Here is a 144,179-nt window from a genome sequence, read left to right on the forward strand (position 1 = left end):
TATGTACTGATGCAGAATGAAGTAAGCGGAACCAAGGAAACACTATACACGATAACTACAACAATGCAAATAGAAAGAACAGTGACACACCGAAAGATCAAAAGTAAATATAGTAAAATTATGAAGATCAAGCAGGATTCAAATGAAGAGAGATGAGAAAATATCTTCCTACCTACTTCTTTGTGGAGATGGGAGGTCCACAAATATTATCCATTACATATGTTTTTGGACTTCTTCAACATATCAACTGGTTGTGTTGATTTTATTTTTTTTTCTAAAAAATACTATTTGTTATATGGGATGGCTCTCTGGGAAGAAGGAGGGAGGGGTATTGGAATAATTATGATAATGTATGAAAAAAGATATCAATGAAAAACTTATTTCAAAAAATGAAATAAAAATTTAAGTCAAAATTGTTTCCTTTTAAAGTTATTAAAATTCCCTTTTTATATCAATTTGGTTCCATCGAAGTGTTTGTTAGCTTATCTTGAACCAAAAGATCACAAGAGAAGTTTTTTGTTGGGTAAAATGTTTGTTGAAATGAAAAGTAGCCTTCTGTTTAATTTTCTTCCAGCATCTCCTTTTTGTTTTTGGTTGGAGGTGGGGCCTGAGGTCTAGATCTATAATTTCATCATTTTAGGGACCTAGTTTTCTCAGATACAGATCAGCATCTAGTCTGTAACTTAAGAGTCTTAGGAAGATGCCTGGGACACAGAGAAGTTAAATTTGCTTGAAGTCACACAATGTCTATCAAAGGCGAAACTGGTGGGCTCCAAGGCTGGCACTCTATCCACCTATCAATGAATCAATAAGTATTTATTAACTGCCTACTATTTGCTAGGAATACTTTTTATTCTGTCCAAAGCTCTGTAGCATACCTAGGGATGATTTCTAGAAAATATCTGGGTTTCTTCTCCCAATGTGAAACTCTTGTTTTATTTGTTTCTGGCTTTAGGTTTCCCAAAAGGTGGGAGGAAGGTGAAATGTCACCACAACCACTCACCAACGGAAGGACGGCTGTTTCTCTGATTTTGAATGATCACAAAGGCTATTTTCTATGGCCTCCATGCTTCTTGGCTGGGCCTTCATGTTGATATAGTTAAGTCATATTCTGATGGAGTGGGGGTAGGGTGAAAGCCAAGGCCATGCTTCCAATCATCCAAACTCCAAGCCTCATCCTCATCTCCTCACTCTCTCACCCACCATATGCAATCCATCATCAAGTCTTGTCATTTCTCCATTTGTAACATCTCCTCTATATGTCCCCTTCTCCCCTCTGACATGGCTGGCTCTCATCCTGGTGCTGGCTCTCATCCTGGACTATGTCCAATAGCCTGCTGGTGGGTCTCCCTGCCTTGTCTCTCCACACTCCATTCCACCCTCCACTCAGCTATCAAACTGATCTCCCTAAAGTTGCAGGTCTGACTATATCACACTTTTCCCACTCAACAAACTCTACTCACTTCCAGGATCAAATAAAATCCTGTTTTTTAAAGCCCTTCATAACTTAGCGCCTTCCAACCTTTCCAGTCTCCTTACAGTGACACTGGCTTCCTTCCTTTTCCTCAAATAAGATACTATCTATCTATCTATCTATCTCCTGACATTTTCTTTCTTTTCTTCTTTTTTTTGGGGGGGGGCAATCAGGGTTAAGTGAGTTGCCCAGGGTCACACATCTAGTAAGTGTCTGATGGTGGATTTGAACTCAGGTCCTTCTGACTCCAGGGCCAGTACTCTACCCACCGAGTCACCTAACTGTCCACTCCTGGTATTTTCACTGGCCGTCCTCCTTGCCTGTAAATTTTCCCCTTCTTTTTTCTGCTTCTAGGTTTCTCTAGCTTTCTTTCAAGTTCCAATTAAAACCCTACCTTCTGCAAGCCTTTCCCAATCCTGCTTAATGCTAGTACCTAGTACCTTCCGTCTAAAATCAATTCCAGTTTATTTGTTCTCTATCTTGTTTGTACAGAGTTGTGTGTTGTCTCTTCCCTTAGACTGACTTCCTTGAGACATGGGACTGTTTTGTTGCTGCTATCTTTCTTTGTATCCCAAGTGCCTAGCGCATAGTAGGTTCTTAATAAATGCCTGTTGACTTGACATGACATTTTGCAGAGGGCCACAGGCTTGTTTTTGTATGGTCCATGAGCTAAGAATAGTTTTCACATTTAAAGATACAACAAAATTTTATTTTGAGAGGCAAAAGCCATTCTCAGCTTGCTAAACCTAAAAAAGCAGGTGAAGGCCAGCCAGGGCCCACGGCCCATAGTTTGCTGGTTTAAGTGATCTCTGAGGTCCCTTCTTACTCTAACTCTATGAACCTATGAAGAATTTGATTAAAACTTGGAGATGAACAGAACCTGAGTTTATTTTACCCTTCTGGTCCTCAGTTTCCTCATTTATAAAATGAAAGGGTTTGACTAGATGGATTTCTAAGATCTCCCCTACCTCATAAATCCAGTGAACTTCCCAGATTGGTAATAATTCAATGAACTTTCCAGATGGGTGATAATTACATTTTAGATTGCTATGGAGCTTTGAAATTTGTAAATGACTGGACCTACACAATTTCCTTTGATCCTCAGAATAGCTTGGCGATGTAAGCAGTATTAGCATCCCCATTTCACAGAAGAGTAAACTGAGATCCAAAGAGGTTAAGAGGTTCAAGGTAACACGGGTAATAAATGGCAAGGGTTTCTGATGCCAGACCCGTTTCTACTCTATCACGCTGTCTTGAGAGGTTAGAGCCCTTGCAAGGCTTCCACAAGCTTCTATGACAGTGGACTTGTTTCTAATCGTGGGATCACATAAAGATTAGGCACCCTCACACACTGGGCCAGAACGCCCAGGCTCAGGAGATGCATTTCTGAAATGGAGAAGCCCTACTTTTCCTGCTGCTGGCTAGAGGAGTACTAATTATCCAGTGCTAATTCCCTTTTCTCCCAGAGTCCATCAAGGTGAGAGCCTTAGTGTGACTGCTCACTGGGCTCGAGTCATGAGTTCCTCCAGGGCACGCTCCCGGTGATTCTCATGAAGCAGGAGGACTTCCTTGATCTTGTCTTGTTGGAAGCCCATGTCACTGAACTGCTCCCAGAGATGCAGAAACTCTGATGCCTGTGATGCCAGAGAGAAAGGGGAAAAGGTTGGTGGGTCCCAGCTCCAGGATATGAAACAACACACTCTAATACAGGAGGCCAGAGCAGCTGCTGCTTCTCCCCACAGTCCATTTGGAACAGACTGTCTTTGATGGGGACAGAAACAGCAGACTCGGCCACTAGTCAGAGAAGAGGTGTCCTGTCACTGGACACAGATGTTGCCCTACATCCCTGGAGACTTGCAAAGATTTGGTTTTCCTAGACTAAAAGAAGGTACAAAAGAATATCTAAAACCCATCTCTCCCATAGCAAGATTCCAGACTCGAACTTCTCATTCCCATCAAGGTGCAGAGAAGCAATAGCCCTTCCTCAGGGGAAAAAAAGTCCTGACTCTTCCTCTCTGTCCTCTATCTCTGGCCCTAGCCTTCTTCTCCTTCTACCTGGCCTTCAGTCATCCATCTCTGCTTCTCTCTTCCTCTACTCCCACCATCCCTCCACTTGACCTTTTTTCTTCCGTTCTCATCTATCTCTCCTTCCATCACCCTCTTCTCTGCTTTTATCCTTCTATCCACTTCTTGCCACCCTCTTCCTTTTTGCCTCCTCCTGAGGATTAAGAATAAAATAGATTTAGGTTGCAAACTCCAACAGGTCAAGCAAAGTCATAACTAGGAATGTTTTCACTTGGAATATTTTCACAGTTGATCAGGCTTACGAGGGCAGTGGTACTGAGGATGGTCTGACCATGGGGGCAGTGGTGCTGGGAGGGGGGCAGTTCAACCCTTGCTGAGGGTCGGGAAGGAAGACAGCTCTTTTGAGGACTTCAGAGGAACTGGACTCTAAATACATTGCTCTTTCCACTGAGCTACACTGCCTCTTCCTTATAATCTTACATCTGTAAAACTCATTCTCTCTCATTGCATCGTCAACCATTCCTCTAAGCTCCTTCCAACTCCAGCACCTTTCTTTGCCCCTTCGTCACTGCTTTCCAGCCCCTCTTGACTGTCCACTGTGCTCACCCCTCCTCTTACTTCTCCTTTGTTCCCCTGGCTTCCCCTGTACCTCTTGGAATCCTGCCTGGGCTGAGCTGTTCCAGGATCGCCATATCCTGAGATGTTCCCTCAACTCTGGGGGTGAAACCCCACGATCTCAGACTTTGGCTGGGCCTTTCTCCCCAGGGAGTTCTCCTTCTATCCAGGGTAGAGCCATGAGGTGGTGGGAGTTGTGGGGGAGGAAGCAGAATGAGGAGTGCTTGGGCTGCCTCAGAGGCAGGCTTAGGGGCAAGGGTTTGGGTATAGAGCTCTGTGCTGAGCACCAGAGCCTGGCCTGACCTTGCTCTCGGAGTACTGAAACATCTCCATGGCCTCCTCCACCAGGCTCTCTGAGTAGCCCTGTTTGACCAGCCGATCACATGTACTGAGGTAGCTGAGAAACTGCAGCAGGAGGTAGTAGGCAAGAGACAGAGAAGGGAATGGTTAGAGGACCTGCAATATTGGGGGCATTGGGGTGAGTGGGGTAATAGGGAAGAGTAAGGGGATGGCTGAGTTGGAGGTGGGAAAAGGGAGAGGATGAAGGGAAGGCATGGGGGAGGATTCTTCTGGAAGAGGAAGGATCTGGTTCAAGGAGAAATGTTGTTGGAAGTGAACTGGGGACAAGAATCTTGGATTCCTGAGCCTGCACAGTTCTGGTCCCCACTTAACTCAGCAGCCCCAGCCTCCTCAGGGGTTAGCATCTCTAACTTGCTACCCTTCCCCAGAAGGGCACAGTGAACAGGGGTCAGTCCTCCAGGACAACCCTGAGTACTGTCCAGGGGTGGGTTAGAATCACTTCTTGCTGGTTCAGAAGAGCAGATACATTTTTAAGATTTCAGAATGCACATTTATACCTTGGAAATTGGAAAACACTGCATTTATTATTTTGTTGATTGTCCAGACTTAAGAAAGTGAGGAAAAAATGTTAATAATTCAGATTAAATTTAAAAGGGTGTTCTGCATATCCCTGGCTCTTATCTATAATGCAGGCTTCCTTTGGGGAATCTCTTGGAACCTCCACAGACTGGAGTCTGCCTCCTCTTTTTCCTTTCTGGCCCTTGGGAAGAGATCCTGGGCTGAGCTCTGGATTAAGGAGGTCCCTAGTCCTTGAGTCAATTTGAGACCTTTTGTCACCTGTAGAGAAGCAGCATGGCAGAGCAGGTAAGAAACTGGAGTCAGAGAGGCCTGGGGATTCAAATACTGTCTTATTTACACATTTACTAACTGTGAGGCCCTGGTCAAGTCCTTAACCTCTCAAAGTCTCAGTTTCCCCATCTGCAAGATGGACTCAATGGCGTTTAGTGTGTCCTTTTCAACTCTATGTTCATGATCCCATGACTCTTACTCTAGCTCCACAGGAATAGGGTGGCCAGACCCTCAGGGCCAGACCCACTCATGGGCTGAAATAACTTTCCTGTTGGTCTAGATGTGACTCAGTCTTTGAAGAAGCCAAGGTAAAGCTATGGAAGCCTCTATTGGGGAATAAGCTTAGACTCATTGAATTTTTGGAACTATGAGAGAGACAGAGACAGAGAGAGACATAGACAGAGAGACAGAGACAGAAAGAGATAGAGACAGAGAGAGACAGAGAAAGAGAGTGAGATAGAGACAGAGAAACAGAGAGATAGAGAGGGAGAGAGAGAGAATCTTAGGCACAATTAAGCGGCAGAGTGCTGAACCTGGAGTTAGGAAGACCTGATTTAGGGTTCAACTTTAGCCTCAGACACTTACTAGTTGTGTGACCCTGGCCAAGTCATTTGATTTCTGTCTGCCTCGGTTCTCCTATCTGTAAAGCGGGGATAATAGTGGCATCTACCTATCAATAGCACCCATCTCCCAAGAAGAAAAATGAGCTTTGCAAAGGGCTATATAAAGCACTATAAACATTCTATATGGTGTTACGTAAACAGACTTAGAATACCTACAGTTCTATATAAACTTTGAGTGTTCTATAAACACTAGTTGTCATTATTACTCAAACATACCTTGTGCTTTCCCCTTTCTACTGTCGACCGCGATGCTTCCTGCCTAGAGTTTCCCACCTAGGAGGCCCTTTGTTCCGTTTTTCTTTCCTGCATCAGGATCCTCTCCATCCTCCAAAGCTCAGCTGAGCTCCCCACTCCTCTGTGAAGCCTTCTTGGAGAAGCTGACTGGCCCGGCGCTCCATCTTTTAATCTACAGCACTGATGGGCAGTCATGGCTTTGTACTTAGCACACACGGTCACTGTTACACTAGATACACACTGTCTGGCAGTTATAGTTTTAGGCGTATGCACGGGTCTACCTTTCACAGCATCACAGAATCAGAGAATTTCCGAATTGGGTGGGACCTCCCCAGGCAGCTGGTCCTAGGCCTATATCATCAACTTCCTATTGGATGTTTTCAAATCGGATGTCCCAAAGGCATCTCCATCTCAACTCATCCAAAGCAGAACTCATCTTTCCTTTGCAGACTACCCCTCCTCCAAATGTCTATAACATTACCAAGGGCTCCAGCATCCCCCCAGTCACCCGGGTTTGTAACCTTGGGGTCACCCTCAACTCCTCTCTCAGTTACCCCCCTCCATCTCCAATCTGTTGCCAGGTCTTGTCAATTCCATCTCTATAACACCTCTTGTACATATCTCGTTCTCTCCAGTCATGCAGACGTCATCCTGATCCAGGCTGCCATCATCTCTCCCCTGGACTATTACAACAGTCTTCCATTTGGGTCCTTGCCCCAAACTCTGCCAACTCCAGTTCAACCTCCATCCTTCTGCCCCGGTGATGTTCCTGAAGTGCAGCTCTGATCACTCCATCCTCCCCCTTTTACTCAATAAACTCTAATGGCTCCCTATTACCTCTGTGATCAGATACAGGGTGTCCCATAAGTCTTACTGTTTAGTTGTTTCAGCCATATCCCTCTTCATGACCCCACTTGGGATTTCCTTGACAAAGATACTGGAGTGGTGTGCTATCTCCTGCTCCAGCTCATTTTACAGATGAGGAAACTGAAGCAAACAGGGTTAAATAACTTGCCCAGAGTCACACAGATAGTAAGTGTCTGATGCTGGATTTAACTCAAGTCTTTCTGAGCATCTAGGTGGTGCAGCACACAGAGTGCTGGGCCTGGAGTCAGGAAGACTCCTCTTCCTGAGTTCAAATCTGGCCTCAGTCACTTCCTAGCTGTGTGACCCTGGGCAAGTCACTTAACCCTGTTTGCCTCAGTTTCCTCATCTATAAAGTGAGCTGGAGAAGGAAATGGTAAACATTCCAGTACCTTTGCCAAGAAAATCCCAACTGGGGTCATAAAGAGTCAGATACAACTGAACAACCACAACTTCCTGACTTCAGACCCAGCAATGCACTGCCCCACTAGCTGCCCCACTCCCATTAGCCTCAGTGCAGTTTTAAGCTATTCAAGCTTAAAACTCTGCATCTTGTGTATAGACATAAGCACAACCATGCATGTGCCTGGTGGGCGGGGGTGGGGGGTGGGGGGGGGTGGGACACTGGGGAGGGAGGTGTTCAATCTCTGAGTACCACCTCCCAGGACGAATGCTATCTCCTCTCATTACTTACTATAGTGGGGACAAAAGTGATCACTGACATTTACTTAATACCTTAAAGTTTACAAACCACTTTGTCTACGCTTTCTCATCTGAGCCTTATAACAACCCTTTAAAGTAGAGATTTATTATTTTACAGAGAAAGAAACTAAGGTTGAGAGACTTTAAACGACTTCCCCAGGGACACTTAAACTAGCTAGTGTCAGAGTTGGGATACAAACTAAGTAACTTCAAATCCAGCACTTCTATCTGTTTGTCACAGTACCTCTGAGAGGACCTTTGCTTGGAATTATTTGTATTTAAAGTGCATTTGCACAGACAGGAGAAAGAAAATATTTAATATGAAAATATATTTCCTTGCCAAGTGACATACTTGGTTTAACTTCTCTGAGCCTCAATTTCCTTGTCTGCAAAATGGGGTAATAAAGGTACCCACCTCACAGGGGATTTGGGATCAAATAAGATAATATTTGTAAAGGACGTTGCCAACCTTAAGGAGCTATAGAAATGCCATTATTAACCTCATTTTGCTGATGGGGAACTGAGGCTCAGAGAGGTCAAACATTAGAAGGACTAGATATGTCACTTGACAAGGAAATATTGTTATTATTTCAAAAATATTGTTACATTGTCACCTGGGAACCAGAATCATACTCTGTCCCCTGGGTAAGACCAGCCCTGCTTGGAACCCGCTTAGATGGAGTCCCACTGATTCCAAAGGAAATGGATTCAGAGTGTTATCTTTGCTTCAAAAGGTTGAAAAAGACATAAAGACTGTGTCAGGGAAATGGAGCACTGTGTGATGGGCCTGGCAAGATCAAAGAGGCGACACATTTGTCTGAGCTGGAAAGAACACATCCCCTCCCTCCCCTCTATCCACCTCAGGGTGGATGCAGACAGGCCACCCTGCTCCCTGCAAGGTCCTGGCATTGTCTTATCTGCAGGGAACATCGCTAACTGTCTGTCTGCCTTTCCTCTTTCCGGCCCTTGCAGGGCTTCACTCGTCAAAGCCTGAATTTCTCTACCCCTTATCTAGGGATGAAGGTTCACAGATCTCCCCCTGCCCCACTCCATGTCCCCTCTAAAGGAAGCAGGTCATAGAATCTAACATTTCATTTGGACAGGCCTTTGGAGTCTAAGCAGTACCTTTTCCAAGCATGACCCGAATCTGGAGATCAAATGTTCTCCTTGTCCCCATCCCTAAGTTATGGCCTGGATCGTGCTGTTCTTATTCCCAGCTATTCTTTAAAAAAAAGTTTTAAAAGACTTGGTCTTTGAGTTCTCTCTCCTTGTCGCTTTGGTCGGGAAAGGTTAAGCAGATCTGCGTCGTCGATGTCCCCATCTCATTTAACAACAGCCTTCATATTTAGTCACCTTGTGGCCTCTCTGACATGTTCCAGGACTCATCTGCTATCAAAGATTTGGAGTTACTCCATAGAACCTGACTCCAGGACTCTCACATGTTCAGGCCACTGGAGCTCTCTTGTTAGGTTCTTAGGTAGAGGTGATGTGGGAATTTGTTTGACTTGACTGCACATATTTGTTAATAATAGTAATAATAGTTAGGGGCAGCTAGGTGGTGCAGTGAGTAGAGCACCGGCCCTGGAGTCAGGAGGACCTGAGTTCAAATGCAGCCTCAGACACTTGACACACTTACTAGCTGTGTGACCTTGGACAAGTCGCTTAACCCCAATTATCCTGCCTTCCCTCCTCCCAAAAAAAAACAACAACAAAATAATAACAATAGGTAGCATTTATAGGCTGCCTACTATGTGCCAGGCACTGTGCTGAGCACTTTCCAAATATCATCTCACTTGATTCTCACAACAACCCTCGTGCTATTATTATCTCCACCTTACAGCTGAGGAAATTGAGACAAGCAGAGGTTAAGTGACTTCACCAAGGCCACACAGCTGGTAAGTATCTGAGGATGGATTTGAACTCGTCTTCCTGACTCCAGGTCCCAGCACTTTGTCCACTGTACCACTTAGCTGCCTCCTACAGGGACTTTGTTTTTCTTTCTTTCCAATGGGGTACAGAAAGCGTAATAAGGATAGAAAAAAAAGCATTGAGGCATCTTTTTTTACAGATATAATGGGGGTCTGGTGTCTTGTGGAATGACAATCTAGCTTGCTTAGATGGCATCTTTGTATGTGTAGGAACGCCACCCGAGCAAGCTGATGGTGTCTGCCTATATGCCAGACCCCACATTTATACTGATGCAGAGAAGACAGAAGGCCAGAAAGAAGCACAGATAAGTAGGATAGCACCGAAAGCTAGAGGTTGAGCTTATTATATACTTAAAAAGAAAAGCAAAGAGCACTAGCCTTGGAGTCAGGAGGACCTGAGTTCAAATCTGGCCTCAGACACTTGACACTTACTAGATGTGTGACCTTAGGCAAGTCACTTAACCCCAATTGTCTTGCCTTCCCCCCTCCAAAAAAAAAGAAAAGCAAGCTGTATATAATAGGGGTCTACAATTTCATGGGCAATCCTCTTTTTCTATTCTATTGTCTGTATGGAAATACCATAATGTCAATCATCTTTACTCCTCTCCATCACTCTCCATACTGAGTCTTTTTCTTTTAATTTCAGTCATGTCTGACTCTAAATGATCCCATTTGGGGTGTTCTTGGCAAAGATACTGGAGTGGTTTGTCATTTCCTTCTCCAGCTCATTTTACAGATGAGGAAACTGAGGCAAACAGGGTGAAGTGACTTACCCAGGATCACACAGATAGTGTCTAAGGTTAGATTTGAGCTCACAAAGAGGAGTCTTCCTGACTCCAGGCCAAGCACTATTCACTGTGCTACCTAGCTGCTTACTTCCCATATGCAGTCAATCACCGAGCCTTATTGATTCTACTACCACGACATGTCTTGTATCTGTTGCCTTCTCTCTATTCTCATGCCACAATATAATTTCATGTACTCATCACCTCTGGCCTGGCTTACTGTAATATTCTTTTGATTTGCCTCCCATTCTTTCCCTTCTCCAATACCACAGATGACGAAACAATATTCCTAAGGTACAGTACTGACCGTTTCACTGCTCAAAGGTCTTCAATTTTATCAGTTGCTTCTACGATGAAATACAGATTTCTCAGCCTGCCTTTTAAGGCCCTCCAAAATCTAGCCTCAATTTACCTTTTACTCTATGCCCCACACCCTCTACTCTAACCAAACTGGACTCTCAGCTGTTTCCCAAATTAAACTTCCCTCTCTGTCTTCTGTGAATTCACACACTCTGCCCCAAGTCCCTGGAATACACATCCTCCTACTCACATCTGCCCCTTGGAGTGCTTACAGCTCATGGCTCAGCTCTCAGAAGCTTTCCCTAATTCTTCCTCTCTCTATTCTCCTCTACTTCAGATGTTGATGCTCCCTCTTTTCTGTAATTATGTTGAGCTGTTCTAGGAGAATATAAACTTATGAAATACTATAACATACAGAATATTGAATTCATTTCATATTATACAATAACATAAATTCACACTTTTCTCTTCTTCCTGGTATGCTGGAGCCAACTCAAACAGGCTCAGGAGAGCCATTGTTAAACTTTCAGTGTGGGCATTTATGCCTCAGGAATCACTACAAATCAGGGCTTGACTTATTGTTTTAATTGCCTAGACTTAAGAAAGTGATAGAGAAAATGTTAATAATGGGGGTAGACTTAAAAGTGTGTCCTGGGTCCAGTTTTCTGGAGAGCTGATTTTTAAACAGTCACCGGCACACCTTTGCTTGCATTCCCCCTGGCCTTGCAGCTGTAGGTGCATGCTAAATGTTGGTTGGGTTAAATTACTGAGCGGAGGTGGAGATGGGGAGGGAGGGAATACACTCTGTTGATTACTGCTTGTCGGAATCACCATTTTCCTTCACTTCAAGGCTCAGCTCAAGGGCCCCCTGATCCTTTGGGAAATCTTTCATCAGCAACATACTCCACAGTGACCTCTATCCTCATTGACTTCCTGTAGCCATTATCACCCATACCAATCATTGGCCAGTTTGCCATGTATTACCCTGAGGCATCTGTTATATTGTAATAACCAACTAGTATTTATATATCATTTTAAAGGTTTGCAAAGCACTTGATACATATTCTTTCATTTGATCTTCACAACAAACCTTTTCATGTGGATGTGCTGTGTCTTCCCAGCAAGACCGTTAGTTTTTTAAGGCTAGGGATCATGTGTCATTCCTCTTTGTAACCAATATGGCATCTAATGACAGCTAATAATAATTTGTTGTTGTTGAGTCGTTTTTCAGTTGTGTCTGACTGTTTCTCCATGATCCCATTTGGGGTTTTCTTGGCAAAGATCCTGGAGTGGTTTGTCATTTCCTTCTCCAGATCATTTTACAGATGAGGAAACTGAGGCAAACAGGATTAAATGACTTGCTCAGGGTCACCCAGCTAGTAAGTGTCTGAGGTTGGATTTGAACTCTGGAAGAGGAGTCTTCCTGACTCCATGCCCATCACTCTATCCACTGCCCAACCTAGCTGCCCCACTAATAATAGCTAATATTTATACAATGCTTACTACTTGCTAAGTGCTTTACAAATATTACCTCATTTAAGTCTCATAACGACCCTGAGAGGTAGGAGCTATTATTAACCTCATTTTACAGATGAGAAAACTGAGGAAAACAGAGGTTAAGTGACTTGCCCAGGGTCACACAGCTAGGAAATGTCTGAGGTCAAATTCGAACTTAAGTCTTCCTGACTCTAGAGCCATCACTCTATCCACTGGGCCATCTACCTGCCTAAAGCAGTACAGGGCACTTAGAAGGCCCTTAATAAATGTAAATGAATGAATGATCCCTCATAATAATAAAAAGAACTCATTTTCTGTGCAATAATTTAAGGTTTGCAAAGAGCTTTCCATACTGCTGAATCAGGATTCTAGACCCGTCCTATTTGGTTGTGCTTCTGGAGAGTTTGCCATTACTGCAAAGGTCTGTGGGTAGGCAAGGCATTGCTACTCTGAAAGATGATGAGGAAATTGGCTTTCTCAGGGGCAGCGATGACCGATGACAACCCAACCAAAAATGAGAAGCACCCGATCCACTTCCTGTACTCAGCTTCCCATCATTGTGCAACCATTTTCTTGGAATACTGCAAAACTCCACATTCAATTGCTGAGTCTCATTGACTCATTAACATACTTGTATGTAGGTTCAAACTTTGTATACCTTTGTTCGGTCATTTCAGTTGTGTCCAACTATTCATGACCCCATTTGGGCTTTTCTTGGCAAAGATACTGGAGTGGTTTGCCACTTCCTTCTCCAGCTTATTTTACAGATGGGGAAATTGAGGCAAACAAGATTAAGTGACTTGCCCAGGGTCGCACTGCTAGTAAGTGTCTGAGGCTGAATTTGAACTTATGTCTTCCTGATTCCTAATATCCACCATTCTACCTAGATGCACTTGTATACCTTTATTAATTTCTCTCTTTTCTATTGATCTCTTAACTTTGTACCTCCAAATCCCAGATAACTTTGCACTACTCTCATAAGATTCTTTTTCCTCTTGAAAGGTTCCAAATAATTTGACTGTCTCAGGAAGGAGCTTTTTCAGAGCAACAACACTTTGTGTCTGTGTTTTAAATTCTCCCTCCCTTACAGTCATGTAATAAGGAACAATGTCTTGGCTAAGTTAAAAAAAATGCAGGATACCAGGTCAATTCTTCAACAATACATTATTTCATTTGACCATTACAACAACTCTATAAGGTAATTTCCAAGCTATAAGGAGTGCTATTATAATTTTCCAGGAAAATGAGATTCAGAGAGGTTAACCCAGAGACAGAGTTAATAAGAATCTGTAGCAGGATTTGAACCTAGAATTCTAGTCAGTATGCAATTCTGTCTTTTTTTTTGGCTGGGGCTGTTGGGAAGTGGTGGCATTGAACGTTTCAAAACTATCAGGCTCTATACTTTCTGAAATTATAAGAAAACCCAAACACAATAATCATTATTTTCAGCTGAATAAACTACCCTGAATAGGGAGAATCAACGGAGTGACTCCCCTTTCCTGATTTCCCAAATTATTATTGCTCTCTCCCTCACCAAATTCTTTTGTATCTCCTTCTGTGTTTATGGTGTATTCCCCTCTCCTCACAGTAGAATGTCAGCTCCTTGAAGACAAGCGCTGTTCTTGGTTTTATTTTTGCATCCCCAACACCAGCCTGGTGCTTTGCAAATAGTGGGTACTTAACACATGTTCATTGAAGTAGATGGTTTTTGGACCAATTAAAAGTATCGCTTCCCTTCCCTTCCCTGCTTCTGCCCTCTGCCTGGTCCGGACTGTCTTACTTACCTGATTTGGATTCCATCACTCACCTGGCTCAGGCTCTGCCTCCCTGTCCTCTGAAGAGCCAGGATGGCCCTGCGCAGAGGGTACCCCAGAGCCAGCACGGGTTCAATGAGGTCCCGCTCCTCCTGACTCAGAGCAGACAGCAGGTCAGCGGAGGAATCTGGGTGGCTGTTATCAGAACTGAGAGGTCGTGGAGTGCCAGGACAGGGCGGGAGACAGGAATATGGGCTGAGAGACTGAAATACAAAGAGAGAGGGTAGATTTTGGGAAGGTGCATTGAGACTACTCATGAGCAAACCCACAGTGAAGGAGGGAATGGGAGGCCCCTGTTGGATCTTAGAATTCTTTTTTCTTCAGATCTGAGTGGCCATGTAAAACACAGTTCAGGTGTCATCTCCTACCCGGGGTATTTCCTGATCCCCTTAATTATTTGTTTTCTGGTCCACTCTTATAGCAAACTACTTTGTATTTACTCTAAATACATATCGTGCAGACTTATCCCCTCAGAAGAATGTAAGCTTTTTGAGGGTAAATACTATTTCGCTTCTGTCTTCTTGCCCCCAGGACCAAGGACAGTGCCTGGCATGAAGTAGGTGGTCAATAAATACTTGCTGAATTAGGTTGCGCTCTTCTGTCCCTCACTCTTTTCCCTCAGATCCTGAACATTGATGAGTTAAGTCAAGCAGAAAGTTTAACCTGGTCTATTCCAAGAGTGGGACACAAAGGCTGAATATTTCCCTGCCTCCTCCATACCAGCCTTTTCTTCCCTATTTAATATGTTCTCTGAAAAATCTTATTGCCAGCTTATTTCTGTGACAAACAGACCGAGTCTAATATAATTTGTTATGTTGCTTGGGAAACCTCAAACAGTCCTGTGGCCAGAACTGATAAAAATCAGAAGACAGAAGGCTTGGGAAACTCTCAGTCTGTTTTGTTTTAAGCATCTCCCTCTCTGCCAGATGAAAGAAAATCCCTTTAGTTGTTCCATAGGCCACCTGGAGAAAGAAACACGCAACTATAACTAAAGCCATCCTTCCAAGACTCTCCCCAGAGAACCAATCTCAGCTACCGGGCCCTGCATGGGAATTCTTCCTGTACCTGTCCCACTCCTCCTTGCTTGGTTCCATCTTAGCGCCTGCTCACTGGATGGGATGCCACATGGTGTAGCAGAGAAAATCCAAGACTAGGAGTCTGGAGACAGGTTCTAGTCTGGCTAACTCTAGTCTAGCTAGCTCTAACTTGCTATGTGATTTTACGTAAGTCACTTAATCCTCTTTTCTTCAACTATAAAATGGAGTTGGACTAGGATAACCTTTAAAGGTCCTTCCCTCTAGAGCAGCTAGTGGTGCAGTGGACAGAGTGATGGCCCTGGAGTCAGGAGAACCTGAATTCAAATCCACCCTCACACACTTACTAGGTCTGGGCAAGTCACTTGAGCCTGTTTATCTCAGTTTCCTCATCTATAAAATGAATTGGAGAAGGAAATGGCAAACCACTCCCAGTATCTTCAACAAGAAAACTCCAAAAGGGGGACACAGAGAGTCAGACATGACTGAAACAACTCGATAACAATCCCCTATAGTATTATATGATTTAAAAGCACAATATCTGTGTAATGTATGCCTGGCATACATTAGGTGCTTAATAAATGCTTGTTGGCTTACTGACAGTTCAATTATTAGTAGGAAAGCCTGCTTCTGTCTCAGTCACTGTTTCTTACTACCAACCTATTTAACCTTCATACCATCCTCCTCCATGAAGATTTCCCAAATCAAAGCATCACAGACTCAGAGCTAGCTGGGAGGGCCCTCCCATACATCTAGTCCAATGTCCTCATTTTATAGATAAGGAAACAGGTTCAGAGAAGTTAAATGACTTGTCCGAGGTCACCTGGGCAATAGGGGGCGGAGCTGGGATTTGCCCTTCTCACTTGTCTGAACCATCCATTTGGCAATGGCCATGTGTTGCTCTGTGACATCTGCGTTATCTTATTGCTATCCCTTTTTTCATGTGTTTGTCTTCTTTCTCTACTACCTGTGCTTTTATGACTGCAGAAAAATATCTAAGTTCTGCACTCATTAGGGCATCTTGTATATGTGCATAAATGCCGTCCCTCCCTTCCCTCCAGTATTCCTGGCACCCAGAATATTGTCTTGCACATAATAGTCACTTAATAAATATTTGTTGAATTGGATTGGTTCAATAAACGTTTCTTGCTTGGCTGGTTGATTAGACCTGGTACTGGCCAATGCAGGGAAAGTCCCTGTTTCTGGGAAGCCCCAGGATTTGGCAGCCAATACTATTTATCTCCTCTCTCTCTCTCTACAGATTAAAGCTTGGTGGTTTTGGGGGAGTAGGGGAGACATGGGATAGTCAAGGGCACTGGTGAGAAAAGTTTCGTAGATATTGTATCTGAGCACACAATTCCTAGCCTTACTGGGAACGTGGGCTTGTGACTCCGGATGGGAGGGATAGAGCCAGCTGTGGATGGTCTTGGTGGCATTGTTGGGGGGGTTGGGGGAGGCGTGTCAAGGACAGGTGCTGTAGAGGTCATGGTCCTGTTATTCCTGAAGCGGTGGTAGAGAGCCAAGGACTTGGCAGCCAGCCTGCGTTCAGGTGAAGCAGCCCGGCTCAGTGGAGGCACCAGCAATGATAACCTTCTTCGGACACCCTCCAACTCATTCTTCACGTTGTGGAAGATGTCCAGAGACCTCCTCCGATGGCCTAGATTTGGTGACCCTGGGGAGCTAGTATAACCTTCCTCAAGGAATGGCCTGGGGCTCCAGGAAGAGCCGGGAGATGGCATCTCTTTGGGGCTACTATCATCCTCGCTAGTTGAAGAAGTGCCTTCATCTTCCTCCTCCTCCTCCTCCTCCTCCTCTTCCTCTTCCTGCTCCTCCTCAGTGAATCCATCTTTCCCACAGCTCCAGCTCCCAGACTGAGTAGAGTTTTTCTCTTTGTCCTCTTGTTGCTCAGCTTCAGCTGTATCGGATGTATCCAATGAGTCAACCAAAAGAAGCCAACATGGAGGTGCAGTGGCCATCCCAGGGGCCTCATTACCCCAACTCATTTCTTGTCCTGTTGCAGCCTCCAACCAATAAAGCACCTTTCTCTCCAGTGAAAAATCATGCTACAGAAGAAAAAGCAAGAGTGAGATTCAGTATCCAAGACCCCAAAAGACAAAGTTATTTCAAATGTTTTTAAGCTTCCCCTTTACTCCCACCCACCCAGTTCTTTTGGGGCAGCTAGGTGGCCCAGTGGATAGAGCACCCAGCTTGGAGTCAGAAAGTTCAAATGTGATCTGAATTGCAATGTGATCTCAGACACTTACTAGCTGTGTGACCCTGGGCAGCTCACTTAACCCCGTTTGCCTCAGTTTCCTCATCTGTAAAATGAGCTAGAGAAGGAAATGGCAAACTGCTCCAGCATTTTTGCCAAGAAAACACAAAATGGGATTACAAAGAGTCAGACATGACTGAAACAACTGAACAACAAAAGACAGTTCTTTTATAAAGTGGTGTCGTTTAAGTCAAAGATACAGAGACCTTCTGTTTTTTTTGGGGGGGGGGTCTCGTTGTCACCTACATTCATATTCCCTCAGAAAATTGCAAGCTCTGCACCCATTAGGCTATCTTGTATGTGTGAGTGTACATACTACATCTTTCCTCTTTCCTCTTCTTTTCCCCTTCCCCCAATATTCCTGACACCCAGCACAGTGGGGACTAATTAAAAAAAAGAAAAGAAAAAGCAACTGAGAGTTATATAAGCAAAAGTAATAAGCAAACCAATTTAGTTAGGCACTTTGCAGCTTTATCCTTTTGACAGAAAGAGAAATAGGAAACGTTCCATTCACTTACTTTTAAGATTAAGAACAGGGTACATAGAATTCTATTTTTAAAAAATGTTAAAAGACAACAACCTCGCACTCTAATTATAGCCAAGTTAGGAAAGAGAAGACAGGGGTGAAGTTTGAGATGGGCAGGGTAAAAGAAGTAGAAAAGAGACAAACACGAAAAAATTTATGCAGAGAGACACACTGGGAGTCCCACACTAGTAACGTAGGGGGGACACTCTGAGAGGTGCTCACACAGAGATACACACAGAAAAAACTTAATTGATGTCTTTTTTATATCAACATACTTCCCCTCTATATTCCTCTTCCTTCCTCTCCTAAAGAACCGTCTCCTCTTCTTTTTTTTTGAGGGGGGAAGGCAGGTCAATTGGGGTTAAGTGACTTGCCCAAGGTCACACAGCTAGTAAGTGTGTCAAGTGTCTGAGATCAAATTTGAATTCAGATCCTCCTGACTTCAGGGCCAGTGCTCTGTTCACTGCGCCACCTAGCTGCCCCCTAAAGAACAATCTCATCTAATAAATAATATTTTTGGGAGAGAGAGAGAGACAGACAGAGAAAACATCAGCATAACTGAATCAGTACACCAAAAAATTAAACTTCACCCCCCCCACCCCCACCCCACCTCTGCAAAGGGATAGGATGAGTAAATAAATAGTATTTCTTTCCTTCCTGGAAGGAGGGACATGGGAAGCATGATCACGGTAAGTATCTTATGGATTTAGGAACTAAAGGTATGTGTGTGTGGCGGGTGGGGCGGGGGAGGGGGGAGAGATAGGAAGGATACATAACAGAGAGATTCAGAAAGGAAGATTCACATGGAAACACAGGTTCATAGACCAACAGCTGGAAGGGATACCAGAGGTCATCTAATCCAAAGCTCTCATTTTACAGACGAGGAAACTGAAATCCAGAGAAGTTCATCGATTTGCAGAATCCGAATCTGAACCCAGGTCCTCTACCTCCAAAACATTTTAGTATTTGTTCCGTAGTTTTGTACGAAATCAGCCCCTCATGAAACAGGGAACATACCAAAGATTGCTCTCAACCCTAAGTTTCTGCCCCTGTTTACTATGTTCCCGTGTTACTTTTGTTGTTGGTCAGTCATTTTGGTCATGACCCCCAGGATCTCTGTCTATGGGGTTATCTTGGCAAAGATCCTGGAGTGCTTAGTCATTGCCTTCTCCAGTAGCAAACAGAGGTGAAGTGACTTGCCCAAGGTCATATATGTTTCTGAGGCTTGATTTAAATTCTGGTCTTCCTGACTCCAAGCCCAGCAGTCTGTCCGTTGCCCCACCCAACTGCCCCCTCCAGTGTTACTACTCAAGGGTAAAAAAGGGATGGGGCATTTTTCTTCATTCTCTCCCTCTCTCCAGAGAGGATATCCCTCCCTCTACCATATCCTTAACTTATAGCCACATCAAGTGCATGACTACACTTTACTACAACGTGAGGAAAGTTCAAAGTATGGATGACACACAGCTTTAGGTAGAACCTCACCCACAGCCTCATTGCCCTGAGTTCTCTTGGCAGAGGCTTGGAGGATTAGCCAGGGGCTTCTAAGGTTCTTTCTTGGCACTTTCCCCTTCAGTCTAGAGAAGGGCCGGGCTATCACAGGGTTACTGCAAGGATGGACTCGCTCTTTGGGTCTCCTAGGTCCCAAGAGAAGCAGACCCTTTTCCTACTTAGGCCCCAAATCCACTTTCTTTGGCTTTGGGCTGAATTGTTTTTATGGCTGCCCCCTAGACCACCCATATTCCAGGGTCCCACAGATTCTTTTTATAACATAGGGGTTCTTAACCTGAGGTTTGTGAACTTGTTTCAAAAAATTGGGGGGAGGGGTTAACTAATTAATTTCAATAAAATCCTATGAAATAGTGTGAATTTGCTGAAATTTGCATTTGGAGGCTCCACTTCTTCCTATCTCCCCCCACCCCAACACCCTTAGTCCCTAAATCCATAAGACACTTACCGTGCTTATACTTCCCCAGTTCCTCCTTCCAGGAAGGAGATACTAAATTTATTGACTTATCTTAACCCTTTGCAGAGGTGGGACAAGGGGGTGGGGAGTGGGTTCTTTTTCCAGAATTTTTATTTTTTGGTATACTGATCAGTTATGCTGATTTTTCCTCTCTCTCTCTCTCTCTCTTTCTCTCTCTCTCTCTCTCTCTCAAAATATTATTTGTTAGATGAGACAGTTCTTTAGGAGAAGGAGGAAGAGGAATCAGAGGGGAAGTATGGTGATATAAAAAGCCATCAAATAAAAACTTATTTAAAAAAATTCATTCAGATTAAAGTATCAGAGATTTTATATATTACCCATCCCAGAAAGAAGAACCAGGAGAAGCTTTAACACAAAGGAATGAATCAATAATAGTGAAATTCCAGGTACCAGTAGCAAGAGATTTGGGGCCATGGAGTGTTTGTCAAGTCATCTTCCAACTAGGGTAAGGCCAGTCTTTCCAAATACCTTTCTTTGAAAGTACACTTTCCCCATTTCTTACTGGATAAAATCTGAGGTCCATCTGAGGACATAAATCTCTGGACAAAAAGTTTGTTCTCTTTTGCCCATAACATGATAGTTGCTATCTTCCAGGTCAAGAGGACAAGATATTGGAAGACTCTCAGAGACACTGCTGCATCACTGGGGACACTGTGTCTCTATTCCCCAAAAGCTAAACTTTTGAAAGGATTTAGTAACAAATCAAAGGAGGAGGCCAAGTCACCCATTTTCCATTCTCCTCTGTTGACAAGTTTGATTGGTATCTCAGAAAGACGGTGTAATACTGTCCCCTTCAGCTGAGACTGAGTCAGGGAGGAACACTGAGAGCTCTTGGCAGATAGATCCTATCTGTGCCTTCCCCCCCCCCCCCATACATTTCTACGGATCTGTAATCCGGTTAAAATGAATATGGAAGAAATTCTGAGTAGTTGTAATGACCAATCTTGGGTAGAGAGACCAGGTAAGGAAGCACATCTTCCTCCTCCTGGCAGAGAGGTAGGGGATGATAGGACCAGAATGCCGCATATATGCTCAGATATATGGTCACTGGGTTTGTTGTTTTTGCCGACTGAGGGTTCAATGCTGCAGTAGGGGTGGGCCAAGCTTTCTCAGAAAATTACCGTAATGCAAAAATAAAAAGGTATCAACAAAACTGACAAAAATAAATAAATAAAATCAATGCCAAAGGAGAGCTTGAAGGCAACCAGGTGGTACAGTGGACAGAGCACTGGACTGAAAGTCAGGATGACCTGAGTTCAAATGCAGCTTCAGATCCTTACTAGCTGTATGACATTGGGCAAGTCACTTAAGTTCTGTCTGCTTCAGTTTCTTCACCTGCAAAATGGGGATAATATAAGCACTGTGGTGCAGTGGATAGAGTGCCAGGCCTCGAGTCAGGAGGACTCCTCTTCCTGAGTTCAAATCTGGCCTCAGATACTAGCCGTATGACCCTGGGCAACTCATTGAACCCTGTTTGCCATATATAGTCTCCTCAATTGTAAAACGAGATGAAGAAGGAAATGGGAAACCACTCCAATGTCTTTTCCAAGATTTTTTAAAGTCACAGATGGCTTCCTCAACTCCATCAAATTTACAATTGGGGTCACGAAGTCAGACATGACAGAAATGAAGGCTTGTTGTGAGAATAACATGAGATATTTTCAAAATGCTTCACTAATCTTAAAGCACTAATATAAATTCTAGCGATGGGGATGATGACCAGAAGTCAGCCCAAGGGGTTTTTATTTGGGGAGGAAAGAGAAACAGGAAATTCCTTGAGGGCAGGGATGGTTTCCTGTTTGCTTTCGAATTCCCAGAGCCCAGCCCAGTTCTTGGCATCATCACAGGTGCTTGATAACTACTTGCTGATTGAATGATTGGTCGATTGCTTAAGGGTAGTTCTATGCCCAGAATAAAATTCTCGGGGGAATTCAGAAGAGTTGCTGTCATTGGGAGAGGAGTCCAAACCCAGTGATATCCAAGGCATAGGACAAAGGCTCCCCCTTGTGGTTCAACAATGCCATACAGCCTGCTATCAGTCACAGAACCTGACTCCTAGAAATGAAATGGGTCTAAATGATTACCAGTCTAAACACTCCATATTACAGAAGAGGAAAATGAGACCCAGAGAGATGAAGTGATTTGTTTTTAAGGTCACACAGGGGTTACAAGTAGGTTTCAAAGCCAGAGCCTTTGACTCCAATGCTCTCCCCACTGCTCTCCCCTGCTTCTTCCTATGCCCACCATGCAGATTTATTCATTTCCCAAATCTAGAACTGCAGCAGAGCTGGCAGAATTCTTAGGAAAATAGAGTCCAAGAAGTCAACAGTTTCTTCCCTCTGAAGGGCATTTAACTTGAGAGATCTAACTGCTTCATTGTTTACAGATAAGAGAACTGAGCCCAGTTTGACAGAAGTGAGGACCTTGTCCAAGGTCACACAGGTAGGAAGTAGCAGAGCTGGGAATCAATGCTTCCAGAAACAAAGCTGGTCTTGTCTGGGAGTTCCTTGAATCATGAGAAACAAGGGGTCTCAGTTTCTTGAAGTGTAAAATGAGGGGGGTTGGACTAAATGTACCTCTGAGATCTCATCTACCTCAAAAAATGCCAGTTTCAGAAATGGGAACTGACCATGTCAGTGAAAACTGAAGGGGAATTCATAAACTGTTGGCCAAGTCTCTGTGAGCTGATCAAGCTTAAAGGATCCAGACTGCAAGCCTTTGCTCAGGCTGGCTCCCAGGTCTGCAGTGGGCCCCGTCTTCTTTTCTGCTACTTAGAATGCCTAGCCTTCTTAGGTGGAAGTCAAGACTCAGCTCAAACACCCACTCCTTTACAAAGCCCATCCTGATCCCCTCCTGGGTTCTACCACTGCCTTCTCTCTCCTTGCAAAAAAGCAAAATGAAAGTTGTATTTACTCTGGACATATTTTGCATTGACTTCCCCGTGTTGCTTTCCCCCATTTGGGTAGAAGCTCCTTGGAGGCAAGAATAGTTTAAGTTTTGTCTTTGCGTTCTCTAGCCTCTAACACAGTACCTGGCACGTTTTGCTGTATTTAGTCATTTTCAGTTACGTCCGACTCTCTGTGGGTTTTCTTGGCAAAGATACCGGAATGGTTTTCTCCAGCTCATTTTACAGATGAGGAAACTGAGGCAAAGAGGGTTAAATGACTTGCCCAGGTTTCCATCGTGCCACCTACCTGCCCACCTGGCATATAGTCAGGGCTTAATAAATGCTTGTTGAATGAACAAATTGGATTAAGTATCGCTGTTCTTATTGAGTCTATGTTTTTTTTTAATCCATCCAGGATTCATCATGTGTCAACTAGGGAAGGGGATGGAAGGCACAGAACATGAAGTTTTGGTGAACCTTTTTGGTACCGAGTGCCTGAGGACTGACCAGCAGAATCCGCCACAGACTGAAAGAGGATGAGGTAGCTTAAACTGGGAAGAATATTATTAGTTATGAGGGACGTCTTTATGGGAGGGGAGAGGAGAGAGATACTGGAGAAAATGATGAGGATGTAAAAAACAAAAGGCATCAATAAAAATTATTTTAAAAAAAAAACTAGGAAGATACAATTGGAACATCCAGAAGGACCACGAAGACTTGTAACAGCACATTGATATCTAATATAGCTACAATGTGATTTACAATGGGTACAGGTGAGCCAGCAATTTGTTTCTCTTCTAAAGTTCATTCCAGTAAGGGTAATGGGAAGGGATTTGGGGTCAGTAGACCTGAGTTTGAATCCATCGGATTGGAAGAATCCTAAATTTAGAGTTGGCAGGGACCTAAGAGGTCATGAGTCCAGCCCCCTGAGGTTGAGAGAGGGACACATAGCTTTCGAGGATGTGAGAAGATTGAAACTCAGGTTGAGTCAATGACAATTATTTATTAAGCATTTATTATGTGCCAGGCACCTGTGCCACGAGCTGGGAAAAGAAATACAGCATAAAGAAAGGTAGACCCTGCCCTCAAGGAATTTATATTCTAATGGGGGAAAACAATACATAAAAAAGCAAATGAAAAGAGGGGCAAGGGTGAGAGAGAGAAGTCCAGAGAGTCAGGAGAGGAGAAGAGAGAGCAGTAAAAGAGTAAGTATGGCTGGTCCAGGGAATTCCTCAAAATGGGGGTTCTAGGAGGAATTTACTAATTAGAGGAAGGGGCAGAAAGATCTTTTCAGGTCTTTCTGACTCCAAGTTCAACACTCTATCCAAAACACACTGACACTGTCATTTAATACCTGTGCACCTTGGTCTTCAGGGCAGCGAGGTGGCACAGTGTGGCCCTGGAGTCAGGAAGACCTGAATTCAAATCCAGCCGCAGACACTTACTAGCTGTGTGACCCTGGGCAAGTCATCGGTAGCCTCAGTTCCTACTCTGTAAAATGGTCTGGAGAAAGGAAATGGCACACCACTCCAAATGGGTTCATGGAGAGTTGGACATGACTGAAATGACTCAACAACAAAACTTTGGTCTTCATCTTTCTTCAGGGCTTTAGTTTAGACAGAGTGGGGGTAGTTGGACTGGGTGACTTCTACAATCCTTTCTTGTTTTTAATTTATGAGCTTGGGGGGCAGCTAGGTGACGCAGTGAGTAGAACACCGGTCCTGCAGTCAGGAAGACCGGAGCTCAAATCCGGCCTCAGACATTTGACACACTTACTAGCTGTGTGACCTTGGGCAAGTCACTTAACCCCAAATGTCCTGCCTCCCCCCTTCCAAAAAAACCAACCAAACAAAAAAAAATTATGAGCTTAATATACAAGCCCACAGCCTTAAAGGGATGAAATCACCTGGTAAAATCTTTGCCCTATGCACACAAGAACGCACATACAGTCAACTTCTGCCAGCATGGGCTATTCTCCAAAAGAATGCTGAGATTCTCTAACATTCCCTAACTACCAGTGTTCATGGGCCCAGGCTAAAACGGAAGTTGTGGACAGACATACTTACCATAGAGCCTAACAGGATCTCTCTGCAGTCAGGTACACAGAAGTTGGAGGCTGTGACTGGTTCCCATTCTACCAGAAAATTCTTGGAAACCCTGAAAGGGACTCCATCCAGGTAACTCATCCTGAACTTGACTTGACTGTTGAGCAGTTCAAGGATGATCAAAGGAATCTCTGGACAATTCCCTGTGGAATTTGGAGGAAGATCCAGGAAGGAAAAAGGTGAAGAGGCTGGCACTGCCCAAGGAAGAAAAAAAAAACCAAACAACCCAGTGATTAAATTATCAGCAGCAATAATACTATAAACCACTAATGTTTGTATAGCATTCATTTAATAATAATAGCTCATATTTATATACAGTTTTTATAAATTTATTTTTTAAGTTTACAACATTCAGTTCCACAAGTTTTTGGGTTCCAAATTTTCTTTCCCTCCCTCTCCTCCTCCCTCCCCCCCGCAAGACGGCATGTAATCCAATGTAGGTTCTACATATACCTTCACGTTGAACTTATTTACATAATAGTCCAGTTGTAAAGAAGAATTGTAACCAATGGAATGAATCGTGAGAAAGGAGAAATGAAGCCAAAAAAGAAGGAAAAAAAGAGAGCAAATAGTTTGCCTCCATCTGCATTCAGACTCCATAATCCTTTCCCTGGATGTGCATAGCTTTTTCCATCATGAGTCTTTTAGTAGCTCGTATTTATATAGCGCTTAGCACTTACCATGCACCAGGTACTATGCTAAGCACTTTATAAATATTACCTCATTTGAGCCTCATAACGACCCTGGGAGGTAGGTGCTATCATTATCGCCATTTTACAGATAAGTAAACTGAGGCTGGACTTGAACTCAGCCTTTCCTAACTCCAGGTTGGATGTTCTATTTACTCCAACATCTCGCTGGCCCTCAATCTACCTTTCTAGTCTTATCATTCCCCAAACTGGTTTATTAACTAGCTAAACCCTCCTTGCACTCTTCCTCTTTCCACCTTCTGTTCATGCTATTCCTTCCAGATGGGATGCTTTCCCTACTACTATCTATCTACTAGAATTCTGTGTCCTTCAAGGTCCACTGTCCTCTGCCAAAAACATTCCCTAAATACCTGTGCCCATGGTGCCCATCCTCTCCTCTATACAGCATTTCTTGTCTGTACCCCATCTTTGGTGCTTAACAAACACCGTCTTGGTTATCCTTTTTATTATTGTTTTGAACCTTCTTAAATCTTAGGTTGCTATTTACCTTTTCAAATGTTTATGTTCTCTTTCCCCAACTAGACTGTCAGCTTCTTGAGGGCAGGGATCATGTTTAATTCTACTTCTGTATCCTCCACCTCCCCAGCATCTGGCCCAGGACCTTACACACAGATGGTGCAGTGGGTAGAACGCTGGGCCTGGAGTCAGGAAATCCTGAGTTCAAATGTGACCTCAGAGGCTTACTAGTGTTATAACCCTGGGCAAGTTACTCTTTTTGCCTCAGTCTCTTCGTCTGTAAAATGGGGATAATAATAGCTCCTACCCCCTCAGCCTTGTTGTGTGAACACAACACAACACAACACAAAGCACAGTGCCTGGCACATAGTAAACACTATATAAATATTAGCTAATATGATAACTCTTTATTTGTAGTGTTTCAAAGAGCTTTACATATATTTTTCAACAGCTTCAAGTTTGGATTCTGTCAAAGGGCTGCACTTGAGGACCTAGAGGGCCAAATGTGGCCTTGAGGCCACAGGTGCCCCACCCCTGAACTAGTTAATCTATGTAGACATTGAATCAGAGAAGAGAGACTTGCTAGTACTGTTCTCTAGACAATTAATCAGGGTGTGGCGTGATAATCATTTAATATCAATTTAGTAACTTCAATAAGGGCCAGAGCCTGAACTAATAATCAGCCAGAAGAAGAGCCTGGTCCTAAAGCCTCATTGTTCTCTGAGTTTACTCAGAGAATACCTCTTCCTGTGTCAACAAGCCCAGATGGGGCTGACTTAAGAGCATTCTACCCTCTGTCTATGGCCATTAAGGATGAGACCCTTAACCCGAGATACATCTTGAATAATGTGACTTTTTCTCTTATGGGCATATACTATGTTATGGCATGTTAATGGTAAATTGAACACAGAAACGCTGGGTTGTAGTTTCAATTGACCCTTGTCAACTCTTATCTTATTGTATTTACAACCTATTCAATTTAGAAAAATTCTTTCTTGTATCATGGTTAAACATACATGGAGATCATAAAATTGAGTAACACAGAAATGCTGAGTTGCAACTGTTCTAAGAATGTATTTAAACCTCCTCATTCTTCCGTTCAGTCAGATTTTGTCTGGATCTATACATGTATATATGCTGCTAGCTTTAAGGGAATAAACGATACGAATTTACATATCACCTAGCTTGTTTGCCTCCTTTAACCCAACTTTCAGGTCGAAAGATGTCTAGCACAGCACCTTGTACAATTAGAACTGCCTCCTAGGTTATATAGGTAAGTCAGGTGGGTCCAGTGGTGTTTTTTTTGGGGGGGGGGGTGTGGAGCATCTTGCTTCTGCGACCGAAAAACTGGAGGCAATAACTCAGAAAGGCAGTGGGAGAGAAGAAAACATAATCGGGAAGTAGCAGACAATTAATAAGTGCTTGCTGGTAGATGTAGCCAGTGCCAAGAAGGACAGGGGGCTCGAGTACACTCAATCAGGCCTATAAAGCACCCTCCCATTAGGAGACTGTGGTTAACAACAAAGCTCCCACCCCATTTTCCATACTCTCTCTACTTGGGCTGCCTAAATGGTACCCTTTTGTGGTATCTTTTCCCCTTCTTTCTCTCTTCAAGGCTGCTCTTAAAACCCATTGAAACTAGTTTTTGTGGCACCACAATGCTTGGGGGTGGAGGAGGGGGAGAAGCAAGGTGTAAATTCATCAAACAGTAATAATTTACTATTGTTCATCAGTAATTGGTGATAAATTGCTCTGCAAATGGTGAAATACTCCAAATTCCAGGGTCACACCAATTTCTGTCCATGGTACTTCCTTTACTGGTACCGGGGGAAGCACAGCAAGGGACGGAGCTTTGTGAGGGAGAGACTAGAAGGAAAGATGCAGAATCCTACAAGGGACTAAGGAAAAACACACGCTGGAGCTGCCCAGAGGGAGATGTGCCAATCATTGCATTTTCCTTTTGTGAGCCAATCACTATAGACCAAAATGACTTCATCTCTCTCTCTCTCTCTCTCTTCCTTCCAGATTTACATATTTACACACTCAGGATGTTTCTCATTGGCTAACCCCTCAAAGATGATCTGTATCTGAGGAGCCAGCACTGTGAGATGGTCTTCCCAGGCTTTCAGATGAGGTAATCACAGAGGCTCCAGCGGATGTCTCAAGGTGAATGGAGAGCTCATAGACACACCAAAGAAAAAAACAGGGTTTATCTTTGTGGTTGAATGTTGGGGCGGCCAGATCAAAGTTCAACAAAACAGTAAAGGTGGAAAGCATGAACTGTTTTTCTACATTTTGTGGTCTTGTTGTTCTTTTAGGTGGCCTGTCCTTAAATGGTTTCAGGGAGGAACATAGTGAAAGTTTCCCAGATGTGTCAAAAGTAGATGTGGATGTGTAGTCGATTGTTGTTGTTCAGTCATGTCTGACTTCTTGTGACCCCATTTGGGCTTTTCTTGGTAAAGATACTGGAGTGGTTTGCCCTTTCCTTCTCCAGCTCATTTTCCAGATGAGGAAACTGAGGCAAACAGGGTTAAATGACTTGCCCAGGGTCACACAGCTAGTGAATATCTGAAGTCATTTTTGAACTCAGGTCTTTCTGACTCCAGACCCAGTGCTCCATCCATTGCATCACCTAGCTGCCAGATTATTAGAACAGTGTAAACATTTACACTGTGGAAATCAGCTAACACTACAAATCCATGACTTGATTTATTGTTTTGTTGATTCTTTAGACTTAAAAAAATGATGGAGAATGTTAACAACGAAAGATTAAAGTTAAAAATGTGTAGTTAGTACAAACTTCCTCCCACAGAGAACCGATTTTTAAACACTTAAAAGCACATCACTATGTGTATCCCTAAGGTAAGAAACAAGGTAGTTCTTTCCTTTTAAGGACAAAATTTAAGACTCTATTGACAGGTTACAATACACCACAGGACCTAGCTTCAAGTCATCGCCCGTGAAATTTTGGGCATATTATTTCACTTCAAGCCTCATTTTCTTCACTTGCAAAAGGTGCCATGCATTCATCCAGAGGATAAGAAAACTATCCTTGCAGGCTTGCTGTGCAGAGGGATCTGGGAGGTCCCCCAGTCCTCTTTCTTCCTAAGCTGAATGCAGCGATTCCATCAAACAATCTTTGCAAGGACCTAGTACACTTCAGAGTGCTCTAGAAATGGGCCCTGCTGCTTTCTGTTGGTAAAATGAAGCTAGTTAAATGTGTCGATAATCCGTAATTACTCGGGGCTCTTTACCCCAGCAGACACTTGCCACAGTCAGCTGATGGACTGTTTTTCTTTGTTACATAAGAAGATTCAATGAGGTGAGGGCCGAGGGGGAGGATGAGTTACTGTGTAAGGGATTAGCATAAATCCCCCGCCACTTCTGGACCTACAGTTCCAAGCACCCTCTTACACAAATGATGACATCATTCCACGTGGGAAATAGGGTAATCCGAGCCTGGAAAGGTAGCATAAGGCCATCTGGCTAAACCTCTTAACTGTCCACTCGGTCCAGCCTCTGCTCATGGCAGCCCTGCTGTGCGGTGAGTCTCTGCTCTCCCTCCATAGGCAGATGACAAGGGGAGAAAGAACAGAGGGGCAAAGAGCCTAGTCCAGCACTTGGAGGTAAATCATCATCAACAAACCTACCGGATTATCAATTATGTCTAAAGCATATGGGAGGCGCTGTGTGTGTGGTGTGTGTGATGTGTGGGGAAGAAGAAGAGGGAACACACAGAAACGAGAAAGCACCTGAGTTCAAGGATTTTATAATCATCTTATTGGTGAGGCTAAACACATCCCAAAGAGCTAAACAATAGAAGACACCATATGCTAAGTGCCAAATGAGTGCCACAAACAATAAATGGGGGAGGGGGGGTGGTCTACAGTATGATAAACATTTATTAAGTGGCTACTATGCACCAAGCACTGCGCTAAGCGTTGGGGATACAAATAAGAAACAGACAGTCCCTTCCCTCACAATCTAATGGAGGAAGGCAATAGTTAGTAACAATAATAATATTAAATTTAATATTATCCCTACTTGGGAGAAAACCCTGTGGGTTTGAACAGTTGCAGGAGGCCCTATGCTAGGACTTAAGCCTTCAAGGACAGGTTGTTTAGTCGTTTCTGACTCTGTGTGACCCAATTTGAGGGTTTCTTGGCAAAGATCCTGGAATGGTTTGCCATTTTCTTCTCCAGCTCATTTTACAGATAAGGAAACTGAGGCAATCAGTGTTAAGTGATTTGCCCAGGGTTACACAGCTCGTAAGTGTCTGAGGCCAGATTGGAATGCAGGAAGATGAGTCTTCCTGACTCCAGGTCCTGGGTTCTACCCACTGTACCACCTAGCTGCCCTCAGGTAAGACAGGCAGGATTTAGTTAAGTAGAGAGAAGGCAAGTCATCACAAGCCAGGGCAAGCAAAGGTACCATAACAGCACCTTGTGATTTGGGCACAGGGAGTATGTTCGGCTGCGGCAGGTGATACACAGAGAAGACATAGGGAAAAAAGTTGGAGAGGTCAGTTGTGGTCAGATTGTTGAGGGCTGTGAAAGCCAGGCTGAGGAGTTTGGACTTGATCCTCTTATAAAACAGGCAGCTGCTGAAGGCTTTTGTGTAGGATCTTGATGTACACACAAAGTAGGATCTGAAGTAGAATCTTACAGAATGCCAGTGTGTCGGGTGGATTGGAGATGGGGAAAGACCAGAGGCAGGGAGATTCAGCAGTATCATGGAAGCTTCTCGAGGGCAGGGTCCATTTCATTTTTATCTTCCCATGGATCCCCAGAGCCCTAGCAGTGTCTCCATCCCTACCAAGAGTTTAATGAATGTTTGGTGAATTGAGAGATTACCACAATAGTCTAACGCCTAATTGCAACTGAGAAAGGTCTGGACCTAGGTTGCGTTAGTGGGAATGGAGGGGAAATTAAAGGGCAGAGGCAGGAAGCAAATGCCTAAGTTACCACACAGGCATAGGGAATGCACTGAACTGGGTTTGTCTGGAGACTTGCTGCAACGATGAATTTGCCATACTTTAAGTCCCAAATTCTATTTTAGGTGACATCTCTTATAGCTAAAGGATCTGTTTAGACTGCTTTGCAAAGTTGACTGTTGAGACAAGCTTCCTCTTTGGCCTGAAGAGAGAATCCTTTCAGGAACGGAAATTGCAGCAGAATCATCAGTCCTAACTCACGTTCCCCCTCCTCCCCCCCACCCCGCCCCCACTTGGCCTAACATCACTGCAGTCTCTAAATGTCTGTTATTTGATTGAAACAGCCTTGGTTCTGCACAGTAAGTGCTCCGTGAGTAATGTCAATTGAACCAAAGACCTTGTCCCTGTCCAAGAATCTGAATAGTGAGCAAGAACATGAGACTGCCTCTAGAAAGTTAAATCACAGAGGGTTCCCACCCGCTCCCATCCTATTTTTATTTTTACTTCAGTTTTATGTTCTGAATTCTCTCCCTTCCACCTCTCTCTCTCTCTGACTCCCCCCCCCCCCGCCCCCACTCCTCCAGGTCAGAAAAACAAAACAAGTTACAAATACGTATAGTCAAAAAAATCAAGTTCCCATATTAGCCATGCCCTCTGCCCCCCTTGGTGTATGCCTCAATCTGTACTCTGAATCCATCGCCTTTCTACCTGGAGGTGGGCGGCATGTTTTACCAAGAGTCCTCTGGAATTGTGGTCGGTCATTGTATTGATCAGATTTCTTAAGTCTTTCAATGTTGTCTTTACAATATTGTTATTATACATTTTTTTCTTCTGGTTCTGTTCAGTTCACTTTGCATCGGTTCATACAAGTCTTTCCAGGTTTCTCAGAAACCATCTCCTTCATTATTTCTTATAGCACAATAGTATTTCTTCACATACATATACTATAGCTTGTCTCAATTGATGGGCATCCCCATGCACAGTTGAACAGTTTTAGGGGCATAGTTCCTCACTGTTCTCCAGAATGACTGCACTGGTTCACAGCTTCACTAACAGTAAAGTACCTATTTTCCCACAGCCCTCCCAGTACATCATTTCCTTTACTATCAACTTAGCCAATTTGGTGAGTATAATGTGGTGCCTCGGAATTGTTTTAATTTGCATTTCTCTAATTATTAGTGATTTTTTTCACATGACTACTGATAATCTTGATTTCTTCCTTTTAAAATTGCCTATTCATATCCTTTGATCATTTAGCAATTTGGGAATGGCTCTTATTCTTATAAATTTAACTATATACCTTAGAAATTAGATTTTTATCAGAGGAACTTGTGGCAAATTTCCCCCATCCCCAATTTCCTTCTTCTCTTCTGATTTTAACTGTATTAGCTTTATTTGTTCAGAAACTAATTTTATAAAATAAAAATTGTCCATCTTACTTCCTGTAAGCCGCTCTGTAACTTGTTTGGATATGAACTCTTTCTCTATTCAGGGTCTGCTTCGGAAAAAAAATTCTACATGGCGGGGTTAGGTTGGGCTAAGTTGGGAAATCACCATGTGGACAACTAAAATTAGCCTAATACCAGCCATTCATTATTCTAGAATAAGTTACCAGTGCTAAATTAAAATATCTATTTATCTGTCTGTAGATATAGATATATATTTTAAAAAGAGGAATATGATTTGTCATATTCTTCACCAAAACCTTGTAATATATTGCCTGTTCCCTTAAAGACACAAGCATAAAATAGTAATGCCACATGTCATAAATGCCTCATGGATCATACCAAATGCCAACATTCCATACACACTTTGGTGCTTACCTAGCAAGGATGCAGAGTGGCTTCCTTCTTCTCAATGGAGTGGAAGGAGCAGTAAGGCTACCCAGATGGCTATGACACATTCATCTTCTTTGTGTCCTTACATGTGGAGGCAGTGATGTCGGCTTGGCAAAGTGAATGGCTTTAGATCACAGGGAGCCCATCTACTGGTTTACAGTTGCAAATCCTCTCACATTAACCCTAGTTACTAGGCTGAACATCCCCTGATGATGTATTTATGTAATCAAATTCTATCATTTAGTCTTCCATAAATCTTTGTACCGGATTATTATATCTAAAATAAGCTGTACTTTCCCTCAGCGTGTCTCAACTCATATGACCTTTCTATAGTGAACAAACCCCGCCTCCCCCAAAACCACATATAAAATAACCTCTATGTAGAGATATTTTGCAATATGGCATTGGACAAATCAATTGTCTATAGTGCTGATTAAGTCTGTTCTCAAAATAGCCCAGTTTCAACTTACAGGCATTATGGCCTGTGAGTTTGATGTGGTGTAATAAAGAGGAAATGAATTACATATTCCTTAACATTGTGCTGAAAAATTCTAAATGTGGCAAACATGATTTCCTTCTTATCTTTTTTCATAACTCTCTATGCTCAAAACATCTTCCTTTCCTCTTTGCCTATTAAATTCCTTTCCACCCTTTAAAGTCCCTCAAACACCACTTCTTCGACATCTCTGAAGTCTTTCTTAACATTCCCCTTGGGTAACCAACTGCCCCAAACTTCACATTGGTTTTTCACCGTAGGAGACAGCACAGAGGACTGGAAAACAAAGCATTGGCTCTAGAATTAGAGAACTTGGGTTCAAATTTCTTGATACCATTAGCCGTCAGCCTAATCATCACTGAGTCTCCCTAAGCCTGTATCCTCATCTATAAAATGGGTGGGTTGGCCTAAGTAGCCTTTGAGGTCCCTTCCAGCCAAACATCTATGATCCTAATGTACTCATCATATAGAAGAGGGGTTGGCAATATACAGCAGGTGGCCTACTGTTTTTGTAAAAAAGCAAAAACTATTTTTAACTCACTGACTGACGTTACAAAGTCAGACATAGGGCCGGCTTTGGCCCTCAGGCTGTAGTTTGCCAACCCCTGATACAGTGTCTGGTTCTCTGTCTGTGTCATTGTCCTACCAGACTATAAGCTCAACAAAAGAAGAGACCGTGTCGTCCCTTTCTATTTCCCTCAGTGCCCGATGTAGTGCTTTGGACATTTCTTAAAACTTCATGATTTCATAGGCCAAAGATCTCATCCATAGAGCCCATCTGTCCACTAATGAAAATCACAATTCTTCTGTAATTTGTCCTATCTCCAAGTTTCTGTGGCTGACCTGGTGAGAAACATTTCCAAAATTGCACAAGACTAGTCCTTTAACAGACAAGGAGCCCATCATGGAGCCCATACTCAGATTGTTTGGTTGGACCTGCCAGAGCTGTTGGCAGATACTTACACACATTTGTAGAATTGAATTAGAGAGGTAAAATGTAGAAATGGTCTATATTTTTTAAATTGGGTAAACAGTTTTGTCTCATGCTCAAGGATTTTCAAGGTTGGTAGTAATATTTGCCTCTTAGGTTCAAAGCTGACAAACGTTCTATTTCTCTCATCAAAAGGTAGAGAAAGATTTCAGCCAGTAGGACCAATTTTTCTGAAGAATTACTGTTGCCTTCACAATTTAAAAATATTTAGATATCTTTTGCATTGGGGGCTATGTACTTTATACAATCATTTTTGTCAAACAACTGAGAAAAGCCTTAATTTAAAAATAAAATGTTTATTTGGCTTTATAAAAATATAAATTAATTTTATACCATCTGGCATAAAGCATGTGTAAACTCTCATTTTACAGTACTGAATATCTTCAAGAACAACATTTCATTGACGAAAATAAATTTTACTCTGTGAAAATCTGTCCTCTCAGCCTGTGCTGTATATAGAGCTGCTTTAGCAGCATTGCGACAGATATCTCATTTGCAACAGGTAAATATAAGATCGTTTTTATAATATAGCTGTGTATTTCCTCCAGTGTGTAACGGTTTCAGGTTAGGAAGTCTGCTTCCAGGGGCAAACTAGAATCTTTATCGATGAAGATGCTGAGCCTTCCAACCTCTGTACAGAAATCTATTTTCATTGGGACTTTCAATCTGCAGAAGAGGCATGACTCTACAATTAAGGCAGATCCATCCAACTTGTGGAAAGAGGTAATCAACACCTTGCTCAAGTTTCCTAAAGAAAAAAGCCCAGGTCAGAAGATCCAATATCCAAAAACTACAGGTGACCCAACCCAGGCTGGAACCAGCTGAGAAGCACCAACATGTTTTCTCTTGTTGTACGGATACAAGTAGTACTGACAATGAAGCTACAAACTATGGTTGGGGAAGGGCTGGAAAGAGGGAGGCAGCGTAAGGACTGTTCTCTTCAGTGCTCTGATGTGTTTTTAAACGTGCAGACCTTACTCCAACTAAGGACTTTAAAACAAGATTGTGTCATTTTTATTTATAAAGACTATTAGCACCAACCTAGGACTTACGACTTTGGATGAAGAGAATGAAAGATCTACCTTCACACCCGTTCAGACTCCTCCATTTTCAGGAAAGATCAGCTCTTTTCTTCAGATCTTTCAGGAAAGACCAGCAGTGCATATCTGGATTTTCTGTTTGTGTACATGAACACACCCACACACATTGCATAAGAGAAGGTACATTTGACCAACCCCCTCGAAACAGGGGCAAGTTAAGTTTAAAAGTGCAACAACAAAGGCCATTCTATACAGTAAGAGCACAATTCACATCCCTTCCTCCCTGCCCTTGGCCTCTCCTGAAGAACAGTATTAACCTACTGATGCCAAAGGTCCCTCTAGCACATGAAAAAAGAGCTTTCACTCAGTGCTGCTCCAGAGAGGTCAGAGGCTCTGTCCTGGCTTAGTCTGCAGACACATAAGCATGTCCAGGAGACCATTTTCATGGATTCAGTCTGAGCGCAGCTGCCCAGGAGTCACTGCTGGGGAGTGTAGGAATGACCCATCCTTGAGGGACTGAGGTTGCTTCAGGATGATCTGCAGGTACCAAATACTGATCCCACTCGTGCCTTTAGAAGAACATTTCAGAACAAAAGTTTACTTCAGTTTTACTTTAGCAAAACATACAACTTATTTTTGTTGCAATATAATAAAACCTGTCTTGTTCTAAAATGAAAAAGACTAAGTTTCTTAAACGTAAACAAAGAGAAGAAAACATTCTTTACTCATTTTTTTGACTACAAATGCTATTGCCTAAACTTTTTACTAAAAGATGGAAAATTATTTTTGTAGGTTCAGAATTCTATCCAAACATAAATACTTTGTCCTTCAGTAAATAAAGTAAGTGGCTCTCCTTAGTATGGAAAATGCTACTTTCTTAAAAAATCACAAAACGTGAGAGACAGAAGGGATCTCAGAAGGTTATCTACAGTCCAACTCCCTAACTCTACAGATCAGAACCCGAAGACCAAGAGAAGCTAAGTGACTCGCCCGAGGTCATGTGGGTTATACCTAACAGAACCAAGATTCAGATGTCCATCCTTGAAAATCCTTGTCCTTCATGTCACAATTTAACTCCATTTCAGAAATGAGGAAAACGGAGTCAGTGATTTGCCCGAGGTTACCCAGATAGGGCAGGGTGAAGCACAGGGCTCCTGCTCTCAGGACCCAAGTTTCAAACAAAGACATAAGTCCAGAACAGATTTTACAAGATTATTACCGTCAGCCCACGATGGATCACACTCCTTGTTGATAAGTTTATTTTGCCTTAGCATGAAAAATGGGAAAAACACTTCGAATCAACACTATTTGAGGGTCAGCATGGTGACAAGGAAAAATAACCTTCCCTTTTTCAGCAAATGCACTCCAAGACCCCAGTTACAAGAGGAAGTGCCAGAATAAGGAAGGTCATAGTCCTGTACGCTCCAGACCAGAACTAGGGTGGCGTCTTCCCCCAGGGCGCCACAGTTTAATTACTATGACAAGCTAGAGGACGTCCAGAGAAGGTGACTAGGAAAGAGGAAAGGGAACTAGGGATGTTTAACCTAAAGAAAAGATTCTAGGTATGTGGACAGAGAGAAATGATGGTGGTCTTCAACTGTTTTACAGGCCATCATGTGGAAGGGGTAACAGATATTTCTTATTAGCCCTAGAAGGCAGGGCTCAGGGCACCAGGTAGAAATCACAGAGACAGGTCTGGCTCAGTGTCAAGAAAATATTTCCAACATAGAGTTATCCAAAAGTGGAATGAGCTGCTTTGGAGGGTGATGGGTTCTCTGTCACTGGAAGTCTCTGAGTGGAAGCTAGAGGGTCACTTGTCACATTATTGTACAGGGGATTCCTTTACAGAAATAGGTTGCATCAGGTGGCTTGTGGGATACTTTCCACCTCTGAGCTTCTGTGATAAAAGTCAGAAGACCCAGGATTCCAGACCAGGCTTTGTCACTAACTAGCTATATGACTCAAGGGGAGACAATTAAACCCCATAGGGCCTACTTTGTTATCTAATAAAAAGTAGGACCATGTTATCTCTCAAGAACCTTAGCTCTTAGCCTTACAAAAATAGAAGCACTGCCACTCTGACTCTAAAATCGTATTTCCTAAGTAACATGATGTGGGGCTGTATGTGAATAACCTGACAAACTATCCACTCCACTGCATCACAATGTCAACTTCTTGTTAGGGAGCTTAATATGACCACACATAACTAATGCTCTTACCTGATCTGAATGAGAGCTGGTAAGGAATGTTCTGCCTGCAGATAATACTGCCTGAAGGGCTGTAGGAGGTGACTAAGTGGAAATTCAGCTGAAAAAGAAAAACCACATATAGTGACAACTTGCGATTTCTCATGCTCAGAATAACTTATAAAACTATGTTTAGAAAAGTATATCGACTTAGTCTATTACCATGATTTGTTAGATTTTTATATGGCTAATCACCTCATTCCAATTCTTATTATTTAAGACCCTGCAGAAATAAATAATTTACTACCTACCAGCTTTCTAACTCAATTTCAGGTTATCTATTACCATTATTCTTCACCTTTTTTGTGTGTGTCCTAGACTCCTTTGGCAATCTGGTGGAGCCTACCCCTTCTCAAAATGATGTTTTTTTTTTTTAAATTTCATAATAAAAGGAAATACTAAGTTTTAGTTAGTCTGTAGGGACCCTAGCTTAATAATTCCTGCTATGAGAATTCCATCCATTTCTTTTACAGTTACAGAACATACCTGGGTCCCCAAATAACTTGGAATTAATTTCCTGTTTTTGATGTAAAATCTTCTCTTTTTCTTTTTTCTGTTTCCTTTCTAATTCTCTTTTTCTCTCTTCTTCTTGTTCACCTTCCAACATAACTCGCAGTGCCCTTTCTTCAGCTTCGTACAGTTCAGTACGTTTTTTGATTAATTTTCTCAGTCTCTCTACATGATGTTCAAAAGCTTCATCTGCTGAGGCAGGTGGACAAACCCCTGCAAAGAAAGAGCCAAATAACAATTTAGATACATGTAACTAGATATCTGATCTAAGCAGCAAAACCCATTGCTTTTATGAAGTCACTACAAAATCCCAACTACAATGTGAAAATGTCCACGGCTTAACTGTTGGCATCTCTCAAAGTCCTCACCACCCAAATGTGGACTAGAACAAACATTATGGAGAGTACTCTGACAGTATTCACTGAAAACCACAAAAGCGATCACAATTTTTGACACAGAGATTAAACTGCTATGATTTTTTCCTTAAAAAAAAATCACTAAAATGGGAGGAAAAGGATCTCTTTGTGCAAAAATATTTGTAACTGCAACAGCAAGAAACTGAAAGCAACTTTTACATTCAATGATTAAGGAATGACTGAATTATATAGTAGCTTAATGTAATGCTATTAAGGGGCTGTTAAAGGAATGAAATACAAGGAAATGGATAGATTGATATGGAACAATGCAAAGAGAGAGAAGCAAAACCAGAACTGTATACGTGTTGACAACAACTACGTGCATGTGCGATGTGTGTGTGTATGTGTGTCTGTATACACACATACATATGTGTATATATACATACCTACATATGTATATATTCAAAGAGAGAGAGAGAGAGAGAGAGAACGAGAACCAAGGCAAAGGTAATGGAATTCCAAGCAGTCTTGGCAAAGGACACTGCCAACCCATTTTTATAAGATTTTAGCCCTGACTGCTTGCTTCTCTTTTGATGGGTATTAAGTTTATAATAAATTTTAAAAATTGTACATATCATTGTATAAAATGTTGGACTTGCTTGACATTTTAGTTCTTTTGCTGAACTACAAAAACCCTTTATTTAGTTCCTTATTAAATCATTAGCTGGTTTCCTGTAACTGCCTGCTGGCAGGTCTCACTTTATCTCAGATAGTCCCCAATCTAATCTAGCTCACATTAAGCTTCTAGGCTAATCTTTTTTGTTTATCTGAAAAAGAAATAGGAGAATTTAATGATAGGGGCTTTTTTGGTTCAAAAAAAAAACTTTCCCTTAAAGTAAATTATTTGCACCAAAAAAGTATACATTAGGCTCCTAGCATGAGGAGTAAGAAATTCTCCTATTCAGGAAATTCCAACTCCAACTCTGGGCATGGGATAATGACGGAGCAAGATTAGATGATATTTAAAGTTTCTTTCAGCTCTGTATTTTTGTTCTATGAGAAGGCAATGAGAGCTGCCTTTCACCAGGACTACCTGGAGGTTGTCATAATGTCTACCCTCAATAGAGCTAGGGAACTAGAGCCTAAATGGATTTATACCCCAGATAGGCTGCTAAAAGGCACACAGGGCATTTTTCTTAGGCCAGACTTTTAAAAACACATTTATGTGCATTTTATATTTTCATTTTAAACTGCTGATCTGTTGTTTTATAATTAACTTGCTTCATGTGAGGTTTCTTCTAGGACTTAATTTCTTCTTTTTCATCCCACAGTACTTATCAAAAACAGTGGGTACTAAGTTTAATAAATTAAAGTTATAATTGTTGGAGTGTTAGAGGCTGGAGAGACCCGGAATTTAATCCTCATCCAGGCACTTAACTATGTGATTTTAAATTAGTTAGCTCTTTCTGAGCTGGGCTCTAAGACTTAATTAAGAAAAACATGGTCCCTAGTAAGGGATATACCCAGGGTCACATTACTAGTTAATGGGACAGTCAGAACCAGAACTCAGTCTTCTGATTCCAAATCATAGTAATAAAAGCAATTTATATATGTTTTAAGGTATAATAATAGCAGCTAAGATTCATATAGGCAGCTAGGTGTCAAAGAGTATAGAGCACTAGGTCTGGACTCAGGAAAACTCAATGTGGCCTCAGACACTTACAAGCTGTGTGATCCTGGGCATGTCACTTAACCCTGTTTGCCTCAGTTTCCTCATCTGTAAAATGAGCTGGAGAAGGAAATGACAAACCACTCCAGTATCTCTGCCAAGAAGACCCCAAATGGGGTCATGAAGAGTCAGACACGACTGAAATGCCTAAACAACGAAACTCTGAGATAGCGCTTACTACATTCCAGGCACTGCGCTAAACACTTTACAATCATCATCTCGTTTGATGCTTATAACCCTTCGAGGTAGGTGCTATTATTATCCCTATTTTACAGATGAGGAAATGGAGTCAAGAAGAGGTTAAGTGACTTGCCCAGGGTCCCACAACCTTTAAGTATCTGAAGCCAGATTTAAACTGAGGGCTTCTTGACTTCCAGGCCCAGCATTCTGTGCACCATAGCGCCACCTAGCTGTCGCTCACATCAATCCCACGAAGTAGGTTTTATAGGACCCCCAGAGAAATGTCTTAACAAATGTCAGAGTCAGAATTTGAACTCAAGTTCTCCTCTACCTGCAACAGATGGTTTTCTCTACTAATCAAACCACTCAACATTTAATGAATGAGTGATTGCTATGGGCGCTGGGCCAGGTATAAGTGTTACAAAGCCAGAAAATGGTTCTTGTGCTTGGAAAGAAGTTACATTCTACCAGGGCAGACAAGGCAAACACATACAAGTAGATATAAAATATATATGATGTAAATTGCAAGGTAACTTAATTTGGGGGGCTGGGAGGAAGAATGCACTAGACTAGACCACACCTGGAAGATTCCAGAAAAGCCACACAGGAGGAAGGAATGGGGTAGGGAAGAAGAGGACAAAAGATGGGTCTGTCTCAGGAAGAAGAGTGATAGATAAGGCTAGAAAGGTGGGATGGAGCCAGCATGGAGAGGGTTTAAAATGCTCAACAGAGGATTTTGTATTCGATCCTAGATAAAGAGTCAAGGTAGTTTATTGAACAGGGGAGTGACAGGGTTAGACCTGAAATTTAAGGCAATTATTTTGGCTGCGGGCATGATCATAAACAACAGGATCTAGGGAAAAATTATATTGGCGTACTTCAAAATTTCATTTGTATTATTTCAATGTTCCCCATCACTTTCACCATCACACTGGTCACAAAGAGTCAAACCTGGATCTGTGGCATTTGTTGATTTCCAAAGTGTAAATATTCACACTGAAAATTTAAGTCAACTGGTACCAACTGGCTCCAGCACACCTCAGGATGTAAGTATGTTAAGTTACCTTTCCTAGCTGCAGCCTCTTTTCTTAGTTTCCTCAGTTTCTCTAAGGCTCGAAGAATATCTACCATTCTCTTGGTGTCTGCTTGCTTTTTCCTCACTTCCGATAAAACACCATCAGCAGCGACTTTGAGTTCTTGTTCCTGGTAGGAAAACAAATTATCAACCTCTATCTTCAACGCCAATCTTATAATTAGTGGCCTAGAAAGTATAATTTCAAGAGTGGCAATAAAATAAAAACCAAAAAAACTCTGCCCATTTAACTAAGCAGTACCTGAAATATCACAGGTAATAGTACCCTTTGGATTACTGGGGGAAGGAAAAAGGAGCTGTTATTAATTAGTACTACTGTGTACCCTTCACTTAACCTGACTGGAACCCAGTTTCCTAATCTGTGAAATGAGCAGACTTATGATCTTTGGAGTTATGTGACAACCGAGATCATGGCACTGAGGAGTTTTGACTGTGAGATGGTGGGAGGAAGGGAAGGGAGGGGACAGTGCCTACGTAGCCAGGGGGCATGTGGACACTAATAAATGTAGTACACGCAGCTTAGCAGTGCAGTACATAGGGTGCTGGGTGTGGAGCTGGGAAGATGTGAGTTCGAATGCAGACTCAGATTTTTACCAGCTGTGGGATTCTGGGCAAGTTACTTAAGTTGTCTGCCTCAGTTTCTTCATCTGCAAAATGGGGATAATCATACTAGCACCTGCCTCCCAGGTTATGAGGAGCAAATGAGATCATAATCACAATAGTGCTGGCACATGGGAAGCTATACAAACGTTTATTATAGGAGAGATGAGGACATGATCATTGAACACATGGGTGAAAGGACATTTGTTTTTGAAGGAAAGTTTCCAACCTTGCCTAGGCAGCTAAAACCACCCATGGCGGGTGCTAATAATCTCGGAAGCAGGAGTTGGAGAGAAACCTCTGCCTGCCCTGCAACTAAGATTATCCCTAGCATTTCTTCTAGAGGGGCAGATGTACTGGGGAGTGGGAGGCTCCCTTGCAGGCTGAGGACCCCCAATTTCGGAGGATGGAATCCCAAGCGTAGGCTGGCGGGGACCCGAATCAGGACCCAGGTGCCGCGGCACGGTCCCGGGAGGCTGGGTGCGGGGCCTCCAGGCTTACCCGGGCCTTCTCCTCCACTTCCTGCACGCACTTGTTCCTCCAGCGGTCGATCTCCTCCTCGCGCTCTGCCGCCCGGGCCTGGGCCGCCTCGCGCTCGGCCTCGCGCTCGCGGGCCCTCTCCCGGAGCCGCTGCCGCCTCCGCCGGACGCGCTCCAGCTTCCTCCGCGCGGCGCCCACGTAGGCTGGCTGGCTGAGCTGCTCGAGGTCCCCGCGCAGCTGCTCCCGCAGCGGAGCCGCCTGTTGGTGCAGCCGCTCCCACGCCTCCCCGTCGGCCTCGGCTTCCCGCAGGGCCCGGCACAGGCCGCGTAGCCGGCTCACCAGGCGCAGGGCTCCGCGCAGCCGCCCCCGGAGCTCGCCGAGGCTGGGGCCCGGCGGAGGAGCAGCCGCCGCCGCTGCCCCCGAGGCGGGCGGGCCGTTCGCTCGCCGTGGGGCTGCAAAGACGGCCTCCAGCCACTGGCGGTCCCGCTGGCGCTGCAGGGCCGTGTCCCCGAGCCCGTCGGGTGGCGGGGCCTCTGCCCAACGCTGAGCCCAAGGAGGGGCCGGGGAAGGTGGCGGAAGCCGTTCCCCACCCTCGAGCCCCGGAAAAGGCCTACACTGGGGGAGAGGAGGCGGTGGCGGAATCGGGGGCGGCGGGATGGGAGGCGGGAGGAAGGGGCCCGCGCTAGGGCCTGGAGTCCCCAGGAAGGGACCCAGCCGCGGAGGTAGCGGTGGAGGCGGATAGGCCTGGGGAGGCGGGGGCGGCCCGAAGGGAAGGCATCGGAACGGAGCGGGAGGGGGAGGAGGAGGTGGCGGCGGCGGGACCGGGCAAACAGGGGCAAAGCGGCCGGGAAAAGTCGGCAGAGCCATGGAGGTTTTACCCCTGCCGCCCAAGCGTGCCAGGAGGAAGTACTGGAGACCCGGAAGAAACTCCCGAGACTGCTCCGAGAGGTTCCTAGGGCGACTCTCCGGACATGACGTCAATCAGAAAGACCTGGCAGCCCCGCCCCAAGAGCCTGCGAGCCAATGAATGAGACTTTTCGTTGGCCCCTCCCCGTAAACGCTGTCCCTTCGCCCCGGGTGCTGGGGAGATTTAGCACCTGGCTGGGACCGCTAAAGAAACGACAAGCTTTCTGGAGGCGATAAGGTCAGCCGCTGGAGTCTCAAAAGTGAATATTTGCTTTAAAGGAATGTCTTTGTTTCAGCCATATTTAAAGTACCCCTGCTCAGTCCTTGGTTGTTCCCTTAACCGACCAACAACCCTTCCCCCCTCCCCCAGCTGGTACTATCTGGTGCTTGTTACTATTTCATGGAGATGACAAGATAACTGTTTCATTAATAGCTTCGTTTTATTCAAATGCCAAAACATAAGTTCCAAGGTACAAATTGTAGTTACACTGCATTTGTGTTTGATTTAAAAACATCGATCACAATGTTATAAACAACTTCCAAAACTAAATGCAAGTTGTTTTACTGTTGTCACTATAATGTCTCCCAGTCCGTTTCTGGAGGATTATCCTCAAAAGAATTAAAATCTACTTCGATTTCCCACTCTACAAAAAGGAAAATTATACAACAAAAGTAAAGTAATGAATGAAGTTACAACACAGTATCAAGGACTTCCTGAAACAGTAACTTTAACCATTACTGGGGAGACTAAGGATTCTTGTTCCTGCTCATTGCTACACAAACCTGACTTGGCGAATGTGCATCTCTGTACCATTCCCATCAAGAGATAAACATTTCACAACTCTCCTATTATCTAAGTCATGTAAAGCCCTAATGAAATTGGCTCTTCAGTACAAGATTAGGGCTTGTAATTAAACTGTTAGAGTTTAATGTTTTTTCTTCCTGACAAAGTGCATGAGGAAAATCCTCATCTTTAGTAAGCAGGCTAAACAATGAAAATAAAAGAATGTTTAAATCAGTGTTAAATTCAATTTTAAAAAAAGTTGAACTAGATGAATAACAAAACCTGCAGCAACATCTTAGCAGGAAGGGAAAAAAACCGAAAAGGTATCTGAAGATTTTGATATTTTAAAATTTTTTGAAAATCAAAACTCCTTTACTAGTTCTCTAAGTTTTCTGCTAAAGGATCAATTTTTTCTTCATGTTTAAGTCCTCCAGGAGATTCAGTTTTGTTCTTCTTGGTTTTGCTGCAAGTCCCAAATCATTGATGATCAAGAAAAAGATGTACAACAAATAAGAACAAATAACTTAGAAGTCATTTTTGTATGAACAAGTTCACTACTGACTACAGAAAAAATATACATTTTTCTTTCCTTGATGTCGAAATAGGAGGTTGGACAAATATCCAGCACCAAAAAACTGATGCACACTAGCTCTTTAGGTAATTGCACAATATTAAAAGTATTTTACTTAAAATTTAAATATACCTACATGCTGTATCCCTCATTTGTTTTTCCTGTGAGAAATTTACCGAGATTCCAATTACATCTGCTTTTCAATTGCATTGAAGTGCATCTCAAATGGCCAATAAATAAGATCGGCCAATAAGCAAACTGCCTTTTATACTGAAATCATTTGGTAAGTTGGTGTCATGAATTAGCAAAGCAGCCTAAGAACATAACTAAACATCATCAATATTCAGTTATCTTGGGCACCTTTCCATTACTAATGTGTCACCATCAGTATTTATTTCAATTTCAAATGTGAATAAAAAGTCTGATCTCTTCAGGAAACAAATATGGGTAAAAAAAAGTTGAACTAAAGGTATATCAACATTCAGTTTTTAAGGAAATTTATTTTCCCATTTGTAGAGTAACATTATTGTAAAATTCATTAGTTACTGGCAACACCTGCATTGCTTAATATAACTTCAGAATTTTGTTAAAGCATATTTTAAAAAACTGAACCAAAAAATGTACATTTTATTTTTGAACATTGTGCCATTAAAGTCCACATAATGTCCACTGCATAAAATCAATGTGATGTTACAATAACATACATGATCTGATTCTTATCCTAAAGGCTTCTGACCATGTATAGTATCCAGGATAGATCCAATGCCTTTAATGTCAGACTGTAAAGCCAGTTACGATCTTAAAACAAAAGGGAGAAATTTCTATGGGATAAAAGTTTAACAGTGTTTAACTGTTTGCAGCATCTGCTTGCCGAGGCCATCCTTCCTCTTCAACTCCAGAGTCATACTCCTCTTCAGGTGAGTCTTTAGTTGGAGCCCTATGATGAGAAGCAATCAGTTAATTTTTAAAAAACAACTGAAAAGTCTCTGTGTTTAGTATAAGTATGTCTTTCTAGATGCAAATAAAAATAAATTCCAACCAACATGTGTTTCATAGCTGGAAAAAAACTCAAATTAACTTTTACACAACTAATTAATATTTATCAAACATTTTCCCCAACACCTTTAATACTCAAACAAGTGAACACTATACTGAAATATTCATTTTTGACGTTTATCTCTGGCTTGTACTAGTAAAACAGCTTCCTAATTGTTCTTTAGTTGCTCCTCTTTCTAATCCATTCTCCATACACCTGCTTAAGTACCATTCTAAAGCGAGGGTCTGGCAATGTCATTTACTCAAGAATTATTGCTGGGTCCCTATTGTCTTTGGAATAAAATATATCATTTTTTTATCTGGTAATTAAAGCCCTTCCCAGTCTGGCCTCCAAGCTGTTTTCCCAGTCTAATTCTTTATTGCTTCACCATACCCTCTACATTCCAGACAAACTAGCAGATTCCCATTTATATTCTCTCTTTCTCTCTGCTGGTGTTTGACCAGCGCTGTGGGCTGTCCATCCAACTGTATATCCTAGATAGAAACTCTAAGTGATTACAGACTTCATTAGGAAGCTATGTAATGTTTACTTCAATCATCATAATGCAATCCATAAACAGGAATATCTAGAGGACTTTATTAACTATAGAGAATCCTCTTCCATTTGAAAACTATACTAGACACTCTTCATGACAATGGCAAATACTTCTTGCATGAATTTGTTTTCCTCTTGTATGTTTCACTTGATATTAATCAGAAATTGTCAGTGTCTCTATTGTTGCAAGCTTCAAAAATCCTTGCATGATTTTAATATGTGGGAGATTCCTTGTTAGAGCAGAATCCTACCAAACCAAACCATCCTTTTTAATAGTCAAAGAACAATAAACACAGTAAGATCTTTTGTTCTCTGTACCTTGCAGTCAATTGTATTACTATAAAGCAGGGTTTTCCTAAAGTCTGGACACATAGGCAAAAATGCATATTTTCAAGAAATGAAATGAATGAAATTTTCAACATTTTATTTAATTGGAATATTAACAAATAACATCTTCAATATGATTTCCATCATTTGTGATACAAAGGTTGCAAGATTCACATGAACTCAATGCAATAACTCCATATTGCCATCAATTGCCTATGTGTCCAGACTTTAGGAACATCCTGTAGTATCATTTGTGAATACTTACTTGTGTTTTCCCATCTCTATAAGACTAATCTATATCTGTTAGGGCCCCTGTTGAAGGTATGAAAAGGGAAAGCAAGCATATAATTTAACAATTATTGGTACATCAACTGACTTTTGGAGATAGTAATAATTTTTGCAATTTTCCCCCCAAATGTTTGATATAACTCTCTCAAATATATCTTGAGAATCAATCCTTCAATCCCCTCAAAAGTGCATTACCCACAGTATGGCTTCTGTATATATCTTATTCATATAGAGGTGTCTGCACGTTATCTCTCCTATTAGACTAGATGTTCTGTGAGAAGAGGGAGTATTTTGGGGGGGGTCACTCCTTTGTATCTCCAACACTTTAGCACAGTCCCTGTACCTAGTAAGCACTTAATAAAGGCTCGTTGACTGACTGTGCACTTGGCTTTTCCCACATTGTTTTCTTTAATGATTTTTCTACTCTCTCAGATCTTTTCCTCATTTCTATCTGTCGTCTAACTTTCATTTCATTTTTAAATGCTCTCCTTAAAATGTTTACATTAAGAGGGTCTGTTGCCACCCTTTCTGTAAATCTGATTTTACCTCCAACATTGGTCAACGTCTTATGAGCTGAAATTGGTCATAATATTTCACACTCACAGATTTTACTAGTAAGTTTACATTCTAAAGCAGTGCTGTTGTCCTTAGTTAATACCTCTTCCTTGCTAAGGAGTTCAAGTGTTTGCTTGGCTAAGGCAGTTTCTAGGTTCTTTCAGTTGTCTTATTGTGGCAATTTATTTTTACCAGTTAAACGTTATTTGGACATGAGTTTGTATTGACAGATCTGTTTCTTTATCCATCTTTCATATTTTGATGTCAAAAGCTAGTTTAAATAGATTGAGTCGGGTTTGTTTTAATTCCACATCACATCTCATTTTAATTCTAATTTGGTACTAACAAGGTGATTTTTCAATCAGTTCCTATATCAGTAGCTGGTTGTTTCCCAAGTGCTAAGATATATAAACAATTTAATTTTTTCTCATGCTTATTTGGTATTTGCCATGTCAAGTGCTTCCATATTTTTTTAAAGAGAATATTCACAACCCATATGCATTTTTAAAATGTCCTTATAAAAGCCTTTGGTCTTTTTTGTTTCTTATTTGATCCATTTTTTGTAAATTTTTTTTAGTATAATCCTCTATGTCTATCTTTAGATAAAAGTATATACTGAATTAACCTGGAGGGTTTTAGAGAGTTCTTTGTAAAATTTTCATACTCTTCACCTTCTACAATATATTCTGGTGCAAGTATAAAATTATTCTTATGGTTGGTTTTTAAAAAATAAGTAAACCAAATATGGTTAAAATCAGTCAATTCTTTCTAGTGAAAGAAAACAGATGAACATAAAATTTCTTATGATAAAGCTGAAACAAATGCCTTGGTCAGCTTTACCACTTCTCCTTTGTTGGTATATGAAAAATTATTTATATGTGTGAGTATAAATGCATGTACATTTAAGTATATGTGCAAAACCCTGTAGTGTGGAAGATTAATAAGGCAAGGCCTCTGATTCAAGGAGCTTACAGTCTAGAAAAGGAGATAAGACATACAGTTATCCCTTCTACATCCTGATTTTCTCCATCATAGTTTTGATATATCACAGGTTGGCATAAGAAATTAGATGGCAATTTTGGGGGAGTTTTGCAGAAGCCGCAGATGACACACAAAGGTCAGCAGATGACAAAGAAAAAGTTTAGAAACATGCAGGGGTACTGTGTACCTAAACCCCCTGCAATGTGTAAGGGATAAATGTAATTATGAGATAGATGTGAAAGTGCAATAAAAGAGGCATAATGCACTCCTAGGCAAAGATTTCATTGTGAAACTTGAGAAGAGGAGTGGCAAATGGGGAACTACAGGGAAGGGAATATGTGAGCAAAGTGTTTGAGAAATGTTCTCTTGTTGAGACAAAGCTCGAAAAGGAGGTTGGGAGGGATCTGAATTGCTTTGGAATTGATTTAGTGGACAGACAACAGAAAGCTACTGAGGTTTCTGGAAAGTGAGAATGGAGATTTCACATGATCAGACTTTTTTTGAGAAAGATTAATCTGACAATCAATGTAAGGCAAGTTAAGAAGGGAGTGATTAGAAGAATGTCCAGCAGGTTACTATAGTAATCCAAGCGTTAAGTACATGAAGTCTGAATTAGGATGGTAGTTGTGAGAAGAGAAAAAGGGAACTTATGTGAAAAATATCAAAGCAGAAATAACAGGACTGAGGACTAATCAGATACTGGGTGTGAGGAAGAAAGGGTAAAAAACATGCAGAGTTTGAAACCTGGGTGACTATGAGGGTAGTGGTATCATTTAACAGAAACAAATTGAAGGCACATAGGAGGATAACATACTGGACTGCAGGTCCTACTGGAACATTCAAGTGACAAATATATCCAGTAAGCTACTGGAAATGTGGGTCTGTATCTCAGAAGAAACATATATACTTGGTGGTACTGGCATAGAGATATCAATATAAAGTGTGGGAATGGATGTGAATATGGGGTGGGGCAGAGAGGAGGAGGGAAATGGAAAAAGAGAGACAGAGAGCGAGAGGAGAGAGTCAAAGACAGAAACATGGAGAAAACCAATATTTAAGGGGTAAAAGTAGAAAGAGGAATCAACAAAGGAGACTGAGAAGCAGTCAGACAGTTGAAGTCAAAAAAGATTAGAAAGTAAACCAAAAAAGAGTAGAATGTAAAAGGAGGAAAGAATGGGCAACAAGACTGATTACTACAGAGAAGACAAGAAGGATGAGAGTTGGAATTGGCAATTAGAAATTACTGGTGATGTATGAGAGAACATTCTCAGTTGAGTTGCTGGGGTAACAGGAATTATATTGGGGGAACAAGGAGTGAATGAGTGGTAACAAATTAGAGCCAGCAAATATAGCTTATTCTTTCAAGAAGTTTGGTGGTAAAGAGAGGAATGACAGCTACTTCAAGGAAGTTTCCCCTAACCCCCAAGATAGGGGAGATGTAATTGTTCTGCAGAAAGAAGGTAGGTAAGGCACCAGAGGAAAGGAGAAAAAGTGAAGATGTAAGAAAAAGAGGAAATAATTGAAGGAGTAAGGTCTCAAGGAAAGCAGATATAGGATACAAGTGGAAGAATTCCTCTGAGATAAGACGGGGAAGACTGTGTTGTCAATTCACATACACTACACAAACTTTTAACCTACTTATTCATAAATTCAAACCACATGTAATCTTTATATTTATTTTTGTGTTTTTTCTTTAAGTTTAAAAAGAATCAAGTTTAAGATTTTTTTAAAAATGGCTCATAAACACTGCACTTTATAAGCCCATGTAACAAGTTTTATACTATTTTTATGTACATAATAAGGCTATACTTCAAATTATGAATTTGTTTTGGCATAACAATTCATATTACCTAATGTATCCTGGTTCCTTCTTTCCTTCTACAACTTCTTTGTCAACTTCCACACATACAATGTCAGAATTTGGTACTTCAAACATTGGTTCTAGTAACAGCTTTTCCTAAAGGAGTAAGAAAAGATTACATAAAAAACTAAAGTTCAACCCTAAATTCTCGCACTTTGTATATAGCCACTAAATGATAAAAATATCCAATGGATAGGCTCTTGTTTTATATCAAGCACAGCAAAAAGTAACTCAGTTCAGAAAGAGGTCATTCAGCTAGGTTTAGATAAACTATAGTTTCTTCTCCTTAAGTATCCCACTTGCATATTTATAACTGAAGGCTCTTTCTGCCTCTGAATGACTTCTTTCCGAACTGAGTTACTGTTTGCTGTATTGAGTATTTACATATATGTGTGTAGGTTTCTGTGTACGTGTATGTATGTGTGTGTGTGTGTATGTACACACACACACACACACACACACATAATGTATACACACACACACAAACTTTTTCTTTTGAAACTCAAAGCAAAAACAATATAGTTCTTGTAAGGCAATGCCAACTCACCATGATAGAGCGAAGGCCCCTTGCACCAGTCTTCCTATCTAGTGCCAATCTGGCTATAGCCTTCAAAGCATCTTCAGTAACATTAAGCTCACACTATATATTAAAAAAGAAAGAGATACTTGTTAGATGTTTGATAAAGCTTTCCTAAGTGGCGATAGGGTGTTTTACCCTTTAACCAACATTGCCACCGCCCTAGTCCAGGCCTTTATTACCTTATGCCTGGACTACTGCAATAGCCTAAAACTGGTTTCTTGCCTCCAGTCTCTCCTCCCTGCAATCCATCCTGCACACCATTTTGATCATGTCACTCCCCTCCTGAAAAATCTTCAATGGGTCCCCATTGCCTAGGAAATAAAGTACATACTCCTCAGCTGGCATTCAAGGCTTTCCATGATCTGGCCCCAAAACTACCTTTCTAGTCTTATCTCCCACTATTGTTCTACACATTCTCTAAGCTTTGACCAAATCTCTTTATTCTCTGAACATACTTTGCCCTCTCCTGCTTTGCTCATATGGTTTTTCCTTATGTGAAAAGCCCTCTCCCCAACTATCAAATTCCAACCATCCTTCAATACCCATTTCGCATGCTATTCCCTCCAGTGAGCATTCCTTAATCACCCTCCCCAGAAATAATTTCTCTCTTCTCTGAAATGGTACAGCATATTGGTTGTGCCACTCTTATAACACTTATCACATATTCCCACACAGCAGAGCACCTAGCACATACAGTAGTAATGCTTTTTGAATTTCTTATGCATGTACATATCCTAGGGCTGGGACCACATCTTTAATATGTGTATCCAATGTACTACCTAACACAGGGCCTTACACAAAGTGGGCATTTATATACTTGCTGAATGAAATAACAAGTAGCATTTATATAGTGCTTCAAGGTTTTCAAAGTACTTTACAAATATCTCACTTTATCCTCACATAAACTCTGGGAGGTAGGTGCTATCAGTATACTCATGAGGAGACTTGAGGTAGTACAGGGTAAGTGACTTGCCCAGGGTTCCACACTTACTAAATATCTGAGGTTGGATTTAAAGTGGGTCTTCCTGACTCCAGGTCCAGCCACCTAGCTACTGTGCCACTTACTTGCAACATAAAATATTTTAATGTAGACATTATATGCATTTAAATACTGACTTTAGACATCTTATTGATTATGATATGTATTACATCATTTAGAATCATTAAGAATGTATGAGGTTAAACACGTACCCAACAGAATATGATCTCTAATGTGGTCTGACAGAAGTTTCTCTTCTCCAGGAACCTTATTATTTGGCATAAAACAAGATAACCAATCAACACAACTAACTATATTCCTATTACTATATGAAAAGAAAACTTGCATTTGTCACCAACTTTACACCTTGAATAGACGCAGGGCTATGAGTAGGAAAGTGAATAGGGAGGAAGAGGTCCTCTTATACATCACTTTTTATAAATGCACATGTTTTTACTGCTACTCTAACAAATACTCTTATAAAGCCAGAGGCAGTTGGTGGCTGTGGCAAGTCATGTGACTTCTGCTTGCCTCAGTTTTCTCAAATATAAAATGAGGATAATAATAACTACCTCAAAAGGTTGTTAGGAGGATCAAGTAAGATACTATTTGTAAAAAATGCTTAGCACAGTGCCTAGAACACAGCAGGCACTATATAAATGTTTATTTCCTTTTCCTTTCCCCTACTCCATTGAGCAAATAATCATCCTCTCCTGTTTCCCAAATCTGTATCTGACTTAAGCAGAGTACACAAGTGTATTTTTTAAAATGTAGACTATCCTGAAATGCTGTTGTTATATTCTGTGCAAATATCCTATTAGCATATGATTTCTGAGATACTGTCCAATGTCATCTTGAAATTCTGAAGAGGTTGTAGAATTCAAAGCAGGTTGAAGCTTTAACACAAAATTCATTTTATGAATTAAAAAGAGCTTTATGTCAATGAAGCCAAAGATTCAGGTTTTATTGCAACATTGGCCATAAAATGCTCCCTAATTTTAGTTGTCTTTCCAAATCTGCACAACTGGCCCAAACAAGAGAGCATGGGTGAATCCATACAAAACCATCAACATGACTGGCAAAAATCCACAAAACTACATGCCCAATTGATGGTGCATCAGTTACATCAAGAAGTTTTTCAAAGATCAAAAAATGTGCCCTTGGTTCTGGTTCTGTTACAGTTAATATTCTATCTAAGATTTGAAAGAAGGTATAGATTGACAAGTTTATCAAAATTTGCAGCCAACCCCAAGCTGATAATAGCTAAAATACTGAACGACAAGATCTAATGGCAAGATGGAATTTAAAAAGGATAAGTACAAAGTCCTACACTAGAATATGAAAAGTTAATTAACTCCACCAGGTTTGAGATAAGCATGAACATTCTACATGAATTCTACAAACTCATCATGAGACAGCATCAACAGGTAAGAATTATCATGAAAAAAATTTAGGGTGTTTTCAGCGGACAACAAGCTCAACGAGCTTACAGAGTATGACATGGTAGCCAAAAACATTAGTATGGAATGGAATGGAAAAGCATGACTTTTTCATCCCATTTTTATGTTGACACGCATTCTGCTAAGTGCTGGAGAGACAAAACAGTCCCTGACCTTTTTCTCTAAAGAATAATATCCAATTTTGGAGGCCATGTTTTAAGGCAGGGCATTAACAAAAAGGGGGAGGAGGTTGTGGAAGATGCATTAAACTGGTTGTGTCCCAAAGATCCGAACAAAAAGGAAAGAGTGGAAGTTTCAGAGGCAGCTTTAGGGGCAATGTAAGAAAAACTTCTGCAAGCGGAACAGGCAGTTTCTAGAGGTAGCAGTTTCTCAATCACTAAAGGTCTTTAACCAGAGTCTGGATATTTTGGAGAGAAATCTTATTCAGGTATGGGTTGGATTAGAAAACCTTTGAAATCTCTTCCAACTTTTGTGCTTCTGCATTGTCCCATTCAAAATATTTTTGTGTTATATATTTTAAAGATTCAGTAACTCAATAAATGAAAAAGTATCATGTTTAAAAAAGGAAAAATAATTAGCAAAAAAGAATTTTGTTACAGTTTTATTAACCCTTCCATTATAATGGCTGGTTTTTAAAGTATGGTTTCATGCATTATTTAGGCTGTACCAGACAAAGAAGTACTGGCTGAATTTATTCTCTGGTTTGAAAGAAAATTTATGAAAATTCAAACTGATTTTTATTTGTTAATGGTTAGAGAACAAATGATATCTTTGGAAACACTTGGATAAATGCAAATACAATTAATGAGTGAGACAACTATTTTGTCCTGATGTAGATATCATTGGTGGGGCAGCTAGGTGGGCAGTGGATAGAGTGCAGAGCCTGAAGTCAGGAAGACTCCTCTTTGCGAATTCAAATCCAGCCTCAGACACTTACTAGTTGTGTAATCCTGGGTAAATCGCTTAACCCTGTTTGCCTCAGTTCCTCATCTATAAAATGAGCTAGAGAAGGAAATGGCGAACCACTCCAGTATCTTTGCCAAGAAAATCCCAAATGGAGTCACGAAGAGTCAGACACGACTGAAACTACTCAACAACAACAAAGACATCACTGAGTTTAGTCTTTAATGATCAATATCAACTCCTTTGGCTTGGGTTTTATGTGTTACAAAAAATTAGATCTTTCATAATATTCTTAAACTATAGTGAAACCTTACTAATTCAGAATGACTAGAGGATAATTGTTAAAAATCAAATTGTGCAGTGCTTTTGAAGAAATGTACTTTAAAAAAATTTGCAAGCAGATGTCTAGTAACAAACTAATTTTACAAAGAAAAGTTTCCCCAAGGGAGGTTATTTTAATGAATAGCTATAAATGATTTGTAACAAGCTTTCTCGATTTTTAGTGTAAACAAATACATCTGTAACTACATCTAACACAATGAAAAATTTCTCTGAATTATATAAGTACAGACTACTAGAAATGGAAAAATCCTCCAAGATTATCTAGTCCAACTAACATAAAAAAAGGGCACAGGTTGACACCAAAACTCCTGTCCCATAACATACTGCTTCCTTTTTTTTTTTTTTCATCACTGGATATTGGAGAATAAAACTGTAGTTCCAGTCCCTCTGAGAGACTGAATTTGGAAGCCTCTTGCCCTAAAAACTACTACTATATTTGAAGGTACTACCTACCTGGTGATTCTCCATCAAAGGACTGTGAGATAAAACAATGCCCCAGTGTTCTTTAATTTATGCCAGTTTCTCACTGCTAGGACTCTGCCCAGGACTAGAGAGTTTCAGATACTAGGGCTAATGAGGAACAAAGTGTATACTCCAAAGTAGGGTGTATTTTCCAAATATTGTTGCATCAAACCTCGTCATCTTGAGATGAAGCAAAGGAACTCCTTGGACTAAGGTAACTGCCAATCCAAACATTTAACCCAATCTCCTTGTTCATTCAATACCTACTTCCCTAATATTTGAAAGTGACACTATCTTTTGTGTCCCTAGGAGGTGGGAAACTCAGTTAACTGATTGTTCCCCTAATCTATGGCTAGCAACTTCCCACACCAAATTCTCCCTAGTCCCTTTGATTCAACTGCCACCTGGTGAGATGAAAACTCCCTTCTCCTAAAATTACACGTCTCTCTCATTCCTGCCCACTTCAGCCTTATGCCTCTCATCTTTAGTGTCCTCTGCAGTCAACCTTTCATTGTGTCCTCTGCAACCTCTATCATTATAACTTCCTTCCATCCCAGTTCTCTTCTACTCTCTCCAATTTTTGGCATTCGGAGAACACATATCCCTCTGGAAAACACTGTATTCCTCACCACCTTTAACAAGGTGTTTCCTGACAAACTGATGAGGATTAGGGACACTCTCTGATCTTTTACTGCAGCTTCAAGTTCCTATGTCTCTCTGAACTCCATCACTCAGCAACCTACTGTTTCTTTAAGGATCACGCCATCTATTTCTATCTTCAGATCCCTGATTCAGCCATCTCTTTGTCTCAAGATCATTTTCTTTTTTTCTATTCTTGGCTTTCAGTTTTCCTTTCGACCCTGTACTTGCCCTCAGTCAGCAACCTCAGGATACATACTGATGTCTCCTTAAACACGCTGGCCCCCCAGTCCGTCCACCTGAACTACCATTACTGCACCTTTATTCCACCTTGGGCACACACGGGGATGGTCACACCCTTGATCCCACCATGACTCAAAACTGCTCTACTACCATGATCTACTACTCTTTAAACTACTTCCATACTGCTTATTCCACATAAATCCTTAGTTCTACAGTCACTCTATCCCTCCCTGATCTTTCTAGGCCACAACCTCTGTTCTGGCTTCAGTGTTTCCCTTCAGCCTCAATCCTATTGTTGACTACTTCAACCATCTTATCCTTACCCTTGAATCCTCCACCTCTTTGTCTACCACTGCCCATGTTACATCAAACCCCAATCTTGTATCATCCCCACATGCCTTCCGTTCCTACTCATAGGATACTTAATGTTCCAAGGAGAACCATGATGACTAGGTCCTCTAAATATTTATGTTATCTAATCTCAATTGGGCCCTCAGTGCTACCTGGCAATCTTATCCTTCTTCTACAGTTGACTGCCATATTCTCCACGGCAACTGTTTCAAAGATTCTTTCTACCATTTTTCTCTCAGCAAAGTACCTTACCTCCTACTTTAATAGGAAAAGAAAACTCATCTGCTGTGAATTCCCTTCTATTTTTCTCCTCTACAGCTCAAAATACCTTTATATCATTCCTCTTTTGCACCAGTTTCTGAAAGAAGTAATTCTTCTCTCCAGGACCTTCTAACTTGTATCCTTTGTCCATCCTCTAGCATCTCCTCTGGGAGATTACTCTCAAATTCTTATCTTCAGTCTTCTTTCTTGCTGCCTATAAACATGCCCAGGTTTCCTCCATTCTAAAAATACTTTCATTTGACCATGCCATCCCCTATTGCTGTCCTGTGTCTCTTCTTCCTTCCACAAACTAGAAAAAAATCATCTATATCCATTACTTCTACTTTTAAACATTCTATTTACTGTCTCAACCTCCTGCAATTTGGCTTCTGACACCATCATTAGTATGAAAAGGCTGTTCCTAGTTACCAATATTCTCTTCATTAATAAACCTAATGGCTTTTTCTCAATCTTCAGCCTACTTGAGCTCATTTTAGTTTTTGGCACAGATGACCAACCCCTTCCTAGACACTTCTCCTCCCCTTTGCTTACATGACATTACTATCTCCTGGTTCCCCCTACCTGTCTGAACAATCCTCAGTCTTCTTTGCTGGATTATCCATTTCTTATTCACCAGTAGTAAGTATCTTCTCTCTCATCTCTATACTCTTTCTTTTGGAGACCCTATCAGCTCCCATGGATTCAATTACCTTTCAGTCATCTTCAGATGACCACCAAATCTATATATCCATCCCTAATCTCTCTCCTGAGCTCCAGGCTCACTTCAGCCAACTTCCTGGTGGACACCTTTAACTGGATATTATCTCAAACTTAGCATGCTCAAAATTTAACTCATTTTCTCCCCTAAACCCACACCTTTTCCAAACTTCCCAATTTCTTCTGATGGTACCATCATTTTACTAGTCACCTAGGTTTGCAACCTTGGAGTCATCTTCTCTTTCACGATCTGTATCCAATCAATTGCCATGCCTTATCAATTCTACCTCCAGAACATCTCTCACCTCTGTCTCTTTCTCTCCCCTCAGATGGAAAATCTAGTTAAGCAACTCATTTTCTCTCATCTAGACTACTGTAAGAGCCTAATTGGTGTCCCTGCCCTTAATCTCTCTCCTCACCAACCTCTTCTCCACAGAGTTGTGAAAATAATCTTCCTAATGAGCAGGTCTGATTGCATTACCCTCTACTCTAAAATCTTCACAGGCTATTTCTTCTAGGATCAAATGCAATTTTCTAATCCTAGCATTTAATGCCTAATTTCCCACTTAGCTTTCCGGATTTATTTCATGTTACCTCTGCCTTTGTACACACTATGCTCCAATCAAACTTGCCTACAAAAGTGGTTCCCTGAAATCAACATTCCATGTTCTCAGCCTCTGCACAAGCTTGTGCCCTATACTTAAATTATTTCTTTCCCCTGCTCCATCTCTTACAACCCCTGGTTTCCTTCAGATTTCAGCTCAGGTACCACCTCATATGTGAAGTTTTCCCTGATTTCTCCAGTTCTTACTGTGCTCTTCCTCCTAAAATTATCTTGTACCCTTGTATTTGCTTATCTATGTGTATGCTGTATCTCCCCAATTGAATATAAGTTCCTTGTGAGCCCAGGTAGACTATTTAGTTTTGTGGCCCCAGTGCTTACCAAAGCACCTCACAAAAAAGAGGTACCTTAATGACTTGAACTCCCTCATTTCACAGAAACATGAAATGATTTGGCCCAAGTCATTAAATGGCCATTCCTTTAAAATTAAAGATTTAAAAGTCTGTTTACCTACTTATTGCTTAGAAAATTCTTTCCTTCAGAAATAGTAAGAAAGTAAACTTCAATACAGTTGTCCTCCTAACAAACACAAATTCCAAATCAGAAGCATCTAAATTAAGTAGATTTTATTGCACCAAAGAACTCAGAAGTTCTTTGGAATATAGAGAATTTCCAATATCACCTTTGATAATTTCCTCCTTCTGCCAAATAATTTAAATTAGCTCTTTAAACAATTAGTTACTACATTTAATTATTACTCATAAAACTTTAGGACTTTTCTTTTACATAGGGGCTAAAGTAACTATTCTGCCTAGGGAAAAATCAGTTATAGATCTTTGAGATGTTATTTTTCCTTGAATAAGGATTCTGTAGTTAACTATTTACTATTTTCTCTCTACAACTATTATTTTTTTAAAGTAATGGATATATGATAACCCCATGATGAGAAGCTGACATGCTCAAATGGGCATTGACATATTTCCAGGAGGCTGTGATGTGACTTGTCTCTCCATGTTTCTGGATTTTGGCTTTTTTTTTTTAAATCACTGTTACCACTCTATAACAAGGAAGAAACAAACCATCATAGCTCCAACTGTGTGTGCCTTCCCCTCAACTTTCTGGATCTCACTGTCTTCTATCTTTGGTAAGTTAACAGAAGGTATTAACAGTAGTGGAAGTGACCTTTTTTTTTTTGCAGGGCTAGTTTAGAGAATTCCACAAGAGAAATTTTAAAATAATCAGACTGGATAAAAGTAAAAATGATCAAACCTTGTCCATGCTGAATAATGCCTGGTACTGGGGAACAACTGCATTACGTGGTTCAGTAAGAATCTGTACAAGTGTTTTTTCATCTAGGCTATGCAAGGGAACCACCACGGGTAACCGTCCCACAAACTCTGGAATCATGCCAAATTCAATGAGATCTCTGGCTTCTACATGGCGTAATAAACGATCTTTTTCTTCAATGTCTTGGTGAGTGTTTGATTCCCCACTTCGGTTGGCAAGATCTGCCGCTGCGGCAGCCCTCCTTCCTTTTCCTAAATTAGCTGGTGTTCCAAATCCAAGATACTGTCAAAGAAAAAAATTGATAGTTATGAGAAGTTCTAAGATTAAAAGTGGATATGATATGTTCAGTAGTTTTGTTATAGACAAAAATCAAAATGATAAATATTACAGAATAAATATTGGCTTCTAAAAAAAGAAAATAAAATCATTACATCTGTTCTTGAAAACTGAAACAAATATAGATATCAATCAATCAAGAAAAGGGCCCATTCCTCCTTTTGAAGTTACTCTTCTTACAGAGCTTTCTGAAAATCTTATTTTTTAAAAAACTTTTCTTACAGACAAAACATACAAGAAAATTGGAAGGGTTAACTCCTATTTCCTGTGTACTAGTAAAAAAAATGGAAAATAAAACCAAAAAATAAGAAAACACTAATTAGCATCAGTTCAAATGTAAAAAGGTCAAAAAGGTCATAATAGAGAGATACACAGACACAGACACTCTATTCCAGTTGGGCTGATTAGAAATAGGGAAAGAGTTTTTGAATGACAGAATATTATAAGATGACTGAATGCAGAAAGATAATCAGTATGCATGCATTAAACCATGAGGAGGTAAGGAGATGTAATTTTATATTCACATTTATACAGTTCTTGTCTTTGAACTGTCACTTTATTAACAGAAGGTATACACATACTTCTAAAAATTACATCTGATCAAAAGACAGTAGCAACAAAGAGTATTTTTGCATGGTGTTACAGTAATGAGATCTACAGCTTTATTTCTGTCTGATAACAAATGTTACTTTTAAAAAGAATATAGCTAAGAAAAAGGTAATTTTTTTACATTAAGTAGCTATGGGAGGAACACATATGCTTTTTATTAAAAGAACACAGAAGAGGCATCTTGAAAAACCCTGGGAAGTGAGTACCATTATTATGCCCATTATTATCCCCATGAGGAAACTGAGGCAAACAGAGGTTAAGTGACATGCTCAGGATCCATCCACGACACTACCTTTTGTCTTTCTCATGAAAATAATACATTTTTAAAATGGTCTATGACTTGCAACAGGCTAGTTATGAGACTTCATACTACAGGCCTAATACTATAGAAAGTCAATCAATCAACATTTATTAAATACCTAAAAGATTATTGAGAACTTGAATGAGGCAAAGCACGAACATGGTGGTCAGAAGAAGCAGCACAAGGACACTATCAACATCTCTCTGAAGAATTTTAACACAGGACTGTCCAGCATGGCATGCCTGTATGCTCTATGAACAAAGTAGAACTACAGTAGCCCCAAAGAAATGTGAGATGCACAAATGTAGAGACATCTCCATCAAATGTTCAAATGGACTATGTATGCCTGACTTCTGGTAGAGCCTTCTGAGCTCATATTGCACTGATCAGCCACAGTTGAACACACTGTACCTTGATCCCAACATCTTGATGTCATCTGTCCTCTTTTGAGTATGAAGGATGAACAACAGGGACCTACTACAGCCACACACTATGCTTTGTTGGGGACATAAAGACAAAAGTCAAACTGTCTCTGCCCTCAAGAATTTTCTAATATATTGGGGAGACAACATGTACAAATAAGTATATGCAAAAATGTGAAAAAAATACAAGTTAAAGGGGGGTATGGAAAGGAGAAACAAATAACTGTGGAGGAGATGATCAGGAAAGGCCTCTAAATGCCAGAGGCATCTGTATTTAACCCCTGAAGTAACAGGAAGACCCTGAGGTTTAAAGTAGGGAAGTGACTTTGGTGACTATGTGGAAGATGGGACTGGAGTGGAGAGAGACTTGAGGCAGGGAGATAAATGAGGAGGTTACTTCAAGAGGTGATAAGGGCTTGAACTATAGTAATAGCTAAGTGAAGAGAAACAAAAAAAATGGATGGGACATGTGGTGGTGATAACACTCACAGGACTTGGTAGCTGACTATCAAGTGAGGAAGGTAAAGAGCCAAAGATAACTCTGATGCTGGGAACCTAGGTAATGCTCTACAGAAAAGTTTTGAAGAGGGGGTAGATTTGGGCAGGGCATGGGGGAGATGAGTTCAGTTTTGGACATGCTTAATTACTAGAGCAAGTAAAATAAAATACCATTTTAATAGTAATAATTACTAATTATTAAGTCAAAGCTCACCTTCTCATTTTTTCTCCTGCTGATTATTCTGTCTAAACCATTAAAAGCACCAGATGCAACAAACAGTATGTTTGTTGTATCAACTTGCACTGTTTCTCCACGGAGTTTACGGGAATTCTTTTCTGGAACATTGACTATTGTACCTTCTAACAGTTTTAACAAACCCTAAGGGAAAAAATGAAAGGTTTATAACACTATATAATAGTAAATATAGGACAGGGAAAAAGAAAGAAAAACTGAAACTGCTTTTCTCAAAGCGGAAAAGCAGACAGATACAACTAACAAACAAAAAATCCCCAACTTTCACACTTAACATCAAAAAGTAAAATGTAAATTATAATCTGTTGTTAATTTCTTCTGAAGTATTGCAAGACCCTGTTACTCAAGAAATCAATCTGAACTTCTTTGTTCATGTGATCAAGTTTTTCAAAATTCATTATTACTATAATTTCTATACAGGGTAAGTAGCACATAAAACTCAGAAAATCTTCGGGTGAATAAATTTTAAATTTCCCTTTAACATAATTAAAAGTCCTTTTTGTATTTCTAGAGTTAAACATTGAGACTCCTTAGGTCCTGGGAAAACCTTCACAAAATGTATCTATTTAAAAACAATTTTATAATATTCAGTACATTTAAAAGTGTGATCACATCTCTCCCTATGCCTTAGACTAGGAAACAGGAGCTAGTTACTCAACTCAGAATTTCTGAAGTATTTCTGAAGTATTGTTTACAGCCCCTAAACTTTTCCCCAGCTCTCAAGAAAAAGAGCCATTTTAATTAACAAGTATCCTTTAATTTAAGAACTCCATTCAAAGCAATAATCAATCATGATTTCAGAAGACTGATGATAAAAATGCCACCAGCCTCCTATTAGAAAAGTGATGTGCTAATATGCAGAATAAGATAGACATTTTTAGACATAACCAATATGGAAATTTGTTTTTCTTGTCTGTGCTTATTTGTTACAAGGATTTTATTTTTATTTTTCCAGAGGGAGAAAAAAATTCAAGGGGCCTATATTTTCTGAATATTAAACAGATGAAAGAAATAAAATTATGTTATAGTTTAACAATGTGTCAACATTTAAGAATAAAAACACTCCCCTCACCTACACCAAAATTTGAGACTAGTCTTATTAATAACTAAACGCTGGAAAAAATTTCTATTCTGAATTTTCATTATTGACGCATTTCTGCTGTTTATTCCTTGCCTAAAATCATAAATCGAATTAGCTGATTACTATAGCAAAGATAATGCAAGGAACACAAAAATGTGAGTCAAAAGACTTGGGTTACAATTTTGACTCCGCCATTAACTAGAGTCATGTGGGCAAATACTTAACTTTGGGGCTCAATGTCCTTCTCTGTAATATGAGACAGTGAAAGTCTCTAAGGCCTCTTTTCCTTGGAACATTCTAAGATGCCACACGGATGATGATTTCATTTCTTACTCTACAAATAACTCTTCTAAAAATTAATAAAACTATATAAAACATGTTCTAACTAAGTCTAAAGGAAAAAGAAACAAAGACAAATTTATTCATGTGTAAAAATAATGGAACTCTCTCTAAAGAAATATAATTTGTGAGAAAGTCCTTTCTCAAATGTCACTAAAGCTTAATTTAAGGGCTTTGGAAAAATGACATGAAAAACTAAATTTGATCTTTTCTCTTTTGAAATAACCCAAAATTTCTGTGTAATATGATATTTAAGCATTCAAAAATAACTTTTTTAAAACTCTGGGATTTGCAAGATGGCACATGAAGTTTATTGTGGGGAAAGTATGAATAACATGGACTCTAACTGAATGTCAAACCAAATGTACGATATCTGGGAAGTTGATATATTCCCTTCTTTTTAGTGGGCTTGAACAAAATATTCAACTGCTTACTTGCTGAACGCCTTCTCCACCTACATCCCGTAACTGATGAATGCCTGGCACACTGCCAATCTTATCTACTTCATCCAGAAAGACAATTCCTATAATTTAAGGAGGATTCTATTTATAATATGACATATGAAACACATACAATAACCTTATCTTTAAAATATTAAGTAGTCAAAGTAAGCTTATAAAATGCTATACTTAACATATGCATTTGTTTGCTACTATACAAACACACTGCTTACCCCATTCATCTTTTTCGTGCCCTATAATTTACATAGTGTTACTAGGGTGTAAGATAACTATACCCCATTCATGTTTCCTCCTAGAAATGTATGTGTCTCTCTCTACTTCATGCTAAAGGTTTCCAGTTCTTTTTTCTGAGAAGAATCTTGGAAAAGAATCTGTCTTGGCAGCTTTTCTCACTTCTATCAGGCTTATCTGCTTGTGCTAATTAATGCCCCAGAGAAATGGGAGGAGGGGGAGGGCAGGAATGACCTGCTGGTTGTATCTGTCTTTAAGATGGGAAACAGGGAATATGATGACAGGGAGGAAAAAGGGGACATGGTGCAGGAGCTACATACAGGATCTTGTACAAGACGCTACTTCTATTCTTCCTTTGTCTCCAATTAGAGTAAAAATCCACACATCAAACAATGAGCACTCGTGCCCTTAAGTCACTCTCTGTTTTAGCCCCATGACATTGGAAGCAATGAGGGGCAGACAGAGCCTGGCAATAACAAGCAGGGGGTTCCTGGATTGCTAGGTCGTCTGGCCCACTTCCACCTGTGCTGTCACTTCATCAACTTCCTTTCGGGGTAGACTTCTCTGGGGTGCACTGTGATGGAGTATGTGACAAATATACACTTCTTAACGCTTAAAGGATTTTATTTCTCAACCCAAAATAAAAGCCAGCATTCTAATACCCCACCACAATTACTTCAGCAGCTTTATTTCTATGTGGTACCAAGTAGGGGATATATAAGAATTCTAGACACATACCTTGTTGTGCTTTTTCTACATTATAATTGGCATCTTGTAGCAATTTGGCAATCACAGATTCAATATCTTCACCAACATATCCCGCCTGAGTCAAGGTAGTACAGTCACAGATAGCGAAAGGTACATCAAGGCATTTAGCTAGAGTCTGGGCCAGCAATGTTTTACCTACAAATAGAAACAATAACCAAGAGCTCTGCTGGACCTGTATTGGCACACACTTTGGAAATATAGCAAAACCGAAAACTGAATTCTGGGTGGGATATAGTCATTGTGCTGCTTCTCCACTATCAGACTGTGAGCTCCCTGAGGGCAAGGCCAGTCTCTTTGTATCCAGAGCTTAGTCCTGCGTAGGGCACACAGGAACTTCATAAATGTGTCAGTGATCAGCAGCACTTGTCTGAGCACTGAGCCAGGTGGTCCCAATGTTGAAGTCCCAAACTCCTCTCCAACCCCATTCCTGGCTTTTTTATTCCTCAGATTCAGGGGCTTTTAACAAATCACCAAAAATGCCCACACTTCTGTTTTGGCTTCCAAGGAAGAAACACCAGGCCCACTGTTGAGTATGAAGCCTACAGGAAGCTGACAACTTACAGTAAGACTGATGCTTTAGACTGCCTTCTATAAAGGATGTTGAAAGATCCTAAACCTACCTTTTCTATAGAACAGCCATGTCTTCTCAAGAAGCCGGAAAATGTTTGAATTACTTACCTGACCCGGTCGGTCCCAGCAGCAAAATGTTACTTTTTTCAAGCTTTATGTCATCGTGGGCAGAATCTAGGACTTCCCCACCCCGCTTTTCCTGAGGTACTTGTTGATTCACTTGTTGCTGCATCGATGCTCCTAGAGCATTGCCATGTGGACTAATTCCAGCAATCTGAAGCAATTCTGAAAATAGATGAAGGGCAGCTTCACTTATTGTTACTTACACACACACACACACACACACACACACACACACACACACACACACACACCCCCCAAACCTAAAGTCAAGTACCTTACTAAAAGGATTATGCTGACGTGGGATTTTACCTGACACGCAGGAATGCTTTGTGCTATATTAAGACAGCACAGCTAATACCACAAAATCTTTTTTGTAAGATTCACTTTAAGCCAAGACAATTAACTTTTTCTAATTAATTTTGCTATCATCCCTATGAAATAGTGAACTGAGAAACACCAGCCAGAGGTTGGCTGAAAAAACTAAAATACACAGATAAGTAGTCTGGTACAAAGAACACAGGTCTTCAAATCTAGTGGTAGGTCTGCTCCTGTCTGCAAGACTGTATATGGGATAAGACCCTCATCCAATGCAGATCAGCACTTTCTATGAAATCAGCTGTCTTAGGGAGCCTGTCCGGGTCACTGGTGGCTAAGTGACTTGGCTCAGAGTCATGCAATCAGTATTTCTCCAGTATCTGAACCCAGATCTTCCTGACTGTATAGCTGGTTCTCTAACCACTGTACCACACTGTCCTAAACATGACCATGCATATAAGCCACTTAAACTCACCTGGGCTCACTTTCCTCATCTGTAAAATCAGAGTAATGCCTATACTACCAGCTTAATAGCTTTCTTTTAATACTAAGGATTTGGGATGGAAATACTGTGAAAAGTAAAATGTGCTGGTAAGGTAGCTCAGATGAAGGGAAGTAACGTGATGTAATTAGAAAGAATACTATAGTTGAAACCAAAACATCTGAGTTCTAGTCCCAGCTTTTCTACTAAACTACTTGTGTGACCTTGAATAATGAACCTTTCTGGGCCTCAGTTTTCTCATCTGCAAAATAAGGGGTTAGGAATAGGTGATTTTTAAGCCCCTTCCTGGTAATAAGTACGACTGACATTTACACAGTAATTTACAAATACTTTGTATCCATTATCTCATTTGATCTTCCCAACAGACTTGTGAGGCAGACAGGATAAATATTATCAACTTTTCAGGTGAGAAAACTGACTCTTAGAGTTATTAATAATAGACCTGGATTTGAACTTGGGCTTTCTGACTCTAATATCTGGCAGGAGGGGCAATGATCCTATTAGATAACAAAATTAGGATCCAAAAAGATCTAGAACAATAGTAAGAATCTAATAAAAGGACATTTAAATAGAATAAGTATAAAGTCTAGGATTTGGGGTTTTAAAAAATCAGCTTCTCAAGTAAGGGATGGGAAAAGCCTAGCTAGACACGTGGAAAAGATCTAAGTTTTAGATCAACATGAGTCAGCCATGTGACGTGGCAGCCAAAAAGGTTAATGTGACTTTAAGGCTGCGTTAACAGCAGCAGCAGAGCATCCAGAACAAGGAAGGTGATGATCTCACCAAAGTATACTCTTCACCTGGTCACACGACTCAAGAAACATGTTTAGTTCTAAAAGCTACATTTTAGGAAGGACAAGTTGGAGAATTTCCAGAGAAGAGTGACCAAAATGAGGAAACATGTAAAAATGGACAAGTCACTTAAACGTAACCTGTCTGGGCCTCAGTTCCCATCATCCAAAGTGATGATAAAAACGTCTGTCGTATCTAGCCAAATGGGTTTACCGTGAGGTTACGTGACAATGGATGTAAGCAGTTCTGTACATCTTAAAGCACAATATAAAAATCTGTTATTTTTTCAAGCTCCTAACACAATGCCCACATAGTAGGTGTTTAATGCTTATTGGATAGAAATTAACTGTAATGGTCATTTTTAATTTCCAAAGTGCCATTAAGTAAAATCCTTTGCAAATACATTAAAATGGACAAAACTATTGCTGAAAAAAAGCAAGTAACTACAAGATAACTGGCCCCACAGTGCTCTTTTATCATTAAGGAGCAGGTGGGTCCTGTCTGCAGGCTAGTAGTTTATTTTTTATAATCTGACAAACAGGAAACCTACAGTTACAAAAACAAAGTTACTAATATGCAATGACATAATTATTTACATAGATATACTACAGAATATTATTCTGTATATTAAAAAGGTTCACAATAGAAAAGAGCTAAGAATACCAGATAAGCAAACTACACAAACTAACGCTGAAACACCCCCCACCCCCAGATTTATATATTTCATACGAGATAAATATGTGTAGAAGATAATAAGTTTTCCCAAATACATGCAAACAGATATAGTCCTATCATTACTATTGAGATATTTCACTAAAGCAAAATTTAAAGGAATAAATCAGAGAGGAGGACCTGAGAAGTCACTTACTCGTAAATCTGTACTCATCCTCCCGTCTTCTTATTTCCAATTCTAAGAGAGAAATAAAACAGCCAAATAATCACTGTTACATGTGGGCCTTTCTCAGGTATAAAAACAGGCTCTTTGTATTCGCAGGGCCCCTGAAAGATTCCCTGACCAGAACTTTAAATTCTAAAAATAGAGTTAATGATCCTAGTGAAATTGCTCCCCCCCAAAAAAATGTGAACTCTTAACTAGTCAGTCGATTTTTTCCCCAGTGTGTTACCTCACAAAACAGTTCCACTGATGTAATTTTGCAAACTTTGCATCTGTTGATACCTTAAATGTTTAAGTATTGATACTTCTGATCTATCAGTTATCAAGTCTTGTCATTTCTATCCTCCAAACATATCTCACATGTATCCCCTTCTCTCCTGTGACTCTACAACCTGGTACAGACCCTCACTACCTCAGTAGACTTCTTCAGTAGCTTGCTGGATGGTCTCCCTGCCTCAGGTCTTTCCACACTCAGCTGTCAAACTGATCATCCTTATATGCAGGTTTGACCAAGTCACCCACCATACCTATTCAATAAATTTCAGTGGTTCTCTATCATCCCAAGATATAAATATAAAATCCTCTGGCTTTCATAGCCCTTCTTAACCTTGACCCTTCCTATCTTTCCATACTTTTTAACACTTTACTTACCCCCACCATGCACTGTGTGATCTGATGACACTGGGCCTCTGCTGTTCCTTACACATGACACTCCTTCTACCAAGCAAAGGCCATTCCCACTAGCTATCTCATGCCTGACATACTTGCTACCTCTTACCCTAGCGTCCTTCAAGTCTCAGCTAAAGTGCCCTTTTCTGCAAGAAACCATTCCCAGCTCTTCTTAATCTTAGTGACTTCCCCTGTGAAACCACCTGCAATTTATCTATAGCTTGTCTCTACATAGTTGTTTGCGTTGTTGTCTCCCCTATTAGAGTATGAGCTCTTGAGGGCAGTGACTACTGTCCTTTGTCTTTCTTTGTATCCCCAGAACTTAGCACACAGTAGGTGCCCAATATGTGCTAGCTGACTTGACATAAAAATATTATGTATTTGCTTTTCAGGGTGGAGATAAAAAAAAAAAGAACATCCTACCTCTTCCCCTCTTCTGACTATACTAAAAGAAAAACTGTATTAATAAAAAATTTTTCAAGTTTTCACCTTAAAAAAAACTTACATGCTTTATTTTTTGTATTTTTAAAAATCTCATTTAAAATAATAACAAAATACATAAGATATAAGTGGATTAGCCTATCAGGACATACACAAGATCTATCAAAAAAAAAAACAAGTAGAAAACAATTTTTAAAGAAATAGAGAAAAAACAAATAAATGTAGGGAGTTACTGAATATATACTATTTGAATAACATTACTCAAATGAGCTTATGGATTAATGCAATAGTAATCATAATGTCAATGGGTTGTTTCATAGAATCAGAAAAGGGGATGAGAAATTATTGGAATAACAGAGGAAGATTAAGGGAAATTAAGAAGAAGAAAAAAGGAGGGAAGAAGACTTGCACTGACAGGTCTTGGATTATATTATAAAGCAGTAATTATCAAAACTATCTGGAAAAATAAATCAATAATGACTGGATTAACTAATGCTGAATCAGAATCAAATGTTTACAACAAACCAATATTTTGCTAAATCTTAAAAATGCAAAACATTAGGAAAGGAAAAATTTTCCAATAAAATTCTGGAAAAACTGGATAGTGGTACAGCAGAATATAGGGTCACATCTACATGATCTTCTATATACTCCCAATATATTATAACCGGATTATCTATTTTTTAAATTATTAAAAAAAAAGGAGATAATGGACCTATGACAATTGCAGAGAAACAGAAAATTCTTAGCTATGCAAGAAACAGAAGAAATTATATGACTCAAGATAGATAGCTTGTATATATGAGATTTTATACAACAAAAGGCAATTCATCAAGAATAAAATGGAAAGAAGCAGATTAGGAAAAGGTCCTTGGGGGCAGGGATTATATACCTTTTGTCTCAGTGTCCATAGGATCTAACCTAGAACCTATTATGCAGTAGGGGGCTTAATCAGTATTTGTTTATTGAGATCCCATGTTGATTTCTCTATTGTACTATATGTGATAAATATAAAAACAAAAAAGAGAAAGCTTACTTGAAGTGATGCAGAATATGGAAAGCTGAGCCAAAAACAACATACATGACTATAACTACGTAAAAAATAACAGCAACAAAAATCAGAAAAAACACAAAATAAAAAATTCAAAGGGGACATGGAAAAAGGGTACCCTTACTACCACTGATAAAATTAAATACTGTCTTTAAACAAACTGTAAATAATGAAAATTTAGTTTCATGTACCATTTTTAAAAAATTCCTATTATTGTATGTTTGAGTTTGTTGATGGTTACAATTTATGATAATTTTAAAAAAATTTAAATGACGAAAAATGGCATAACCATTGCCAATATTTATATTTTTAAAAGATACAAAGATTAAATTATAGCATATATAGATATATATATATAGCATATTTAGATAAAACTGGTGTTCATATATATATATATGAACACCAGTTTTATCTAAAATAGTTTTCATTAAAAGGAGATTCAAATGCTTTATCCTCACAGGATTATACCTATAAATAGGAGACACCTTAGATTTGTCACCTATTAGAAATCTGAACTTTTAATGGACATATGTGTACATTGCTATTTTGCACTGTAGTTATTACAGTCTATAAAAAATAAAGGTACCAGTTCTTCTATTACCTCAAACTGCCTTATAAAAATAAAGTAACTGATTTCTACTGTAGAACTATTTTATAGCACATTCAAGATGTAGCCTCATTTAATCAGTTATATATTCAGTCACTGTAAGTCATCCTCAGATACTATGGTCATACAAATTTAATAAAAAGTTATAGCAGTCACTAGTTACTGCTACTTAAAATTACTATATTGATCAAACTTTTTTTTACCAACTATGTCATTAATATGTCAAGCTGATAGCTGATTGAGGTATCACAATCTACCATTTATAATGACAAGTGAGTGAGCCATGGATGCAAATTCTTCCAAAATATCAAAATAACTGGGAACTAGCTGTCATAATATTGAATCTGAAAAAAATTCCACATTTCCATAGCAAAAGCACTTAGGAAAGACAAAAGGAAAAAACAGCTGCTACCTCCTAAATAGAGTGAAATTTAAATTATAAAAATTACCAAGAACACTAACCTCTAGGAGTCAATGATGTCTGCTTCTCAACTTCTGCTTGCTGCCTCAGGTTGGCTGGGATATTATTATAAATTCTCTTGTAATGATTGTACACAGCAACTGAAAGCACCTTCTTGGCAAACGACTGACCAACAACATATTTGTCGAGGTAGTTATAAATCTGGAGGGAAAATGATTAGGAATGGAAAAAATTATCAGAATTTACTTAACAAAGGCATAACATAAAGACAAAATATCAAATATATTTTACTTTTAAAAAATCTGAACTGAGATGCTAAGAAATGACGAGCAAGAGAAGATTTCCTTCCTTGTGTCTGTATACCTAGAACACAGAGCCTGGCACAGAGCAGGCAATAAATGCTGACTTAGTTGACTAATTCAGAGGCACAAAACTCTTCTTAATGAAGAGAAGCTCAACTTTATTTGTCTTTAAAGGTACCTTGCTTGGTACTACTACTTGTGTTTTGTCAATGTCTAGTACAGGAAACAAAGATATCAATACAAACAAAAACATTTAAAGACTCACAACATATATGAGTATAAAAAGGATTTTTCCTCACTGTTGGTCAATAAATTGGACTTTTTCCAACTTAATCACATGAACTCTTACCTTCTTCACAAGGATACAGACAAGAACCAGAACCAAGGTTCACCTTTTCAGAAAAACGTATTATATAACTATCAAATAATCACCATGTTCACAATATATAGCAATCAAAGACGCTGAAAATTTGACAGATATGACGAAAAACTTAGTCAGATGTTATGGCTTTGTGGAATAACAAGTAATTAAGATATTCAATTCTATTTTGATATCAATAGTTTAGGGCATAAAGGCAAATTTCTTCAGTCCTTTGAGTAGGTCTATACCTTTAAAAATGATCATCTACATATTTTGTAAAGCATCATCTGAAAACAGATGTCTAGATTCCACATAGATTAGCACAAGATAATCTTAAAGGCTACTTTTCCCTATTTTGTTATTTTACATAGACAGTTTCTAAGTTAACAATTTACATTTTAGTACAATTCTTTTCTACACTTTTCATTTATCACACACATCACATCTATAAATTGAGTAAATCTGTCAGGACATACCTGAATAGGGAAATCCCTAGGCCCACTAATGAAAACTGATGTTGGGGGAAGATGCAGAAAATGGGTGGGGTGAATGTAGAAGGAAGGGGACGCATACTGAGAAAACAAGCTAGAAATGAAAAAGGTCACCCTGTGGTAGAAGGAAGGGAGATTCTTGGTCTGGATGCTACCTGAATAAGGCCTGGGCAGAAGGCACCCAGTCAATGAGAAGGGCTCTGGGCTCTCCATGAAAAGGCCAAATTCCACAGCCAAAACCACCTACCACAAGAAAGTAATGTGGGACACCAGTGAGACCAGCTACTTCGACCAAGGAATAGTTTCAGTACATAGTTTAAAATGCAGATTTGTAGACACGTGAACTATAGTTATTTCACATTGTTTAAAAGGGGAAAGCCATAATAGTATGCTGAACTACTTAGGTACACAGGCTAAAACCAATACAAAAAAGATTATAGCTGCTGCTCATTAAGGACCATGTAATTTATTTTTGATACAAAGCTTCTTTAATAATCATTGAATATTTCTGGGTTTTTATTAATATTTAAAAAGGAAAGAAAAAATTCAAATTATAACAAATGAATGCAGCAGCTATGAGATGATCACAAAAAGCAGGTAATTTCTCTAAGTGTTAAATATTAAATATCTACAATAATTCAGATCACTATACCAAGGTTTTGAGGCTTATCTATGTTTTATTACTATTAAAGCTTAGAATTCATTATGGACTTACAATTTATTGGGGGGAGGGGATGTAATATTTTAAGGAAAGAATGCTTACAAAGATTAAACTAAGACCTATACCTTTTTGGGGGGAGGAGGTGGTTTCTGTTGGAATGCCAATTTTACAGCTTCTGCTGCTGATTCAGGCTCTTTAATTATGCTTTTCTTTGAGTCGGCTTCAGATAGCACAACAAAAAAATGATGACATTTTTCACACTTCACAAATCGGGTGGAAGCTGTGAAAGAAAAAAGGTGAACAGGGGCAAATAAAAGAGAAATTATTCAAGTAGCAATTATTTTACCTTACGGACTCAATATAAATGAAAACTGTACCCCTGACCAAGAGTGCCCTGACAAGCCCACTCACTAGCAGCAAAAAGGTCTAGAACAAAAAATTATTAGTTCAAGGTAACATACTAAACGAAATATAAAAATAGATGGGTTGAGTAAATATGAAGCCATGTTAAATCTTGGCAATCTTTTCTCCAAAAATTATGTTAAATTAAAAAGATCACTTAGAGGAAATAAATAGAAAGCAGAAGGCATATTTGTACTTGAATAACGTAATACATTGTGGTGGTGTAGTTTGTAAAAAGGTGAAAATAAGTCACTAGGACCAGGCATTTTGACAAATAACCAAAATAAACTACTCAGATGCTGCTGAAATTCTGAAGATGTCAAATTTTTAATTTTAAATTAGCAAAGTACAGATAAAGCTCATTACACATGTAAAAATGCAAAAGGCATATAATCCAGGAAGTCAAATGTGAACATTTATAAATCATCTAACTTTAAATAAAAACAATTATTTCAATCCTTACTTCAGTATTTAATTACTAATTCTTCATCTTTTGACCTAAAATCATTTTGTTTACAAGAGGGAGACTTATGAAATAAAATAACTAGAGTAGCAAGAAGAAATGTAATACCAAGTATGAATAAGACAGTATGGTATCTTGGCCAAATATATTACCCAATTGCATGTGATTAAAAAAAAAAATCAAGCTGATGAGTTTTACAACCCAAAAAGGACAAACCAGGAAGGCTAGAAAAGATTTCTTAGTTCTAAACTATAAGCCATTTACATATAGTGCCCTATACTATGGGACTACAGTACCTTAGAGAGACAAAATCAACTAACGATTACGTTCACATTAATGGAAAGCAAAGGAATAGATAATCTAAAAAAATGATCAAATCAATATTTGTCTACAGGGTTTTAGAATGTAGTCAGAAACGCACATGATTTTATCCCTTTCCATGCCCTCTTCTCTCTCCACTCAACTCTTGTTTTGGTGGTCTCTAGGGCCTCAAGATCACCTATGTCACTGGCAATTGGATAATCAACAATTTTACCCTTTCTTAGTGTCTTTGTGTAATACTGTAACAATTGCCAATACTGACAAATTTTAGAAAACAAGGAATTGTTTTCCTTTTGGGAAAGCCACAAGTACAAACTTATTTTTATTAATATCTACACTGCATATTTTTGGGAAAAATGCATTAGCAAAACATACCTAAATATTCATACCATAATTCAAAAGAAAATATTATGAGAAAGGTAAAGCTTCCAAATTTAGAAAACAAATGTTTATTATAATGCAATTTTGATTTATGTTTTCATTCTTAGATTCAAGATAATTTTCAAAATTTGTCTTTTATATATTTAATAAATTTTAAATGGCAAATTAGGAAAATGGATTATTCACCTTCTACTTCCTTCTTAAATACCAAGATGAGAACTCAGTAAACATTTAATAAAAAGAAAAGCCAACCAAATCTGCACATAACTCTTTTCCAAATTTCTAACAACTTTTCCAAAGGGCAGCTATCTTCATCTTGTAATGAAGCACCTATTTGCAATGAGTTTAGAAGGTAACCAATGTCAAGAATTAAAAACTTCCAGAGTTTCTCCTAGTTTCAGATTATGTGACAAAAAAAATCCTGCCTGCCCAAGAATGCAAGAGTAAAACATCCCTCTCTAAGGGAAACTAGGTCAAAGGGAGAGCATCGCCAGTATGACACAACTGTTGTATACTATCAAGAGATTACTTGATTTTTACCTGTACTAGAACTTGACACTGGGCTAGATTTTAAAATATATTCAATATAATAGAGAGAGAAGAAACAGATTTTCTATGTTTCACTTGGAACTGTTTTTACCCCCTCCCATTACCAGCACTTATACATCATAGAACTAAATCCCTGAACATATCAAAATGGAATTCTTTGTTTAACACAATATTTAAGGGAGGGAGGGCAATTAAGTTTTAACATCTTATAAATATTTGTATTTATTAAAATTTTGAATCAGAAATTCATTAATGATTTTGTAAAATTTAAAAGTATATTCCTTGAAATGCTTTCCCAAGTATCTTCTATAACAAAACTCAACAATATGAAAATCTCAAATTTCTTGCCTATTCAGAAACCCTTCCTTTTCCAAAAACCACAACTGCAGGTTTCTACAGCACCAAAGACAGAACAAGACTGCATATGCTTGTCAGATCTTGCCAGGAGATTTCTTTATTGAAATTTACAATAATTATGAAATTTCTACCAGAGGCCACTAAAGAGAGTACCACATCAATCAAAAGTTTCACATGGTTTAAAGTTTAAAAGGAAGGAAGGAAGGGAGGGAGGGAAAAACTCTTTCAGAAAATTATATATTAACTTAGTCACCTTGGCCTCGCACTCCATAAAGTTATTTATAAGCCCCTAGAATCCTGGGATTTTGTTGGCTGTTCATCTCTGTGATCCAACAGAGCAGTTTCTTGCATACAGCAGAGAGCAGGCATTTAGTAAACTGAAATGAAGTGAATCAAAAAGTGCTAACTCAGCAGGGCTTCTTCTGAGTTAAACTGGAAGACAACTTTGAAATTTCTGAAAAGGGCATCTATATTTTAAAAATTTTGCTCAAGCTTTAAGAATTTCAAGGGATCCTAATGAAGTACCACGCTGTCCACTTCCAGAAAGAAAGATGATAGAATTGGGGCACAGACTGAAACCCATATTTTTAGACATGGTCAATGATGGAATTTGTCTGGCTTGACTGAGTATCTGTTAAAAGGGTTTTGTTTTTCTTTCTTTTTCCCCCTTATGAGAAGTTCGGAAGAGAAAATAAAATAAAATTTCTATTGAGTGAATAAGATAAAATAATTATTTTTTAATTTGGAGGGCTGAAATTTCCTACAGAATAATAACTTGAAAGAGACGTCATGAGCAGTTATCTTGATAAAACTCAAGTTTTTGCAGGGACTTTTAAAAAACAATTAACAGATTTCAATGCTAATTAGAGAATATTTAGAAATTTAAATAATGTTCTAAATAGGTGAAACAGCTACACATTTTATTAGTCATAAATTTAAAATGTAAACAAATTTTGTGTATTATTTATTTTCACTTTAATTTTTACTCATAACTTCCCTTCCTGTCCTTCCATGCTATTGCCTATTCCCACACTATCTTATTTCCAATTTAGAATACTGATATGTGAGATATTATGGATTCACAGGGTACGGGTTCTTAAGAATGCCTATAAAGAAAGAGGGCCCTTTCTCCTCTTCCCCTTTTTCTTGATTCCACCTCCCTTTGACACTGAGATGTGAAAGACAAAAATTTTAACCCTACCTCTACCACAGAAGAAAAGCTTATTACCCAAATGCAGTTGCAACTGGTGAAAATGTAAGGGGAATAATTTGAGCAAGGGAATCTTCTGGTAATTCTTTACTGTCATTCTTTATAGTCAGCCACCCACAAAATACCAACTCTCATTTTTACTAGAACACCAAAGGATAAATACATATACGTGGAATCCACTTTGTTTAAATAGAATGTAATTAAACACTATGATTCTTCAACTTTTCAAGTGACTGTAGATTCCACAGGATTTAGCAAAAATAAGTAGCTGCCATTTGGGACAACAGTAAGAGCTACTCAAAGTGAAATGTCCAAAACCCAATTTTTTAAAATTCAAAGAAGAATCTAGGAATATAGTCTTTTGAACATCCAATTTAATGTTTAGTGTCCATTCATTTGGACAAATTTCTTTGCAATTAACTTTAAAAATCAGGAGTTACGGGGGCAGCTAGGTGGCTCAGTGAGTAGAGTACTGGCCCTGGAGTCAGGAGGACCTGAGTTCAAATCTGGGCTCAGACACTTGACACACTTACTAGCTGTGTGACCTTGGGCAAGTCACTTAACCCCAATTGCCTTGCCTTCCCCCCTCCAAAAAACAAACAAACAAACAAAAAATAAGGAGTTACTTTCTGGGTCTGTGAAACTTAGAAATTTCTCTTAAGACAAAGATATTTGCGTTAAAATACCCACAGACTACTTAATACTGCTATTAAAGACTGAAGAATTTTGAATCAAATAATCCTAGTTTTAATCCACTCATACTGATTCTTTCCCCTATCTCTTTAGAGCATAACAATATACCTCCAAAATCATAAAAGGAAGAAAACTTTTCTTACACTGATCTCAAAAGTACAAACTTCTTATGATGATCTCAAGAAGGAAAATCATGTAATATTAGTTCTAGAAGAGTCCTTACAGATCATCTAAACTTCTCCCACCTCATTTTCTGGGTGAAGAGATTGAAATACAAGAAGTTTAAGTAGGTTATCCATGGGCAGAGATAACTTTTGAGTCTAGTTTCCTCAGAATTTTCCTTCATGGGTTTAGGAAAAGGTGAGCATCAACCCTTGGGCTGAGGTTTTTTATTACCTGGGTCTTTCTGAGGTTGTAAAAATATAATATTTTTTCTTTAAGAATTTTATGATTTTAAATGTTTCAAAATAACAATCTGAACTAATTATAAAACACGAATGTTGGAACTAGGTATATTTCAAAATGGGGGTGATGGGTTAAGGCCCTTATAATTATTTTTCCAAATAATAACCAGACTCAAAAGGTTAACAACCCTGCCCTTCAACCTTCTTACACCTGGAACAATTAAAAAGAAAAGAAGGTGAGTAGGGCGGTGCCATATGAATCACTTTTTGAATCTCTGACATTAGCTTAAGTACTGCTAGCAAATGTGACATTTGGCTCAGGAAATAACATGATGAGTAACAGCACCTTTGGATTTGGAAAACTAATACTATTTATAAAGGTATGGTACAATATGGATTTTTTTTTTTACTCATTAGCAGTAAGTTTTCATTTTCCTACTCTCTATATTACCTTTATGTCACTTATTACAAACTATTTTATATCTCATATGTGCTTTATATCTCACCTACTAGATTTAAAACTCCTTGGGAGCTCCAACCAGTACCTCATTCTTTGTATCTACCCCACCCCCCAGAACGTATCAGTGTATTCCTTGTACATAGGAAGTATTCAATAATGCTTGCTTAATGAATTACTTAACGCATTCTTGACTTAAAGTCAAGTCTTATGCCACACATAACAAATATTAAAGACAAAAATAAAGTTAGTAATCAAGAGTCAAATTATTCTCTATACCAGTGGTGTTAAATTCAAATAGAATCAGATCCCCACCCACCATATTGACGAAGAAAGCCACAAATTAACATTATCTAAGTTGTACTGTATTTTCATTTTACTTATTTACTGTATTATTTTACATATTTATATATATGTATATATATACACTGTATTATATGTTTACTGTATTTTATTTTGTCAAACATTTGCCAATTACATTTTAACATGGTGCAGCTGGAAGAAGCTGGAAGACACCTCTGCTCTACACTACTATAACAAATATAAATTTAAGTATTTGCAACACTATTTTAAATGTAAGAAATACATATAATAAAGAAAACCATTTTAATTTCAAAATCACTGCAATTAACTTATAGAAATGGTAATAGGAAAGAGAGAAGGAAGAAAAGAGGAAAGAACATTAAAAGGCAACAATGTTAACACTTACACACAAAAGTCTCCACATGTGTGCATAGATCACCACATTTTGGACATCTCAGCTGGTTTCCTCCTTTCCCAGAACTCCCAGAGCCTGACTTTTTACTGCCTCCCTCACTCACTGGTTTCTAATGTTTGTGGGAGAAAAAGAGGAAATTGTTAGTTTCAAGCAATTATTTTATATAAAGCTTGACAATATATAGCATTTGCACTAATAATATTGTAAAATCCACTAATATTTTTATTCCAACTTCTAGTTTTTCGACGTGTTAGCGTAACTGACTTATGAAGATTAGGCTTGTCAATTTCATTTTATTTTTTACAATCATATTCATTTCCTCCCCCTCCCCAACCAAGTAAGTCTTTCCTTGTAACAAAGGTTCAAAACCAACCAACATGTCAGTTGTGTCTAACAGCATGAGCCACATTCCACACCCAGAGTCTCTTACTTCTCCAATAAAAGAAAGGAAGTAGTACAAGTTCTTAACACTTCTCTTGGTCACTATAATAACACTGTGTTTTGTTTCATTTTCTTCTTTCTGTTTATGTTGGAGTCACAGTGTATATTGTTTTCCTGGTTCTTAACTTCACCATTCTGCATTGACTCACGTTTTTTCATATTCATTGTTTCTTGCAGCACAGTAATACTCCATTACATTAATACCACAATTTACTTATACATTCCCCTATTAACGAGCACCTTTGTTGCCAATTTTTTCCTGCCCAAAAAATGCTTCTGTGAACACACACACATACACACACACACACGACCCTTTTCTCTCTTTCATATTCTGGAGATATAAGACCTAGTGCTTGAATCTCAGGGTCAAACATGTAGACATTTTAGCTACTATTTTTAACACAATTTCTTGTCACTGTATTTGGAAGTATCAAATGTTTTTCCATCTACAAGTCATCAAATAGGGTTCTAACTGTCTAAAAAGCAAGTTTGTGAACTGTTTTATAATCTGTCTATGTGGTATGTATTGCCCATTTGTAATGCCTATCAATTCATTCAATATTCATTCAATAAATATTGGGAAAGAATTTAGAACTATGCCCCCAAAGTTACTAAACTATGCAAATCATCTGGCCCAATACTAGATTTATAATCCAAAGAAATAAGAAAAAGACATATATGTTCAAAAATATTTATAAAGGAACTTCTTATGATGGCAAACTGGAAACTACAAGGGAATAGCTTAACTACATTATGGCACATGAATGCATTAATAGAACATCATTGAACCATATAAAATTATTAAATGGTTTCAGAGAAACCTGGGAAAATTTATAGGAATTAATGCAAAGTGGGTGTACTATCCACCTCACGACAGAAAAGTGAGAGACACCATGCAAAATGAGACTTTTTTTTTGATAAGGCCAATGTGGGAATTTGTCTTGTCTGTGTATATGTTACAAGGGTTTTATTTTTCTTTTACTCCCTTATGGTGGGGAGGGAAGGAGAAGAAAAGATTTTTGTTAAATGAAAAAAAAAATTAAATTTTTTGAAATGATCAATAAACACGGAGTAGGGATAGCTACAGGTTCATATAGTTGGGCCAAAAATGGTATATCATGGTAAATTGGAGGCTTTGTGCTTTTTGTTCTTCAACCTTACATAATATCCCAGTTCCTTCTGGAGTACAAAGTAGACTTCACATATGGTATCACAGAATAAAATACTTTACCACAATGCAACATGTGTGAAAAATGCTATCTGTGAAAAGTACAATTAGTTGTGGGAAATTAATTACATGCTAGTATACTGTTGGTGGAGCTATGAATAAGTACAACTATTTAAAAAAGTAATTTGGAATATTGTAAACAAAGTGCCTAAAAAGTCCATACTTTTTGACCCAGAGATTCCACAATTAGGTTTATATTCTAAGAAGGCCATTGACAAGAAGAAAGTAATTATGTACACGAATATATTTATAGCAGTACTTTTTGGGATGGCAAAGAACCACAAACAAAGTAGATGCCCATGAACTGGGGAATAGTTAAACAAGCTGTGGTACATAAATGAAATAGAATATTATTGTGCTATAAGAAATGACAATTGAATAATACAGTAAATAATGAAAAGAGCTATGAACTGAAAGTGAAGTAATCAGAGCCAAAAAAAATTATACAGTCACAAAAAAGCAAAACTGCGTGTTGCAAAATTATAAAGAACTACAAAATTACATAGCTCCAAATAAGAGATACAAGATGACGCCCCCCACCCCTCTGTAGAGGTGGAAAGCCCACAACTGTGTTAAACTGCACATATTTTCAGACTTTGTATTTATTGCTCAATTTTGCTGATTTTTTTTCTTTTTCTGTCTTTTAAAAATACTGCTTTGTGGGGTGATTCTTTGGGAGGAGATGGGAGTAGGGATGGGTACTGGGGAAAAATTTTGGTGATGTAAAAAAAAAACCAAAGGAAATCAATAAATTTTTAAAGTCTTGTTAATAGGACTTTAAAAATTTATTGATTTCCTTTGTTTTTTTTAACAGGAAACAAAATAGATATTCACCCTTTGGGAAAAGCTGAGCTAACTGAAAAAACAAATGAGAAATCTGAAAAAAATTTGGAAAGACCTGTACATACACAATAATCACAAAAACATGATGGAAAACAACGTTAAAAGATAGCAGGATTCTGAGGACCATAATGACCATTCTAGCGAAGACTGATGATGAACTAACTCTCTCTTTTAGCAAAGGTTGAAACAGACCAGGGATGGGAAATGCTGCACATGTTACCATACATTACAGATTTATTAGTTTGTTCTGCTTACCAATTTATCTTTGTTACAAGAAAGGATGGGGGCAGTACTGAGAAGTGACAGTGATTTTTTTCCAAAGCATCAATAAAACATTAAAAACAAAACATGGTCACAGGCAAAACATGCCCCAGAAGGAAGGGGAAAATGCTATTATCCTATTTGCTAGCCAAAGAGTAACTTGATTATCATGTAAACATCAAACTAGATAATACTCAATAACTATAAAACATGGGAGAGGATGAACTTAAGTCTAAATTATTTGTAATAGGCTGGGAGATGGCTTTAAGCACAGACATCACAACATGTTAAGAACCAGAATAATACAACTGACTGGCTGAATAGCAGATTTAACCTAGATCTCAATTTCTATAACATTCTGGGGTATTATGTCTTAATTAATATATATTAAAATTCATGCTTATAAAAGATTTTATAGTGCACAGATGAAACACTGCATTTTTATATGACATTATACTAAGCATGTGATAACTATTTTCTCATAAACAAATTATATTCAGCTTCAGAAACCAACAAAAGCAAAACCTCCCAAGGGACCAGACTGTCACAAACCATCACAAATTTTCTTTTTTGAAAGAGGTGTTTTAAATACACTATTAAAGGTATAAGGACTACCTTATTTCCATCTCCAGAACCATCTTTACTAGTTCCATCTTTTGAAGCAAAGTATGCTGGTGTTTCTGAAAAAGTTCTAAAAGGAGTTCTTCGAAGAATCTGTGTTTCAAAGGTCCCCAGCCTTCCTAAAACTGGGAAGTGACTTCGTCCACAAGAAATACCTGGGGAAAAAACAACCACAGCTGGTTAGCCCACAAAACAGAAGTGGCACATGGTATGTAGAGCTAACAAATCACCTAAGGATAATAAAATTGTCTTTCTTTTAACAAAGTCAGCCTGGGTTCAGAAGAAGTTAGAGGGTTGCTGTAGTCAACTCAGCACTGGGTCAGTGACACTGGAGGCTGAGGAGGAGAGAAAGACCTCATTCAGGTATAGGCCCATTGTGAAAAATGGGCTAGGACTCAGCCTGGTTGATAAGTCCCAGACCTGGTATGGCCTCATCACTTGGAAGTAGATGGAGGAAAAGCTAGCCTCCTGAGCATAAATGTGTGTGGCCAACTTATTATTGAATAAGCACGCATTCCAAAAGAGGTAAAGTATCCCCACATAAGTAATGAAGGTCAAGGAGCTAGGACCTATCTCAATTTTTAAAGGATAGAGTACCCTATAAAACCATAATCCTGCAATGTAGTCAAATGCCTCCTATATTATTTCTAACTCCAAAAATGACATTTCTGAAAAAGGTGACTATCTTTGGAACACAACTTCTTCCTGTAATTTTTATGACAACAGAAGCAACTCCTCACAATCCAGAAAACTCAATCTATAACCTGTTAAAAAGGTATAAAGCCTCAGCCTCTACTTGAATAGTTTCTGTTATTATACTCATATTCATAAAAGTTAGTTAACTGAATAAAATTTTCAGCTCTCCAACTATACAGTTAGGGTATAACTAAAAGTTCATGTTTAAAGAGAACTAAAATCCAGAGGATATCATGTTTAGGTCTAAAACCTTCAAATGATTCCTTCCTTTTTTTTCCTCCAAAATACCAAACTGGATGTTGGACTTTTATTTATTACAACAGATGGATTTTTGACATATAAACAAAATGTATTCAGGTTATATCTATACCCAAAAACTGACCTAAAAATAAATGGTTGAATTCAAACCACCAAATTATTTTTTCGGAAATTGGGGGTCTGAAACTGATTGCTTGAATTAAGTATTTTTAACCAAAGTAACTTATTTTTCAAAGCTGTTTGTTACTCTGAAATGAGAATACCAGTAAAAAGCACTTTGTAAACCATTAAGGGCTAGAGGTAGTCTATTTTTATGGATCCAAGATATCATATAGGTCACCACTCTTCTATAACTTTTCATCATATGCAACACTTGTCCATGTTTTCCTAAAAATGCCAAGTTCAGTTTCCTTTCTTTATTATTCAACCTAATTGTTCTATTCTATTCACCTTAGGAAATAATATTCTTTGATTATTCTTGAGAAGAGTTGAGTGGGAAATATATTCATTAACCAGTGTGCCTAAACTTACAAACAACTTTCCTAAAAAGTTTTAAAGGTTCATACCACTCCGGAAGCCTGATCCATATGTCCTAAATATAGCACTCAATAATAGTATACAGATGAACAGCACACAGATGAATGACCTAGTATAATTGCTTATAAATACACACATATATACAGAAAGACAGGGAGAGGGAGACAGAGAGAGGAGGAGGAAGAAGAAAAAAGAGAAGGGGAAGGAGAGGGAAGAGAAGGGGGAAGGAGACAAAGAGAGAAAAGGTTCTTGATATACCTGTTGAACTGAACAAGGGGTCAAAATATTACAGATTTGGAGCTGGGAGGGCCCTTAAGGGTCATCTAGGGTAGAAGTGTCAAACAAGCTTCCCAAGAGAGGTCTGAACCAGATTAAGATGTAACTGGAAAATCTTTAACGGAATAAATATACAACAGAACATAGATAATATTAATACGTCATTTTCTAGGTCAATATGTGGTCCACAAACATCTTTACATCTAATTAGTGGCCCTGTTTCTATTTGAGTTTGACACCTGAGCCAGAGTAAGCCCCTCCTTTTACAGATGAGGAAACTAAGAATCAGAAACCGTCAATGACTTGTCCAAAGTCAGTCATAACAAGTGGCACACACAGCATTGGGATCCAGAACTTTCCAAGTCATAACTCTTTTCACTGCATGATGGGGAAAGGAAAAAAAAAATCAGCTATTTGTCCTATGCCTAATATAGCCAGTTACAATTAAAAAGATTCCTTTTCTATTTAATTTCATTTTTCTCTAATGCAGTGGTTCTCAAAGTACAGTCTAAAAACCTCTGGGGTCCCTGAGGCCCTTCCAGAGGGTCCCTGTGGTCAAAACTATTTTCATAATAACACTATGATAATAGCTAAGATTTACACAGTATTACTCTGTGCTAGGCACGGCTAAGAACTTTACAATTATCTCATTTGATTCTCACAACAACCCTGGGAGGTAGGTGCTATTACTATCCCGATTTTACAGTTGAGAAAAAAACATACACTGAGGTTAACTGGCTTGCCCAGGGTCACATAACTAGAAAGTGTCTAAGGCTGGGTTTGAATCAGGTCTTCTTGACTCTAGGCCTAGTTCTCTAACAGCTGTGCCACCTAGCTACCCCAATTTTAAATTCTAGTATCAGCAGATAAAACACAAATAGATTTAAAAAAAACCAGCCAAACCTTAGAGGAAGATCCCTATAATTTCTGAGAATATTAAGAGGTCGTCAGACAAGAAAGTTTTGAGAACCACTATTTTAATGTAATTATATTGTTATCTTTGCCTCAAAACAAATACTCTATAAAAAAACTTAAGGTAGACAATCTGAATCAACTTTAGGCTAAACATTAACATCCCCATCCCCCACATCTCCCCAGTACATAGTGGGCCCAGCAAAGTAGGTCAAATAAATATATAAACTAAAAAGTAGCATAATTCAGAACTTTTTATAAAATTAACATATAGATCCCTAATTGTAAATAAACATTTTCAATTACTTGAAAAGCAAAATGATAATTAACGTATCTCTGAGATCTTAATAACTTAGAACATAAGTAATTTTCTTTCCCAGTAAAAAATTCTCTCTCACACACACGTACCCCATCTTTTTCATGTACTTTTTAAGGCAATTTCAGAAAGATGCAGTAATATTAGTTTATTTGTTATTAGAAAAAAAATGGTATAGTAGAACCTTTCAAGAGAATCTCACTGGAGAGATTTAAGAAAAATAATCATGTTAATGATCCTCTTAAATAGAAATACCATATTTTGTAAAGATTTGAAAAGCTTGGCCTTTGGGATAAAGAATTTATTGTGGGACCAATTCAACTTTATTAACCAACCAAAAAATATTACCTATTAAACAGTTTGTTAACATGGTTTTTTCCTAAAATTTCAGAATCTAATTCTTCTTAGTCTCTTCACGTCAGTAGTATGTTACAGTACTATTGTAACAAGCAGGAATATTTACATCTAGGGTCAAACTTAGGTTGTAACCAACTAATACTCCAAACTGCCACACCTAAATGACTAATTCTATCAAGCCGGAGGAAGTCAAATCATTTGTTTCATTAGAGCCTCTGTTGATAAAACCACTCTATGCAATTTCACATTCATAAGCTCTACAAGTTTTTATGAGAAATTAAGAAACCAATTTACACTGAAAACATAAACAATTACAGCTTGGCAAAACAGACCAAAGTAAGGAAGCATTTTGTGTTATGTATTGTTGTATTTCACAAGATTACACTTTATATAACTTTTTTTTAATAGAAAAAAGTACACTGGAACAGCCATTTGAAAATTATTCCAATAAAGTATTTTCTCATTCTGAGAATGGCAAGGAATAGAAGAGTAATTTACACAATTTTTAACACTCGCTCTCTTGTGTTCAACTGAATTATGTAATTTTCAATTATAGATACATTCTCTTAGAATAATAGAATACAACAGAAATCAATCTTTAATCTTTAACAATTCCAGAGCCAAAATACTGAGTAAGAAACTTTTAAATGTTCCATTTTTTTCCTACAAAAATCAAAACTAATGAAGATCTTTTATGATCAACACTTTCAAAGTACACATTTTGGTCCTAAAGTTACCAACTATATTACTTGATTAAGCACTTGGTTTCCATATAAATGTTGTTTACCAACAAAATCACTAAATAATGCTTTCCCAATTTTGTAAGTATAAAGTAGTTTGGTTGGCTTTTATAGGATCCTATATTCATAAGATTAATTCCTATTCACAGGATTGACTATGAATAACAAAGCTTTCAACTTTTAATATCTCTTTACCTATTTTAATACTCTGAAAAATCTATGATTTCTATGGTGTGGGTTCTCTCAACTAATGCAGACCACATTCTTGTTTCTTCTCCAGCTGACATGGTCACAAAATTCAACATCTGGCAACCAAACTCCTGGTGATGTAATAAAAGTTTCAGAACATCTGTTGGGTTATCATTAACTAGCCCAATGGTTTCAAGAGGTAAACAGCAAGAAGAGAAAAACAGGCTTGGTACAGCAGAAATAGAGATGATTTAGCATTTAATCCATTTTGTTAATTTATAAACCCTGTGAAATGTGTTAGCAAAAGTATCTGAACAACTTTAAATCTTCACATTAATCCCCAAGAAGCTACTCCCTTTGACTAGGGAAGAAAGGGGAACAGAAGAGTTTCAGGAAATATGAATTTGGCAATCATCATAAAAAGCCTGCCCTTAACAGTTTTCAGATGAAGAAATCAAAGAAATAAAAAATATAGTCATATTTTTAAAATGCTCTAAAACATTACCGATTAGAGAAATGCAAATTAAAACAACTCTGAGGTACCACCTCACACTTATCAGATTGGCTAACACGACAGAAAAGAAAAATGATAAAATGTTGCAGAGGATGGGGTTAAATTGGGACACTAATGCATTATTGGTGGAGTTGTGAACTGATCCAACCACTACGGAGAGCAATTTGGAATTACACCCAAAGGGCAATCAAACTGTGCATACCTTTTGAGCTAGCAATACAGTCAGACCAACTAGGTCTATATCCCAAAGAGATTTAAAAAAAAAAAAAGGAGGGGGGCAAGACCTACATGTACAAAAATATTTTTAGCCATTCTTTTGTGTGGTGGCAAAGGATTGGAAATTGAGGGGATGCTCATCAACTGGGAATGACTGAACAAGTTGTGGCATATGACTGTGATGGAATACTACTGTGCTATAAGAAATGATGAACAGGCTGATTTCAGAAAAACCTGGGGAAGAACTGATGCAAAGCAAAGCGAGCAGAACCAGAACAGTGTACACTGTAACAACAATACTGTATGATAATCAACTCTGAATGACTATTTAACTATTCTCACCAATACAATGATCCAAGCCAATTCCAAAGGATTCATGACGAAAAATGCTATGTACCTCCAGAGATATAACTGATGGGAATCTGAATACAGATTGAAGCATACTATTTTTTCACTTTATTTTTTTCATAGTTTTTTTCCTTTTGATGTTTCTTCTTTCACAACACGACTGATATGGAAATGTTTTACATGACTGTGTGAATGTTAAAAATTGTCTTTATGTGTAATTGGGAAAAAATAAAATACTACTTTTTAAAAATAAATAAAAAAAATAAAAAGCCTACCCTAAAGACATGGGTTCATTTTAAATCTTGCCTGACATAACTATATTGGCTGTGTGACCCTGAGCAAGTCACTTAACTACATCTTGCATTGATAGAGGAGGTTCCCTATGCAAATGAAATCACAGAAATACAAAAAAGAATTTGTCTGGATCACTGGCATTCAGGATTGGGAAGAGGGAATTGTGGTTTTAGTTAATTATATTTTAGAAGGCAAATTTACTTGTAGAAGTTGAAAATAATTTTAACTATGAATTATTTCTATGCCCAAATTTCTAATAATTATTTCTATGCCCAAAGGGCTATAGAAATGTTCATACCCTTTGACCCAGTAATACCACTTCTAGGGTTGTATCCCAAAGAAATCACGCAAGCGGGAAAAGGACCCATATGTACAAGAATATTTATAGCAGCTCTCTTTGTGGTAGCCAAGAATTGGAAAGCAAAGGGATGCCCATCAATTGGGGAATGGCTGAACAAGCTGTGGTATATGAAGGTGATGGAATACTATTGTGCCATAAGAAATGGGGATGATGCAGACTACATAACAACCTGGAAAAACCTACACGACATAATGCTGAGTGAACGGAGCAGAGCCAGGAGAACGTTGTGCACAGCCACAGATATGTGGATTCTGTGAGGACCAACCCTGACATACTGCACTTTTCTCAGCAACCTAAAGGGCAAGGACAACTCCAGGGGACTCACGATGGAGAATGCTATCTTCATTCAGAGAAAGAACTGCGAAGTTTGAATACAGACTGAGGCACACTACATGCTCGCCTTTTCTGCTTCTCTTTTGTTTTTGTTTTTGGGTTTGTTTTTTTTTTTTTGGTTCTGTTTCTTCTTTCTCATGATTCATTCCATTGGTCAAAATTCTTCTCCACGACCTGACTAGAGCATAAATTAATTCAATGCGAAGTTATACATGACAGTTATATGGGACTTCATGCCGTCTTGGGGAGGGAGGGGAGAAAAACTGGAACTCAAAACTATGTAGAACCGTGTGTGGTAAACTAAAAATAAATAAAGAAATTTATTTAATTAAAAAAAAAAAAAAGCTGGTGGTGAGATTAAGGTACAAAAGCTAGATCTAGCTAAAGTTATAGGATGCTGATAATAGTTATGGATTAGTAAGGAAATCATGGATTTGATTGCTGTGTCTTTAAATATAAATTTTTCAACCATCTTGGACTTAGCTGTTTTAATAAAGTTATGTTTTTAATTTACCAAAAAAAAAAATATACAACATTAAAATTGTGTATATTATTTCAGCTAGAAATAAAATTCCGTACATCTCACTAAGCTATAGGTTTACTTCTGCAGAAGTTAAAGCATGAAGAAAAAGAAAACAATAGTCATACCTGACATAACTGGTTCTGCAAAAACAGGACATTAGGCGAAATAACATTATAAGGACATACTTGGTCTATACAGGAACAATATCATTAATCAGTGATCAACCAAATAACATTGTAGCAAGATTATGAAACATTATGGTTTGGTTAGAAACATAACCATATTGGTCTTAGCAACATTATGCCAGGCATGCCTACACTATATGTGGGTGGACACAGCCTGCCTTTTTCTGGTAGGAGATACATATTCATCAATTGTGGTGTTATAGCCATTACCGTTTACCAAATAATCCATTTTTCAACTTTCCTTTAGAAATCGAAAATACCTGAAATGATCAATAGTACCTCTGAAATGAAGTGTGGTACTTCACTGAGTCTACTACTTCATATTCATTTTGCTTCCCCCAAAAATAACAAAAATTAATACTTACTAAACTAATAACTACAGTTTACAAGAAGTTCAATACTATTAGTTATTGAAGATACAAACCCGACTTTAAAGTAAGAACCTTCTACTAGTATTTTAGAAAAATGAGGTTAGAATCAAACCTACAAAAATTACTTTAGTGGATATGAATATAGACATTTTATCAAGAAATTAAAGTCTATACACAATGTAGGGGCAGCTAGATGATGCACTGGGTTTGGAATCAGGAAGACTCATCTTCATGATTCAAATTCAACCTCAGACATTTTACTACCTGTGTGACACTGGGCAAGTGGTGTCACAGTGACAGTGCTTGCCTCAGTTTCTCATCTGTAAAATGAACTGGAGAAGGAAATGGCTCCAGTATCCTTGCAAAGAAAACTCCAAATGGGGTTACAAAGAATCGGATGGCTGAACAACAATAATACATGATGTGGACCCTGTATTTACAACATTTTAAAAAAGGTTTATTATTACCCTTACAGCTTTAAGATTCTATATTTCACAAAATTCGTGGTAATATATACCGACGGCCCAATGTAAAGAGTGCTGGGCTTGTATTAGTGAGTAAGACCTGAATAGAATTCCTGCCTCAGACACTTAATAGCTGTGTGTGACTGGAGAGTCACTTAACCTGTTTGTCTCAGTTTCCCCCTACACTTCCTACTTAGAGTTGCTGTGATGATCAAAAGAGACATATGTAAAGTATGTAGTTACTATTATGTAAATGCCAGTTAAATTAGTAGTAACAGAGCAATTCCTAAAAATGTTTTTAATTATGGCTGACAATCCTAATATTCCATTTATTTTTTTTCAGATTTTTTTGAAAAGAGCCATGAACAAAAAACTCCACTCTCCTCTATCACCATCCCCTTTTAAAATTATATTACTTACATTATTTTCAGAAAGTATTTCCTGAAACGTGTCAAGCAACCTAAATACCAGGCTCTCTCTCAATTATTTGTAGTTATAAAACTGATTCTTGTAACAGTGAGTTTTACCTGTTGAGATCAATTATCTGTAACCAATTTTAGACACAGCAAAACACAGGCCTAAGCCATACTGTGTACTATGATTGAGCAACTGTAATTAAAATGTACTAAAACTATTCCACAGAAAACTGTGCAAGAGGAATGTTTTACTTTTCCAGAATAAAAAAAAAAAGTCATGCTCATGGTCATGGTCCTATGATTACAAATTTGTCTTGCTGGGCAGGAAGTGATGATTATTTAGGTCTAGGTCTCATTTATTTTAAGGGTATGGCACTTTTGGGATATGTACACAAGCTTATTTGGGAAGAGCATTTGAGGTAAGGGGGGAAAACCACTTGCTGACCGATCAATCCATGTTACCCCTAGTGGGGGAGGGGGGGGGTAGAAAAACACACGGCTCTCTAGTCATGAAAACTTGCCAATACGTTCAGAGAAAGGATAGTATTCTCCCCCTTTTCCCATTGCCCCCCACACCCCAAAGAAGATTCCAAGGAGGAATTCTCCCCGGTCCCGCTGATCTCAGCCTTTAAGCTGGCGGGGCTGCTTTTGGATCGGTTTCCCAAAGGGATCACGGGATCCATGAAGGAGTGTGAGGCTTGTTTATGTGTGTGAGCAATACAACACGACAGGGACCGGACCTGGGAGGCTCTCAGAGCGCCCTATGCCCCAGAGGTTGCAAAGTGACCGTTCGGGAGCAAGCCCAGACAGGGCAAAAACCAAGGAATTAGTACTAGTTTACCCCCCCCCCCCCGCCCCCAGAAATGAAGGCAGGCCCTCACGCACACAGACACGCACACACGCACGTACAGCCCCCCGCCCCCACTCCTCACGGTCAAGTTTGCTAACAAACCACACGCGGGGACCTCGGGGACGCTGGAAAGGGGGCGGCGGGACTCGGGGCTGTTTGCTCGTCTCCCGTCTCCCCGCCCCCCGTGACACTGAGATCCGTGGTTCTTTCAGTCGCACCCAAGCAGCCTCAGCCCCAAGGGTCTGCCCTCGGGGGCCGGGGAGGGGTACGATGGAAAACGAAGGGATTCACTTCAGATGAGGAGGGGCTGAGGCCACCCACCCCCTTTTGTCAGGAGGGGGAGCGTGGGGGGTGAACCCTCCTAGGAGGCGACAGGACAAGCGAGACGATGCATCTCCTCCCCACGGCCCGAGAAGAAAGAAGGCCTAGTCCCTGAGTGGGGAAGGTCCCGCTGTCAGGCGGGCAAACTAGTCCCGGAGCGAGCGAGTCGTCTCCCGCCGTCCGGTTGGGAAAAGGCGGAAGAGGGACTACTTTGTTACCTCTCTGCGCGGAGCCGAGCGAGGAGGTGATGAGTCGCGCGGCCGCGCAGGTACAAGCGCAGCAGCCGGACATCTCCGCCGGGCCTAGGCCGGGGCTGCCCCGCCGGCCGCCCTCTCTCCGCCGGTTCCCGGCCTTAGCCGCTTTCTCTGCCCGGCAGTCCGCTCTGACTCGGCTCCAGCCACCCTCGCCTGCCCCAGGTTCAGTGCAGAGCCTGCTCGCCTTGTCACTAGGCCGCACTGCTCTTCGCGCCCCGCAGCCGCCGGCTCCGCCGGGTAGATATCTAACCACACCCCCCCACCCCACTCTTCCCTTCCTCCCCCCACCCCCCTCCCGCCCACCGGGCCCGGGAGCGTGCGCGCGCCTGCGCCCTGGGATGCTGGGGGGGGGAGGGGAGGGGGCGTGGGCACGCGCCGGGGGAGGGGGGGGAGTACGTGAGATTAACGTGAGGTGGAGTAGGAAAGGAGAAGGGGGCGGAGACTTGCACTTGCGACCTCGCGTACCCAAAACTCTGTTTAGGGACTACATATCCCGCCAGGCCATTCACGGAGGTGGGCGCCCTGCCGTGTCCTTGGATTGGAGGATGGGAGACGTAGATCGCAGACAGCTTGCCGGGAGTTGTAGTGCGATACTTACTACCGATTGGCTGGATTGAAAGCTTCCGGTGGGGATTGTTTATTTATTCTGCAGCCAGAATAACCCTTGGGAATCCATTAAAGTGGTCCAGGAGGGCTAATTATCATGCTAATATGTCGATATTGAATTTCAATCATTTTAAAGTGAACACATCTTATACATACATGCTTTTCAGTGCTTTCTAGAATTTTTTTTTTACATTCTGTTTGATTTTCCTAAAATTTGAATTGTCCAGTTGAGGATAATTAAGGGTTTTTGTTTGTTTTAAGATATTACAGCTAACAACTTGCAGTTTATTTCAAGCGATAACTTGGCTAGGCTGTTGTGATGAATTTTGGAGGATCATAATTTTAGAATTGGATATTACAGGTTATATAATCCAATTTACATAGATGAGTGAGGCCCCAAAAGTTTAGTGACTTGAATAAGTAGCTGAGCTAGGACTCAACTTATATTCCTTCACATCACCTCAGAATGGTCTTTGTCTCTATCCAGGGGAATTCAGTCTGGGGGAAAAGTTACTTATCACAGCCAGTGAGCCTTGAGGTGGCTGCCACTACTAGACCATTCATTTCCCTAGAATAATTTAATTTCAGAAGAATGTTATCATGTTAGTTTGTAACTTCTGTCTAATGTTGAATTTTTGAAAAAATGAATGCTTCTATGTAATTGAATCCAATCACATGGAAATGCTAGTTTAACCCTTTTCTGTGTGCTTTCTGAAGCATTAAATTCTGTGCATCTCCTTCTTTAATGGGATATTACTATTAGAATAGACTTCAAAGAGAAAACTGGGATTTAATAAACTATTTCAACTGGATAATATGGGCATTTTTCATTTAAATTTAGTTGTGAGTTCGTCAGATCTATAAATAAGTGGTAAAGATATAAAACTAAAAATAAAGAGGCCCAGGATAAACTGAAAGCCACAATATGCCAGCCACCTCAAGGCTTAATGGCTGTGAACAGGTATACTTTCCACCAGACTGAATTCCCCTGGAAAGAGGCAGACAAAGGCTATTGGAAATGATTTGGAGGAATAATTGTTAGCTGTCTTGAACAGGGATCCAAGAACTGTTCATAAAGAATTGAGGTCATACCAACATCTCATACCTTAAACTGAGATAAGGTCAAAATGGGTACATGATTTAGAAATAAAGGGTGATATTGTAAGCACATTAGCAGGGCATGGAATATGTTACCTGTCAGATTTATGGATAAGGGAAGAATTTGTGACCAAACAAGAGATAGAGAACATTGAATAATTTTGATTACATCAAATTAAAAAGGTTTTGCACAAACAAAACCAATGCAGCCACGATTAGAAGGAAACTGGGAAAAATTTTTACAGCAAGTTTTTCTGATAAAGGCCTCATTTCTGAAATATATAGAGAAATGAGTCAATTTTATAAGAATATGAGTCATTCCCCAGTTGATGTATATCAAAGGATATGAAGTCAGTTTTCAGAAGAAGAAATCAAAGCAACTATAGTCATATTTTTAAATGTTCTAAAACATTATTGATTAGAAAAATGCAAATTAAAACAACTCTGAGGTACCACCTCACACCTATACAGAAAAGGAAAATGATAAATGTTGCAGGAGAATTGGGAAAATTGTGACACTAATACATTGTTAGTGGAGTTGTGAACTGAACCAGCCATTCTGGAGAACAATTTGTAACTATGCCCAAAGGGCAATCAAACTGTTTATACCCTTTGAGCCAGCAGTACTACTACTAGATCTGTATCCCAAAGAGATCAAAGAAAAAGGAAAAGGACCTATATATCTACAAAAATACTTCTAGCAGTTCTTTTTATGGTGGCAAAGAACTAGAAATTGAAGGAATGGCCATCAGTTGGGGAATGACTGAACAAGTTGTGGCATATGATTATGATAGAATACTGTTGTGCTATAAGAAATGATGAGCAGGCTGATTTCAGAAAAACCCGAGGAAGACTTAATATGAACTGATGTGAAGTGAAGTAAGCAGAACCAGGAGAACGTTGTACACAGTAACAGCAATATGTGTGATGATCAACTGTGAATGACTTAGCTATTCTCACCAACACAGTGATTGGAGACAATTCCAAAGGATCGTGATGAAAAATGCTATCCACCCCCAGAGAAAGAACTAATAGTCTGGATGCAGATTAGAGCATCCTTTTTTTTTTTTTTTTTTTTTTTTTTTTACTTTATTACTCTTGGGGGTTTTTTTTGCCTGCATTTTCTTTTGCAACATGTCTGACATGGAAATGTTTTATATGACTGTACATGTATAATTATATCACATTGCTTACCTTCTCAATGAAGGGGGAAGAAGGGAGAGAATCTAGAATGTAAAATTTAAAAAATGAAAGTTAAACATTTTTGTTTACATGTAATTGAGAAAAAATAAAATAAAAATTAAATGTTAAAAAGTGAGACATTCACAAGTGTATGTCGTGTGTGTGTGTGTGTGTGTGTAAGAGAGACTGTGTATATATGCTTTTCTTCAAATTTATTTGATCTCATTAGCAAAATGACAGCTTAAAAGTAATTTTCAGTAGTTATTAAAATGCTCTTGCTACTTAAAAAAAAAGAATTGGGGTCATTGGATTCCTTTGTGGATGGAATTGGTATGATTGTGCTTTGTATTTGAAATAAGACAACCTCAGTTTGAATTCTAGCTCAGCCCCTTACTCCATATATGATCCTGCAAGCAAGCCACTTAACTTTTGGGGGTCTCACTCATCTATGTGGGTTGGACTGTATAACCTGTAAGATCCAGCTCTAAAATTATGATAGGAGGACCAAAACTCATCAGAACATGAAATTGTACCACAGCCTAGCAAGACTTAAGGGAACTTGGTACTTTTCTTAGCTTTTAACAGCTGAACTGATTAAAAATAATATTAAGTTAAATATATTAAGTTCTGTCTTCCGATTATCTGGGAATGCCCTGCTCTGAAATCTCACTGGGGTGTGGAGGTGAAACTAAATTTTTTAAGGCTATATACCAGTGGAGCACAAGCTCTGACAAGTCAACAAATTATGCAGGTTCGGTAACATGTCTAGGAAGAACAGGTATACAGTAAATACTTGATTGATTAAACATAATCCTTTTATCCACCTATCCCCTATCCACTTCGCATTCTATGGCATCTATTTTCCAAAACTTGGGATATTGACTTTGCAAAACTACCAAACTGATGTTTGCCTAAACAATCCCTAGATATAAACCATGCTAATCACAAAGTTATATATAATGTAATTGGGAAGATAATAAATCATAGTGAAATTCTACAATTTTCTTATCAAGAATTCCATTAGTTGTCTCATCTCAACAAATATACCCTGTTTTGACATTTGAAGATTTTCAATACTTTTCCTAGGTGAATTGAGAGTTTTCTCTCAAAGATGATAAACAGGAGGAATCATGCAATTTTTTTTTCTCAGAGCCATGAACAAAGTTCATGCCCATGTGGATTCAGGCCAGTGAAGTCTTCACATAAGTCACACAAACATCTTGTTCTGATTCCTCACCACCTTTATGAATGTAATTAGTTCCCTATTTACCTTTGGCAAGAAGTAGCAGGGCCTAGTAGATAGAGGAGCAGTTTTGTGTTCAGGAAGACCTGCAAAATGCACTCCAAAATGGCTGATACCGTGATTTAATAGTCTTACCTCCTTACACTGCTGGCAGTGTGGTGAATGAAAGCAGGATTTCTGGGCATTAGAGGATGTGAAGCAGTGAAGAAGGTATTCTGTGTACTGAGCCTTAGAGACATATGGGGCATCAGAAAACAAGCTCCCAAATGGAAAATAAACCAAATAATACAGCTATCACCTGCTCTTTCCTCCTAGAGGGCAAAGAGGGAAATGAGAAAAATAGGTGCATATGATCTTGTGGTCAATGACCTACAAAGGGCAAACATCAACTTATGCTTGGTAGTAGTGTTCCTGTTCTTTTATGATGTCATCATAGAATCATAATTTTAGAGCTGAAAGAGACCTTACAGATCATGAAGTCAGTCATTAAATCACTAGGTATTTATTGAGTGCACTATATAATACAGGAAATGATGAAACACTCCCTACTCTTTAGAAGCTCATATTCGAATGAGGGAGACACCATATAAATAGGTATATCTAGATGGAAGATTTCCAGTGGAAAGGAACTAGCAGGTGTGGGATCCAAGAGAGGACTCTAGTAGGTAGAATTTAAATGAAGGAGGCCCCTCATTTTATGGATGAGGAAACTAAATCTTGGAAAGGTTAAGTGACTTGCTTGGGGGGTCACATAGCTAATAAGCAGAAGAGTTGGGATTTGAACACACTGTGATAGATTCTGATATTAAGTACTCTTGACTTCTGTTTCCCTTAGAACAGTTTAGTAAAATATCTTGCTCAAGGTTCTGTGCTAGTCACTGGGATTATATTGTCATTATTTCAAGTATAACCTGGTTTTCACCCAATCCTGGGGTATATTTGTATGCTACTGTGTACGAGACATACCTGGATAATAGAGAGAATGTTAAGCAGATGTGACACTGAGTACCCTATCTAGGGAGTGAAATTGGTACCAGAGCTTGGGGAAAGATGCTTATGGTGAAACACAGGCTCATGGGAAGGAGAAAAAGAAACTTTGGAAGCTGCAGACATGAAGCTTGATTCTCAGCATGTCTCTGACTGCCAGCTTACCTACCAAAAGACTTGGAAGACTTTGCCCATGAGTGAGATTGGAGCCTCTTGTTTCTTGGTTTGAGCCAAGATGTTATCTCACTTTCAGCAAAGAGAGCTCATTCACTCTTGCTATTATCTGATATATTCTAATCTCTATTAACTTCTATTTCTGTCTTGCTTGAATAAATGAGTTTACTCATTCACTATTTATGATGGTCTTTTGTGTAACCATCATTTAGTAGGAAGGGGCCAAGCTGGCTGGTGTTAGTTTGAGGCTACTCTCCTCCCTTGGTCTAAGGGGTAGCAACTAGGGAAGCACCCTTTTTCTGAACCCATTAAACCCTGGGATCATCAGTTTTTAAGGGGAGCTGCCATAATTCTAGTCTTATACCCATCTTGCAGTCAGCCAGTAAATAAGTATATACTGTTCCAGGTGCTAGGGATACAAAGAAAGGCGAAAGATGATGAGGGAAATAATATGTACAAACAAAGCTATATACAGGACAAAGAGGAAGTAATCATCAGAGATAAGGCACTAGAATTAAGAGAAATTGGGAAAGGCTTCCTGTAGAATGTGAGGTTTTAGCTGAGACTTGAAGGAAGCCAAGAGGTAGAGATGAAGGAGTACTTTCCAGGCATGGAGGATATCCATGAGAGCCAAGGGATGGATTGTCTTGAGAAACAGCAAAAAGGCCAGTTTCACAGGATTGAAGGTATAAGACTAGAAAGGTGGGTGGATGGGGCAAGGCAGGGTAGGTTATGAAAGACTTCGAATTCCAGACTAGACCCAGCAATACAAATACTGTCTGTACTTCAAAGAGATCAAAGAAAGAGGAAAAGGGCACATGGGTACAAAGGATATTTATAGTAGCTCCTTTTTTGTGGTAGCTAAGAATTGGAAACTGAAGGATGCCCATCAGTTGGAGAATGGCTGAACAAGTTGTGGTATATAGATGTGATAGAATACTATTGTGCTGTAAAAAATGATCAAGGGGATGGTTTCAGAAAAACTTGGGAAGACCTGTATGAACTGATGCAAAGTGAAGTGAGCAGAACCAAAAACAATTTATACAGTAACAGAAATATTGTAAAGACAATCAACTTTGAAAGACTTAATAATTCTGATCAACACTGACCAACCACAATTCCAAAGGATCCATGATGAAGCATATGCTCTCCACCTCCAGAAAGAGAACTGCTGAACTCAAAGAACAAATTGGATCATGTTTTCTTCTGTTTCTTTCTCTTTGGGGGGGGGGGGTGGTTGGGCAGGGTGGAGGGGAGGAGAACATGGCTAATTGCAGAAATCTATTTTGTATGTCTGTACATATTTATAATGGGTTTTCTTTTTCTTGCCTTCTCAATGGGTGGAAGAGGAAGAGAATTTGGAACTGAAAAGAAAATAAAATTGAATTCGATGTTACAGTTTTAAAAAAAAACACCAAACAAAAGATTGTGTTGTTCTTACTAGAGGTGAGGTGATAAGGAACCACTAAAGTTTATTAAAGGGAGTCCTGACATGGTCAGCTCTGCTGTAACAACAATGCTGCTTTCGGCTGCTGTGGAGGTGTAAGGCCAATAACACCAGCACACAGGAGGGAGGGCTGCTAGCACAGATTCTTTGATCTGCTTCTCTAAGGAAAGCAACTTTAAGAGGTTTACAATCTCACTTTAATTAAACATACATATATCATTCACTTAGTTCAGGGGGAAAAGTCAGCACCCTGAACTTCAGAGAAAACACTAACAGAAATTACAAGCAGAAATTATATGAACGGAGCAAATAACACAAATCAGCAGACAGGGCTTCTAATTGTCTGTCCATAGCAATACATACATAGTTACCAGAGAGAGAATCAGCAACCATCTGGGTTTTCAAAGCCAGGGGGCTCCTTAACAACAGCTACTTAGAGTCTCATCTGGCCAAATTACACAAACACTCTTCCAGTGAGTGAGCTCCAAAGCAAAATGCTATCCTCAGAGTATACACTTCTGGGTGTCACAACCATGTGACTCAAACTCATGTGACTTAGGCTTTCTTGTGACTTAAGCAGGTCATCAAAGACTCTTGATTCAATCAAAGGCAAGGCTCAATCAAAGGGACTTGGTTGCCTTAGTGCTGAGAAGCACTCCAAAAGGAAAAACAGCAAAAAGTTCCACTTTAAGAAAATCATTTTGTCAGCTGAATGTCACACGATGTACTGGAATGGAGAGAGACCCGAGGCAGGCAAACCTATCAACAGACTATTGCAGTAGTCCAGGAGTGAGAAGATGAGGTCTGCACCAGGGAGGTGGCAGCATCCATAGATTGGATGTTCTGAGGTGAGAGGTGTTGAGGAATCCAGGATGATTCCTTGACTGCAGTCTGAGGGACTGATAGGATAGGTACCCTACCCTCCAAAGTAATAGCATTTAGAAAAGGGTAGAGTTTGGAGGGAAAGATAATGAGTTCACTGTGGAGTTTAAAATGTCTACAGGAAATCCAGTCTGAGGTTCTAAAAGGCAGTTTAAGACTGAAAGTCAGCAAAGAGATTAGCACTGGCAGATTAAGAGAATGATAACCAAATCTATAAAAGCCCATGAGTTAGAGATTGAGAGAGAAGGAGCAAATACCCAGCCACAGCCCTTCTCCCCTCAAGGCAGAGATTTTGATCTCCTTGGGAGAGAGGTGGCCAGAGATCCTACTGCCTACAAACCACATTTAGACAAACCTTGTAGGCATCCACATCTTACACCTGCAAGTCCCAGCCACCAAACTTCATTTGATTTCCTACTTGCCTGCATCAGCCCAGCCCCACCAACTACCTTGTTGCCAGTGGAGACCACCCCTTCCCTCCTAATTAATTTCCTCTCCCCTCCCTCCCCCATCATTTCTGGAAAGGTAATCAAATCTACTTCTGCCATTGTTCTTGGAAGGCCCCATTCACTCTCTGGTAGGTGGCACTTCTGGACCAAAGCCTGAAGGCAGGAATTGTCTTTTGTGTTTATATCCCCAACACATAGTCACATAGTAAGTGCCTAATAAATACTTTCCATTCATTCAAGATAAGGAAAGTAGGAGCTTCCAGAGCCTAGCAAGAATAGCAATAGACTAAAAGTAAGGTGAAAGTCAACGGGCCATTGAGATACATCTCACAGAAATTAACATCATGAACAAGTTAGGAAGCACACCTGTTAGGAAAGGTTTACGATGCTTGCATTAAACTTTTACACCGTTGAATTGAACAATGATAAGTTAAAAAATTATTTATTTATTATAAATTTGACAAACCTGAACAAGCAAACACGTTACTTTAAACAATGAATAGATGAATTTTGTTGTTTAGTCTGTCCAACTTTTCATGACTTGTTAAGTTTGAGATAAACTGGTGATGGGGTGATGGGACCTGGACTCCTACAAGAAAGAGACCATGTCTTTGAAAGCAAACTAGTCCTTGAACATTCCCATACATTTCAGCAGCCCAGACTCTGGATCACCTAATTAGCTTACTTGATGTTTCTTTCACCATCATTCTTAGCCCATCCCAGACTACTTACTACTCCTTAATCCCATACAGATTCTTTCACTGTCCCTGTTGTATATAAGCATCAGTCTCACCCGCATTAAGTTGCAGGTTTACTAGGAACCCTGCCCACTTCTATTAGCCTTGCAATAAACTTTGCCTGCTGCTTGACTGGAAAATGGTTTAAATGCGTGAATTCATTCCAGGTGGATGCCACCCTGTACACTGACATTTTGGAGTTCCCAGCAGTCCCAAACTGTGTGACTGGAGATATCCAATTTTGAAATATCAAATAGATGATTATATGGAAATCATTGCCAAAAGTTCTGGAGTTTATAGTAAGAAAACTATGAATTTAGAATGTTCTGTCTGTCATGAATTATGGGAAGAAATCTATCTTTCTGTCAAGGCCTATAACAACGATGACATAACAGTGTTTTGGGACCTCCTTTACCCTGCCTTAAGTGGACCCTTTTTAATACCAACCATCAAGGATTGGTCAGGAAGGAGAGAGTCACTACTTTTCATTTGTAATTTGTTAAAGAGCTCTGACTTAGAATACTTAATATGAATTCCAGAACTTTTGGGAATGATTTCCATATAATTGCCTGCAATCCCTGCTAACTTGGGGGAGCTGAGGGTGACGGATCCCTTGAGTCTGAGAGTTCTAAACTGTATGCAACAGAGCTAAAGCTAATCAGGCGTCCTCACTAAATACAGAACCAATGCAGTGAGTCCCCAGGATTAGGGAGGTCACCAGGATGCCTAAAGAGAAGCAAACTAGTCCAGGTTGGAAACATCAGATTAAAGCTTTTGTGCTGATCCATATGATGAGGGCACAGTCTCTGGGAACCCCTTGAACTCTCCTTGAATCTTGCCACTCGACCTGGCCTTGGCCTGAGGCTATAACCATTAAGCCCAAATGCCTACCTTGCCCAGTCCTCTATTGTCCAGCTGTTTCCCACCCTTAATCCTGTTTCCCATCCTTAATCCTGATCAAAATATCTATACCCTAGCTCTGTTACCCTAGCCCTTCATGGTCTGTCATTTCCATATAGCCTTCAGCTATTTCCCCCACCCTGGAGTCTGACCTTGCCCTTAAGTCCCTCCCTAGACCCCTCTTCTGGTCACCCCAGACCACCCCTCAATCCCTCCCACAACCTTTGTGTATATAATCTCCATCTTGCCTCCATGAGGGTGGTCAGAACCAATCTAGCTCAGATGGGTCTGGCCCTTTTTCGTTACAGGCGTCGCAAGGGGTGGGATCTCTCGGGGCAGGCTTATTTGGCTAACTCTTAATAAACTTTATCCCTTCCCTTGGCTGAGAAGGCTTGAGTCGAATTCTTTCGGCAGGACCCGGCGTGTCGGTACTTTGGGGTGTCGAGCACCTCTCACCCCAAACCCTCATCACATAGGAGGGATTGGTTCTGTGAGTGGCTTCTGCACTTCTAGCCTCGGCAAGATAGGGAGACCCAGTCCAAAGAAAGAAAAGAAAAAAGGAACTAAACCAGCCAGCGCCATCCTTATGCTCTATTGCAAGGGTGGGGAACCTGCAGCCTTGAGGCCACACATGGCCTTCTAGGTCCTTGGGTGCAGCCTCTTGACTGAGTCCAAGTTTTACAGAACAAATCCTTTTATTAAGGGGGTTTGTTCTGTGAAATTTGGATTCAGCCAAAGGGCCACACTTGAGGATCTACAGGTCCCCACCCCTGTTTCCTGATTGCACTTGATAAGCACACATATTTTCTATTAGGAACTTAGGAGTTCTAGCCTATTCTCCTGGAGCTTACCATATTCTCTGAGTCTTCATCTAACTAGGAGCTATATGTATGCCATGTTGACTTACTACAAGGCCAGGCCTTGCTGCTGACCTGGCTTTCAGTGTGAGCCCTTCATCTTTCTATCTACTTCTATTTTGAATGGTTAGTTTTAACATCTTAGCTTTTCACATTTTGCACTTCAAATTTTATTAGATGTCCTTTTAGCTAAACCCATCTATGTTCTCTTTTGTTCTGTTAGCAAATGGATTTGACTGGCTCCTTAAGAATGGAATATATTCTATTTCACATGTGTACTTTTTCCAGCCAGAAATTAAAAAGGTAAGATTATGTACTCATTTTTGCAAGCAGCCTGGTAGCTATCATCCTTAACTTTTGTATTTGATTTGTGTTAGAAGTTTCTCTGCCTGACATTGCACAGGAAAATGCCTACTAATTTTCTGCCAGATTATCTTTTAGGCTACTAGGTAAAAGTGAATTACTCTCTGTAGTAGTCCAACTCAGCTTAGAAATAATAGTTTTTTGTCCTTCGTACTCAAAGATCAATGACATCGGGAAGGTAATGTCATGACTTGCAAGTGAATTGGATTTAAGTGAGGGAGGACTGTGCAAAGTCACCAGCCTGACTTTCTCCTCTGGAGCCGTCTGAGTCCGGTGGCAACATCAGGATGACTGGAGATGGCTTCAGATGTAGTGGGAGACTTTGCTTGACCTTTATAAGCTCAGGTCTTTTCCAGGTCTCAGTTTGTCTGAGGTAACACCCATTCAGTGGTTAAGGCTAGGTAAGAAATTAAGCAGTTCTTCCAGGAGCAGAGCTGGGGACTGTGGCACTGTGCCCCCGGTGGGAGTAGAAAGAGTGCATGACCCAGGGTCCGCCCAGAAAGCTGAGTTTGATGCTACCACCATGGGTGCCTATTTGGGGGTCTGTTCCCTGCTCAGCTGTGCATGCCCCTCCAGGCACAATTCCACCATCAGTCAACTTGCCTTCACCTTCTTACCATTCCTAGGAGTCCTGGTGGCCGGTATGATGCTCACCCCTGGAGTGGATAGCCAACTATACAAGCTGTCCTGGGTGTGTGAGGGAGATCCGTCCTCCTTGGGCATCCAGGGCCACATGAACTGTGAATCCTGCTGGGCCATCATGGAGTCTACCATATGTACTTTGCCCTGGCTCCTTTCTTCTTTCTGTTCACCCTGCTGATGATCTACATGAAGACCAGCAAGGACCCCTGAGCTGCCATCCAGAATGGGTTTTGGTTTTTTAAGTTCTTGGTTCTTCTGGGCATCACTGTGGGTGCCCTCTATAGCCCAGATGGCTCCTTCACCAATGACTGGTTCTACTTTGGGATGGTAGGCTCCTTTCTCCATCCCCATCCAGCTCATCTTGCTGATCAACTTTGCTCACTGTTGGAACCAGAGCTGGCAGTGGAAGGCTGAAGAATGAGACTCATGGTGCTGGTATGCAGGCCTCTTCTTCTTCACCTCCCTCTTCTATGGGATCACCCTTGCTGCCACAGCCCTCTGAATTGGTAATTAAGATGGGACTTTTTTTTTTTTAACTGTTTTCTCTTTTGGAACGCTAAAGTAATCAAATGCCTTTGATTAAGTCTTGCTAGGTGCAAAGTCCCAGGCTCACACTCTTTAGCTAACTAGGTGCAAAACCCCAGGCTCATACTGTTTAGCTAACTAGGTGCTAAGTCCCAGGCCCACACCCTTTTGCTGATTAGGTGTAAAGCCTTCAGGTCCTAAGAAGGGTATATAAACTCAGAGGTTAGCATTTTGTTTGGGGCTCTCACTCACTGGAAGAGTGTTGGTGTGGAGACTGGGTCACCACTGGAGGCCTCCCCCACCCCTCGCCCCCTGCCCCCCGCCCCGAAGAAAACCCATATGGTGGTGCTTCTTTTTTTTTGGGTAACTATGTATGTGATGTCTTGATCAGACAAAGCCTGTCTGTTGAATTGTGTTATTTGATCTGTTGATATTTTCTGTTTGTGATTTCTATTTGTATTTGCTCTGAAGTTCAGGGTGCTGGCTTTTCCCCCTGAACTAAGTAAATGATATAGGTATGTTTGATTAAAGTGAGATTTGATTAAAGTTAGATCGTTAACCCCTTAAAGTTGTTTTCCTTAGAAAAGCAGATCAAAGAACCTTTGTTAGCAGCTCTTCTGCATGCTGGTGTTATTGGTCTTACACAGCCACGGTAGCTGCTAGCAACATTGTTGTTACACCCTCATGTACACCTATTATACCCAGTCCAGGGCCTGTTACAAATGCAAGATCTTCATTAACATCAACCTCTTCTTCTGTATTTGTGTCTCCATTATGGCCGTTCTACCCAAGGTCCAAGAAGCCCAGCCAAACTCAGGCCTGCTCCAGATTTCAGTCATCAGTGCCTATACCATGTTTATCACCTGGTTAGCTCTGACCAACATCTCTGACCAGAAATGCAACCCCACACTTCCAGTAATTACCAACACAGCCAGCTTGGATTCTTCCAACATCTATACTACACTGTGGTGGGATACACCCAGCATGGTTGGCTTAATCGTCTTCATCCTCTGCACCATCTTCATCAGTGTCCACTCTTCTGACAACAAGCAGGTGAACAGCCTGATGCAGACAGAGGACTGATGCTGATGCTGAATGGCCAGCAGTAGGCAGTTGAGGGCCAGGCCTATGACAATGAGTAGGATAGAGTCTCCTACAGCTACTCCTTCTTCTACTTCTGCCTCTTCATCACCTCCCTCTACATCATGATAACACTCACCAACTGGTATAGATCAGATGATGTCACCAGGAAGATGGTCAGCACCTGGACTGCCATCAGAGTGAAGCTCTGTGCCACATAGGCGGGGCTGTTCCTCTACCTATGGACTCTAGTTGCTCCACTTCTCCTGCTCAACAGAGACTTCACCTGAGACCAGTCCAGGTCCCCAGCACCACCACTGCCTGACCAAAGATGCCTTATTGCCAAGGGACAGATGATATCAGTCCCTATTTGGATCTGGCTCCTACAATCCTCCCCTGCCCCTCCCCCCCCCAGACCTTCTGTGATAGAACTACTCATCTTCCCCTTCTCCTCACTCTTCCCTAAGCCCAGTGTGGAAGGACATAGGCAGGGAAAGTATCCTGAAGGCCTGAGGCCATTGGACTGGATGACTTCTAGGTACCCTTTCATCTGTAACCCTCTGTGGATGAGCCTGTGAGCATCCCTATCTATGATTGAGGTTGGAACTTGGTTCCTTTCTTCTTGGTGCCTTTGGGGCTTGGATAGGACTTGGAGGAACCAGAGTGTGGGTTATGGAGCCCTGCTACTTGTTTGGACCTGATGAGGTCAGGGAACCATATGTTTTCAGTGGTGCTTGAGAGCCCAAAATACCAACATGCTGGGTCCTGCTCAAATGAATTTGACTCAAGTCTTCTCAGCCAAAGAGAAAAAACAAAGTTTACTACAGATTCGCTGTAATGGGTAGTCTTAAGAAATGTCACCATTTGTGATGCTTGGGCCAGATTCAATCTCAGGTAGATTGAATCCGAGCACTTTCATGGAGGCAAGATGAAACTTATATACAGAAAGATTGTGGGAGGGATCTAGGGTGGTCCTGGGATGGTGGGAGGAGGGATTTAGGGAGGGTCTTGAGGAGGAGTCTCAGGAGGAGATTGATGGGACTGGAGTGAGGTCAGACTCCAGGAACCAAGAGAATGGGATTAAGGGTGGAAAGTAGTTGAAGGCTACCTGGAGATAACAGACAATGTCGGGCTAGGCTAGTTTAAGGGTGACAGATTTGGGCATAGACACTTGATAAGGTCAAGGGTGGAAACTAGCCAGACAATGGAGGGCTAGGCTAGGTTAAGAGTAACCTAGGGGTTTAGGCCTAGCCATAATGAAAGGCTTATGGCCTCAGGCAAATGTCTCATCTGGTAGGAGGATTCAAGGAGAGTTAAAGGGGGCTTCCACAGTCTAAACCCCAGCAGAGCCACACACAACTGTTCCTCTTGTTACCTCCTGCTTTCTTCTCCTCCTACCCCCTGAAAAACTCTAATCCCTCCCCCCCCATCCCTCAATTCCGGAACTTTCAACTCTCCTCTAGTATGGGTCTACTACCTCAGAGTGGGGACAGCACAGGACAAGCTTAAGTCTTCATTACCCAGCAGGGAGGTTCAGGGAGGCCATAGTGCTGGGAGGAGAGGTTTCCAGCATCATGGCCAGGAATATTCTCCACTGCACGTTCCTCCCTCTTCACCATTCCTGGGCTCTGTGTCTTTTAGAAACCCTTCCATTTTTAAATTTTTAAAAACAACACAATAATAAACATCCAGTGGGTTTGCCTTCCTTAACTCACTGCCTCTGCCCATTTCAAGAAAAAAGAAAAAGAAATGAGGCAAAGAATGGCCTCTTTTACCTAGACCAAAAAAACCAAACAAACCAAAAATCAATCTGGGAGGGGAAGACCCTCAGGGTTTCTGGCCAAAACAGAAACAATTTGCTATTTACATTCACTCTGAGGCATCAGAACCCAAACTGACCAAGTGAGGCTTGGGAATAACCCAAATGCCCATGAAAGTACTCAGGATCATAATTTATCATCTCTTTTTAGAACATAATGCATCAAAATCACAATATCCTGCTCTTTTCTGACAAGTTAATGAGGCTTGAAAAAGAAAGTCAAATGTAATTTTCCAGCTCAAATCCTTTCACCTAGGGAGATGATGCTTTGTCTTCAGTTATTTACCTTTTATGTGCTGCATAACTGAAAGAAAGTTTTTTCTTTGAATGACTTCATTTTCTGTAGAACTCTCCTTTGTATTTATTTCAATATTTTCCTTGCACCTTCCGGTATTGTAAAACTAAATCTCTTGAGTATGAAGAGTAGAAACTTCACAGAGTTTAACAATTAATTAATTGGTCGGTGGCATCATTGATCTAATGTGTACAAAGCACTGGACTAAGCCCTGAGAGAAGGTCCATGGGAAATACAAAATTTGTTCCTTGTCCTTAAGGAACTAAATACTGAATTGGGAAACTGCATATACACAAGTGAAATATTTTTAGAACAACTAACAATTAATTTTTTTTCTTAAGATATATCCATTGCTTTAGTGGTGAATGGGATGGATAATTGTGAAGAGTTCACAGGGTAAAATACAGGGGTTACACTCTTCTCATATTTCTGAAATAGGGAATGTCTGAGGAAGTAGGAGAGGCTTGGGATTTGGCCTTGTGGTGACTCTGGAAGGTCAGGGCCTGGAGCTGTGGGCATGCCCTTCCCCTTCTCTTAGATGTTAGCACCAAATAGGAAGATAATGGACTACCTGTGAGTATTTGTTTTCTGCTCCAGGAAGGTCTCTTCTCCACCCCCCCCCCCACCCCCCCCCCCCACCCCCGCCATTTCTTCTTCTAGACTTTCAGATGCTACCCCCAGCAGTTGAGTTCCAGATAGGGAAAACCTGAACAGACTGGATCAACCTTGATCTTCTGTCTAGTTTTTGCACCTAGACTGTAAGCCTGCCTCCCAGCCAATGGTGAGAAAGGATAGAGGTGGGTGGGAATCTTTTCATTAAGAGTATAAATTAAGGCAGTGTTCCCTTGAGGTGTGCCCAGATCTTGCAAGGTTTGTAAAATAAGTTCACTTTGCTTCTCCTAAAGGTGTCTCTGCTATTATTTGAAAATTCTGTCCCATGCAGTGGTAACTTATTCAGAACATAGTGGTACAGAATGATAAGAACAAGAAAGATTCCTTTGAACATTTTTACCAATGACATGGATGGTTATTGATGAAAATGAAATAACATATGTAAAGCACTTTATAAACCTTAGACTGCTACATAAAGGCTAGATTAAAAAATTGGTGTGTGGGGGGGCAGCTAGGTGGCACAGTGAGTAGAGCACCATCCCTGGAGTCAGGAGGACCTGAGTTCAAATGCGATCTCAGACACTTGACACATGTACTAGCTGTGTGACCTTGGGCAAGTCACTTAACCCCAATTGCCCTGCCCCGCCCCCAATTTTTTTTTTCTTCTATTTTTAAAAAGTAGATGACACAATTGTCAGGATTTGTGTAGGGAAAGCTAATATCCTGGGTGGCAAAATCCGGACCCAAAAACATCTCAACAGATTGAAATAATGAAAATTAAAGAAAATTAAATTTAAAAGGGATAAATACAAAGCCATGAACTTAAAATTTTTAAAAATCACCTGCACAAGCACAGGATGGGAGAGACATGGAAAATTTGATCAGGCAGTCATTCAGGAAGTATTTATTAAGCACTTTCTGTGGGTCAGACATTGTGCTAGTCACTGTGGATAAAAGAAAGGCAAAAACACTGTCTTTGCCTTCAAGGAACTCACATTCTAATGGAAGTAGGAAAACAACATACAAATAACTATTTACATACTATTATCTATATGCACACATATATTGTGTACGTTTTACAAGATAGTATGTATTATATATAGTATATGCTGTGTGTGTGTGTGTGTGTGTGTGTGTGTGTGTGTGTATGTATTATGAATAGAGTGTTATCTCAGAGAAAACGGACTGGGGAGGTCAAAGGGGAAACTTGGAAGGAAACTTCTGAAGCATGCAAGATTTTTTCCATGAAGAAAAGACTTGGGAGATTTGATGTACTACAGACTCGACAATAAAAACTGTGATATGGCAGCACGCTCTCCCCAAACTAATGTGGTTTTAATTCAATTCAATGGCCATTTGTTGAATATCTGCTATGTACAAGACACTGTGGTTGACAATGGGGATACCAATATCTCTGACTCCATGGAGTTTACAGTCTAAAAGGAGAGATGAGATATACCCACAAATAAAACAAATTTTAAAATGATTAACTGTGGAGAGGATTCTGGGAAGATGGTGGAGTAGGTCAGAAAATGCCAAGCTCTCAAGATTTTCCCCCACAAAAGAGTTAAAATAGCACCTTAGGGCGAACAGAGTGTGGGTGGAGACAAAGAAAAATAGGAGCACAACCAGGGTCTTCCTCAGACAGTCTGAGAAGATCTGAAGAAAAACCCCAGGACCAGGTTTGGTCTCAGCAAGGAGTAAACACCTCCAGGCTAGGTTCTGTTTTAACAACAAGCTGGGAAGCCACTTAAACAACTAGCAGCAAGCCCCCGGGTTAGTTGGTTTGAGAGGCTGCCTCGGCCCCAGCCACTGGAACTTTTCACCCCAGGATAGTGAAGGGAGTCATGTGTTTGAGCCCAGGAAGATTGTGGGAACTTCTGCTGATGAGGAACACCAGACCCAGCTGTGCTGCACAGAGTGGTGGGGGCGAGAAGGAACCAACACATGCCCAGTGAGTGCATAAGCAGTGGGCCTGAAAGCCCCTGGCTGTGGGCACTTACAGAAGGTTGGAGGTTTGGCTTTGGTTCCAGGCTAGAGGAGAGAACTGAAGATCTGGGGCAAGAAGTTCCCATACCCCAGGGTTAGAGGTGATTACAAAAGTCAAATTATTACCACAAAAAAAAAAATGCACAGGCAAAGGAGAAAGAATCAAACCATAGAAACCTATTATAGGAATAGAGGTGACCAGGGTTCATCTTCAGAGGAGGATATTGAAGTAAAGAAACCCCCAAAGAGCAACGTCAAATGGTCACTTGCCCAAAAAGAATTTACAGAAGATCTTAAAAAAAGACTTTAAAAATCAAATGACAGAGATGGAGAAAAACAAAAATAATCCAAGAAGGTTATGAAAGGAAAGTCAACCAATTAGAAAAGGAGATCCAGAATCTCAAGGAGGAAAATGACACCTTGAAAATTAGAATTGGGTAAAGTGAAGCCAGTGAAATCATAAGAGATAGAGAAATAATTAAACAAAACATGAATAAGAGAAAATAGAGGAGAAAGTGAAACATCTTATAAGAAAAAACAACAGATTTGGAGAATAAAGAAGAGAAAATATAAAAATAATTGGAGTAACAAAGTTATGATCAAAAAAAGAATTTTGATACAATAATACAAGAAATAATTAAAGAAAATTGTCCTGAAGCATTAGAACAAGGCAGGGAAGTAGAAATAGAAAAAATCCATTGCACACTACTTAAAAAGATCCTATGAGGAAAACTCAGGAATATCATAGTCAAATTCCGGAACCCCCAGCTCAAGGATAAAATATTAAAAGCATTAAGATTAAAACAATTTAAATATGATGGCGCCACAATTAGAATTACACAAGACTTAGCAGCAAAGACATTGAAGGACCGCAGGTCTTGGAACACAATATATCAAAGAGCAAAAGACCTGGGGCTCTGGCCAAAAATATCATACCCTTCAAATTTCAGTATTATCTTGAATGAAAAAAAATGGACATTTGACAAACTCTCAGACTTTCAAGACTTTGTTCAAAAAAATCCTCAACTTAATAGAAGATTTGACATACAAGAACTGAGAGAAACATAAGGTACATACCAAAGACTGACTATAAGGGATTCATAAGAACAGACTGCTTACCTTTTATATAGCATAAAATATAAAATGTATGTCTAACATTCTTATTAATAATTGTCAAGCTCATAAGAAAGAGGGGGATAAACCTGACTATGATATGAATTTAAGAAGTAAAACCATTTAGAAACAGCTAAAAACAGGAACTATTTTATACAAAAGAGGTGCAAGAAGAAAAAAGGATACAGAGGATTTAGATGGGAGAGGAGGGCTGGTAGTTCTGGTAACCTACTTTCATCCGGAATGGGTTTAAGAGGGAACAAACATATATATTTAGAAGAGTATAAAAGTCTTCTAAATTTAGAAGAAATAAAATGGTAGGGATATAGTGGTGGGGGAGAGGACAAGGGAGGAATTAGGACAAGGGAGGGATTTTTAGAGGGGAGAATGAGGGAATAGGTAAAGGGCGTTTAGATCAATGGGAGTGGGAGGATAAGGGAAGGATCCTTGGAGGGGGGAAAGCAAGTAATAGGGTAGGGTTGTTGGTAGAGGAGGGGGGTAGGTAAGTAATAGGAGGGTGATGTAATGAATATAAGTAAAGTAGAGGAGGCAGGAGGGATAGGAAACAAGAGATATGTACAAACAAAAACAAATATCAGGGGTAGAGTATGTTTGGGAAAGTATATGTCTATATATGCATGTATATATGTATAAGTGTATGTATACATCTGTATGTGTATGTATATATTGAGAAACATATCTAAACTATATTGTAGTCTTCTGGGGGGCAAGGGGGAGGGAAAAAAAAGTTAAAAAGTGCACAGCAGAGATCAAAAAACACAAGGAAGCAAAGAAAAGATGGACAATTCTCAACACAAGGTGTATTATTTATCATACAGGCTTTCTTGAAATGAAAATTTATTGTTATATATTTTGAATCCTCTCCCATGTTCTGCTATGCACATGACATGCTTTTTCTTTCTTACTTTGTATTTAAATTTCAATATTTAAGTTAACAATATGTTTTTGTTTCTTTTCTCTATTATGTATTTGTGTTCTGGTAAAATTTAAAAACAGAAAGGGAAAAAGAATAAAATTATAAAATGCACAGGAATAGTCAAACAGTGGCATGAGAGATTCAAGGATGGAGAGGCCACTTTTAGCCAGGGAAGACACCATGGAAGAACTGGTACCTGAGGAAGGTCCTGAAGGAGAAGGGTGAAGAGGTAAGATGGAGAGAGTCTTAACCAGATGTGGGGGAGAGCATGTAAAGGCAGGAGAGGACAGGATAAGAATAGCAAATAGCAAATACACCAGTTTTGCAGGAGTATACTGTCCACAAAAGGGACTGCTGTTCAAAGGGGAAATAAAGGAGGGGCTTAGGAAACACATCTCCAGCTTGGAAGAAAAGAGAAGCATGATATAGCGGTGATAGGAAATCTCAATCTTCTGAAATTCCCTTCTGAAAACAAAGAAGCTTTTCAAATTTCTTGGCTTACCTTAATGTTAATTTTATCCTTCAAAAAAATGGATGAACCAATATGGGGCAACTGATGATTACAGATGAGAATTCTGGAGGGGAAGGGACAACTCTATCACAAAATTTGTGATAGAAGACAGAAAAGCCAAGTTTAGTCTAATAGGTGCCTAAAATTTTTGGAGAGCTGTTTTTGAAGGGTTCAAAGAAAGGATAGCTGGAGTCTCCTAGACCAAAGTTCTCCAGAAGAAATCTGCCCAGAGAAGTTCTCAGTAGGGAAGAGAAACAAAAATAGAATTCCAGTGAAGAATGAAAGGAGAAATTGTTTAAGGAGACCAATTGTAGATGTCCTAGAAACTCATCAACTAACTTTGGTTTTTAAAAGATACACAGAAGATGGAAGTAAGAGCAGTAAAATGAAGGTAAATATAAAAGTAGTACAGTGATGTAATAATAATGTCAGAAGGGCTTAAGTTCCAAATGAGTTGGGGTTAGCAAGGAGTGTAAAGGTGATGAAAAGGTGTTTGGTTTTTTAAGCTATTTTGAGGGAGGGAAGGAAAGAAGAAGGGAGAGCGTACTACTTGGTTGGATGACAAAGATAATGGAAAATGGAGAGAAAGCAGAACTAGTAAATTGTATTTTCTCCTGTTTTCTCTGACAAAGAGAATAATCTTTAGACTAAAAAGAAAAGAACAAAATAGCTAATAAAGAGTTGAAATCTCCACACAAATGGAGCAGTAATAAGAGCTCTTAAGTGCCCTTCATAGGTTCATGTCACCTGGCACAAAAAAACTATATCACAAGATAGTGAAAGAGATAACGAAAATAATTACTGAGCTGCTTCCAGTAATCTTTGAGAGATATTGGAGAATGGGCTCCATTAAAAAAAAAAAAAAGAGGAAGAGGACAGGTAGACTGTGTAAACTATAGGCCAGTGAGTTTGCCTTCAATTCTTGACAAAATGCTAAAATGTATTATTAATGGGTCCCCAGGGATAGCAGAGGATGAGATGGAGAGATAGTGTCATGGGGGCAACAAAGCTAGGCTTAGACAGACTTCAGGAGAATAGAAGGGCTTGGCGGGCTATGGTCTGTGGGGTCACGAAGAGTCAGACGTGACTAAATGACTGAACAACAACAAAAGTTATTAATGAGAAGGTTAGTGAACATTTAGAAATCACTGTTAGCCAGCATAGCTTCCTCAAAAACAAGTCTTATCAAACTAATCCCATTGCCTTTTCTGACAGGATAATTAAACTGATAGCTTGGGGAAATGTAGCTATGATTTACCTAGATTTTATCAAAGCATCAGAATAATGTTGTTCGTACTATTCTTATGGAAAATAAAAGGGAGATGAGAGGTAGAAAATAGTAGATTAAGCATTGGCTAGATGGATGGATCCAAAAAGTAATCATTAATGGTCCTATGTCAGTTATAAAGGTCATGAGTGGAGTAAACCAAAGATCTGTATTTGGTTCAGTGGTGTTTAACACTTCTGTAAATAACTTGGTTGAATGCTGTAGCCAGAATGGCCTTTGTTTTCTTTGAATGACTCAGTTTACCTCATTGAGCTTCCCTGGACGCTGGGGCTTGCTCTTCCGGGGCAGGACCAGAACTTCCTGTGTGATGAGTCATGGGGCTGGCTGAGGGGAGGTGTTAGCTCCAGAACCTGGTCTACCCTAGGGGGAGGAGCCAACTCAGGAACCAATCGGCCCTGGTCATTTGGGCGGAGCTTGATGATGTCAAAAACCCTATAAGAGGGGAGAGGACAGCTTGAAGATTCTCTCTTTCCTTTTCCGGTTGGAGCCAGCGACAGTTACGACAGTTACGTCAGTTACAGCGACCGTTACATCGTCAGTTTCAGTTGCAGCTTCAGTTACAGACACAGACACAGCTGAGGCAGGAGCTGCCAGTAGCAGAGCTGATCTACGGGAGGAAGCTGAACAAAGACTTCAGTCCAGTGGGTAATCTTATTACCATAAAAGGGGGAAACATGATTTTGCTTTACGCAATCATGTTTCTCTGTAGCCTCCTGGTTACTCTTTCAAGGCGTACTTATTGGGCCTGGAAGATTATGATCAACATATCAAAATGGGGCTTCTGGTTCATGGGTTGGTTACTGTGGAGCCTAAATAAATGTTTTGATTCTTCTGCCTTCTACTTTGAGAGTTTCTTCTATCCGGCGATTCCGAACCTTTCAGACATGTTTATGATCCTCTTTGAGATTATAAACTCGGCACTCCTGATACATTTGGCGTCACGAACAGGATCGCTAGGTATAAGATCTCTATTTAGAAGCAGAACAATTTCAGAGGAAGAGATGAATATCCCAGGATGGGAGGATCCATTTTATTCCTCCCTAGCAAAAGAATTGGCTAAAAAAGCTGGACCCTGTGAAAACTGGGAACCAAGGCTACGGAGAGGAGATCCTAGGGATTTGGAAAAGTGTTTACGAGAAGTTGGGATTCAGTCAGGGGCATCACTATCTAGGCAAAGCTGGATAGTGTTATCAGCCTACCGGCTAGTATACGAAAGATTGAGATTAAGTGAAAGACATGGGGGCACTCCTACCCCACAGGAAGAAGAGGAATCTCAGATAGCAGGAGACCAAACTGACTCAAATGAGAACTTTTCTATTAATGTGGCTAAGAGCAACAGGAGACCAAAAAAGCCCAGAGTGCATTTCAACCCAGCCCAGAAAGAGCCTGACTGCCTGCTTCGTCCTAGCCATGGTGGCAGAGGAAGTGAGTGGGGAGAGAATGAGACAATGTTAGGGGCTGAGGCACAAAACACTACTGGGGTTCAGGATGTGCCTCACACAGAGAATAGGAGATGGTTAAATGATCAGACAAGGGCTCGACCCATACAAAGGAGGAAGACAGAAACCCGAGGTGAAGATTCAGTTACAAGGGAAATTCAGGAAGATTTCTCACCGCAAGAGGTCACAGATATTTTGAGTAGATTCAGCCAAAGAATAGGAGAACCATTGATATCTTGGATGGTAAGACTCAGTGATCAAGGGGCCGGTGGAATATCAGTAGATGGGACAGACTGCATGAGATTCATAGGTATCAGCCATGATCCTCTAGTTCAACAAGCTTTTAGGGAACATCATCAGCAAGGAGATGGTGATAGCAGGACTACTCTGTTGGCATTAGCCGCTGTGGGATGCAATAAGAGATATGCTACTGATTCTATGTGGCCCACTGAGCACAGACCCTGGTATTCACTTAGAGATTGTATCATGAGACTAAAGGAGGAGGTAATGAAGACTGCCATTATGACAGGAACTGCAGACAAATATTACAATGATTCAATGGAACTGCCTCATAGGAATTTAATAATTAGGACAGCTCCCCCTGCTTATAAACAACTAATTTTGAATTTATTACTTGGAGAAGTAGGGAGCCGTCTTACAACAGTGATAAATAAGATTTTACAGTTATATGACTTAGGTGACTGGGGAAGGGATAGATCTCCTCAAGAGAGAAGGGTGAATAACCAGCAAACTTGGCGCCAAAGGAGAGTAACAAGGAAAGAAATGTTTACTGCTTTATTGAGAGCAGGAGTAGGTTTTGAAATGATAGATGGAATTCCAACCAATGAATTATATAGAATGTACAGAGATAAAGGCCTTGATAACAGGAGAGATAGGGAAATCAGAACTGCTCCTGCAAATGCTACAGATGTTGAACCTTCATACCCAAGTGAATCACATGAAAGGGAATACTAGGGAACAGGCCAGGCCCCAGCCCAAATTAAGGAAATACACAGGCTGGATTGTAGACCTCACATTAACTTGACCATATATTGGAAAAATGGGTCAAGTACGGTAACTGAGGCATTAATAGATACTGGGGCCGAGGCCACCCTTATTTATGGAAATCCAGACAAGTTCAGCCATGGAACTCCTATTACCATTACAGGACTAGGAGGGACTGAAATATCAGCCAGACAAGTTAAATTGATGATGAAAATTGGACAGTTGCCCAAGAAAGAATATAGTGTGGTTATTGTGCCTATTCCTGAATACATCATTGGAATAGACATTTTGAAGGGTATGACCTTAAATTTACCTGAAGGGAAATACCAATTTGCTGTGAGGAAAATAGGCATTAATGCAGTCTTAGTGGGGAAAATCAAGATGGATCCAATCACTTTGCCCGAACCTTCTGAAGTAATTACTTTGAGGCAATATCGTGTGCCAGGTGGGCAAGATGAAATTGCCAACACTATAAGAGAATGTGTTGAGGCAGGAGTGTTAGTCCCTACAACTACTCAATGGAACAACCCTGTCTGGCCAGTCCGAAAGTCAGATGGAACATGGAGGATGACAGTAGATTATAGACAGCTGAACAAAGTGACTCCTCCCTTGTATGCTGCTGTCCCAGACACGGTTACTTTAATAGAGAGAATACAAAAACGTGAAGGGACTTGGTATGCAGTTATTGATTTGGCCAATGCCTTCTTTACAATCCCAATAGACCCCAAGCAATGGAATCAGTTTGCTTTTACTTGGCAAGGCCGACAGTATACATTTACACGCCTGCCGCAAGGATATATTCATAGCCCAACTATTTGCCACAGGATTGTAGCTGAACATTTGGATGAATTAAAGTTACCTGGTGTACAGTTTACACATTACATAGATGACATCATGATACAGGGAAAGAATATAAAGGAGGTGGAGGAGAGTTTAGCATTATTAATTGACCATATGAAAAGCAAAGGATGGGAAATCAACCCCGCAAAGGTTCAAGGGCCAGCTCAAACTGTAAAATTCTTGGGGATACAGTGGAATAGAGGACTGCGAGAAATTCTCCCACAAGCTCGACAAAAAATCCAGGATTTTCCCACCCCTACCAATAAGAAAGAGGCCCAAAAGTTCATAGGGCTGTTTGGTTATTGGAGACACCACATCCCACATTTGGGACAGATTTTAAAACCCTTGTATAAAGTCACCAGAAAGAAATATGAATTTGACTGGGGACTTGAACAAAGTAGAGCTTTTGAGGAAGCAAAGGCTGCTATTCAATTAGCTCTAGACTTATGGCCTATGCAAAATGGGCCAGTGGAGTTACAAGTGACTGTACAAGATGACTATGCAAATTGGAGTCTGTGGCAAAAACAACAAAGCCGAAGTGTACCTTTAGGCTTTTGGTCAAGGAAACTGCCCTCATCTGGAGTGCAATATACACCTTTTGAGAAGCAGCTGTTAGCTGCATATTGGGCTTTAGTAGAAACTGAGCAACTAACTCTGGGTCATGAAGTGGTATTAAGGCCTGGAATTCCAATTATGACTTGGGTAATGAGTACCCCAGCTTCTCACAGAATTGGACATGCACAAGAGGCAAGCATAATCAAATGGAAGTGGTATATCCAGAATAGGTCCAGAGCAGGCAAAAATGGAGTTTCTGCTCTACATGAATCTGTGGCGAACATTGATACTGAGAGCAATGAAAAGCCCCTTGAATCTAAGCAACAGATGGTACCATCCTTAGTGAAATGGAATAATGGATATGACGGACTAAATGAAGAACAGAAGAAACATGCTTGATTTACTGATGGGACAGCAAAATATTTAGGACAGAAGAGACATTGGAAAGCAGTAGCCTATAACCCCTGTACAAGGAGAACTCTGGAAAGTTCTGGGATAGGTGGAAGTAGCCAATATGCTGAACTGATGGCAGTGCATCAGGCCATCAGAGCAGAGAAAGGAGGACAGTGTCATATATTTACTGACTCGTGGGCGGTAGCTAATGGATTAGCTACGTGGATGCCTATATGGAGGAATCAGAATTGGGAGATTCATGGCAACAAGTTTGGGGTAAAGAGTTATGGGAAAATATATGGGACATGTCTTTGGTTACAGATCTGTCAGTTTTTCATGTTGATGCTCATGCAACCCTGACCACACCAGAACGTGAGTACAATGCACATGCGGATCGACTAGCAAAGATTGCTACTGAATGTATTGTCCCTACTCCGACTCCAACTGATGACCCAGCCTTAGCAAGATGGGTCCACCAGACTGCTGGCCATTTAGGGGTCCAGGCCACCCATCGATGGGCACAGGATCGAGGTATCAGTATTTCTCATGCGTTGTTAAAACAAATAACAGAGGAGTGTTGTATATGCCAATTAGAAAAAGAACGAACTCTTCCTAGGATAGTTACTGGAGAAATAGCAAGGGGAAAAGTTCCAGCCCAAATTTGGCAGATAGATTATATTGGCCCACTACCTCAGGATAAAGGATGTAAATATGTATGTACGTGTGTTGACACCTATTCAGGTGTACTAGTGGCTTGTCCTTATAAAGACGCAACTCAGAAAAACACCTGTAAAACTCTAGATATTGTAAGTTTATATTATGGAACCCCAATGCAGATTCAAAGTGACAATGGGTCACATTTCAAGGGCAAAGAAGTGAAAAGATATTGTGTGTTGAATAATATAGAATGGATATATCATATTCCATATTACCCACAAGCATCTGGGCTAATTGAAAGAATGAATGGATTGTTGAAAGAACAGCTGAGAAAATTAAGCTCAAATAATTCATATCGACATTGGAAGGATAATTTGTCTATTGCCTTACGTAATTTGAATAATAGGCCCTTAGGGGGGAGTACACCTCTAGCCAGAATGATGACCCCAAATCTGCAGATCAGAGAACAGCAAACATGTGAGATCCAAAACATTGAATTTTGGACTGTGAGGGAAGATGTCCCACTACCAAGTCCAGGAACACCTGGTTCAGCAGGATATGATTTACATTGTATAGAGAATTTTAGGTTAAATAGAAAAGAGATAAGAAAAACCCCTACTGGAGTATGTATGAGAATCCCCAAGAATCATCTTGGACGGATATTACCTAAACCAGGATTAGCGGCTCAAGGAATACATGTATTGGCTGGAGTGATAGATTCTAATTATCAAAAAGAAATTGTTGTGACACTCCAGAATATGGGTAAAAAACCTGTACAATTTTGTAGAAATGATAGGATGGTTCAAGTCATTATTATCCCCTGTGAAAAAATACCCTTTGTGAAAACTGACCCTCCTCCCAAAATAACTACTAGAGGGGCAAAAGGGTCTTGCTCCATTGATAGAATAAAGTCAGGAGCTAAGGTATGGGTAAAACGGAAGCCAGATGATATTCCAAAGGCTGCAGAAGTTATAGCCCATGGGAAGGACAACACTGTAACAGTTGTTTATTCAGGGGAAAATAATTACCAAATCGTACCCCTGAACCATATATTTTACCGTGAATAGGTTATAATAATAGATTCACAGACTATTCTTTTTGTCCTTTGTTTTGGCTAACCTTGTTGCTAGTTTTGTTTCCTTCAGGCTTAAGCACCCTGCACTTTCCGGTGACTGCCTAAGCATGTAGCATTCTTGGAATTCCTGCCAGCTCGTTAAAGAAATGACCTCTGGAATGGGACTTTTTGGGGGCAGGGCCATCTCTACATCCAATTTCAGCATGAAGAAGCTATGGAAAATGAGACCTTCACCCCTCACCCCAAGATTTTGAGCCCCAATCGTTCAAGGGGGGTGGAAATGATGATAGTGTTCTGTTTACTTATTTTGTGTTATCCTTGCTGTGTTGTTTTATTGTTATGATATTATTGATCCTATGTAATGGATACAAGGATTTAGGGGTGGACATTTGAATTATTAATAATTATTTTGGGGATGATTGATTGAAGAGATTATTTTGCTGGGATCTAGGGGTGGATCGCATTTGAATCGTTAACCAATGTTTGGGAATGTCACTGAATGATATGTTTTGCTTTATTGTGAATGATATGTTTTAGTTTCCTTTGTAATTGAATCACAATGTATGTTCTAGGATACATGGCTGATTAGATTATGTATCCTATAACAAGGGGTGGAGTGTAGCCAGAATGGCCTTTGTTTTCTTTGAATGACTCAGTTTACCTCATTGAGCTTCCCTGGACGCTGGGGCTTGCTCTTCCGGGGCAGGACCAGAACTTCCTGTGTGATGAGTCATGGGGCTGGCTGAGGGGAGGTGTTAGCTCCAGAACCTGGTCTACCCTAGGGGGAGGAGCCAACTCAGGAACCAATCGGCCCTGGTCATTTGGGCGGAGCTTGATGATGTCAAAAACCCTATAAGAGGGGAGAGGACAGCTTGAAGATTCTCTCTTTCCTTTTCCGGTTGGAGCCAGCGACAGTTACGACAGTTACGTCAGTTACAGCGACCGTTACATCGTCAGTTTCAGTTGCAGCTTCAGTTACAGACACAGACACAGCTGAGGCAGGAGCTGCCAGTAGCAGAGCTGATCTACGGGAGGAAGCTGAACAAAGACTTCAGTCCAGTGGGTAATCTTATTACCATAAAAGGGGGAAACATGATTTTGCTTTACGCAATCATGTTTCTCTGTAGCCTCCTGGTTACTCTTTCAAGGCGTACTTATTGGGCCTGGAAGATTATGATCAACATATCAAAATGGGGCTTCTGGTTCATGGGTTGGTTACTGTGGAGCCTAAATAAATGTTTTGATTCTTCTGCCTTCTACTTTGAGAGTTTCTTCTATCCGGCGATTCCGAACCTTTCAGACATGTTTATGATCCTCTTTGAGATTATAAACTCGGCACTCCTGATACAAATGCAGAAATGGAATTTACAGATGCCACAAAGTTAGGAGGAATAACTAATGCTCTGAATGACAGTCAAGTTCTAAGGAGATCTCCACAGGCTAGAACTTTGAGCCAAATCTTCAATTCTTTGATAGATCTGGAACCTTGTTAATGTGGGTACTTCTTTCAGTGATACAGATTTTAACCCATCCAATGCCTTCTCATCCTATGTGTCTTTTGTCCATGTCCTGTTAACCCTCTACAGGGACACCCAGTGTGCTAGGGGAATTCCTCTTGTTCTTCTGACGTTGTATGGATACCCATGGAACACAAAGGCTATCAACCGTTTACTTCTTACTCTTGCCACATTATGGGCCCACCTTCTTTTCTGGCTATCCATTACTTTGATGCTATCCCTTACCTTGCTTCCTTGCACAATTGTTCACTAGTAACGTGTTTCAAACCACAGAAACAGGAACCTACTGCAAGGCTTTGATCACCATCTTTTGGTGATGTCATCACCCTGCCTTCTACCATGTACCTCTTCATTGCCTTTGAGTGATCTGTAATTTTACTCTTTGGAGACCGTGGTATTCTGTGACTTGGAGTCCTACAGCATTGCTTGAACATTATTGGTGTTAAAAAAGATAAACCTCTGATTCATAGGGATACTTAGGGTAATTTAAAGCACTGTGTAATTTCCCAAAGGAAATCCAACCCAGTTTTCTCCTATTCAATTCTGGGCCCAAAGCATTGTTCATATGTAGTGTCTATCTAAGTTATATGTCTGATTGATCAATTCTACAGGTTGTCCATCTAAGTGAATATCACAGGTTGGGACAATAGACATTCTTCATACCTTTCCTTCTAGTACGGATAGTTAGGTCAAACTCCTTTGACTAATTATGGTTCTGATTTAGGAGGCTCTGCACTGTTGCAGCACTTGTTATCATTTGCAAACGAGCATCTAGAGGATTTATGGCTATGAGGAGTTCTTCCATTTGCATTCTACACTAGACACTTTTAGGAAGTGTTCATCTCCCTTTTATACCTTATTTATAATAATCAGGTGGTAACTACTCAAATTTATGTCTGTTGTTACAGCTCTCAAGAGATCTTATATAATTTTGATATATACATGAGAGACACAGTGTTGAAAAAAAAGTCTTTAAAGCAACTTTTTGCTCTGCCAAATGGAGTGCTTTTTTAATAGTTGAACACAGTGGGATCCTGGCTTCTCTAAACCTTTCGGTCAATTGTGTGACTATAAAGATAGGGCCAGTTCTTGTTTGTAAAATCCTGCTTGTTCCCTGCTTATGACTTCATCGTGGATACTCTAGATGTGTGTATAGGTTATACTCACAATTTTGTAGAGATAAGAAAGTAGGCATTTGAGTTATCAGTAATTGATATGCTGTCACTTTTTTTTTTTAACAAAAGGCTTGAGATTCTTTTCTAAGCCAAATCTCATAAGATAAAATTTGGGGACAAATGTAAAAATTTTATGTGGGTTCAAAAAATCAACTTTATAAGGTACAATAAGGGATAGGTTTGGCTAGACCAAAGTTTATGTGAAAAAGATATAGAGCATGGTAAGCCAAGAAGATAACAGGATCTTGGGCTTTATTAAGAGAGGCCTAGAGCCCAGAATGAGGAGGTAAAATAGTCTTGATCCCTCGGGTCTTACCACATTTGAGATAAAATGTTCACTTCAGGGTGTCACATTTCAAAAAGAACATTGATAAGCCAGAACATTCCCAGCATAGAGTAACCAATATGGCAGTGGACCTGGAGATTATCTTGTATGATAATAAGGAGTCAAGGGGGTGGTTAGCCTGGATAAAGAAAGACTTACTACAGACACAGTATCTGTCTTCAAGTAGCTGAAGGCTATCGTGCAAAAGAGGGATTCTAGTTCCACTTAGTCCCTAAGGCAAAGTGGTGGTTGGAAGTGGGAGAGGTAGATTTTGACTTGATAGAAGACATTATCTTAAAAAACATTTTTTTGAGCTCTTTAAGAGTGAATTGAGTTGCCTTGGATAATGTAGGGTTCCCTATCACTAGAGAAAAGACTGGATGACCAGTTGGGTTTGTTCTAGAGGGAATTATCGTTCAAGTATAGCTCACTCCCAACTGTGAGATTCACTGGATTCTAAGAATAGTACAAGATGAAATTGTTGTTATTGTTCAGTCCTTTCAGACTCTTCATGACCCTATTTGGGGTTTTCTTGGCAAAGATACTGGAGTGGTTTGCCATTTCCTTCTTCAGCACATTTTACAGATGAGGAAACTGAGGCAAACAGGGTTAAGTGATTTGCCCAGGGTCACATAGCTAGTAAGTGTCTGCAGCCAAATTTGAATTCACAAAGATGAGATTCTTGACCCTCGGTCCGGCACTCTATCCACTGTGAAACCTAGCTGCCTTTGAGATAATACTACAAAGGCAGGTTGTAACTAGATTTTAGAATACCTTAAGTCCTAAACTATGGAGTTTGAGTTTTATGCTTTAGGCAGTAAGATGTGACTCAAATTTTTGAGCAGGAGAGTAACACAGATGTCTGCAAAGACAATTTTGGTAATGATATGTAAGATATATTGAAGATAGGAAAGACCTAGGGTAGAGACACCAGCTGGAAGTTTTTTGTACTATTCCAGGTATTGAAGTGGGAGGTATAACCAGGTAGCAAAATCTGGATGTGAAGTATGTTTTAGAGGTTAAAAAAGTAGGATTTGGCAAATGCTTGGATATAGGGGGTGAAGGACAGGAAAGATTCAAATGTGACTTGAAAGTTTCCCAGTCCTCTCACTATCCTGGTCAACCTCCTCTGGAAACAGTTAAACTTGTCTCTGTCTTTACTAAGATTCCAAGGTAGCATGCTGTGTGGTAAAATGTTTCAAAGGAAGTCAGCCCGGGTGGAATAGGAGATGCTCAGGAATGAAATTCTGACACATGGGAAACAATTCTAATGAGGAAAAAAAATGGGATGTGTGTGAAGAGATCAACATGGATGGAGAGGGAATTCACCAAATAACCTGGATTTTTAAAAGATGGAAGAAAGGTCAGGCAACAGAAGATGACAAAAGAACATGAAAGTGATCTTGTAAAATTTGTCTCAGGAATGCTAAAGCACAGAATGAACTGAGACTGGTGAGGGAAGCTAAGGACAACAAAAAGGGAGATTCATTGTTTACATTAGCTACATTGGGATAAAGTAGGGAAAAAAAGGTGGTATGGAACCTTTGCTTAGGGTAGATGGGATGAAAGTAACTGACCATGGAGAGGAAGCAGAACTAATGTTTTGTTTCTGTTTTCTCTGGCAAGGAAGACAACCTATACAATGAACGTCAAAGAATTCCTAGCTGCCCTTGAAGAATTCAAGTCTCCTGGGCCAGATAAACAACGGCTTCAGGTCCTGACAGAACTGGCTGTTGGGAATGTTGAGCTGCTATCAGTGACTGTTGAATGATCATGGAAATAGGAGGAAGTACAAGAAGAATGGAGAAGGGCAGATGTTACCCTGATTTTTCAAAAAGGAAAAAGAACAAAATCTGCAAATTACAGGTCAGTGAGCTTGACTTCAATTCTCTTTTTTAATTCTTAAAATTTGTTTTATTTTTAATTCAAATTCAATTCCTAGGACACTCTATTGTTGATCATTAAATCAATGGCTGGCAGACCTCTAGAAAGAGAAAGTGATTACAAAAAGCCAGCACAGTTTTATCACAAACAATTCATGCCAGACTAACCTCCTTTCATTTTTTGAGATGATTACTGAACTAGGGGAATGCTGTGGATATAGTTTATTGGGATTTTAATAAACCTTTTGATAAAATATCTCATGCTATTTTTTCATGCTATTTTTTGAGGACAAGATAGAGAGATATAAACAATTATATAATCAGATGGACTTAGAACTTGTTGGTTGGCCACTCAAAGAGTAGTTGTTAGTGGCTTGATGCCAGTGTGACAGCAGGAGAACCTCAGGGATCTGTGCTTGGTCCTGGGTAGTTTAATACTTTTATCAATGACTCGGATAAAGGCACAGATGGATGCTTATAAAATTTACAAGTGGCAAAAAGCCAGAAGGGATAGTTAAAAACTGGTTTGGAGTCAAGATCCAAAAGCTAGGGCAGCTAGATGGCACAGTGAATGAGGGTTGAGCCTGGAGTCAGGAAAACCTGAGTTCAAATCCAGTCACACATTCTTACTAGCTTAACAGATGATTACCTCAGTTTCCTCTTTTGTGTAATGGGGATAATAATTTAAACACTTACCTTATAGGGTTGTTGTGAGGCTCATAGGAGATAGTATTGTATAATGCTTTGCAAATCTTAAAACATTGTATGATACCAGCTATTATTATCATTACTCCTTCATCGTCTTTGCCTTTTGGAATCTTTATCTTCCTTTAAGGCTCAGTTTAGGTTTTACCTCTTCCATGAAACCTTCTAGTTAGTGCTCTTTCTCTCCCCAAATTACCCTGCATTTACTTTTTTGTGTACGTGTTGGATCCCTCCAGTAGACTCCCACCAGGCTTGGTACTCCACTTCATCCCCACCCTCAGTCCCTGTGATTAGAGGATGGAGCCATGAACTCCAAAACCTCCATTTAAGGATGGAGCTCAGCTCAGAACATCTTTAGGGCTTCTCTCACTTTTCCACCAAGCTCCCTCATCAAGAACCTTCCCTGTCACCTCGCCCCCACCTCCAGCTTTTTAGCCTTCCTTTGTGTGTGTGGTCCTTCCCCCATTAGATTGTAAACTACTTGAGGGCTGGAGCTGTCTTTTTTTTATTTATGTCTTTGGTGCTTAACACTGTGCCTGGCACATAGTAGGCACTTAATAAATGTTTACTGATTGATTTATTGCTTGACTGCTGGAATGTAGACTCCTTAAGTAAGCAGGCAAACATCTATTTGTTAAATCCCTTTTACAGGCCAGGCATTGTGCTAGGTGCTGGAGCACAGAGATAGTTTCATTTTGATTTTGGTATTCCTAGCACCCAATACAACATCCGGCTCATAGTAGCTGCTTGGTAAATGTTTGCTGAATTGATTTAGTGACTAGGAAAATCAGAGAAAATTCCCTGGTGGAGTTAGAATTTAAGGTGGGCTTTAAAGGATTGGTTGGAAGTCAACAGGTGAAAAGGAATATTTCAGACAGGGAACAGCATGAACAAAGGCATGGAGGTGGGAACATGTAGGATGTGCTGAGAGGACAGAGAGTAAATAGTTGAGTTTCTTTCTCAGTATGTGGAAGACAGTAATATGCAAGATAAAGCTGATTCCAGATTATAGAGGGCCTTGAATGCCAGGCAATGGAGTTTGAGTTTTACTTTGTAGTCAGGTATAGCTAGGTGGTACAGTGGCCTGGAGTCAGGAAGAACAGAATTCAAATCTGGTCTCAGATGCTTACTAGCTCTGTGACCCTGGGCAAGTCACTTAACCCAGATTGTCTCAGTTTCTTCATCTGTCAAATGGGCTGGAGAAGGAAATGGCAACCTGCTCCAGGATCTTTGCCAAGAAAACCCCAAATGAAGTCACAAAGAGTCAGACATGACTGAAATGAATGAAAAACAACATCAAATCGTAGTTAATAGGAAGCTCCTGAGGACTTTTCAGTTGTGGAGTGACATGAGCAGACCTCTGCATAAGAAAGACTCCTCTGATGGTGGTCTGCACTCTAGAATAAAATGGGGAGAGAATGCCTATGTTTGCAGTACTTCAGGTGGAGAGAAGCTGGACCCTCTGCTCCAGCAGAGTCAGTGAGAAGGGAGAGAAGGGGACTGATACAAGAGGTCACTGATGTGGAACGCCCAGGACTTAGTGATTGGGTATGAAATATGAAGAGAAGCGACAGGTCCCAGAATGTTAATAACTAGCATTCACATAGCACTTTAAGGTTTGCAAAGTGCTTTATATTTTCATCTCCTTTGATCTTTACTACAACCTTTTTTTTTCTCATTTTACAGACAAGGAAGCTAAGCAGACAGAGGTAAAGAAACTTGCCCACAGTCACGCAGTATCTGTGGCAGGATCTGAGCTCATGTCTTCTTGACTCATGGTCTAGAGCTCCTAGCTACTTACATGAGAGACTGGGAGAATGATGGGCAGATATGGTGAAGTCGGAAAAGGAAAATAAACAAAGCCTTTTAATCTTTAATAAGGTTTAATTCGTGACATCAATGAAAAAATTATTGCTTGACTGCTAGAATGTAGATGAGGTCTAGAGTTCAACAGAGAATTCAGAGCTGGAGAGAGAGTGCTTGCTAATGGTCTCAGTTCTGTGACTGCAGGACATGCAGAACCTCTGTCTATGGACTGTGGTTCTCTTTACATCCTGTTGAATGCCATCGGTCATCTTACTTTGATGTTAATGGCAGAGTTGAAGTTGATGGTATAGTGGAAAAAGCATTGGATTCAAAGCCAGAAGCCCTAGGTTCTGGCCATGCTACTCACCACCCGTGTGTCCCTGGGTACATCAGTGCTTGTTTTGAATTTCCATTTCCTCCTCTTTAAAATGAGAGGGTTGGATTAGATGAATCCTTCAGGTCACTTTCAGCTTCAAATTCTAGCATTCTGAGTTGGCCCTGGACAGGGCACTCGATTCCCACTTCTTGATGTTCAGGGAATGGATCAACAGATGGCGCTAATAGACCATGTGTGATCTGACCATTGCTCTATGTTACCCTTGTCCCCAGGGAAAGGGAAGAAAATTGCTGGATAAGGTGACTGTTTTCTGAACAAAAAAAATTGGGGTTTGTGGTATGACAAAGTTTAAAAAAAAACACCTTTATTAAAAACATACTCTCTCTTATGAAACGCAGGACTGGAAATATGATCTCCATATTGAAGCCAGTCACCTTGTTGAAAACTAAACTTTATAGTCCCACCCAGAGTTTATGTATAGTGTTGCAAATTATGTCTTCACAAATATGTTTTGAGTGTTTTCCTATATGATTTTTTTGATAGTTCAGATTTATCATCCTAAAGCTTCTTTCTCATGCCCCTTTTTAATTTTATCCTATCTCTTTAGTGCAAAGAGCTTTTAAATTTCAAATGGAGAGCTTCCTCAAGAACAGGGAAGGGGTAGAGATGAAAGAGGCCTGTTTTGTCAGCACTTTTACATTTATTTGATCACAGAGGGGGAGGGGGAGAAGGGGGCACTGCTGCCCAGTTTCCTGATCCATTTTTTTTTTGATAAAGGCCAGGGATTAATAATTCCAGATTCACCCCAGCAGTGTGTTCCACTCAACCCAGACCTGATACAGAGAAAAGCCAAACTCTCTTTCATTCTCGTAGCTGACAAACTCTATTTCCCTAGCTCCACCCCTTTTGTGAGGGACCAGTAGTCCTCTCCTTTGTCTAGGGGTGTGGTCACAGTGGATTTATCGTTAGTCTTTTGGCTCATCCCTCACCCACAGGGAGACTGACCTCTTCCCTTCTGTAATGGATTTAAGCGGATTCTAATCACATGTGCATGACATGATAGAATAAACAACACATGTGGTTTAAATGTATATTATCCCTTACTTTGATCAATGAAGAGAAAGAAATAAAATCAAATATATTGGAATCCATGTGAGTTCCATAACTATGGCTCTTCCCAAACCTAGGCCTCTTAAAAGCAGTCTGTAGGCACACCACAAACCTAGGAGTTTAAGAAAGTACACAGCTCAGTTGCTTAGACTCAAATCTCTAGCCCCTGTTGCTTCAGCAAGGATGAAGCATTAGCTATTGGGAGTGGGAGGAGTGCTGTTTAGGTGCCTTAAGATTTAACCAACTCCCCATGCCATTCTTGGTTAGTGGTTAGGGGAAAACATTCACCTAGCACTTTACCCCATGTTTCTCTCTCTCTCTCTCTCTCTCTCTCTCTCTCTCTCTCTCTGTCTTTACTTACCTTTTCCCTTTTAAAGTTCAAGCACTGGCCACATCCCATGTCATTTCCATCCCAGGGCCTTCTGCTATTTATCATCCTCTCAGCAGCACAAGCCTGAAATCTCCATGGGCCAGGACACAGGTAGTTTTTTTCCTTCTTCTTCTCATGCTCCCATTGGAGTAAGGAGAGGAGTAAGGAGGGGGTTATAATTATGTTAAACTTGATTAATTTGACTGTGATATTAATAAGAAACCATTTGTTTTATTATTATTACCAGATATTTAGTAGAGCATCAGAGTGGAATTTCCTTTTTTCCCCCCTTCTTTCCAATTTATTATTTAACATTTTTTTCTTTTAAAATTTTGAGTTTCAAATTCTCTCCCTCCCTCCCTTCCACCCACTGAAAAGGCAAGTAAAATAATATCAATTATACATGTAAAATCATACAAACCATTTTTCCATATTAGCCATATCAGAAAAAAGAAAGAAAAATAAAGAAAACAAGAAAATTATATTTAAATTTACACTGAGTTCATCAGTTCTCTTTCTGGAGGTTGATAATATTTTTTCATCATGGCTCCTTTGGAATTGTCTGGAAGCATTATATTGATCAGAATAACCAGGTCTTTCGCAGTTGATCATCATTACAGTATTGCTGTCACTGTGCTCAATGATCTCCTCATTCTTCTCACTTCACTTTGCATCAATTCATACATGTGTCACCACGGTTTTGTTTTTTTCCTGAAGCCATCGTGCTCATCATTTCTTATAACACTATAGTACTCCATCAACATCATATGCCACTATTTGTTCAGCCATTCCCCAATTGATGAGCATCCCCTTGATGTCTAATTCTTTGCCCCCACAAAAAGAGCTTCTATAAATATTTTTGTACATATAGATCCTTTTCCTTCTTTGAACTTTTTGGGGTATAAGACCTAGTAGTAGTATTTCTGGGTCAAAGGATATACACAGTTTTTTTTTCTTTTCTTTTTTTTATTTTATTTTTAATTTATTTATTTAACATATTTAGTTTTAAGCATTGATTTTCACAAGAGTTTGAATTACAAATTTTCTCCCTGTTTCTACCCTCCCACCCACTCCAAGATGGCATATATTCTGGTTGCCCTGTTCCCCAGTCAGCCCTCCCTTCTGTCACCTCACTCCCCTCCCATCCCCTTTTCCCTTCCTTTCTTGTAGGGCAAGATAAATTTCTACGCCCCGTTGCCTGTGTATCTTATTTTCTAGTTGCATGCAAAAACGTTTTTTTTTTTTGTTTTTGAACATCTGTTTTTAAAATGTTGAGTTCCAAATTATCTCCCCTCTTCCCTTCCCACCCGCCCTCCCTAAGAAGTCAAGCAATTCAACATAGGCCACATGCGTATCATTATGTAAAACCCTTCCACAGTACTCATGTTGTGAAAGACTAACTATATTTTGCTCCTTCCGAACCCATCCCGCTTTATTGAATTTTCTCCCTTGACCCTGTCCCCTTTCCAAAGTGTTTGTTTTTGATTACTTCCACCCCCATCTGCCCTCCACTCCATCATCCCCCCCCCTTTTTTATCTTCTTCCCTCTTTTTTCCTGTGGGGTAAGATACCCAATTGAGTATGTATGGTATTCCCTCCTCAGGTCAAATTTGGTGAGAACAAGATTCACTCATTCCCCCCTCACCTACCCTCTCCCCTCCTCCCACAGAACTGCTTCCTCTTGCCACCTTTATGTGAGATGATCCACCCCATTCTGTCTCTCCCTATCTCCCTCTTTCAATATATTCCTCTCTCATCCCTAAATTTGATTTTATTTCTTTTAGATATCTTCCCTTCATATTCAACTCACCCTGTGTCCACTCTCTCTCTCTCTTTATATATATATATACACATACATATATACATACATACACATTCACTTATATATACATATATATATGTATATACATAAACACATATATATATGTATGCATATTCCCTTCAGCTACCCTAATACTGAGATCTCATGAATCATACACATCATCTTTCCATGTAGGAATGTAAACAAAACAGTTCAACTTTAGTAAGTCCCTTGCAATTTCTTTTTCTTGTTCTTTTTCTTGATTACCTTTTCATGCTTCTCTTGATTCTTGCGTTTGAAAGTCAAATTTTCTATTCAGCTCTGGTCTTTTCACTGAGAAAGCTTGAAAGTCCTCTATTTTATTGAAAATCCGTATTTTGCCTTGGAGCATGATACTCAGTTTTGCTGGGTAGGTGATTCTAGGTTTTAATCCTAGCTCCATTGACCTCCGGAATATCGTATTCCAAGCCCTTTGATCTCTTAATGTAGAAGCTGCCAGATCTTGTATTATTCTGATTGTGTTTCCACAATACTCAAATTGTTTCTTTCCAGCTGCTTGCAGTATTTTCTCCTTGATCTGGGAGCTCTGGAATTTGGCAGCAATATTCCTAGGAGATTTCTTTTTGGGATCTTTTTCAAGAGGCGATCGATGGATTCTTTCAATTTCTATTTTGCCCTGTGGCTCTAGAATATCAGGGCAGTTCTCCTTGATAATTTCTTGAAAGATGATCTCTAGGCTCTTTTTTTGATCATGGCTTTCAGGTAGTCCAATAATTTTTAAATTATCTCTCCTGGATCTATTTTCCAGGTCAGTGGTTTTTCCAATGAGATATTTTACATTGTCTTCCATTTTTTCATTCCTTTGGTTCTGTTTTATAATATCTTGATTTCTCATCAAGTCACTAGCTTCCACTTGCTCCAATCTCATTTTTAAGGTAGTATTTTCTTCAGTGGTCTTTTGGACCTCCTTTTCCATTTGGCTAATTCTGCCTTTCAAGGCATTCTTCTCCTCACTGGCTTTTTGGAGCTCTTTTGCCACTTGAGTTAGTCTATTTTTCAAGGTGTTGTTTTCTTCAGTGTATTTTTCAGTATTTTTTTGGGTCTCCTTTAGCAAGTCATTGACTTGTTTTTCATGATTTTCTCACATCCTTCTCATTTCTCTTCCCAATTTTTCCTCTACTTCTCTAACTTGCTTTTCCAAATCCTTTCTGAGCTCTTCCATGGCCTGGGACCAGTTCATGTTGTTCTTGGAGGCTTTTGGTGTAGGCTCTTGCACTTTGTTGACTTCTTTAGGCTGTATGTTTTGGTCTTCTTTGTCACCAAAGAAAGAATGCAAAGTCTGAGACTGAATCTGGGTGAGTTTTCGCTGCCTGGACATATTCCCAACCAACTAACTTGACCCTTGAGTTTTTCAGTGGGGTATGACTGCTTGTAGACTAAAGAGTTCTATGTTCCACGTTTGGGGGGGGATGCGCCAGCTCTGCCACACCAGCACTCCTCCTTCCCCAAGAACCTGCAACCCAGACTGGGCTTAGATCTTCAGCAGGCTGTGCACTCCTGCTGTGATCCGCCACTTAATTCCTCCCACCAGGTGGGCCTGGGGCCGGAAGCAACTGCAGCTGTAGCTGCCCCACCTCCGCTGCCCCGGGGGCGGTGGCCGAACCTTGAACTCCTTCCACTCCAGCAGCTTTTTCCACTAACCTTCTCCACTGTCTTTGGTGTTTGTGGGTTGAAAAGTCTGGTAACTGCCACAGCTCACTGATTCAGGGCGCTAGAGCCCGCTCCGCCCGGCTCCTGGTCTGGTTGGTCCATGCCACTCACAATGGGCTTTGCTCTGCTCCACTCCCAGCTCCCAGCTCCCAGCCCCCAGCTCCCAGCTCCCAGCTCCCAGCTCCGTGTGGGATAGATCTCACCCAGAGACCATCCAGGCTGTCCTTGGCTGGAGCCCTGCTTCCCTCTGCTGTTTTGTGGGTTCTGCAGTTCTAGAATTGGTTCAGAGCCATTTTTATAGGTTTTTGGAGGGACTCGGTGGGGAGCTCACGCTAGTCCCTGCTTTCCAGCCACCATCTTGGCTCTGCCCCCCGGAAGTCGATATACACAGTTTTAATAGCCCTTTGAGCGTAGTTCCAAATTCTTCAAAATGATTGGATCAATTCACAGCTCTACCAACAGTTCACTAATATACCTATTTTCCCTCATCCCCTCCAGCATTTGTCATTTCTGATGGGTGTGAAGTGGTATCTTAGAGTTGTTTTAATTTGCCTTTTACTAATCAGTAGTGATTTAGAGCACTTTTTTCTTTTGACTATAGATAGCTTTGATTTCTTCTTCTGAAAACTGCTTGTTTATTATCCTTTGATCATTTATCAATTGGGGAATGGCTATTATTTTTGTAAATTGTTCCCTGCATATTTGAGAAATAAGGCCTTTATCATAGAAACTTGCTGTAAATTTTTTGATGTTACTTTGTTATCTATGGTACCTTTTAGCAAAATGTAATTTCCCTACTATTCCCTGTTCTATTTGTGCTTTTTCTTTGTGTGAGATCATGATTACTACCCCTGCCTTTTTTGAAATTCAGCTGAAATATAATAAATTCTGCTCCATCCTTTCATCTTAACTCTGTATATGTCTTTCTGTTTCAAGTGTATCTCCTATACACAATATATTATTGGATTCTGGTTTCTAATCCATTCTATCTGCTTCCATTTTATGCATTAGCTCATCCCATTCACATTCACAGTTATGATTGCTATTTTTCTCTGTGTATTTCCCTCTATCCCATTTTCTTCTATTTATCCTTCTCTTTCTCTCTTTGTATCCTGTCCTTCCTCAAAAGTCTGTTTTGGTCCTGACAGCTGCCTTCCTTAATCTGCCCTCCCTTTTATCATTCCCCTGCCCCACCTCCCCCCTCATATCTCTTATTCCCTTCTCCTTCTATTTCTCTATTGGGTAAGATATATTTCTATACCCAACTGAATGTATATATATTTATTCTTCCCTCTTTGAATCAATTCTGATGAAAGTGAGGTTTAAGTATTACCCACCACCACTCCCCTATTTTCCCCTCCAGTATAAAAGCTTACTTGTATGCCTCTTTTATGTGAGAAAATTTTCCCCATATTGCCTCTCCCTTCCCCCTTCTCTCCATGCATCTCTCTTTCTCATCCCTTCATTTTTTAAAGAAATCATCTCAACATAAGCAACTCACACCTGTGCCCTCTGTCTATGTAGATTCCTTCTAACTGCCCTAATAATGATAAAGTTCTTAGGAGTTACGTGTGTCATCTTCCCATATAGGAATGTAACAGTTTAACTTTATTGAGTATCTTATGATTATGTTTTCATGTTTACCTTTTTATGCTTCTCTTGAGTCTTCTGTTTGAATGTCACATTTTCTATTCAGTTCTGATCTTTTCATCAGGAATGCTTGAAAGTCCTCTATTTCATTAAATGTTTACTTTTTCCCCTGAAGTATTATACTCAGTTTTTCTGGGTAGATGATTCTTGGTTATAATCCTAGCTTCCTGAATATCATTCCAAGCTCTCCAGTCTTTTAACATGGAAGCTGCTAAATCTTGTGTAATCCTGACTGTGATATTTGAATTGTTTCTTTTTGGCTGCCTGCATTATTTTCTCCTTGACCTGGGAGCTCTGGAATTTGGTTATGATATTCCTGGGAGTTTTCATTTTGGGATTTATTTCAGGAAGTGATTGGTGAATTCATTCAATTTCTTTTTTATCTACTTGATTTAAGATATCAGGGCAGTTTTTCCTTGATAATTTCTTGAAATACAATGTCTAGGCTCTTTTTTTATCTTGGTTTTCTGTTGCGAGTCCCCGGCCTTGCAACCAAATCGTGGGGGTCTGTTGTTAGCCCCCCACACCCAGGCCTTTGCCTAGCAAAGGGCCTGATCTCGCGGACAACGTATGGGGCGGGAGCTGAAGGATGGTGAATGACTCCGTTTTATTCAGGATAGCAGCAAACTTTTATATCTTTAGTGACGTAGGTACATTCTTTGGTTACGTGGGTGAAAGAACAGGTAAAATCAAGACACCTGGGTACTAGGACCGCCCCAACTCTACCTACTCTCCTCCCCTTCTCTTCCTGCACTAACCCGAAACTCCCTGCGGTCAGGCAGTCCAGGCAAAGAACCGGAAGTTCCATGTGCTCTGGCAGATCCACACAGAGAGCCGGAAGCTCCATGTGCGCAAGCAGGTCCGGGCAAAGACCTGGAATTGCTAGGGAGGCAACAAAGGTGAGACCCCTCCTCCTGGCTCCACCCATATCTCAGAGCCCTGAGTTTATCTCAGCAGGCCCCTGGGCGTGGAGGTCCAAGGAGGGCAGGGCTCGGCTCTAACTCGGCCATAACAGTTTCCAAGTAGCTCAATGATTATTTTTTAAAATTAATTGATTAATTTATTTTCAGTTTTCAACATTGACTTTCAGAAGATTTTGAGTTCTAAATTTTCCCCCCTTCCTCCACCTCCCTCCTTCCCCAAGATGGCATGCAATCTGATATGGGCTATAAATATATGAGCATATTAAACATATTTCCACATTAGTTGCGTTGTGAAAGATGAATCAGAACAAAAGGGAAGAACCATGCAAAAGAAAAAACAAAAAACAATCAAAAAATAGAAAATCATATGCTTTAATCTGCATTCAGACTCCATTGCTCAGAAGAAGCTGGTCATCTCACAATGTTGCTGTTACTGTGTGAAGTGTTCTTTTGGTTCTTCTCACTTCACTCAGCATCAATTCATGGAAGTCTTTACAGGTTTTTCTGAAGTCTGCCTGCTCACCATTTCTTATGGAACAATAGTATTCCATTATGTTCATATACCACAACTTGTTTAGCCATCCTCCAATTGATGGGCATCCCCTCAATTTCCAATTTTTTTGCCACCACAAAAAGAGCTACTATAAATATTTTTGTACATGTTGGTCTTTTCCCATTTTTTATGATCTCTTTGTAATACAGACCTAGTAGTAGAATTGTTAGATCAAAGGGTATGCACAAGTTTTATAGCCCTTTGGGCATAGTTCCAAATTGTTCTCCAGAATGATTGGATCAGTTCACAATTTCACCAACAATGCATTAGTGTGCCAATTTTCCCATTTCTCCAACATTTATAATTTTCCTATTTTGTCATGTTTGCCAATCTGATAGTTATGGTGTGTTACCTCAGAGTTGTTTTAATTTCTATTTCTCTAATCAAAAGTTCTTTAGAGCATTTTTTCATATGAAAAATATAAGCTTTAATTTTTCCTCTGAAAACTGCCCGTTCATATCTTTTGACCATTTATCAATTGGGGAATGCCTTGTATTCTTATAGATTTTACTCACTTTTCTATATATTTTAGAAACAAGGCCTTTATCAGAGAAACTGGCTCTAAATATTGTTTCCCATCTGCTTCCCTTCTAATTTAGCCTAATAATTCTTAAACTACCTCTCCTTGATCTATTTCGCAGGTCAGTTGTTTTTCCAATGAGATATTTATATTTCACATTTTCTTCTATTTTTTTCATTCTTTTGACTTTGTTTTATGGTTTCTTGATATTTCATGGAGTCATTAGCTTCCAGTTGCGCAATTCTAATTTTTAAGGAATTATCTTCTCCAGTGAGTTTTTTTTAACCTTTTCCATTTGGCCTATTCTGCTTTTTAAGGAATTCTTTTCTTCAGGAAATATTTGTGCCTCTTTTACCATTAGGCCAATTCTTTTTTCATTTTTTTTTTAGTGTTCTTTTCTTCTGTATTTTTTGTGCCTCTTTCACCAAACTGTTAATTCTCTTTTTCATAATATTCTTGTATCACTCCCATTTCTTTTCCCAATTTTTCCTCTTCCACTCATGTCTCTCTTTTTTAAACACTTCCAGGAATTCTTGTTGATCTTGGATCCAATTAGCATTTTTCCTTGAGGCTTTACTTTCAGCTGTTTTCACATTATTCTGAGTTTGTATCTTGGTCTTTCTTGCCACCATAGTAGCTTTTTATGGTCAAGTCCTTTTTTTTTTTTGCTGTTGGTCATTTTTCCAGCCTATTTCTTGAATGCTAAAGTTGAGCTCTGCTTACCTGTGGGTGAGGAAGTACTGTCTCAAGCTTTTTCATGCTACTGTTTTTAGAGCTAGTTCTGGGGGTCTGTGTATCAACAATCCAGCTAGCAGCTGCCATGAGGGTGTAAAGCCAACAACAACCAGCTCACACAACACTGCAAGCCCAGGTCCTTTTGATCTGCTTTACTTAAGGAAAGCAACGTTAAGGGGTTAACAATCTTATTTTAATCCAACATACAAATAACATCCACCTAGTTCAGGGGAAAAAGCCAGCACCCTGAATTACAGACCAAATACAATTCATAGTTGTAAACATCAGAGTCTTCAGCCAGGGAGCTCATTACAATGGTTGGCCCAGAGCCACACACCACTCTTGTTGTGTCTAAGAACTCCAAAAAAGAACTCTAACCTCTGCGCTTATATATCCTGTTCAGGGCCTGGAGGGCCATGACCTCACCTGGGCTGGGCATGGAGAAGTTCCCCACCCCCAATATCATATCAGATACAAATCAATGTGTCTCAGTGCTGAGAAATACAAAAACATCCCACTTTATCTGCCATATTCAAACAAAGGCCAGAATCATTAAAGGTCAACAGCAAAAAGTCCCACCTTAATTACTATTACAGTCTGCAAGTTTTTGGTATTTCCAAAGTGGTGTGACCTGGGGAGATGTTGTAGTCACTGCTGTCCTGGTCTGTGCTCTGGTCTTTACCCTGCTCTCCTGCAGCCACAAGCAGTAGTGCCCTCTTGGCCCTATGACTATGACTAGAGCCCTTACTCTCCTGCGACTACAAGTGCTGGTATTCTTCTCTGCCTTGGAACTGCAACCAGGGCCCCTATTCCCTTGTGACCAATCACAAACACTCCTCTTTACCCAGTAACTGTGAACCACAACTGCTTGTGGGCAGTAGAGTTGCCATTGGCACCAACTCCACGCAGTGCTAGCAAAGGATCCCCTGTTATCTCTTTCTATCTAGTTGTCTGACACCCCTTTCTGTCTCTGGGCTGAGAGCTCCCAAAGTTTTTGCTGCTGCACCATGGCAGTCACCTCCAAGGCCCTCTGCTGGTACTGCAGCCCCTCTCTGGGCTGATTCTTACCCCAGTATTACAGTCCTCTCTTGCTGACCTCCTAAGTTGTCTTAGTTTGTAAAATGTCTCCCTCTCCCACTCCCATCTTCGCTTAAGCTATTTATTCCTTCTGCTTGAAATGCTTTCCCTTCTTCTCTCCATCATTCAAGGCTCAACTCGGATCCTACTCTCTCACAGACTTTGCTAACCTAGCTACCCTGGAGTGGTGTTTTCCCCTCCTAAGCTCCTACAGTTGTATTGACTTGTCAGTGTACATGCTGTATCTTCCCAGTAGAATGTAAGTTCCTTGAGAGCATTTTTTTATCTCTATCACGTAGCACGTTACCCTTTTCCACATCAAACACTTAATGATTGCTTGTTGAATTGAATCGAAACACTTAATTCCTGGAACACTCACTTGATACTTCCTATAACCTTGACAGTTATTTATCTTTTTACTTATGGTGTATGCCCTGTTTCCTCAGCTACTCTGTAAGTTCCTTGAGAGTAGGGATTATTTATGTTTTCTCTTTGTTTCTCCAGAACCTTGCACAGTACTTTGCAAGTAGTAGTTAGTAAATGCTTGTTGTTCATAGGTTCATAGATCATAAACTTAGAGCAGGAAAGGGCTCTAGAAATTATCTAGTCCAATTCTCTTAATTTACAGATGGGAAAAACAGGTCCAGAGATGCTATTTGCCTGCCCAGGTAGTAAGTAGCACAGCTAAGGTTTGAACCCAGGTCCAAATTTAGTACTCCCTCCACCACCATGTTGATAATGATAATGATGATGATAATTCATCATACCTTCATGTTCTGTTAGTATCTCAGAGCCTTTTATGAAACAGGCTAAAAAATCCTTTTGCCCTCATGATATTCCCTGAATGGGTACAGTGAATGTGGACATTTCATTAATAATCAGAGGTTTGTTAGAGAACTTGAGAATCTCAGTCTTCATCCTTTAGGGCTCTGGTTCATTGAAAAGGCATACAACTTGGGAATGAGGAGTCATTGTGAGTTGGCTTAAGAAAGGTTTGCCAATTTCCAGCACTTCTGATGGGGTGTTAATTCATTCAAGGGAGCCAGGTCAGTAAGAAGTGTGAACTGGTAGGGAGAGGGAATTGGTAGGGAAGGCAGTCTTCTCAAATTGTCAGTACCCTTTATATTAAGTATTCCTTTCAAAAGGAAACACACAGGGCATTTTGGACCTAGCAGCAGTGAATTCTGGCTCAGGAAGCTAGTAAAAAGAATGTGGCTGCCTCCCTTTGTTTTCAGTGTGTGCTCCAGATGGCTGCAAAGAAACCAGCATTGGTTCCTCAGCCCAGCTGACCTGGTGGGACTAAGAGACTGGGCTGCAAAATGGTCCTTCTGGGAACGGGTGGACAGAAGCACAGTCTGGAAATGGGTCAAGGAGCAATCACAGCTGTGCCAGATTTAACATCAACTAATGCTCTGTGACTTCAGGGATATGGTTAAATGGTTTGAGAAATTTGTAATTGGCCAAGAAGCCTTAGAGAGCCCAAATGATCACAAGCCTGGGGCTCAAACCCAAATCAGGATGGCAGTGGCCAAAAAGAGCTATCACATGGTGTCCAGAAAGAGAGTGGATGTTCTTTTGCTCCATTTCTCATGGAGTAGTTCTCCTAATCAAAAAATGCCTCCCACCTCCCATCTTGGCTCTTTCCTTTGGCAGTTATGGGAGAAGGTCAGGGAATGCTGAAGCTCACCCTGGACTGTAGGTAGAGAATGAGCTTCAGGGTGCAGTATCCCTCTGGCAGCATGTACTAGCCTCTGATGTACTATTTTAAACTAAGCCCTTTCCAAAAGAAAAACCACTTGGACTGATTGTTTGGCTGGAAGGGACATAGGTTATACATAACAGTGATTGGGTGTCTACAAAAGTTGTCCATCTTTAGAACAGCCTGGAAAAAAACAAAAAAACATTACTCAGTGAGGTCAACCAGTCCAGCTGGAGGGAGAACCAGGCTTGAGGAAGCCAAAGGTCCACTTGGCACTGATCAGCAGATTCCCAGGCCAAGCCATTGTATAAGCTCCTTAATACTGGGGGAAAGCATTGGATTCTTGTTCTTCTAATTACTTGAAGGACCTAGAATGTGCTCAGTGACCCACGGATCTCAGCTTATCCTCGCTAATGGAAAATGTGATCCACAAGAACAATACTGGTGGTTGTACTTTATGCATTGTTACACAGCAGAGGATGCTTTTCCAAATAAACTGTAAAAGCACTGGGCCTCTAAACCCACTCTGAACTTTACATTCTCTGGAATGAAATCAATCAGGCCTCTCTGGCCATCTGGCATACATGGTCCTTCGTGTGAATGCTTTTATGGCCAAACACAGAAGACAGGAGCCAAATCAAAGTGAAAAATACCTCTTTATTTAAATCTGCCCTCAACTGCACTGGCATTTTAGCTTGAATAAAAGCAGAGTAGCGAGTGAAGTTATCCCTCTTAACAAAAAAGCATTTATGGAATCAAGATAGTCATCTTCCACAACTACAGTATAGGACCTGTAATTAGAGCTCACAATTCAACAGCTCAGCCTCGAATACATACAAATCACTCTAAATCTAGCAAAGAAATAAATAAGTTATTTACACTTCAAGTACAAAATCTTGTGGTTTTTTTCTTCTGCCTTGTTATCATTTGTATGAACTTTGCTTGATTCACTCATTCCCACTGATCAAGGGCACAGTCACATATCTTACTGTTAATCATTTAATCTGCCATTATCTTAGAGATGGCCGGACCATAGGGGATTCACATCAATCACACTTGATGAAGGAGGCTCCAAGCTCTTTCTTCCCAGCCCCAGAGTTTTATCAGGGAGTGTGTGTATGTGTGTGTGTGTGTGTGTGTGTGTGTGTGTGTGTGGCGGGGCCTACAAAGGGACTTTCCTTGCAATAGCCTTTCTGAATAAATTGTAGCTAGCATGGGGCAAAGACAGCAACAACATCTGGAACACACAGCAAATTGTACTGGGACGTATATACTTAAATTAACTTGGTAGCAGTTTGTACTAAGTTTCCACAAGATATTCCATAATAAAAGAAACACCATAGGGTCTAGTTGTTGAGTGGTTGTTGTTGTTGAGCCCTTCCAGGAAACCTCAGAGAGACTGCCCCTCCTGGACGCCTCTGTCCAGACTGACTCTCCCTCTCCTGCCTCCGCCCAACCACTCTTCCTCTGAGGGAGCCTGCAGTGGCCCGAGCTGGGGGGCTTTGGAGGTACTGAAAAGCACTTTGCCGCCCTACCTGCCTCTCCACACAGTTAAATGTGAGAGCGACCCCCACATTGCTCTTCATGACTCGGGAGGAACCATCAGATGTGCCATCAAAACACCTGCCTAGGGCTATCTCCTTAGCTGTCCGGGGGTCCTGGTCTGTGACAGTGTAGATGCCATAATTGTGCCCAAGCGGGTCTAATGGTGCCAGCATGGTGTACTCACTGGTATCATTGTTAACTGCTAAGGGGAGGTGGTTGACCAGGTATTCATGTAGCATGCTGTTCACACTGGCCCGGTGACAGCTGCCCTGGGGGATAATCTTGACCAGTGTGCGATCTACCCGGTCCTGGTCATAAAGCATCCCACTACATTTGAATTCTAGACAGGCAGATGAGACATTGGGTTGATCCCTGTCTCGGGTGCTCCTCACATCCCGGATGCCATAGAGTCTCCCCACTGTCTGCCGATGTGTGCCACCCATGTTTCGTGATCTCACATTTACCTCCAGAGGCCCCACAATCTTAACTTTGATATAGCATGCCCGGAACTCCATAGGCTTGGGCCACCATGCCAGGTAGTCCTCTGTCCAACTCATAGGGTCATCTTCATTGAAGGGGACAGTGTTATAGTCATACCTATCTCCCTCTACCCTATAGAACCTGAAATGGGGTGCACTGTATGGGGCCTCTTCACACTCCCGGAGGTTCTCAAAGGCATAGATAGGACCATTGCTCTCCTCAGCTGTATTTGGTCTTGGTTTGGCCATGTTGATCTGGAAGGCAGTTTTCTTGACTTTGGGATCATCATGGTCTGTCCTTCTATACTTGAGTTTGTTGAGATAGGGCTGGGGTACTCCAATGGCATTGGGGTTGAATTTGGGTGAAGACTCCACAGCTTCCAGCTCTTCTCCACCCAGGCTTGCCAAAACATAGGCAGAATAGGCATCTGGGGACTGATCATCACAGAATGCCGGCAAACAGGCACCATTGGGACCTGTGATGACACTGTCAAAGCGGCCCCAGGCTCTGGGATTGGATGAGAAGCCACTTTTTGGCTCCAGATTGATTACAGAGATCACAACCCCTTGGACCTGCTCACTGGGAAGGAACCTCTCACTTCGGTAAGCCCTCACCTTGATGTAGCACCTCCTGCTCTCAGGAACATCGAGATTGAAGAGTCTCCTCTCACGGATCTCCATATTTCCCACCAGGAAAGTTCTTTCCTCCCTTTTGTTTCTCCTCTTGTTCTCAAACTTGAAATCTCCTTCCTCCTCCCACAGCCCTGTGTCAGGGTTCAGTGACCATAGTTTCATCGTAGGCACATGCTCGGGCATCTTGACCTGAGCAGAGTCAAGATGTACCTTCACTTTGCCTGCATTAAGTGATTCGGTGGCAGCTTCATCTGTGAAATCTACGGAGAACATGCCATATGTCCGGAGCGGGAATGTGTCTCCTTCATTGTTGATGAAATTCAAGTCACTTTGGGTGGCTGTGGCTGTGGAAATGTTTCTCGGGTCCAGGAAAGTCACGCTGGCCTTGACTTTGCCCCTGTAGAGATCCCCATTCTGCCTGTAGAAACTGTTGGAAGGGATTTCTAGCTCTGCCATGGGATCTTCTCCATCCACCTCCCCCAGTGGGATGATGTTGGTCTCCGTGGACTCCAAGGTAACTGGTGCTTTCTTCCTGAGCATTTTAATCTCATGGAATACTGCACTGCCTTTCTTATTGAATGGAAGCACTTTGGTGGTATTCACAAACTTCTGTAGCCTGTCTACGAAGGTGAGTACCAGCCTCTCAGTGTCCTGGGGCACATGGAGGGTGAAGGTCCCCTTGTAGCCAGTCATGCTAACTCTGTGGTTCCCCATGTAAATGTGACCAAACCTCATGGGCTCCCCATTATCTGCCGCACTGACCCGGCCCCTGACTATGCTCCTTGTCTCTGTACACTTTTGGCAGCTGCACTCTGTGGCTACCTTGGTAGGGAGTGTGTACCCACTACACTTGATCTCCCTCTCTTCCATCCTAGACGTTCCACAACAGCTTTCTGTAGCATCTCTGCATCTGAGCCCATTATCATGCTGCCCAGCACACGTCTTGATCGGGCATCTCCCCACATCATAGTAGAAGGAGTTGGTGGTGTTCTGGAAGCAATCATGAGGCAGTTGGATTAAGTAACTCTCAGGTACCGGGTTGCAAGGAGGCTCATTTGGCGCTGTTAAGGTAAATGATATAAATACCATAAAAGGTTATTTCATACTCATATATATGGTGCTGGGGTAGAAATTTCCATTTCTTATGTCCCAGCACCTGGGACAGAGACAATACCCAGACTAAACACTAGCTGGGGACCCCAGGACCTCTTCCTCCTTTGCAGACAAAACTGTATTCTACAGATTTAAGGGGAAGGTGGCTCGATAGTGTCTCAGTAAGGTTTCCCTTTGATGCCCATAGTCAAAGGGACTAGGACTTAAGTCAGAAAAGCACTATAGACAGTCTTAATTTACCTGTTTTAGATAGGCATCATTATAGAGTCTTGGCAACTGAGAGGAAGGAGGCTGATATCAATTATCAGCTTGAGGACTGTTTTGTTTTTATGAACTTAACAATGGAGAACTTGAGTGAGTGATCCATATTTAAAGCTCGCCCCCCACCAAGAACAAAAGGAGATATGACAGAATTATTAGGGGGGACAAACTGTAATATTTGTCACTTTCCAAGGTGTAAAGGGACTAATAATGACCAGAGACCCTGGAATCCCCTACCTGCTGATCTGACAACAGGGAGGTTTTCTGCTTTGGGGAACTTACGCTACAAGGTGCCCCTAAAGTCTGGACACATAGGAAAAAATGCATATTTCGAATATTTGTAATATTAACAGACCTTAGCCTCCTTGACTTCTTTTTCTGGGGTATCCTAAAGGAGAAGGTGTACTCACTACACAGATGCAACACACTTGATTGAACGCATAAAGAGTGAGTGTTCTAAAATTGATGGCAATGTGGTAGTTATTGCATCGAGTTCACGTGAATCTTGCAAAGCTTATCAACCTTTGCATCACAAATGATGGAAATCATGTTGAAGATATTATTTATTAATGTTCCAATTAAATAAAATGTTGTTGAAAATTTCATTCATTTCATTTCTTGAAAATATGCATTTTTGCCTATGTGTCCAGACTTTAGGAACACGCTGTACTTTTCTGCATTCCCCATGCCAGGGAGGACTCAGTAGTGTCTTAGATGGTGTGAATGGCTGCTGTTTCCTCTCTGCCCTTCTCCCAATACCCAGACTAGAGAAGGGACCCCATGATTTGGAGACACTCTTGACTCTTTCAGGGACCTTAGACTTATTTGGTAAATAAATGTCTT

General features: G+C 40.2%; 4 protein-coding genes and 1 pseudogene across 4 annotated transcripts in view; 1 reads left to right on the plus strand and 4 right to left on the minus strand.

Annotated features, from left to right (window-relative positions):
* Window positions 1-2,973: 2,973 nt before the first annotated feature.
* UBAP1L (ubiquitin associated protein 1 like) lies at window positions 2,974-24,902 on the minus strand. The gene is made up of 5 exons (XM_036734322.1): window positions 24,783-24,902; window positions 16,415-17,107; window positions 14,004-14,213; window positions 4,418-4,519; window positions 2,974-3,108 (listed from the first exon to the last, which is right to left on the minus strand). Exons 1-5 carry the CDS (start codon window positions 24,900-24,902, stop codon window positions 2,974-2,976), a joined length of 1,260 nt encoding a protein of 419 aa, XP_036590217.1.
* A 9,619-nt stretch (window positions 24,903-34,521) lies between these two features.
* On the minus strand, window positions 34,522-43,385 carry PDCD7 (programmed cell death 7). The gene is made up of 5 exons (XM_036734202.1): window positions 42,501-43,385; window positions 41,371-41,509; window positions 38,018-38,254; window positions 37,505-37,592; window positions 34,522-35,854 (listed from the first exon to the last, which is right to left on the minus strand). The coding sequence occupies exons 1-5, from the start codon at window positions 43,344-43,346 to the stop codon at window positions 35,728-35,730; spliced, it is 1,437 nt and encodes a 478-aa protein (XP_036590097.1). The 5' UTR covers window positions 43,347-43,385; the 3' UTR covers window positions 34,522-35,727.
* Window positions 43,386-43,804: 419 nt separating this feature from the next.
* On the minus strand, window positions 43,805-92,046 carry CLPX (caseinolytic mitochondrial matrix peptidase chaperone subunit X). The gene is made up of 14 exons (XM_036734785.1): window positions 91,674-92,046; window positions 81,973-82,133; window positions 78,576-78,693; window positions 72,755-72,909; window positions 70,856-71,015; window positions 67,599-67,640; window positions 65,107-65,283; window positions 64,399-64,563; window positions 63,403-63,491; window positions 61,510-61,674; window positions 59,112-59,411; window positions 50,891-50,983; window positions 50,333-50,439; window positions 43,805-45,677 (listed from the first exon to the last, which is right to left on the minus strand). Exons 1-14 carry the CDS (start codon window positions 91,744-91,746, stop codon window positions 45,587-45,589), a joined length of 1,896 nt encoding a protein of 631 aa, XP_036590680.1. The 5' UTR covers window positions 91,747-92,046; the 3' UTR covers window positions 43,805-45,586.
* Window positions 92,047-103,262: 11,216 nt separating this feature from the next.
* On the plus strand, window positions 103,263-105,171 carry LOC118830131 (annotated as a pseudogene).
* Window positions 105,172-139,942: 34,771 nt separating this feature from the next.
* LOC118828867 (cartilage intermediate layer protein) overlaps window positions 139,943-144,179 on the minus strand; it is a 21,396-nt gene continuing 17,159 nt past the window's right edge. The window contains exon 9 of the mRNA XM_036735757.1: window positions 139,943-143,023. Coding sequence (XP_036591652.1) covers window positions 140,652-143,023 — 2,372 coding nt within the window. The 3' untranslated portion in view covers window positions 139,943-140,651. The remainder of the gene's footprint in view (window positions 143,024-144,179) is intronic.

The sequence above is a fragment of the Trichosurus vulpecula genome, chromosome 8, assembly GCF_011100635.1.
Source record: "Trichosurus vulpecula isolate mTriVul1 chromosome 8, mTriVul1.pri, whole genome shotgun sequence".
Classification (NCBI taxonomy): domain Eukaryota; kingdom Metazoa; phylum Chordata; class Mammalia; order Diprotodontia; family Phalangeridae; genus Trichosurus; species Trichosurus vulpecula.

Excerpts from the sequence above, each read along its gene's own strand:
- UBAP1L (XM_036734322.1), bottom strand. The coding sequence starts at position 24,902 with ATGAGTTACCTGGATGGAGTCCCTTTCAGGGTTTCCAAGAATTTTCTG. Across the intron at positions 14,214-16,414 it reads GTCACAAGCCCACGTTCCCA|TCTCTCAGCCCATATTCCTG; the intron begins GTAAGGCTAGGA and ends TTTGTATTTCAG. Across the intron at positions 4,520-14,003 it reads GGAGGCAGAGCCTGAGCCAG|TTTCTCAGCTACCTCAGTAC; the intron begins GTGAGTGATGGA and ends CTCCTGCTGCAG.
- PDCD7 (XM_036734202.1), bottom strand. The coding sequence starts at position 43,346 with ATGGCTCTGCCGACTTTTCCCGGCCGCTTTGCCCCTGTTTGCCCGGTC. Across the intron at positions 41,510-42,500 it reads AAGTGGAGGAGAAGGCCCGG|GAACAAGAACTCAAAGTCGC; the intron begins GTAAGCCTGGAG and ends TTTTCCTACCAG. Across the intron at positions 38,255-41,370 it reads AGAGGCTGCAGCTAGGAAAG|GGGTTTGTCCACCTGCCTCA; the intron begins GTAACTTAACAT and ends CTTTCTTTGCAG.
- CLPX (XM_036734785.1), bottom strand. The coding sequence starts at position 91,746 with ATGTCCGGCTGCTGCGCTTGTACCTGCGCGGCCGCGCGACTCATCACC. Across the intron at positions 71,016-72,754 it reads CACCTCCTCCCCCCAAAAAG|ATTTATAACTACCTCGACAA; the intron begins GTATAGGTCTTA and ends TTTTCCCTCCAG. Across the intron at positions 50,984-59,111 it reads CATTATTCAGCATGGACAAG|TGTGAGCTTAATGTTACTGA; the intron begins GTTTGATCATTT and ends TTTAATATATAG.